Source organism: Hippichthys cyanospilos, chromosome 7 (genome assembly GCF_059441005.1).
Source record: "Hippichthys cyanospilos isolate Australia breed blue-spotted pipefish chromosome 7, RoL_Hcya_1.0, whole genome shotgun sequence".
Taxonomy (NCBI): Eukaryota; Metazoa; Chordata; class Actinopteri; order Syngnathiformes; family Syngnathidae; genus Hippichthys; species Hippichthys cyanospilos.
The window spans coordinates 20,270,119-20,414,297 of NC_142375.1; the positions used below are offsets into that span (position 1 = coordinate 20,270,119).

The 144,179-nt window shown below is 38.7% G+C and overlaps 6 protein-coding genes and 1 long non-coding RNA gene across 20 annotated transcripts in view; 4 read left to right on the forward strand and 3 right to left on the reverse strand.

Moving 5' to 3' along the window:
- Positions 1-17,938: 17,938 nt before the first annotated feature.
- Positions 17,939-38,629, forward strand: tet2 (tet methylcytosine dioxygenase 2). The gene is made up of 10 exons (XM_088419283.1): positions 17,939-18,310; positions 29,399-32,184; positions 32,256-32,346; positions 32,432-32,525; positions 32,602-32,810; positions 33,788-33,938; positions 34,034-34,123; positions 34,207-34,344; positions 34,440-34,785; positions 34,897-38,629. The coding sequence occupies exons 2-10, from the start codon at positions 29,442-29,444 to the stop codon at positions 36,252-36,254; spliced, it is 5,220 nt and encodes a 1,739-aa protein (XP_088275409.1). The 5' UTR covers positions 17,939-18,310; positions 29,399-29,441; the 3' UTR covers positions 36,255-38,629.
- A 224-nt stretch (positions 38,630-38,853) lies between these two features.
- Positions 38,854-44,892, reverse strand: ppa2 (inorganic pyrophosphatase 2). Its single transcript, XM_088419284.1, has 12 exons — positions 44,678-44,892; positions 44,022-44,086; positions 43,888-43,932; positions 43,738-43,791; positions 43,038-43,157; positions 42,701-42,787; positions 42,459-42,585; positions 40,303-40,430; positions 40,146-40,231; positions 40,003-40,072; positions 39,883-39,922; positions 38,854-39,803 (listed from the first exon to the last, which is right to left on the reverse strand). Exons 1-12 carry the CDS (start codon positions 44,868-44,870, stop codon positions 39,781-39,783), a joined length of 1,038 nt encoding a protein of 345 aa, XP_088275410.1. The 5' UTR covers positions 44,871-44,892; the 3' UTR covers positions 38,854-39,780.
- Positions 44,893-47,627: 2,735 nt separating this feature from the next.
- Positions 47,628-48,572, reverse strand: LOC148421542 (uncharacterized). Its single transcript, XR_015866186.1, has 3 exons — positions 48,247-48,572; positions 48,064-48,177; positions 47,628-48,004 (listed from the first exon to the last, which is right to left on the reverse strand). It is a non-coding gene; the product is annotated as an uncharacterized LOC148421542 (long non-coding RNA).
- arhgef38 (Rho guanine nucleotide exchange factor 38) lies at positions 47,856-66,594 on the forward strand. 2 transcript variants are annotated; one of them, XM_088419790.1, is made up of 14 exons: positions 47,856-48,184; positions 54,012-54,196; positions 55,275-55,392; positions 55,489-55,636; positions 56,460-56,477; positions 56,552-56,751; positions 56,813-56,943; positions 57,048-57,152; positions 57,237-57,341; positions 58,032-58,400; positions 58,507-58,644; positions 60,408-60,609; positions 63,702-63,985; positions 66,084-66,594. In XM_088419790.1, the coding sequence occupies exons 1-14, from the start codon at positions 47,989-47,991 to the stop codon at positions 66,264-66,266; spliced, it is 2,382 nt and encodes a 793-aa protein (XP_088275916.1). In that variant the 5' UTR covers positions 47,856-47,988; the 3' UTR covers positions 66,267-66,594. The 2 variants fall into 2 exon arrangements, with proteins under 2 accessions (XP_088275916.1, XP_088275917.1); XM_088419791.1 differs by lacking the exon at positions 47,856-48,184 and adding an exon at positions 48,220-48,354.
- On the reverse strand, positions 59,784-73,010 carry ints12 (integrator complex subunit 12). Of its 9 annotated transcripts, XR_015866184.1 has the most exons (10): positions 72,882-73,010; positions 72,226-72,389; positions 71,787-71,927; positions 70,775-70,953; positions 69,916-70,075; positions 69,646-69,792; positions 68,385-68,978; positions 64,680-65,267; positions 64,060-64,088; positions 63,168-63,952 (listed from the first exon to the last, which is right to left on the reverse strand). XR_015866184.1 is itself a non-coding variant. In XM_088419796.1 (8 exons), the coding sequence occupies exons 2-7, from the start codon at positions 72,379-72,381 to the stop codon at positions 68,409-68,411; spliced, it is 1,353 nt and encodes a 450-aa protein (XP_088275922.1). In that variant the 5' UTR covers positions 72,382-72,389; positions 72,882-73,010; the 3' UTR covers positions 59,784-60,636; positions 68,385-68,408. The 9 variants fall into 9 exon arrangements, 5 of the variants coding, with proteins under 5 accessions (XP_088275922.1, XP_088275921.1, XP_088275920.1 ...); XR_015866185.1 differs by lacking the exon at positions 64,680-65,267; XR_015866183.1 differs by having other exon boundaries at positions 63,168-64,088; positions 65,240-65,267.
- A 358-nt stretch (positions 73,011-73,368) lies between these two features.
- Positions 73,369-110,635, forward strand: gstcd (glutathione S-transferase, C-terminal domain containing). The gene is made up of 11 exons (XM_088418475.1): positions 73,369-73,913; positions 74,818-75,246; positions 78,743-79,006; positions 85,579-85,672; positions 97,855-97,970; positions 98,188-98,232; positions 98,307-98,435; positions 104,620-104,753; positions 107,258-107,288; positions 109,256-109,325; positions 110,404-110,635. Exons 1-11 carry the CDS (start codon positions 73,503-73,505, stop codon positions 110,562-110,564), a joined length of 1,884 nt encoding a protein of 627 aa, XP_088274601.1. The 5' UTR covers positions 73,369-73,502; the 3' UTR covers positions 110,565-110,635.
- Positions 110,636-112,993: 2,358 nt separating this feature from the next.
- Positions 112,994-144,179, forward strand: part of npnta (nephronectin a) — a 47,639-nt gene continuing 16,453 nt past the window's right edge. Inside the window, exons 1-6 of one of the 5 annotated variants that reach the window (XM_088420434.1) lie at positions 112,994-113,277; positions 121,289-121,389; positions 128,799-128,849; positions 132,059-132,151; positions 136,539-136,625; positions 142,660-142,779. In XM_088420434.1, the coding sequence (XP_088276560.1) occupies positions 113,204-113,277; positions 121,289-121,389; positions 128,799-128,849; positions 132,059-132,151; positions 136,539-136,625; positions 142,660-142,779 (526 nt within the window). In that variant the 5' untranslated portion in view covers positions 112,994-113,203. Of the gene's footprint in view, positions 113,278-121,288; positions 121,390-128,798; positions 128,850-132,058; positions 132,152-136,538; positions 136,626-139,952; positions 140,026-142,659; positions 142,780-144,179 lie in introns of those variants that run through there. The other 4 variants (XM_088420435.1, XM_088420436.1, XM_088420437.1 and 1 more) reach the window with 4 other exon arrangements.

Genomic DNA, 144,179 nt, shown 5'->3' on the forward strand with positions numbered 1-144,179 from the left:
AACAGTCAATCGCCTTGAACACCAAACGGTTACAGAAGCAGAGATGGTGGCAACAGTGTTTATTTTTTATGGGCACAGCGTAGAAACAAGTTTCTCCGTAAAATGAAATTCTGACTTCGAACCAATGTCATAAAATGAAACAAAATGCGTCAAAAACTGTAACAAATAGCGTGTTACGATGATGTATTACATTAACCTCTTATTCTGGTGTCTCGTTGGTGTCTCGTTTCTCATTAGTATATACAAAAAAACGACGCCTTTTGTATCCTGAATTTTCTTTCGTAACTCCAGACTATATTTTTCCTCAGAGTTGTACCGTAACCCGAATTTTTCGCAACAAAAAGCAGAGGTACCATTGTAAGAGAATGAGTTTCAAAAAAGGTTGGTCCATTAATTGCTTAGTTTTTAATGACCAAACATATATCTTGATTACCCTTTTTGTTTACAAAATAATTCCTTCAATATTTCTTCATAATTTTGGAGATTTTTGAAAATTTCGAAAAAAAAATCAGTGTTTTCGAGCTTTTTACTGGTCATTTGGGTTATTGTATCTGACTTTTTAAGATGCAAAATTTTGCATGAAAGTGTGTTTAAAATCCAACGGCACTGTGTAAAAAAACCAGCGCGGTCGCTTGGAGCTCCGTTTTTCATTGGTCAATTGCGATTGATTCGCTGTCTACGAAGCTGAAACCGGCTCAATAACACATTGACGATGAAGGATTAATCAACTAATGTCACATGAAATAAAATGGCGGGACTAATCAGTGGACTGGTGCTTTTATTGAATGATAATCTGTTAGGAATGTTCAGTTTAGCATCTTCAGAAAGCTAACCCTCTCTCCCGATAGAATCGAGAAATAATTTCAGCTGTCAGTCGCGTGAACTGAATTCCTCTTTACAATTAACCCAGTTTTTACGTGTCTAATTTAGCTTAAGGCGAGATTTGAGATGATTCAGTCTTTTAAATGATTTATTTCTATCAGCTCTCCTCCAGCGTGTATTTGCATTGAGTCGCAAGAGGGAGATTAAGAATACTTTTGTCTTGACTTTTGCCTAAACCGACGATGAATCATACATCTTGAGACGCCAGCGATCGCTTATATCGAAAACATCCTGAAAGCGCCATTTTCCCCCGTATCGGAGCCCGTACATCTTTGTGTGCGTGGAGGCTCCGCGGTCTGGAAATCATTTTTTATCTTCTGGGCGATAATAGCCCTCGAGGGAAATCTTGTCACGGTGGTCCTAACCTCTGCCTGCCGAGCTACGGCGCCGCGCGACTCTCCGGCGGTGGGAGGCACGAACCCTCGCGGTGGCCCTTTGTTCCCGTATGCGCGCTCTGGAGCCCATCCCCTTGTGCCTCCTCCTCCCGCTGTTATGCTGCGCTTTTAACTTAAGCCAGAAGAGCAATTAATAACCATGAAGCCAGATTTAAACGAAGCCCTGGCGAGAGGGGGGGGGGGGGGGGGGGGTTGCAGTCGGAAAGACATGGGTGTTTAAAGAGCGATGGTGCGATTCATTGATTCAACCTGATGTAACGCTAAGAAAACACAGCGAGGGTGCAAGGAACACATCCATCTTGAGGAACATTGCCGTGAAACAATTAAACATGTCAGATGTTAATTAGCCATGGGGAATATCAGTTTACACAGAAAAAAAAAAAATCACAATAATTAAGCTGTTTTCTAATGCAAAACTGTAGAGCGGGAGAATGGGAAAATCTGAGCAGTAGCCATGAGCTGGAGCTGAATTTTATTCAAAAGAAAAGTAGAAATTATGAAAAAAGGACCACATCTTAAGAAATAGGATGAAGTTTAAGACCTGATGCAAATCAAGCAATGTAGCTAAACCTACAGAAATGTGGAGCCAACAATGGCGAGTAGTGTATTTTCATGTGGATTACCATATTTCCCATACCACCTTTTATTTCCCATATTTCCCATAACACCTTCAAATTTCTCAAAAATCAACAGTGCGCCCGACAATTCGATGTGCCTTGTGCATGCACTGAGTCTCAAAATTTGTACAAATGTTGTTGTATGACATTGGGAAACCTTCCATCTGACTCTCGGACTATTTCCATCTGAAACAGTGATGTAAAGAAAGGAACATTCAAAGTACGCACGCTAGCAGCGATAAACCAATTAGAAAAGATCACATAAAGTACGTACACCACAGCCGTAAACCAATCAGGGAACATTTCGTTTTATGTAACCGATGTACGCTGAGAGCAATAAAAATTTCAGAGAATGTTATGTATGATCACTATTATTGTTGACGATTTGTTTGAGGGTGTACCTTTTAATGTGGTGCGCCCTATGTATGGGTTAAGTACGATGACATATTCAATATTCATTGAACTTTTAACTCTTTCAATACCAAGCATTATGGGAAAAGGAAACCTCTAGAGCAGGGGTGTCAAACTCATTTTTACTGTGGGCCACATTGTAGTTCTAGTTTCTGTCAGAGGGCCGGTATGACTGTGAAGTCAAATCTTTTTTAAATGCTTTTGTAAAACACGCACCGAGCTTTGAATTCAGAGGCCGGCAATCACTGATTGTGATTTAAAAAATGCTTGTATTTTCTCCCCAGATTTTTCAAAGTTGAAGACAACTTGCAAAGTTGAAGACAACTTGCAAATTTGCTATTTTAGCCAGAAACTTGAAGTCAAATCAGCATTTTAGGGGCCACGTAAAATGATGTGGAGGGCCGGATCTGGCCCCCGGGCCTTGAGTTTGACACCTGTGCTCTAGAGGGCCAGTATTTTTAGCATTTTCACTCACCTTTCAAGGCCAACAGAATATTGTGTGTTATGTCTGTGTAAATATGTGTGGTATCGTATGAAAGATTGACTTCCATTCCTTAATTTGAATTGCATATAGGTAATAGCTGTCTTATAAGTGTGGAAACACAGAAACAATTAGCACTACACTGCTCAATTGGCTTATAAGGCAAATATTCCCAACTAAAAAAACGGAAAAAAACGTATGCATTAAATTTTATACAATTAAATTACATTATCGATCGATTCTTTGCAACGGAACCTCCGGTATCCGGAGTGCGGAACCTATTCGGAGGACCGCTTTAGGACAAACACAAGAGGTTCCAGGTAAACGGAAACACGGAGAATGTTTGAAAGAAATCAAGATTTATTGGCAATGGCTAGCTTTATTTTAAATACTTGCTAATACGTATTTAAAATATGATCAAAGGTAACCGCTCTATTTTCAAATTTTTTACATACTCTGCCAAGAATAAAAATTAATAGTCTTTCCAAAATCACTTCATACTTACAGGTCCTCACGTTTGGCTATATTTTATGCCGTTTGCCATTTGACCGTTTATGTTTATGACTAGTTTCTTGACAAGCTATTCAGAAAAACATCACTCCAAGATTGTTGCTTTTGCTGGCTGCCGTAATGACCAGTCAAACACTGAGCAAGCATTAATAAGCCCATCACTCCAAATAAGTGAATTCATCATTCCACAAATGATTTCAAACCATTTTGTTTGATGTTCCTTGATGCGGTCATCAATGTCACCGCAATTCCGCTTACAACAATAATTTACCATTCCCTCGTTTAAAACTAAATTTGAACAGCGTTTCATAATAGAACATTAAAATTGAATTGAGACAAGTTGTCTTGACAGCAAAGGCATGTTCACCCTGACTCTAAAATAAGAAAAAAAGGGGAGCTCTGAGGTGACATGGGTCATCAATAAAAATTAAAGGAAAGTGTCTTCCATCGCAATCGATGTTTGCTCCTACCTGCCAACGGTGCTGTCCGGTTACATGAATGTAAACAACCGTGTAACGATCCCTCTTCGATCCGACACGGTATTAAACTAAACAGAGGCTTCATGGTTGGAGGCGGACTAGCCAAGGTAAAAACATGCGCTTAGTCTTACTATCAGAACAACTACAGAGATAAAACATTTACCTGACACAGGAGGCCATGTCGCCAAACCTGCTCGGAGCAAATTGTTTCATAAACAAGCGCCTCCATCAAACACCGAGCGGGGACATTCGGTGTCCGTCCGCATAACCACAACCGGGGACACTTTTTGTTTTTGTGCTAATATGTGCAAACACAGTTGCTAGGCTCATCTGTCGGCGCGGGTAAGCAAACACTTTGTGCAAACACTAAGATCTGGGAAGCACCCGTTTAAGTCTACCAGTCACATTCCGCATGCGAGTCGCTTGCTTGCTGTCAGACACCCGCGGACCATGGCTAGAAAGTCTGGATATGATTATTAAATACAGTGGGCCCTCGTGTTACGACATTAATCCGTTCCGCGGTTGGGGTCGTAAGTTGAATTCGTCGCATAACGGGCGATCCAAACCTATGTTAAATAGCTAATGCGGTTAGAACCCCAGGTAAAAACATCAAAATTGTATATACATATTAAAAATTGCTACCAAAATAGTACAGTAAGTGCTACGTATATATAATGCACATGTATGCAAAACATCATAAATAAAAACTATAGAAAGGATTTATTTACCTTTGACTGCCACGTTATGCCCATATTCCCTAATAAGGGTTATCTCCAGCATTGTTTCCATATAAATCATCTTATTACTTCTCTCTTTAACATCACTAGGAATCTTGGGACCCATGGTTAACCCTTTCAACTTTGAATTAAGCAGTAAAATGCACCATAAATACGCTTTTGTAACCACTCACAATCGAGCAAAGCGTCACCGTTCTGCAATTTTAAACAAGTGAGGCCGACCAATTGCAGACCGCCATCTCCGTGAGGAGACGCCGACCAATAGCAGACCAGCATTGTAGTCACGCGTTGCATGGAAGCAGTTACACGGCAATAGTAAATATGTGCAATTACCTAAAAACGAAAGCTGATGGAACAAAACAACACAGATACAGCCAAGGCCCTAGGATCATGACAGCTATTTTGGTCGCATAACCGGGAAAATGTCATAAAGGGGGGATGAAAAAACTCAGTATTCCACATTGCAACATGAAAATGATGTAAATCAGGGACGTTGTAACACGGGGGTCCACTGTACATAAAACAGTCATTTCTTGGATCAGATCAAGAAACTACTGTAACAGAAAAAAATACAATGGATTTATTGTCATTGCTCATCACATATACAGAGCACAGCTCCAATTGATACACACTAAATAAATATGAAAATTAGAATAAATATTAGAGATTAAAAGTCCTAGTTTCTCAGGAATGCAATCATTATTGTTTTTTCAGTGTGTTCTTGGTTTGGTGTTATTCAGAAAAGCTGCAGCGAGTCTGTTTGTCCGGCTTTTATGAAGCATGCAGTGTCGAGCAAGAGTTTGAAAGCTTGCTGAGCAGGATGGATTGTGTTTCTGACAATGTTCCTCGCTCTGTTGAGGTAGTGAGAGCTGGCAATGTCTTCTGAAAATCTGATTGGTGTTAATGTCTCGGATAGATTGTGCATTTTTTGAATGGCTTTCGTCGCCATGATGGCGGGAGTCGGAATGATCCAAATTTAGTGTTGCCAACATATTGACATTTACAACACTTCTAAGTGAATATTATTGTAATTTTTCAAAGAAGGATGTGTTCATCATGGGGACACAGATAGCAAAAGAATGGCGTGCGTATAAAGTCACTAACGGCTAATTTAATCATATAAAGTACAAATTAGATCTCATTACACTCTGTCAGTTTGCCTGACATTACGTAGTTAATGCAATGAATTATGATACAAGAGCAGTGGCATAAAATATGCCTTTACAAAAGTCATCGTTTTTGTTTAGATTAATATTTTTCATTATATATATTGTAATAAAGATGTTTGCAGTGATTTATGTTGTTAAAAGACACAAATAAATGATGTATTGAGTGATTATATTTTTGACTGTCAATCAAAATGTATCATTTGATACAGATCTTGTGAATTGCTTCAGATATTTTATGGATTATGGGGACAATCAATATATTTTTGGGTAGGCGTGAAGCTGCTTGAATTAGTATGTTTGTTGTTTGGTTTTGTTTTTAAATTCAAAAGATGTGAGTGCAATGAATCTCATGAAAATATTTTTTCCCACATTGGAATATGGGTACGGGCCATTTGGAAGGGACCACGCGAGTTTCACAAGGGGCAAAAAAAAAAGATGAAAATGATGTGATGCATTGTGGGTTCATTTTTCACACTTTTATTTTAACTTTGGAAACTTGAACGATAGAATAAAACTGACTATTATGCTGCGGCTTTTTCTCAAAATGGGGGTTCCTGGAGCTATGGCGTTAAAAAAAATGTAAAAAATACATATATATTTTTGGCATATTGCTTTTCTGTCTACAACTACCGTAGTCCCGTCCTATTGGCCCATTCCCATATATTGGGATATGTATTGAAGCATCTTTTATTGACGAGATCTAAACGGAAATGGCATCTTTACAAAACTTAACCATTCAAAAGATTGTAAATTGACAACCCAAAAATGTATTTGCATCTCAATCTGAGCCATACCAAATCTTTCAAATCAAACTGTCTTTGAATTTTTTCACTTATTGAAAAATGTGCTGAATCATCTTTTGCGGAGGCATACACACCTCTGATGACATGTAAGTGAGTATAGGACGCACCCTTAATTTTGGGGTCAAATTCAGTTATTTCCTATGTATAAGACGTACCAATACTTTGGACAACAATGAAAAAATTATGGACGAAAAATTTTCAATAATTCAACCAATTTTACGACGTTTGCACGTGTGTATCTCACGCTCAACTTCAGACAAGAGACTCAACAGCGCCTCTGCTGTTTGCCAGAGTTTTGACGGCATAACCTGCTCCACTCACAACTCCGACGACACCGCCAAGCCGGTTTCCCGTTACGACGATTACGCGCCGAACGTAAGCTTGGGAAAGAAATAGAGGGACTCTGGATCACCTGCTGAAATATTCCCTTGCATGTCTCGCATGTGAAAGGTGTATTCATGTGTGTCCCGGAGCCCTGATGGATGGAGGGGGGGTAGAAAAAAAAACAAAAAAAAAACAATCCAAGCGTTGCTACTTTGCACTCAGTGTCAGTCATTCTACGAGGCAGAGAGGCATGGAGAAAGGGCGGTATCTATAAAACAAACAGTGGAAGGGCAGACGTGGCAGGAAGGGAACTGCTGCCAGACACATTACAAGGAGCTCTAATGAGGGAGCCCACGCCAACCGACCCCCCCCTCTCTCCCGCCGACCCCCCTCCCCCTACACAGAGGAGCACGAGGCGGGAATTAATTGTGAGGGCGATGATGGCGAGCGAGCCGTGGAGCAGGTCATTACTGCACGCCTCCTCCTGGAGCGCCGCGGGCAGAGCGTGGAACGCCACGCTGCTTGCACAATTCCCATGATCCCACAAGAGGGAGGGGGAGGGGGGAGGCGGATAGCAAGCGGAGGAAACGATGGGGACGCAGAAAAATAGGGGAGGAAAAAAAAAGAGAAGCGGAGGCAGGAAGCGTCCTCTTTGTTGGTTAGAGGTGCAAAATTACGCTAATGTTTATTCCGTGAATTACAGCGTTGATGATCGTTGGATGATCGGAGAAAACAACACATTTGATCCAAGATTGTGAGAATCTACATTTTGTATCAGAACCAAAACCAAGAAAACGGTGAAATGTTAAAATAAGGTCTAAAAGTGTGATTTTTTTTCTCTCTCTGAACTGACGATGCCTTTGGTGAGGATTTTCAAATGTGCACATGGAGTGATAAATCACCCTTTCCCTCGTTTCTCTTTGTCAGGTTTGACGCCCTTGTGAAACCTATGACATCACTTTCAAAACGTTGGACACAGTGCTCTCTAGTGGCCATATGGTGTATGGTATGTACACGCGTGTCCTGTAAAATCTTGGATGAAAACTTCCTTTCCATAGTAAAAAAACTGAAGAATGCGGAATGATTTGACAAGATTGGAGCTGCTCCAGGAAAAAACTAAAAAAAAACAAACAAACAAACAGAATATGGTTATGGAGTGGCCTAGCTGTCATCGGAGTCCTGACCTAAACCCAATAGAAAACTTGTGGTGAGAACTGAAGCTTCTGGTTTCCAAGCGGCAGCAGAGAAACTTGAAGGATTTAGAAAGCTTCTCGAACGAGCATTAGGCCAAAATCCCTCCTGATCTTTGAGCAAACCTGGGGACCAACCACAAGAAAGAATTTCTCCACCTAGCATGAGCTAATATTTTGCTTTCACTTTATAAAATGACCAATTATTTGATAAGTGCCAATTGTTATTTTTTTATTATGATTTCGTCTAACATAAGAAATACAAAAAATAATAAACCTCAATTTGAAATGCTGACTGAAATGCTGAAAAAATGCCTTTATTAAGAGTTTAAAGGGACAGTGTGTAAGATTTAGAGCGTTTTTTTAATGCAAAAGTAATACATTAAATGATGGAAAATTTCAAAAACCTGCAAGCGAATGTGTTCTTAATGACAGGCAGTATATTTTAAATATAATCATAAGTCTAGTTATCATTAAATAATATTACATGGGGGGTGGCACTTCTCCGGAGGCGGCCATGTTTGTTAAAGCTATGGACAATGATAAATGCAGCACCCCCTGCTGTCCGTAGTAAAAAATGGTCTAAATCTTACACACTTCCCCTTTAAAGTCCAAGATACAGACATATTTAACCTCATAAGAATCATTCAATTTCATATTCAAATATTACTTGTAAATATATAACCTATAGTTATATATAGGTGTTTTGACACCTGTGTATTTTTCCCTGTTTTCCGTCTGTTGTTAGTGAGCTATTTTTGTGCATTAAACCTAAAACGTTTGTTCCCTCCTAGGTGACCTATTTTTGTTTGTATTATTTTTATGACACATACTGGACATATTTTTTCCCCCTTTTTTTGTTGCATAAGAACTTATGTAGGTTTGTGGAAAACCGTTTTGGTTTCGTCTTCATCTTTCTTGTGACTTGTTGTATTGGATTGCATTGCCTGTGTGTCTTGGAATAAAGCAATGTTGTTTATTCGTGTTGCTTCGTGTCGTCAAATTTGCTATACGCCTTATTATATATTACCATTACCATATTATATATTACCAAACCATAAATATGGAGGGACCACTTAAGGGGAACGATTTATGAGACAAACACTACAAATAGAAACAGTTAACTAAACAAAAACAGTAAGTGTGGTGAATCAAAATGTTAATCTAACACTTAAAAGCAAGCTAGCTAGCTAGCTAGCTAGGGGAACTATTTATGAGACAAAACACTACAAATAGAAACAGTTAACTAAACAAAAACAGTAAGTGTGGTGAATCAAAATGTTAATCTAACACTTAAAAGCTAGCTAGCTAGCTAGCTAGCTAGCTAACGAGACGAGCTGCATGCCAGAGGTTGCAATGTTTGTAGAAGTCAATTGCTTTGGAATGATTGTGTCAGTAAATAGCGGACTTTACAACAACACTTTTACTCACTTTTGAGTTGGCTTTGTTATTTGCGAGTTCATTTGTACAAGTTCTACTAATTAGACGAAGAAGGAACTAAATGAGGAACCGGGTGAATGTGGGTGGGGGTAGGGGACGAGAAAAATGAAGAAAAATTAATTAATTTGTAAAGTATAATTCGCCAGACTACTTTTCATTCGCCGATCCTCCGAGATTTGGGAAGATGCATGCAAATAAATTCTTCTCTAGTTTATTGCTAATTACGTTGATAAAAATAACCACAGTGACTAAAATCAATATAATTTGAACTTTTTGGGGATTTTGTTCCTATTTTTGTCATTTTGTTTTGTTTGTTTAAAAAATAAAAACACATAAAATTGATTTTTTTTTTCAGGTACGACTTAGCAGAAAAATTTTGAAGAAAAAAATTAAAGGTAATCCATCAAATCCCTGGGGGTGAAAAACTCATTTTTCAGAGGACCTGTATGACCGATTTTAAGTGTGTTTGTCACACACTTACCAAGTTTGGAGATTAGAGGCTGGCACAAACTGTTAAAAAGAGAGATTGTGAATTTTTTTAAAAATTGCTTGTTTTTAGCATTTGACGGGCCACATAAAACAATATATAGGCCAAATCTGGCCCCCGGGCCTTGAGTTTGACACCTGTGTCATGATGGTTTATGTATTTCTTTATGTATTCTATGAACTAGCCAAATTTTGACTGGTCTGATTTAAAAGGGACTAAAATTGCATGAAAATAGCGACGTAAACCTGGAAAAAGTTATGGTCACATATGAAAATTCGCGATGGAGTGAAGCCGGAACATAAAGTTCAGAAAAAAAAAATAAGTCAAATCAGAGGTTAACTGGTAAGAAATAATTGCATGACTGCAGACATTTTTTTTTTGGAGCACAGTGCCCCAAACCTGAACTTTTACAGTAAAGTCTTCACATTTTGAACCATTTTCACAATTTTACAGATAAACGGGTAGCGTGTCACTCAAATTGTGTAATAAATACATCATGTGTCTCCTACAAATTCCTCCAATCAAAATCCCTGAAAGTCACCCTCCTAAAAAAATAAAAATAAATAAATAAAAATCCTTGCGCCGCCTGGCAACCGGCGATTAAACAAAAATCTGCCGCCACTCCAAACAAAAAAAGATAATTCATGCATGTTTGTTTGCGTGTTTACCGTCGGGAGGGCGGAGGCGAGATGGCGCCCGCGCTTCTAAATCATGTCCGAGCGCATGGCCTGCCGCCTATCTGGGCGAGCGAGCGTGCGCACGGATGAAATTGATCGTCAAACAACTCCCGCTCGGCGGCGGCGGCGCCAGCAGAGTGAGAGCAAGGTCAAAGTCAAGGACTTGCGCCAATCACCGATGATGGGCTGCGGGAGCTTATGTGTCACGCAACAGCTGCCACAATGCTGCAAAACGTCACCTTAATTACTCTCTCAGAGCGATTTCGTACCTAATGTCTAAAAGCTGCAACCGTGCGTCTTTCGCCTTCGCGTACGGCGAGACCTCAACTTACGAGTCCCTTTATTTCCGTGACCGAAATTATAACTCTGTGTACGGATATATCGACCCATTGTGTGGTATTTTATTCAAGCCGTTAAGCTTTACATCTAAAGCATTTTTCATCAAAGGAAAGCATTGAAAGAAGACAAGGAGCTGAAATTTCACACAAATGTAACTCTATGTACTCATATGTTAACCCATTTGCAGTATTTTATTCAATCTTTTGATCTTTACATCGAAAGCATTTTACATCACAGGGAAAGCATTGAAAGAAGACGCTAAGAAGCTGAAATTTCACCCAAATGTAATAATGTACTAATATATCAACCCATGTGCGGTATTTTGTTCAATCTTTTGATCTTTACATCGAAAGCGTTTTACATCAAAGGAAAGCATTGAAAGAAGACACCAAGGAGCTGAAATTTCACCCAAATGTAACTCTATGTACTAATATATCAAACCATGTGCGGTATTTTATTCAATCTTTTGATCTTTACATCGAAAGAATTTTATATCACAAGGAAAGCATTGAAAGAAGACACTAAGAAGCTGAAATTTCACCCAAATGTAACAATGCACTAATATATCAAACCATGTGCGGTATTTTATTCAATCCTTTGATCTTTACATCGAAAACATTTTACATCACAAGGAAAGCATTGAAAGAAGACAACAAGGAGCTGAAATTTCACCCAAATGTAACTCTATGTACTCATATGTTAACCCATGTGCGGTATTTTGTTCAAACTTTTGATCTTTACATCGAAAGTGTTTTACATCAAAGGAAATTATTGAAAGAAGACACCAAAGAGCTGAAATTTCACCCAAATGTAACTCTTATGTACGAAATATCTACCCATGTACAGTATTTTGTTTAATCCGTTGATCTTTACGTCGAAAGCATTTTACATCAAAAGGAAAGCATTGAAAGAAGACACTGAGGAGCTGAAATTTCACCCAAATGTAACTCTTATGTACGAATATAAAAATAAATAAAACATTTTGAAAGATTCAGGGCTATAAAAATAACATTTGATCGATTGATTGATTGACAGCTGTTAAAACCTAGGATTCACTCCTTCTTGAATAGCAACTTTACAAAAACAACTGACGCTAAATAAGCTAACACAACTGCTATACATCTGCTCAAAACTTGACTCATCCTCTTGGCTGAAAGGAGAGCTCTCGTGCGAGACTACTTGTCCTGGATTGCTAGCTACACCACTTGTGCAAATAGCACTTGCTCACTAATTTCAACACAGTGGGCGCCGATAGTTGATAAAAGACATCGCCGCAATTGCTAACAGCACTCGGCGCACAACTGCAGCTTCCACTGCAGATCAGAGAAGAAGAGTTTTGCCTGGTGATAGACCAACATGGCTTGAGGCAGCTGCTGAGGCGTGTGCTCGTCATGTTTGCGAGCGCCAAGTCGAGCAGGTGAAGGGATAATTTCACATCTGCCCCATCTCCGAGAGAAGCTCTCAGCTGTCTGTATGTAACAACAAACAAAGAGGAGGCGGCTGTTTTTCCTGGACAGCGCCAGTGGTGTTCCCAAAATATTAGCAAGTCAACTGGGCCTGTGTCCCAAGCTACTTTATTCCTCAGAGATGAAAAAATACTCACATTTTATACTAGCGTACATATTGTGGAAAATTGTGGGCAACTTATGTTTTTTTTTTTTTCTGGTCCGTCATTCGTCAGGCGCTGATCAACATCTGTTTGCACTCATATTATTTTTTTTTCTGTTTTAGTATTTACACTTAAAGTTAACAACGTGTATGTGGTTCTCCAGATACAGAGCAATTGAAACACAACACAGTAATATAAATGTAACACAAAAACAAAGCCATCTAAAAGGTTTAAGCTTCTAGGCTATAATACACCGTCATGTTAAATGCAGATGTTTAATACAAATGGTGGATGTTGTTCTCATTTGTAACTGCCTGCCCTACAACTATAGAAGACAGTATCAGTTGTATGTTTAAAAAAAAATAAGTGAACTCATTCAACCTTTAATATGTCATTTTATGTTTTTGAAAGCCGAAACATTCAATCCCAGATACTTATTTATATTTTTCTCCACATATTTTCAAGAGTTAAGCTAAAGCATTGTCTAAAAGTTGCTGGTACTAAGAGAATTAATTACAGACAAAATAATAACTTTTTCCAGCTAAAAATCGTGGAAAAAGGATGTGTCTATTAAAAAACAAGCCCTGTAAACCATTCATTCACTCAAAATCTCAATTTCACGACGCAAAATCTTGACAAATTTATCAAAGACGACAAATTATATTTATTTATTTCCCTTTAGAATAAGCAAAGCACTATATTGACCCTATATGACAGGTTTTTCAGTGAAAATGGATAAAAGTTAGAATTTAAAAAATAACATCATTAAAAATGTTGTTGTGTATATGTATCCTTCTTTTAAAGCGACTGAGCATGCCAAAACTCGGTGCTTAACTTCCACCCTTGCGGAAAATCTCTTGAGAGGTAGAGAATGATAGACGGAATCCTAACTCACCAGCAGGGGTCCTCATCAGCTCCTAAGTCACACCAAACTCAAAACGCCTCAAAAGCTCTTTCTGTCACCCAATTTGATATTAATGAGAAGCGTATGTTTTTCCGTCAAATCATTTGTAATGTATTTTTTCAATCTTTAATCATCAATGAAAGAAAAAGAAAAAACAAGCAAACTGTGGCAGATTTTGTTTTTTCTTATTTGAAACAAAAATAATGTTTTAGAAGTTTTTTTTTTAATTCACTCAAGGGCACTGACCTTAAAAAAATGAATAAATGGACCAATAAATGAGTTGTATTTCATATATATATATATATATATATATATATATATATATATATATATATATATATATATATATATATATATATATATATATATATATATATATATATATATATATATGTTGCTGTAAGCAGGCAGTTAAAAAAGGATTATATAAAAATTAAAATATCCCACTCAAATACACCATCTTTCTGCGTAAATATCTGATGTTACGACCTCACGTTTCAACTTATCCATAACAGAAATTGTCTCTTTGTTTTGTTGTTTTCTCAATTCTTGCCGCAACAACTAAAGACGCCTGTGCAGGCTTTATCTTCTGAAATTTACTGTAATTACAGTAAATTTACTTTACAGGAAATTTACTGTAATTAAATTTACTGTAATTACAGTAAATTTGCATTGAAATGCTTCCTGTCTTTAATATACAACAACCCAACCAAAAACCGTATTGCCGTAACCGAGCTTGCCTTCTTGTGCCACCTTAGAAAAGAAGCAAGAACATTCACGTAGCATGTTATAACAGGGACCAGGTAAAAGCCTTGCCTCTGGGATAGACTTGGACAACTGGGTGAGAAGCGTCCAACCGAAAGGGTTTCCCACTCCTAATAGCGATTTGTCCCTAAGGAGGCTTGAGACGAGGGCAATGTAAGGGGTGGTAGCACCTGCAGCCTGAATGCGGGAACCGGCCCTTAAACCTCTTAGAAGCGGTAGTCTCCACGGGAACGGCGGCAAGTCGCGATTGGCCTCGTCAACCCTGCTGTGCCCGCGGAGAAACTCTGTCAATGGTTAGAGGCTACATCCAACAATTGCGGGGCAAAGTACGACACAGGTCCCGCTGGATACATCTAACGGGCCTCCCGAAATGTTTTTATTTCGATACGACGGAATGAGAAAGCTACGTACTACTCTCGCTTGCCGTTCTTATTCTATGCACTCCGCTCAGATCCCCTGCGGTGTCTTGAACAATTAGGCAATGTGAGGCAGACACTAACGACTCTCTCTTGTCTTTTAGTAAGTGCGGGAGGAGGGACAGCAATGGGATAACAACTTCTTGGGGGGGGGGGGGGCAATGCTCGCATGGTTGTGTATTATCCAAGGCAAAGGGCATGTTGTTGTTACCATAAAAAAAGCGACAACATGTGTGTGTGTGTGTGTGTTTAGATTGCCCTAGGTGGGATGTATGCTAATCCCGGAAGTGCTGCTTTTCTAAATTCTTAGTCATGTGTCAGAGATGTCACGGTACCCTAACGTCTGGAAAATTGTAAATCACTTCTTTAATCCCCGCAAAAAAAGGTACAAATGATTTACCAAACAAGAAAAGTAAACATTTACCAGACAATGGGAAAAAATGAGATGTGATCTCTAAAAAAAATCCGTGTGGAAATTGCAATTTTATAAGACACTAATCACATCAATGTTATTTACAATAAGGGTGTCAGAATTTTGCATTTCTGATTCCGAAATCTTTGTAATAAAAACATCCGATAACAATGAAACTTTCATTTCAAAACAGAATAATATGGATCGATATTTGAAACAAAATGATTGCGTATTTTTTTCGGGTGTGCAATTCTCTCAAAAGAAAACTGGATTTCATACACTTTTCAAGTTTGATTTGAAAGTAAAACGATTTCATTTACTTTCAATTACATTCAAAAATTTAATTATGCTGCCACTCCTATTTATCGTGAAGTTTAAGTTTCCAAGTGACTCCGGATAGGCGAAAAGCTATGGTACCTTTAAAAACACCAATGACGATAATTGTTCAAATGATACGATTTTTACCAATTTTTACCGATTTTTACGATACTATTTTTACCAAAAATATCTGAAAAAGAGCAAGACTGTAATAACTTACACACATACCCTGGATCCCATTTTACTGTTATGCAATACTAAGCTATATGTCCCCAAATTTTGAGCTGTGTCAAAAAATGTCCAAAAAATGACATACAAGAGTTTTTGATTTCCACGAGAAAATTCACAACAGGTATTTGATCCAAGACTAATATATTTTCCTGTTATTTAAACACCTCCTGAACGGCCAGCCTCATCAAATTTCAAGCGAATCAACGCAACCTAAAGACTAAAAAAAAATTGAGTACAGATAGAATGAAAACAGAAGGCCACATGCAAATAAAGTTTAGTAGCTGAGCACGTCATTCTTCATTTCGCATTTCCAACCTCAAATTTCCGCGATTTGGTTCCCTAAAACCACGATCACAACCTTGTCTTTCCCATAACCCGGTCCAAGACTTCCCAACAATTCACTACGGACAAACCGATCCGAAGACCTGACTACCAAACGGAATCCGTTTCAACATCCGATTCAATTCCTGTGAGATTATCCTCAAGTGTGAAGTCAGCCAAGTGACAAGTGTGCCTCCATTTTGATGACCCAGGGTCAGCATGAGGCCACCGCTCTGTGTTTACAGATGAGGTGATGGCACACGCCTCCATTCCTTTGAAATGTGACAGGGTGCGAGGAACGACAAGATAATCTCAGATTTACGAGTTACAGTAGCTCTTGGGGTGGGATTCCCCCGGGCCAATTAGTCATAACAACCGTTTTCAAAATCACACGCGACACTTGGAAGATATGACTTTATAGGCTTGCTCAGTTACGGGTCTTGCGGAAGGAAACGGTTAGAACTTCGCTATCATCTACTTTCTAGCTAGACATCACATGAGTATATGCCTGAAATATCCGATCTTTGTGTTTTTTAGCCACAGGCCAAGTGACATCGGTAAAAAATTCTTCACGTTACAGCTGCCCTTGCCAAGACTGACTTTCTTCAGTTCTTTGCAAATCCCCCTAACTCCTAACCCTGCTGAGACATTTTACACCCCCCACCTCCATTAGTTTTTATACCTTTATTAAGTCTGTTTGGTTTGTCTCACACTCGTTGTTAAGAGTCTTTAACCGGAAGTGAAAGTGTTATGCGACCTACAATGCAAATTATTATTGACACGCCTAGCTGTCAACCCGGTTGGTGCTCGAGGCATATTTTCAAAAGGCAGGCAGATGACTATCAACGTTGCTAAGGACTTCCTAAGAACTGTAGAATGAATCAAACTAAATCCACATCAGGACGGACGGTCAAGATTTATCAGAGATGAACCGCAGCAGATAAAAAATGCCTAGTGTGCATTTTAAAGAGGCGATTTTGTCCGGGCAGAATGCGTTAGAGCTAGAGTGACTCCTCCTTCCTCTTCTGGCCACTTCCCCTCCCCCATTCTGTGTAAAAACAAATCTCCTTTTCAGCTCTCAGCCTGAAACTATTGAGTCAACAAATGTCACTGCAACCAAGGCAGTGGCTGTTGGAAAAAAAAGGAGGGGTCTGCATTTTAAGCTTGAGCTGCATTTGAAGGCAGATTATTTTCAAAACCACCTGTTAGCAGGGGGAGGATTAAAAACTAATCACGATGAAACTAGAACGTTAGACTCGGTGCTTTTAAAGTGTCCTACAGATTCAGGTAATTGCTGTGCAACCTCGAAGCTCTTTAGAATTGTGACCCAGATACGAGCTGAGGCTCAAAGGTCGTCTTAGGCGTCAGTACCGTTCGATTATATCGCATTTGTAGCAAGGGTTTCCAAACTGTCTCTGGAAACATCCATGAGGGCTTTCCCTCTCTGCCGTCTATCTCTTACAAGTCCACGTGGCCAGTGTCAACAGAAGGAGGGTCTTGGCAGGCACACGGAGCAAAAAAATGCAGCCTGCACGCAGACCGGAGAGTTGTCTTACGCCACGCTCTAAAATTGAGCCAACCAGACAGTCCAGGCGTACCAAAATAAGACACGGCCGGTGGAAACGAGTCCATTTCTAAACCGGTTGCGCTCCAAAGCGGCTGAGTATCCTATTTTTTATTGTTGACCGCAAAGCTCTCAAAACATTGGCGCTGTTGGGCTGTTAAAGGGAAGCTTGCGTAATCTGACGGCTGATAGAAAATGGAAGGAAGTTACTACACAGGGCGAAAAAGGAGGGAAAAAAAAAACAAGCCGCTTGGCTTCCTCCCTCACAGAGAAGAGGGTGGAGACATCTTCTTACCCCGCCAGTTAGACAGTTAAGACCAGTGCAATATTTAACAAAATGCGGGGGGTGGAGTCCTGTCCTGAATCCACTCCATTGCTTGAGGGCAGCCATCATAGTGTTCACTATTGTGTGCGGCTGAGGGAAGAAGAAAAAGAGAGGAGGGTGCACAAGGGGGGGAAAGAAAACCTGTCCCTTTGTGTGGGAAAGACTCGGCAGGAAAGTGATTTTGTGACGATTTGAGTTTGCCGGCAAAACAAGGATCTCCCCCTCTGACCCGCACGTCAATTTTCGGGTCAACTCCACGCGCTCGGACCGCCTCAAACTAGTGACATCTTCGATTCGGACTCTCCGGCCGGCAAACAGCGACACCCTGGCTTCTCCTGATGATGAGAGCAGACGTCAGACTGGTTTGCATGAATATTGATGTGGAGGATAGTCTGTTTCATAGAAGAACAGAAGGAAGCAAGATGGCTGCCCTTTAGGATTTGTTACAGGGGAGATCCAGACGGTTCGTTGGAATTTATACAAAGTGGAGGGACGTGAAAGAAGGTGAGGATTTGCTGAGGGGGTTAATGCTCTGCTCCCGTTTTTTTTTTTTTTTCTCACTCCTCGACCCTGGATGTATTTTTGGAGCTTTTGAAAGCAAAGCTAGCTACAGTTAACGTCCCCCCCCCCGCAAAAAACAAGAGCAAGTATAATAAGGAGGGGATTTTAGATAAAGCTACTCCAACATGGCTGACATTTTTCTTTCTTCTTCTGCCAGATGAACCCATGAGACATATTTCTTTCTCCATATTTCTCCGCGTGCTCTTATTTTTTAACGCATTTTGAAACGTCATGATTCTCAGGCTACTCGCTCTAAATTTTCCATGAGAATTAAATGCTTTCGGTCGCCTCTCCCTCCCGGCATTCCATTTAATTTTTAAATGCGTGATTCACAGTGAGCTTACCATATTTGGAAGGTTTATATTTGTGTTCCCGGAGAACAAATTTCCTTCATTCATAACTTACTGCCATTATCATGTGATATGAAATTTAATTCAGTTTCGCTAGTCGTAGTTGCATTTTGCACATCTGTGCATTTGTTAGCACTGCTCTGTGTGCAGACTGCGTAGGAGAGCAAAAGTCCACGTTGGACATGTCTTGCCTTCTGCACAGCAATGCCTTGTGTATCTGCGTGAATCAGGTTTCATTGCTTTTGCTGGTGAATGCCAAGCAAGCACAAAGGCAATGCCTTGGAGAGGCAAAGGAAAGAAGAATTTTGGAGGCAACGGTGCAGTGGAAGCCGGGAAGGTCAGAAAGCTTCGGCTTGAAGGAACTCAAAACTGATATAGTACATTTTAGACCATCGGAAATCGGCTGCATGATCTATAGCTTGTTTTTCACAAATTTGAGATAAGGTAGAAGACACAGCCGTAACTAAAAAAAAATAGTTGGATTAGGAAAAAAATGAGATAAAAAGGAACACTGATTTATACTTTTAACTTTTTTGATGTAGGTTAATAGCAAGAGAGGGTTGAACGAAAAGAAAAGTGCATTCTTAATAGTGCTAACAGCATGCGGAACTAGTTTGTATTGATAGCATTATTCAAAGTGATAACAGCGTGACAATGGTTTACATAACAAGCACAATTAGTCCTGAAAAGTCACAAGAAGATGTCAATTCAGATGTGTTGGACCTTAACAACAAATAGCTAATTAGGTGTTATGTTTTTCCTGCATTTACAAAGTGTTACCTAATGATTAACAACTAACCCATTAGAATGTGAAAAGAACTCCCTCACGTTTGTGTATTCGACTTGTGTATTCCACTCACCACAGTTGCCAAAAAGTGCCTCAGGTAAAAAGCTAAATGCATACTTGCTTCAAAGAGGAGAATTTTGATTGGACCTTTACCTTGCAATTTAAGCAACTGGTATTGGTTGGCTCAAGTTAATGCAGGAAACAACAAAGCAAAAGTCAATTTGAGGGGTATGAGAAAAGATTAAAACATTCGGTTAGGTGTAAGGTTAGGTTCTGGTTAAGGCTAGTACTATAGTACTCATGACATTTATACAACATACTGTGTCAAAAAGTGTGCTTCCTGTTTCTAAAAACAAGAGGTTTTTTTTGTATGATTCTACTACAGCATTAAAAGACCAAATCGTAAATCCTTTGAGTAATTTTTAGCTGTATTCTTACTATTAATATCGAATCTTCAAGAGTTTCTGCATTGCTGCTGTTACCTCAGCACCAGAGTAGGCACCAGGAGATTTCATAGGCCCATCGGGACCGAGTGGGGGGAAGGGCCGAGCAGATCAATCACATTCGCGTTGCCTCTCATCCATCCACACATACAGATAAAACCGCACGATCGCCGAGGCTTTAAGTCCCCTTTATGTCACTTCCAGGGTAAAAGACCATTTCACCTTAAGGAAAGAATGTCCAGTTACCATAGTGCACCACAACAATGCCGGCCACTTACAATACCCAAGCCTTCACCTCTGACCCCGCTCTGTCCAGCCCACGCATCATATTTCCACCCAGAGGTAGTTGCACAAATAACACGGGAAAACAAGGCTAGCGGTAGGCTAAGTGTTTCAGACTGCATTGTTTGCTAGCCGGCCCCGGCTCCACTGCTTTCCTGAAACCAAATGGCGCTATAGAGAGTAGTCTATTGATTTTTTCCGTATTGATTTTCCTCGTGCGCTATCGGAGGGTTGTTTTGCGATATGGGGACGCATAGCAACACAAGAACCGAAAGCAATCGACTGAAGATTCAGGCAAAACATATTTTTAAGTATAACATCAATAATGCAGAAAAAGTGAGCTTGGTGAATAAACAACAAAATTTGTGATTATAAGTCCTTAGAATTATAAAAGTATGTTATAATATAGCATAAACAGAACGAGGCCCAATTAAGATTATATGAGCGCTATAAATTTGAGTGACCGGTATCCAGACAGTGAGTAAGTATCGTCCATATTTACCCTAAGGGTTGAGACATTGAGGGCAGCGACGGAAAAACTTCCTCCACATGAGCGCACGCACGTGGCCGCTGTGTTTACAAACACCATCGTAGCGTTCGCTAACGCGGCAAGCGCGCGCTTACGTAAGCATCCCAAATTAAACACCGTCTATACCCGCCTATATTCAGACGTCCGACAATTTGACAACGCAATTTTCCGGAATGTTTATCACAAATTCTACAATCGCTCTTGGAACTGAGAGAACATTTAAAAAAAACATGATTCTTTTCTCAACATTAAGCGGAAATGTTCCGATTTCCAAAAATAGATCCGTCTGTGAAATTCCTATGAAGGTCATTTTCAAATAGTGCCTACGGTGATCTAAACACAACTGCATGCGTCCCCCGTCCAAAAAATATAGAAAATGAATGTTGCTGAAAAGGTTGTTGTCCACATATGGAGTGAAAAAACAGACAACTGCCTCTAAATGACGTTCAGAAACTTTACCGAATAAAAGCTTTTTGAATGACGCCATCAGCTACTTCTGAAGGAGTTTGAACCTAGTATACGGTTTCCAAAGTGGAACCCATCCAACAAGTGGTGTCCTTTGAACTGGACCGCACATAACAAGAAACTGTCGGCGTATCTTTACTGAAGTGGTTACTACGGAAATTGCGCCGGCATATAAACACGGACGATTGATGTATCTCCATTTTGTGATTTAATGAACAAAACAAGACTTCATTTTGTGTTCCATGTTGAGATGGCTTGAATTTAATTGGAAGCATCACTTCCCCTTTTTCTCAAGATGAAATTGCATAGTTTTGCAAGCCTGTATGAACTCAGACTCCTGAAAAAGAATGTAACAGACTAAGCATTGGGTCTACTCAGAAATAGGTTTGTTACGCTGTTTAGATTTTCCCTTTTTTAAAGTCTTTCATTTGTTTACTATTCAACTATTTCCTGTTTATACTGAAGCTGACTTACAAACGATCATGCAAACAGAAGGAAAATGTTTTACAAAACGCCCAAGTGTATATTACAGGTCTTCACTTGAAGGCAGCGTGACTGAATGGAAAAACTAGCATTCAAAGATGCAATTGTTTCTTACTTGACATTTCAGTTCAGGATTGTTTTAATTAAAAAGTACCTAGTGTTATTCCTAATCACTTTTCTTTCTATAGCGATAAAAATGCAAATTTTGCAATGTTAATCATCATGAATGTAATTTCAGGGACATAGTAGCAGCTCCGACGATCTTGTATAAATTACCCGCAAGTACCGACAGTAAACGGCGTATCCCGTAGTCAGTAGCATCGGGGTAATGTTCAGACCAGATGGTCTTTGGAGCGCTCATAAGACGGTAACCATGACTACCGCGCAGCCTGAAATAAATTAACTTTTCTCCGCGCACAGTTCATCAAGTTAGTCAGATATATTGACTGCTGCGGAGACAAAGGGGTTGGAGGGCAAGAAGACAAGCAGTTCGGAAGGAGACATGCAGCTTTGTGAGGGCTTCGGGGGCAGGTTAGAGGGGTTGTTCGCAGTCTGAAACCTTCTCCATGTGATTGCGCTTTAAAACAAAGCGAAAGGATTTAGATTCATATTCGAACGCTACGAGTTTTAGAATCGTAAGGAAGGGATGGTCCAGTTTCATCTGATTAAAGCAGAAAGATCAATGATTAATTGGTTGATAGTTAGATCTAGGCAAAGGTTCAACTGCTGTTTACTGTTAGGAGTGACCTACTCTGGGAAAAAGGAATGTGAAGAAAAAAAAAAGGTTTAGCTGAGCCAATGACAGGCTAAAGTATTTTCAGACATTGTAGTCTCTTGTCAAGTTATTTAACACTACTATATGTATTGATATCCCTTGTTGCTACTTCGGTGTTTTAACAGTTCAACTTTTGGTAGTGTTTTAATTTTCTTTTCTTCAATGCGGAAAAAAAATTGCAATTTCTATTTTTCAGGCTGTTAGCAGTTCAGCCAGTTCAGCCGGTTCAAGCAGTTTAGCCTCACCCTCAAAGAGTAAAACCACGCAAGTCTTCTCTCAAAAGTTTGAACAAATCAACCACTTTTATAACCATAACAGTGGGAATTTACAGGAAAATGTCGACGGCAATGCCCTTTTCATTGACAAAATCATCTGGAAACAGTCCGAAAAGACCAACAAGTCTGGGATCATTATGTTGGTGTAATGAACTGGTGTATGAATGATATTCTTAGATGTGGTTTGTGGATGGCTCTTTAGTCTGCAAGGAATTATTTTTCCATACTAAAGCATTCCCTCTTATTACTGCACTCTTTGGTAGATTCATGATTTATAACTTCACGTATAATGAAGACAAATGTATGGAAAAACGTCCTTGGCGTAGGTTAATGAGAGTATAATGTAATGTACACATTTGGGCAATAATTTGTGAATTGAAACCTCTTGGTGATTAAATAATAATATAACACGGTCTATGTTCTATAAATAGAAGAGATGACCGGTGAATAAGAAGTAAGGAAACTAGTAAAGGTTGAAAAAATGCGAATAAATTTACACACAAAGCTGCGGGACGACACAGACAGAAAAAAGGGGAATCTCAACGCCAAGTCGACGACATCTGTTCTGCGTTAAACATAAAGAACAGAGATGTCGGTATGGAGGAGGAGGAAGTTCTTGAGGGAACAAAATTACAAAGAGAAGAGTATCGCGAATGCATCGCCGATGGCCTAATTTATTCACTTTATTTGGAAGTCATAAAAAGAAAAAGAGGAAAGAGCACGTGCATGTTTTTTTTTTTTTTTTGGGGGGGGGGGGGGGGGGGGGGGGACTGCAGTGCACTATGCACTACATATTTATAATCCACCGCAAAATATTAAGAGTATTTTTTAAAGCCTTTTCAAAAATGTCTTGATGGGATAATTTACCCTTTTTTTTAATAATCCACAGCATAAAAGGAAAAGATCAAGAACATCAGTCATAGTTTCTTCATGCTATCAGATGGTACCCATCTCTTAATCACACTTAAGTAGGTCACAAGAACAAGAAACTGTCCTAATGTAGCACAATGGAAAAGTAGACCTGTTGTAGTTTCACAGCAGAATCACCCAGAAAATTCAAATAACAGAAAACATTTCAACCACGTGAAAAACGTCCACAGCCCCAATAAAATGAATACAATTTACTTGATGGGAAACACCCATTTTTTTTTCACCGACTTATCTGATTTATTTGTAAAAAGGAAAAGTAAGCTCTAAAACTGCACCGATGCAAAATCGCCCCCGTCGAAGAGGCCTGGCTTATATCTTTTAAAGCAAAGAAAAAAGTGATCAAGCTAAAAATTCTCAACATTCCAACACAAAACCTCTTCCTGTTTCACAAGTAAGAATGACATCAGTGTTGAAAATACGCATATCGTAACTACATCTACTTTAATCTTCAGGACTAAGAAGCTTCTTTAATTTCACTCGAACGTACTCGACATTGAAACGATTTCCTCTCATTTTGAAGGTTGACGTAGGACACAGGAGCCTTTTGTTTCTTTGCATCTGCGGAGGGGTATCATATGTTCATACCAATAGTTATGAGTGAGCATGTGAGGTACATTTGGAAGCGTTGCAGCGCCGTAACATGTGACATGAGTCACAAGTGTGAGAGGGGCTAGACCAACTAAGTTGGTGGGATGGAGAGTATGAATGAACATCTGTCTTCGCATGCGATACTAGCAGTTGTAGGGGCATATCAGGGCAACTGGCACTTGTGCTTTGTGATAAGGATTTTTTTTTAACACCAGTCAAAAACAACTGACTTTTGCAGGCAAAGTGGGGGTGATTGTCCAAGTGGGCTGCTAGCACCGCACGGCACGGTTTCATGTTGTTTTTTAGAGCGTGTAAATTCAGTCTTGATGGATTATTTGGTTTTAAAGGTGAAGTTTGGTATGGTCTTAAAAAACTCGCGCAATTTTTTTTTTACTTCTAATTTTAAGGACAGTGCTAATTTTCTAACTCTCCACAGTTAGTGACTCATTAAATTACTTCAAGGCTTGTAATATTTTGATAATATTCAGGTAAAATCATCCTTATTTTTCCTTTTTTATAACACTGAAATTCCTTGACAAATGCTGTTTTTATTCTTGTGATATTACAATTTTATTATTTAAGAATTTAGAGGTTTTCGGTGTGAGAAAATTTTACTTAAGTGCTGTGAAGATTGTAAATTTTTGTTTGTCTTGTGACGTTAGTCTCGTAAAATACAAATTTGTGTTTAAATACAAGCCCTAATTGTGGTTTCATTTTGAGCTCTTGGTATAACGTTTTTTATTTCTTGTTTAAATAAACAATTGTGATTTCATTTTGATATTTCGTAAGTATTCCATATTTCGGCTTTATTCTTGCAAAAACAGGGTTGTTGTTTTCTCCGATAATATTACAATTTAAGTCTCCTTTAATTGTTGTTTTTTTTTTCATAAATTATTTCCATATATAATAACTCCTTCAATGTATAAATGAAAGTTTTTGCTGTAAATGTTCTTGGCACAAAAGCACATTAAAGGGAAAGTAGAAAAGTTTAACGCCACCTACTGGTAAACTAAATATACATTTGAAAAAAAAAACAAAAAAAAAGTTCTATCACAACAACGTAAATTTTTATTTAATTTTTATTGAATGCGACTAATAGGAGGCTGGCATTTTTCCTGCTATCTTTCTACGACGGCCATATTAAAGAAGGATTTCACAAACATAATGGTGGCAGAAGTTTTGCAAAGGATGGTCTCTGAGAAACCAGTGCACACTACAATATAATTGCATTCTCTCAGTTAATCACTAGATGGCACTAAAATTTGCACACTGTACCTTGGTTATGATTATGGTACTGGAAGAGTTAAATGTTTTGCATCTGGTACTTGTCGTGTAGGAAATCATTGGTCTATTTAACATACCGTATTTTGCGCACTATAAGGCGCACCCTTAATTAATGACAAATTTTAAAACTTTTTCCACACATAAGGCACACTGGATTATAAGGCGCACCCTCAATTAATGACATCTTTCAAAATTTTTTCAATCACAATATAGTAATACTCAAAGTAATAACAATAATAACTCAAATAACTCTGAACTCTCAATAGCATATTAAGTCAATGTCAATATGAGCAACCTTGTTCAACTGTAAACACACAAAAGAAACAGGTAAAACTTATTTTATCAGTCCAATCTCTATATTGATCCATATATAAGGCGCACCTGATTATAAGGCGCATCATCAGCTTTTAAAAAAAAAAAATCAAGGCTTTTAGGTGCGCCTTATAGCGCGGAAAATACGGTAGTCTCTACAGTTATTATTGATAAGACACATCATACATTTAAAACCATCACATGGGTTATTCATTAAAAACAATCAAAATACATACAGGGATTATTTGCTTCAACAGAACGTCTGGTGTGAGTGGCTGGAGGGATTAGGGGAGACGTGAAGGCAAAAGAAGGGCGTAAGTAAAGAAAAAAGTTTGCATAGTCAGCCGGAATGCCAAGTAGTGCAAATGTTGTCATAGGTTGTGTAGTTTGTCGTCCAACTCTATATTTAGGCGGTGGATTTAAAACACTCCAGGATGCCAATAATCTGACCTAATTACACTTGGGGTAACCGAGGATGAGATTTCACTGGCACAGATTTCACCTGGAGGAGAAATACGATTGTTTCTAATCAGTAGGCACAATGAAAATCAGCTTAAAGGAAGTATTGCGGTTTCTCTTGCAGGTTCTTATGGACTATGCTTAAAAAACAGCAAGGAAACTTGGCAAGCATTTATTTTAGATTGCCAAGTATTTTCTTCACAGGAGTGCGTTTTGGGCATTCCTGCCAAGGTCTTAACCTGAATGATAGGAACTGGAGTCTTCTAGCAGCTGTTGTGAGGGGTGAAGGTCACATACAGCCACCAAGTCATGGTAAATAGATGGCATCAACTACCAACACTCATATTTCACTGTTCATGTAGGTTATCAGGACTTTAAAAAAAAAAAAAAGTGTAATAGTTGATATAAGTGACTTTATTAGTTTTTTTTCTCATGGTCTTATCATTTGTTTCACATTATTTCATTCAAGTGTAGTAAATTTTAATTTTCTGCCTTAAATTTATATAACCTAAATTGGAAATTCTTTTTTTTTCATACCTACTTTTGCTGACGATTTTTTTTTTGTTTGATTAGCCTCACTTGAGCAAATCCCTTCTAATATAGTATTTGATACTAAAAATAAATAGACCCATGTATCATTGCAGATGATATTTTAATGGGTTGATTTTGATATTGGACAGTCCACTTGGCTGAAACATTGGTATCGTATTTGATATTTAAAAAATTGCATCGGGACATTCCGAGAATGAAGCAGAACTTTTTAAGAGCCAGAACTACTATACCAATGGTATTTCTTCCATTAACACATACATTATTAATTGTTGCATACAGTTTTACTGAATATTTTTGAAGGAAACTTCACAAATTCTCACTGTCCAAAAGTCCAACCTTAACCCAAATGTTTGAAGGCAAAAAAAAAGACCCTCCACAAGACTCACTAGCTTAAAAGACTCTGACCAAGGAGGTCACAGTCTAGGTTGCAACACAGCACTTAAAGGACATGTTCAAACTGCACGGGCTAGAAGCTGGGCTTAAACCAAATAGTAGTGCAGAACAACCTGACGTGCAATTACACGACTGGAGACAAACAGCTCCATAAAAGTGTTTGAGTCATCTGAAACATCAAATTGTGTATACATATGACTTGTGAGAAAACAGATGTTGCTAGACAGAAAGACAAAATAGTATATACAGTATAGAAAACATAAAGGAAAAAACGAGTTATACATTCCACCTGGCACCCTCACTGAACCCACTGTAATCTTCATTAATTCTTACTTCTAAATAATAATCTTCAAGTCTCATTAATATACAAAATAAGAGGAGGTATCCAAAACTCAGTCTAATACAACGTCTTAAAATAACCAGTTAATTTGGGACATTCTGTCTGCCTTGCCGTTGCATGAGTTTTGTATGCATGTGTGCAAACAGGCCTACATTCAGCTGGGATGTCTGGCTTTGTCCTAGGTTCACAAAGATTATTTTTTTTGTTGTTGTTGGAGTGGGTGTACCCAACTGTGACAAGCTGCTTGACTCCGCTTGGATCTTTGTAAAGCCCGGAGAGTCCTAAAGGAATGGAGCTGGACTCATAGCAACACAGTGTTAACCTCTTGACTTAGTTGCTGATTTACCGAGTACCAGACAAAACAAAAGGGGCGGTCACACGGGGTTAGAAAAGAGGAGTCATTCAGTCACTTTACTACAACATTTAACAAATGTCTTTATTAAAAGAATGTCTGTTGTTAGAATTCATTAATAGTAATCAGGTTAAGATAGATGACTGTGTTAATAATAATTTCTACTTAGCGGAGCCCAGTTTTTGTGGGTTATTGCCCCGGAATACTCTCCAGCTCCATTATTTGTTTCTGTCAGCAAGAGAGGATTGAAGAAACTTGCTTGATTCGTTAGTGAGAGATGAAGAATCTTAATTATGGGACACTGTGGGACTGCAGTATCACAAGTGACCTAGACAAAGAAGCAATTGTACCGGCTCACCAGGCGGAGCATAATAGTTTCCCATGTTGAAATTCTTTGGTCAGATCACTTGTGCCAAAATTATGACACAAACAAGCTTGACCATCTTAAACATTCCAAACATTCTCAGTGGGGTAAAGTTGCCCCGTAGATATAAATAACCTTGAGTGACTCTATAAAAAGGTGGGAGAACATCCTTGTCAAAGTGACAGGTCAGAGACCCTGTGCACTTTTCTGTATACAGTCGGCACCCGTGTTACGAGTTTAATCCGTTCCGCGGTTGGGCTCCTAAGGCGAATTCACCATATGGTGGGTAACCAAAACCTATGTTAAATAGCTAATGCATTTAGAATCCCAGGTAAAAACATCAAAATTGTACATACATGTTAAAAATTGGTACCAAAATAGTATAGTAAGTGCTACGTATATATAATATACATGTATACAATCAGAAAACATCATAAATAAAAAATACAGAAAGGATTTATTTATCTTTGGTAGCCTAGGCTAGGCTAACTTCATATTTCTTGATTATCTCCAGCTTCGTTTCCATATAAGTCATCTTCTGACTTCTCTCTTTAACATCACTCGCAATCTTGGGACCCATGGCTAACCCATTTAACTTTGAATTAAGCAGTAAAATGCACTATAATTACGGTTTTGTAACCACTCCATTTTGAAACGAGTGAGGCTGACCAATAGCAGACCAGCATTGTCGTGACGCGTTGCATGGAGGCATTGATGCCAACTGAAAATAAGTGCAATTACCTAAAAACGCCTGCAGATGGAGAAAAACAAGACAAATACAGCCAACCCCCGAGGGTCATGACAGTTGTTTTTGCCACAAAACCGGGGAAATACAGTAAAGAGGGGACGAAAATCTCAGTATTCCACATCGCAACATGAAAAAAAACGTAAGCTGGGAATGCTGTAACACGGGGGTCCACTGTAATTGAAATAGACAACTTTCATAATGTGAGCTCTCATCTACAGTACAAATAGTATTAAGCTCATGTCTGCATTTTGAATAACTGAAGCGTGTAGATAAAAATATGTCCATGTTGCTAATTGTTCATTTTCCACTTTGTTTTGTAGGACGCAGAGAGGGCAGCCTGTGAATGGACTCTGAGCAGGCCAGATGGAAACAGACCAGACCAGACATGAGTCGGAAGAAAGTTTGACATTAAAGAAAATCGCCACATCCCGCAACATCTCCAACAAAATCCAGAATGGAGGGACCTTTTCAGATGGAGAGCCTCTTCAAATTACTGGTGATAGAAATTGGAACAATTATAAAGCTAGGACAGAGGCCAGCTCCATGAAGAGGCAAAACGAAACCTGCAATGACCCCGCATCAGTACAGGAGCTGTTGGATCAGGGATCCTTTATGATGAATGGAGAGTTGATGAACGGAGATTTCAAGCACGTGCTCGCCGAACAGTCATTCCTGGCTAGCCAGCCGAAGAAATTTAAAGTAGATTCAGATATTTCTGAATTGACAAAAAACACAGAATTTGATTGCAATGCTCAGGCAGGGATAAAATTAGGTAACCGTAATAGTACAATTCCTAATGGAGATCATTTTGCCCTGCCAAGAAATAAACAAGTTGGTGCTGTACTTAACACCTCAACAATTGAAAGTACACGAGGTGATCTTTTAGAGAAAACTTTGTCTCAATATTATCCTGAGCAAGTATCAATTGCACCACAGAGGCCTGGGACACAAGATGCTATGAATGGTTCTCAATCTAACAAACTGCCCTGTCAAGATCTTATGCCTTCCACTTTGACTTCAGATTTCTCCAATTCTGATCAGATGCTAAAATTACAGCACCGACAGCCTGGGACCTCTGGAGTTGCTGAGGGAGTCAACAATCTTAACTCTGTAAACTATCCTGTGAATGGATACTTGAACAATCAAGAAAATGATTACCATCAGAAAAAACAGCAACAGCTGCCACCATCAGGCTCTGGTCATGACAGATCTCTAGATCAGCTCCCTGGCATGGTCCAATCATCAAGTACTGGGAACTCCTTGCAACAACATAAAAATGTCCCAAGGTGCTATCCAAATGACACAAATTCTCAACAAACGTATGAGAACGGCAACCAGAATTTTGATCAAAGCCATTTTAAGGAGCTCAATACTGTACAGACAACTGAAGCTGTGTTGCCGAAATACGGGTCACCACCCAACTGCGGAATACAGAATGTGGTGCAATATGAGAAACCGGGGTCTGGTCATTCTCAGCCATTAGAGCATCAAACCAGGAACTTCCAACAGAATGTTAGATATCTACATGAAGCTGACAGCATGGCTCCTAAGGGCCCTGGTCTACAACAGCGAATTCAGGCAGCTGGATTAGAAAATAATTTTGAAAACACGACACAAACGACAGGGAACTTGTGTTCACCTCTCCGCCAGGGAAGTTGGATAAACCAGAACCCATCAAAACAACAGAGAGGTGGCATGTCATCGCAGGCAGAAGAGGAAAAAGAGGGGTACTCTGCCAAGGCTCTGTCAGACCAACAGAGATGTGGCCTCCAGGTTCATAGTCAGATTTTGGAGGCAAGCCCTGTACAGAGATTTGAGTCACCTGGAATGTTTAAAGAAAACATTCAGGGGTCTCACAGCATCCAGGAACAACACAGTCGCTTATCCCAACCACACTGCGCCTCTGCACCTAACAACAATAATTCAGAGTGGCAGCAATCAAATTCAGACACAAATGTAATGCAGCAGGCTCTACCCCAGACAAAGCACGATCAACAGGCCGGGGGACATTATCACACCCCCATGCAGTCAGAGCACTTACGTGACAACCCTGAACCACAGGACGCATTGTCGACAGAATTTTTCACAAAACAGCAACAGCAGCACTGTAATCTCCCACGTCCACTTTCCCACCCGCCACAATTTGAAGAACAACAACTTAAATCTCCCATTTACAGACCTCACAGTCAGCCTCAGCCAAGTCAAGCCCAACTTAACCACCAACATAGAAACAACTCGGCACAGCCCGGCAGTCAATTCTGCTACAAAAACACAACAGGTATTCATATACAACGTCAACGATCATTTTCTCCAAATTCAGGCAGCGGTGATTCCAGGCACTTTCAACCGCAGCGACCCAACAACTGCCGCACACCTAACAATAAGGACCTCTTGCAGAATTTGACGCAGTCAAAACCTCACTTGCCGCAAGGTGCAATAAACCCCACGATATCACCGCAAATGTATCCTAAGACTGAACACCAGCTGAAGGCATGTTCTCAGTTCCAAAGGGGATCTCACCTGGGATCGCCACTTCCCCACGGAGACTTCCAGAAGCATGAAGCTCTGCGTATGCATTTGTTACAAAGGCAGGAGAGACATGGCCCTTCCCATTCTGCACAAAACACTAGGGAAAACAAACAAGGGCTCACAAATGTAAAAATTGAAAACGAAGCCAGATTTAATTTGCTCAGCTCACAGCGGCAACAGGGCGGATTGCAAATCAAGCAGGAGACTCAACAATCTGATTGCGAGAATACGAGGCAGAATAATATCTTGGCCTCTATGGAACAAAGTCTGAAACAGTACCAACTGTCCCCGGTGTTTGAGAAGAAATCCTTCGTGATGAATTCCAATAAGGTCAAAGTGGAATCTTCTGGGCCTGTCACAATCCTGTCAACCAACACTGACATGTGTAAAGTGGAAACATCTGGAGCTGCTATGTCCATGATGGCTTTCAAAAGAACACCTGACTCTACACCCAAGAAAGAACAACTCTTACAGAGGTTCATGGACTCTCCGATGAAGCTCTTGGATACACCCATCAAAAGTCTACTTGATACACCTATAAAAACACAATACGACATTCCATCCTGCCACTGTGTTGGTGAGTTTACCTCTTTTTGATTAGATTGATGATAAAGTGGTGTCTAACTACTGAAATGTCTTTTTATGTAGAACAAATCAGCGAGAAGGATGAGGGCCCATACTATACTCATTTGGGATCTGCGCCTACAGTTGCTAGTATACGGGAGAAGATGGAACAGAGGTAAACTACCATTTTACGGTGGACTCCGCTGTAGAATCACAAGGCACTTTTGACAGTAAGCCTTTTAATATCTATTTTTTCCAAGGTCTGGTTTAAATGGTCAAGCCATTAGGATAGAGAAAGTGGTGTACACCGGAAAAGAAGGAAAAAGCACACAGGGGTGCCCTATTGCAAAATGGGTATGCGATTCTTCTGAAGAAAATGGAACACCATCAAATATGTACATCCGATGCTTATATATTCATCGTGTTTCAGGTCATCCGCCGAGCCAGTGCGGAAGAAAAGTTACTGGTATTGGTTCGAGAACGCACTGGACACAAATGTGAGACGGCCTGCATAATCGTGGCAATCCTGGTCTGGGAGGGCATCCAACCCAGTCTAGCTGACAAACTCTACCTCGAGCTAAGTGAAACTCTAACAAAGCATGGAGCCCTCACCCAAAGACGATGTGCTCTCAATGAAGAGTGAGTGACAACAAAACAGGAACATACATACGGGGTCCCCAAAAGTCACTGTGCACTTCAAATTGACAATACATTTCAAGTATTAGGACGGATGTCCGGCTATCAACATTTGTTGGAAAAAAAATGTCCATTTTTTGTCAGCAAATCATTCTTTTGCCTTTCGCTTTCGGATTCATACTGGATTATCAGGGTAAAATTGTTGCCGTCATTTTTTCTTTCCCCGACTGCAATTTATGCTATCAATGGCAAGTTTTTCATAGGAGCAAGTCTTTCCAAATCACATAACTCTGCCTAACTCAGTTAAGACAACTTGGTGCTTCTTAAAGTGATATAGCTTTATACGTACTAACTTTAGATTGATGAGCATAACCTTCCACTTGAAGCCTTAGAACAACCTGAAGTTGGTATGGATAAAGCCTTACTGTTTTACTCTCCAAGGGAACTGCTACTCAAGTTCGAAGGTCAATGTGTTCCATCGGAACTCTTTGGATACCCTTGGACCTTGGAATTGTGTAAAAGCCATCTTGATCTTAGTTTTAATCCACGGGGGTAGTATCCTTTCAACTGCATGGTTTGTCAAGAACAAATTCTTGGACAAAAACATTTTCATGGACAGTGTACAATGTACTACACTTAGGTGCAGTGAAATGGCCATGAAGCCTCTTATACTGGTACTGAACTGCAGTGGGGGACAGAATAACATCTTGCCAGGGAGCAATTTTGCTCAAATGTCGATTGATGAGCCACGGGCAAGGGAATTATCGTATATTCTCCCCACATTTCAAAGCGTAAGCTGTCAAATTCTACTCACGTCTGTCAGAATGCAAAGCTGAAACAAAACAGAAAAACATGGTGTATATTGACTTTAGGGATACCCTGCATTAACACTATGAAACAAGGAAGTGGTATCGGAACTGTTTCCGATTTTGCATTGAATTAACAGGTATGAGACTCTCAAATTAATTATTTCTTTTCAGGAGGACTTGTGCATGTCAGGGATTTAATCCAGATGCATGTGGAGCATCATTCTCATTCGGGTGCTCATGGAGCATGTATTACAATGGCTGCAAATTTGCTAGAAGTAAAATCCCAAGAAAATTTAAACTACAAGGAGATGATGTCAGAGAGGTATTCGCCGCTGCCACTGAAGATAAAAGATTATATGTTGAATATATTTTTTCTTCAACAATGTATTTTTCGTAATCGCAATATCTGTCTTTTAGGAAGAGAAACTGGAGCAAAACTTTCAACACCTGGCCACCTTACTTGGCCCTTTATATAAAAACATGGCACCGGAAGCTTATGGAAACCAGGTAAGGACACTGGATTGTTTATAGCATTTTTAAACAAATGAACAAAGACCATTTTGAGCGAACTCTGGTTTTTCTGAAAACAGGTGGAACATGAACACAGAGCACCTGATTGCCGTTTGGGGTTTAAAGAGGGGCGCCCCTTCTCTGGGGTTACTGCTTGCCTGGATTTCTGTGCTCACGCTCACAGAGACGTCCACAACATGCAAGGAGGCAGCACTGTGGTAAATTTAACATGTCGAGGAAAAAAATACATCAAAATATCTTTCAGCCCTTCCACGAATCTGCAAAAACTGTTTTTGATCTGATACCTTGGCAGGTATGCACACTAACAAGGGAGGACAATAGAGAGATTGGAAAGATACCAGAGGATGAGCAGCTCCATGTCCTTCCACTGTATAAAGTTGCTAACACAGACGAATATGGCAGCGAGGAGGGTCAGCATGAAAAAATCGAATCGGGTGCCATTCAAGCCCTCAGTGCCTTCCGCCGCCAGGTGCGTATGCTTGCTGAGCCCGCCAAGTCATGTCGCCAAAAGAAGTTGGAATCTAAGAAAGCAGCTGCTATCAAGAACAACATGTTAGACAACTCTCAAGAGAAAAGTACCCCTACTAAGACAAAAACGGGGACTTGTGAAAACATCACTCTAAGCACACCCGTGCAAGGTAAAACTCTTTGCACTTGGGTTATTTTTGGCTAACTTTGCAACAAAATATTGACCTGTCTCCATTTGTGGCATTGTGGTTTTAAATGCTCATTCGTGGGATTTCTTCCAGGTGCTTTGGGAGCCTCTCAACATCCAGATCAAGCAACAGAGCCCCTCGGTGCACATTCTGTGCAACTGCAGCATCAGCAGCATGAAAACATTTTTACCTCTTATCCCGGTGCAACAAATGCTGCCAAATATCCCAGGTTTCCCGGCCACCCAGGGCCTTTTCCAAGCACTTCAAAACCAGGGAGCATGTTTCATCCTCAACCGTCAACACCAGCAAGCCCTTACCCACCTCCCGCCCCTGCACCCAACACGTACATCGACGGCTCGAAACATCCGTACCCTGTTTATCAATGTAACGGAGGAATGCCGCTCGATAACTACCACCCATACTATGCTTCAAACCAAAAGCAGCTGGACATGTATCAACAGCAACGGCAGGCGCTGTACTCCGAGCAGCAGTACGCAGCGCATCAGCGTTATGAGCTCAATTATCCGCCAAATTATGCCGATCACGGTTTACAAGTCAACGGCTATAATACATGCGGCATGAGGCCGGTTCACCCCATGAGAGCTTTCAGTCCCTGTAGTCCTAATGGAGTCGCAGACCCGCATTTTATTGACCCCTTTTCAAGAACGCCTTCTGTCCAGAGAATTCGAGACTACGCAGCTGCTGGGACTAACGGCAATCAGTTCGGTAGATCCCAAAATCCGTACTTTGGGAGTCCTCAAATGTTCCCCCCGGGCCAACAACCATTCCATATGCAAATCAAGCAAGAAATGGGTATCGCTAACCCAAACGTGGTTGGTGCTCAGCTCAGTGCAGGGGGTTTAAACCCAGAAACGCAGACGGGATTTGGTCTGCTCAACGGTAGCCCCGCGGTGACAGGTATTAAACAAGAACCTGGAACTCCACAGACACCCACAACCCCACAAAAGCCAGAAATCTGGTCAAACAACGAGCACAACTTCTTGGACCCTGAGATCGGCGGAGTGGCAGTGGCACCGAGCCACGGCTCAGTCCTCATCGAATGCGCTAAACGGGAGCTCCATGCCACGACCCCTCTTAAAAACCCGGACCGTCACCATCCCACTCGCATATCTTTGGTCTTCTACCAGCACAAAAATCTGAATGAAGCTAAGCACGGTCTGGCCATGTGGGAAGCGAAGATGGCAGAAAAGGCTCGGGAGAAGGAGGAGGATGCGGAGAGGAACGGCAACGAGGGGACGCCGAGCAAGGGGAACAAGAAGGGGACAAAACGTGAGCACCCAGAGGCGTCGGAATCTCTTGGGGAACCTCCTTATAAGCGTTTCATAAAGGCACTCATCGAGGGGTCGACATCATGCACAACTAACACCTACGTCAGTACAACTCCGTATGCCTTCACTAAGGTCACGGGACCTTACAGTCACTTTGCTTAAAATACTCTCAAGATAAGGAAAAAAAAAAAAATGAAGGTGCTTTATTTATGCTATGACCAACTGCAGCACTGGCCTCATACAAACACTCCTACCCTGTTCAGGTGTTTTACATTTTTAACAACTGAGCTTTACTTGTTGACCCTGCTATAGATGTATTTATTTTTGTTTTGCAACTTTTGCAAGAATACACACTGTTAAAACATCGGGTGCTCTCAAATGTACACACACGACATACTTTTCCTTTTGTTTGTTTTTACTGGAAACAAAGCTTCGTTTCGGGTGGCTTTATTTGATATTTTGAATACTTCGACATGTGAAAATGACAACTTCACGGTGCTGTTTTTTTAAACTGATATCATAACTGATACTACAGATGAAATAATTGAACAGCTAAAAATGGGGAATATTTGAAACCGTTGGTATCAAAAGGAGTTGATGCATGTTGGTGTGTCTTGAGCACTTCTTGATTATAAAGCGCTAAATTTGAGATGGAACAATGACTCAATTGAAATTCCCAAGCATCCTCACGGTGAAACAAGACAATATTTTTTAGAATTCATGCAAAAAAAAATCTTTGGAACACAATTGTGTCGGTGCTTCTTTCGCTACTTATAACCAATAGATTGAGCCATTCGAATGGTGCATTTTGAACTTTTCAAGAAAGATTTTTTTTTTTTTTTTTGCTATCCAAGGTTTTCCAGTTTAACTGTCAGCAAAAATGTTCCTTTCCGCGGGCTCGTTGAATTAGCCTGAATTGTGAAAATTAATTGTAGATTTATGTCTGTGGTGCTTAGTTGATGTGCTTTTTATACACTGAGGAGCATGAGACAGGTTTAAGCTTGGTGTCACTTAAAGAGGGCAGCTGGCTTGCTGTGGGTTCGTGATTTGATTCTTGTAATCTAACTGTAAGATAAACAGGTGAGATGTGTACATTAACTTCAATTCCCTTTTTGGAATTACTGTTATAAATTGTGTTTGTTGCAAAGAATGCGCAAATCCTAACTCATTGTTTATCTTTTGTGTTCCAATGGATCTCGTTTCATAGGGTGCTAATGAACCTGTTAAAACGTACAATGTGAGACTTTTTAGGCAGTGAGAAAAAGGCTGTTAAATATTGTACAGTACCAACCAGTCATATACCTCAAAAGCAGTTTGGCAATAGGAAAAAAAAAAAAAAAAAAAAAAATCATGTTTATTTTGTTGAAATATTTTGGTTACAGTTTAACTGCATGCCACCTAAAAGGCGGAAAAAGTTCATTTCTTATTTTCTTACCTACCTTCTGGAAAGTTTGAATTTTTTTTATTTTAATGTTACTGTAAAATCAGGGACATTTAAAAAGAAAATGTACAATATTGCCTGCGTTTGTTTTGGGTATTTTCTTCGTTCAGGGACGTGCCATTGCATTTCGTGTCCCCGTTTAGGCTTTTCGAAATTACGTCACACAGATTTTTAAAAAGAAAGTTCACGCATTTTTACTTTTTCTTTAGATAGTAGGGCAGTGTTTTTTTTTTTTTTTTCTCAAATGAATACAACGTATATGCACTGATGTGACTAAAGGGAAAGTATGATATTGAATAAATTAAGGGCAATTTATTTGCTACGAGGCAAGATCAAGGGCAGCGTGTATCGTCTTTGTGCCTGTGTATAGTTCAATTATTTATAACCACTAAGCAATTGTATGATTTTTTTTCCTCTTTATTTTTAATTAATGTGATATATATAAAGGAAAAACTGTAACGTTAGAGTAACAATTCACCCACTCTTATAACAAATTCGTTTTCTGAAAGCACTTCAAAAAAAATTTTCAGGAAGTAAAAATGTATATGTAATAAAGTACAAAATGTTGTATTTAAAACAGGGTGTAAATGAGTTTGTCACATTGTACAGTGGATATCAATCGGAAAATTGTTTCAGAACTCGATAGATTCGTAGATTCAAATCATGGAAAACTGACCCAGAAACCATCAGATCTAAAAAAATAAATCAATTTTTCCAGGTAGGCTTTGTAAATAGAACTCAATGTCATCATAATGTTTACTGTTAGCTCGACAAACATTTGAATTTATATTTTTTGCTTTTGTAAAATCCGATGATGATGTGTTCATTGTACAGAGCCCAGCAACAGTAGCAGGTTGTGGTGAGGAGATTTAAGAGATTTAGCAGGTTAAAAAAATAAAATAAAATAAAATAAAAAGAGCCATACTTACTTGAATGACTTTCCGGTTATAACAAGAGTACTGCATGTACTTGGCTCAAAAAATTCATAGTTCATACTTTTTCTTTTTTTTTGCAGGCAAACACTAAAGGTTACTTAGTTCCTGTTTTATTTCTGAAGGTTTTGCTTCTGCTGAAGCTTGGTATGCCCCCCCCCCCCCCCCCCAAAAAAAAAAAAAAAATGGAATAAAGATTGGTATTAAACTGTAAGTATTGTAATGTACTGAATGCGGTTTATTTCAAAAATGTTATCATATCATTGCTGATATTGCCAAGGTGTGGGTGTTTTTTTTCTTCCAATAAATTTATATTTATTTAAAGATATTTGACTTGTATAAAAACATCTTTTTTTTTACCGATATAAATACACCCCTATTTCAAATGTTTGTGTGTATGCTCCTTTAATGGTCTTAAAGTCAAACATGTCACAATCAAAATCAATGGATTTCATCACAGATTATCTATTTGGTGCAGACATTTTGTAAGACTTTGATGTGGAAAGAAACCATAAACACAAAAGTAGCGCATAAAACGAAAAACCTGAAGGAAAAAGGTCGTTAACTCTGAGTATTTTAACACATTATTACCGTATTTTCCGCACTATAAGGCGCACCTAAAAGCCTATTTTTTTGATGGTGCGCCTTATAATCAGGTGCGCCTTAAATATGGATCGATATTGAGATTGGGATTCGTAGATGGGGAATGAACTGGTAATATTGACATTGAGTTAATATGCTATTGAGAGTTTAGAGTTATTATTTGAGTTATTATTGTTATTACTTTGAGTATTACTACATTGTCATCGAAAAAGTTTTAAAATATGTCATTAATTGAGGGCGCGCCTTATAATCAGGTGCGCCTTATATATGGAAAAAGTTTGAAAATATGTCATTAATTGAGGGTGTTCCTTATAATCCGGTGCGCCTTATATATGGAAAAAGTTTTAAAATATGTCATTAAGTGAAGGTGCGCCTTATAATCCGGTGCGCCTTATAGTGCGGAAAATATGGTACGATAAAAAAAATAATTACTCGACAGTCGAGACATGATATTTTATTTCTGATTGGACATTGAACATAAAATTCACGTCAAATGATAATTTGCAAGTTTGTTAGTTAAAATGTAAAAAAAAAAAAAAAAAATGTACAGTACATAACATTTGGCTTTACTGGTCAGCAAATCTGGCAATTGAAAGAAATGACAATAGATCCTTACCAGGCATCACTGAGCCTACAAATAATCAGTAAAGCACCATCGATACCACTGATGGATCGTTTGTGTCCGTGAGATTTTCCGGGTTTTCCCACTCACTCAGACGAAGTGCCACTTGTCCACTGTATAGGTACAAATATTAAAATGCATTACACGTACGTGCAAGAGTAGAACAGCTCCAATAAATCACAATCTACTGACCCTCTGATGAAACGCTGTGTGCGCAACCAAGTGCAGGGGCCTGCGTGAATAAAAGTTGCAACCATAAATCTCGCCGATATATCCTGTTAGCTATTATTCCGAGCTTATACAATGTCTTACCGACTGAATCACATCTCTCGCCTCTTTTGCGTTGCATTTGAAAGGACTGTCAGAGCATGACACATTTTTACTGCGGGACAAAAAGACAAGAATTTAGTTAAAAAAAAACAACTATTCTATAAGGTCAGCTTTTGATACCGTACCATTCGATCCCGCCACCGTTTGTCTGTTTCTGCACTAGTGCCCTCCAGTGCTCATGTGTGGATTCGATTATCTCCAAAGCAAAGTTCTTAAGACAAAAACACAAATCCTTAGAAGAACTGCTTCTTACAAGCGTTTGTATTACGTCCATTACGATACCTTATCTTGAAACTGAGCGTTGAATCCAAACTGGTTTTGCGGCTTCCCATCCGGGACCTTATATTTCCTGAACCAGTCCACTGTGGCCTCCAAATGACCGGGCCGACTCTTGCGGACGTCATCAATGTCTGTGTCAAAAAAATAGAATGCGTACAGAAAATGGATTTGTCTTTATCTTGTCTTTTATTACCACAATATACTGTCGCATGTACGTCGTTCTAAAGCAGGGGTCCCCAACCACCGGTCCGCGGCCCGGTTTGTGGATCAATTGGTACTGGGTCGCACCCAAATTAATTAATTATTTCTGTATTATGTATTATCTGAGTCTGAAAATTATTTTAATATGAAAAACTTTTTATTTTGAAAACTGACCATAATTCTCTTCGATTCGTTCAGATTTTCATGTACATTTTATAGCACAGGGGTCGGCGACCTTCAACATTCAAAGAGCCATTTTGACCTGCTTTCTACAGATAGGACTACATTGGGAGCCGCAAAAACTTTATTATCTGAGGTGGAATCATTTGTGTGTTGGCAGCTTTGGTTAACCGAAGTCTTACCACATTATTTTCATTAAAAGAAGCAAGCAGACCGAACCTACGTCAGAATCCATCCGTGTTCACAAACAGGGGCATTAAAATGAGATTTATTTAGTGTTAAGAATTCATCAAGCGCTCCAATTTGTATTGTTTACTTCCCTGTGTTATCTTATTTTGAAATATCGTCTTTTAATCGGGAAGGTCGCACTGTATTTCCTGTTTACGTTCGCTGTTCGTCATTTAGATTTTAGCGGTAGTGAAGTACGACTTCTTTTGGAAAGGGGTAACAGATATTCCAACTTCAAAGGAAAAAGAACGTTTTTAACAGGCTATACAAGGAATACTTCTTAAAATAATCATTTATCCCGTTGAGGAGTTTGAGGCAACTTTTCTCACCCAACCAAGTGAACTTAGCACGGCTGTGCAAGAAGATGATCAACTGCTGGAGATTGCGAATGACGGCGGCCTTAAAAGTATGTTTGAGATTTCTGACACCCTATCAGTATGAAGCGTTTTTTTTTTTTGCAATGGCCGCAACCAAAAACCAAACAAGATTCAACTGGATATAAGCAACACCCCCCGGGTGTTAGTGGCCATCATCACTCCTATATGGGCCCAGCTTGTTGCAGAAAATCAAGCTCAGGATTCCCATTAAATTGATATGAATGGTTAGTTCAAATTCTATGTGCACTTTATATTATATTTACATATATGATGTTTACCCATCAACCAACCCCCACTCGGTTCGTGATAAAATTGTCAAGCGTGGTGATTACAAAGGTTGGGGACCACTGTTCTAAAGAGTACAAATCAATAACATATTGAAACCATCGAATCAAACGTGAACATGATTCCTGCAGTTTGAGGCGACTTTTCTGCAGAAATTCCACTGTAGATGTTTGATTGAGAAAAAAAAAAGATTCTGGGTTCAGTTGCTATCGCATCCCTGAGAGAAACTTGCACAGTAACTATTTGAGGAGAATCACAATCAACTGTTGACTGTACGCATCCGCTGTGTTTAAAATGAAAACGTGTCTAAAACAGTTTGATGATACTGTCAGCGCCATTAACTGGGCGAGGTTTGACTTTTGACAATAGCTGAGGTCAGCAATATCAACTAGCCAAATACCACAATATGTTCCATTTTATCTTGTCATCTTTTAATGATATATATATATATATATATATATATATATATATATATATATATATATATATATATATATATATATATATATATATATATACTTATTACAATTATAATAATATATTATTATATATTATATTTAAATAAATATATACATATTTTTTAATATGTATTTATATATATTATAATTATAATAATATATTATATATTATTATATTTATATTTTATATATATTTTATATTTTATATATATTTTATATATATTATATATATTTTATATATATATATATATATATATATATATATACACACACACACATATACATATATACATATATATATACATATATATATATATATATATATATATATATATATATATATATATATATATATATATATATATATATATATATATATATATATATATAAAAAAGACTCAAGTCATTTGATCTGAAGAAAATAACCCACCATTTAGATTTTGCGCATCGGGGTCCTCGGCATTGATAGCAATGACCTTCCAGTCCATTTCTCCTTCGTCAATCATAGCCAAGATTCCAAGCACCTTCACTTGAATCACTTGACCAGGAGAGCACACCTCAAGGACGAATCAACAGATGGCAAGTAAGCAAAGAAATTCACAAGTAAAAGTGATATTAAATGCAAAGAAAAAACGTTCCTAAAAAAAGTTTACACATACTGTGCGTTCTTACCTGCATGCCAATGTCACAAATGTCAAGTGGATCATTATCGCCACAGCATTTTGTTTCTGCATCCATATGGTTAGGGTCTTCCCACGTCTTTCCCGACAATGTAAATAAAAATTGAGCAATTTAGCGTCCACAAACTAGTGTAACTGAAAAGCAAACATTAACTCGAAAAGGAACTAAATTATGAGCAAAATTCTAATAATAGTGTAATATAAATGCCAAAAATTCTATCAAAAATTGTTAGTAAGTTAGATTCTATAAATTAGTTTTATATTTGTATTTATGAGTTTAGTAGCATTTTCTGATGAGAACTAAAGGTACTGAAAAATGGCCGCCTTACCTGTGGGATGGCACCGTAGTTCCAAATATAACCTTTATGTGGAAATATATTGGCGACGTACCGGAGCTTGCCTTTCTTTACATCTTGCTTAATGGGGTTCAGTGGTTCCTTTGTAGCAATCTGGAAATTGTTGAGTGGGTGAAAGAGCGTGCATTTGTGTGTGTGTGTGTGTATGTGTGTGTGTGTGTGAGTACACAGGCATTACCCATGATGAGTAAGTAGGTATGTCAATGATGTCAGATTACCTCGTTTGTACTGCTAAAAAAAAACATCATTTTTGTTGTATTTACATTTTTAGGATGCAGTGTATTTATTCATTTAAATGGTGTGGCTGAGTTAACAGTATAGCAGTAATATAAACATATTTTTGGGGTCTAATATGTCACTAACCTGCTTAGGGGTTTGAGGTAAAGATTTATAAAAAAAAAAAAAAAACATCACTTTATTAAGGGGAAATATGAACATTTCAAAATTGAATAAACAATACATTTTGTAATCACCGTAAAAGCAAGGTAAAAGGATTAATAGTTTCACAACACCAAAAAAACAGGTAATTAAAACTGATAATAAAGAAACATTTATGAATAGTGGAAAATCAGTTTAATTTTTAAGAAAGCATATTTGCTTTTGTCACAATGCTTAATGTTGCTCTAAAATTGCAGTCCTGCGATGAAACCATTTAAGCGCCACGTTCACTTACCTCCATCTTAGCATTTGTCCAGCGGGGCACCTCCACAACCATGTTAAAGAGCATCTGAAAATACAGACCACGTTTACAGTACGTGCTGCAGTATGCTCAGCTGAATTTCTTAAGGTTCCACTCCTGATAAAAACTCAAATTACAACACACCTCGCTCTCGTTCCTCTTGGCCTTCTTAGCTTGCAAGCCATTGGACTGGAACAAGAAAACATCACACATAATGTAAACGTCACGCGAGTACATCGAGATCATGGATTTCATCCCAGAAAACAATGAGGGGTTACCTGTTCTGCCTCGGCTATGAGTGGAATATCATGAAAAGGGGAAATGTAGTTGCCTTCTGAATTTTCTGGGATAGAAAAAAACAACGGCACAATCAAATAATACATCAAAAATACATCACACAAATTTGCTTCCTATATCATTTTGAGGGGCTACATGACACAAATATATCACGTAATAATTTTAGGGGATTGTCTCAAACATGAGACATTATTGGAAAGGTCAGGATGTCCTCTACGGAGGACAATAGGACCTAGTAGGGTAGATAGAACAAATGTCCAGTACAGTGGACACAAATAAATAGATGGGTCTCAGGAGAATCTAGCCCAACGTGAAACGCAGCAAATGTATAACTCCTGGTGTAATTTTGTTTAACACAAAACAAATTTCAGGTGGAATATTGATATATTATTCTGCCTTATGTATCCACTTCAGCATGTTTACTCAGTGTATAGCATACCACTGATTCAAAAATCCCTTCACCTTTTTTTCACGTCGCTCAGTATGCGAACGTTGTTGCTTTCAGAATGACGTTAGTGACAAGGTCAAACATTAACTTTGTCAGCGACGCCCCGTAACCCACCGCTGCCATTAAATGAATTTGTGTGGGGATTGCGTTTGTTTATGTTTGTTACGCCAATGGCGGCTTCGCACTTACTAAAATATATCCGGTAATCTGGGGTGTTTGGGCTCCCTCTCTCCTCGATTTGATAGTGCATCGTTTTTCTCAAAGTGTAGAAATGTGGCAAAGAGGTTGCACGAGAGAGGAGTTTGTGTCCAAACACGGGAATCGAGCCCACAAGTGCCCGAAAAATGTGACCGGAGGACTTGAAGAGAAGCGGCACGCTCATGGCTCACGCTTTCGCCACAACTTCCTGCTTCCTGTTACATTGGGAACAACATTTCCGGTAGAATCCCTAAAAAATAAAATAAACTTTACGTGACATTAAAAGTCCATTTTATTTCGATATAGTTTGTGTTCATAAAGTCTTTTAGACCACCGGGCACCTCAATCAATACGAAAGAAAGAAAGAAATAACCGAGTCACACTAATTTAAAATATGTTTTTTGAGTTATATAAACCGGAAAATGATGTAGTACTTCTTGCCGGCATTCAATATTCGACGGAGTTAGACACGCCCAAGAAAAAACATCTTAATAACAAAAACAATAATAATAAGAATGTTAATAATAAAATAATAATCATGATAATATTAATAAGCGGATATAAGCCAAGGTCTTCTTACTTACTCTCCTCATCTTGTCGTTTATCATGTCTCTACACAATGAATGAACCAAATGTACTAAAAAAGCATTTTAAAAAATTACTAAATTTTGAAGTAAATGTAATAAAAATCGACGAATAATGACACTACCAGGAAATAACTACATATATTATTATTATTATTATTATTATTATTATTATTATTATTATTATTATTAGCAATAATAAGCTGAAATAAGGCATGGTCTTCTTTTTCTCCTGATCTTGTCATTTATTGTATATTGTTTATTGTGCACGATATATAAAATACACTTAAGTAGCATTTAAAAAATTATAAATTTTGAAATAAATGTAAAAAAAATCCAGAATATGGTTATACTGATAAAAAAAGGCAAAATCAATCAAATATAATTTTCCAACAGTAAACAAATGATTTATATATAATAAAAGTAAAGTAAATAAAACACAAATATTGACACCGAAAGAAAATAAAAATAAAAATAATATAAATATGGTTGTGAGTGGTTGTTTGTCTCTCTGTGCCCTGCGATTGGCTGGCAACCAATTCAGTTGCTGAATTTTTGAATGCTGAATTTTCGGCTAGAAAATTAATAAATAAAAAAGCAATGATGGTAAGTCCATAGTCTGAGACAATTGCTTTTCAATAATGATTTTCATTCCCAAATATACATTCCCAATAAGAAGCTCACAATAAAAAAAAAAAATCAAAACATTTAGATACTCTTAAATACAGAATTACTCCATGCCAAATAGTGAGTTTCAAAGAGTGTGCAAAACAAGTTTATCCTTCTTAAGAGTCTTATGACTTGAATGTTGACATTGCGTGATGAGTTCAAAGTCCACACGCGCTGTGCCATGAACAAACAATTGGTCCTTGGCCTTCTTGATCTTTTATCTTCATATGACGATAGCGCTCAAACAAACGATGTCATCTGCAGATTCAGGTCATCAAAAGGTGCATGCCACCTATAAATTTACTACGCCAGCCATATTAATTCCGTGCTTATGACAATTGAATGTCCGGTGACAGAATGTGTACTACCGAGGTATTCATGGAAAACATTGGATTTGGATCTTCTAGGAAAGCTGCACTTTGGCAAACATGATGTAACACAAAACCCCTGAGGGCTCAAACATTTGACACTGCGCGTTTGCATGAATCTGAATAGGATTGGGAAGGACGTTTATTCACGGAAGCGCAGAGACTTTAATGGTGCAGTCACATGACCGTCATTATTTGCTCTCATGCATTTCGGATACACAAGCACGCCCGGTGAGTGCATTGGGTGTCACGGGAGTGAAACTGGTGAGTTCACATTACACTCGCTTTCAATAGAGTGAATGGATCCATTCATAGGGCTACTATAGAACCTGCTGGACCTGCCTAACATCTGATGCATAATTTGTAACAATACAACATTTTTTTGGTCAATGAAAAATCTTTTTTTTTAATATTCAGCTGCTTACAACATGATTTATTTCATTGTATTTACAGTTTTAATATTGTATATATTTTTTAACATTCATTTATTAATTGTATATATTTTTTATTATTTTATTATTAATCTTATATTGTTATATATTCATATTTTAATATATTTTAATAATTATTTTTATTATTTTTTTTTATAAATTATTTTTATTATTTTATATTATTTTTAACATTTTATATATTAATTCATAATTGTATAATTGTGAAAAAATGTATATTGTATTAATTGTACTCTAGGATTATTTTATTAATAATATTATATTGTAATATATTAATGCTTGAATATATTTAAAAAAACAAAATGAAAAAATGAAAGTAACAAAATTAAATATATTATATATATTTTCACATTTATATAAAAATTTTATATATTTTGTATTATTTTATTATTAATTTTATATTGTACTATATTAATATTTCAATGTATTTTCATGAATAAAATAAATGATTATTTAAAAGAAGCAATAAAAGGAAATATAGTGTTTGTATTGTATGTATAAATGCATTGAATACACTTTTGAATTCATTAATGTTACTATTTTTTGTATTACGGTAATTAATGTTCTATTTCATATTGAATAACATCTCACGATTTTTTTCAAGTCAATAGCAAGAGTAATAACGATGTCCATCACAATCAATAAGTATAAATATAATCATATTTATAGGTTGAATATGCATAACAATAATTTGTCATGACAAATAAACACAAACTTGCATTGATATGCTCATGATTTTTACAGATTGTTTTAACCATATAAAAACTTACAATCAATGCAATGAAAATTAATATGACTGCTTCAATGAAATATTTTCATATTCACATTTTTTTGCTCAGTCATTACATTGTTAATATGTTGAGCATCTATAAGTAATTAAAAACATTTCATCTGTTGAAAAAGAATACAATGACATTCAAACAGTTTGAATTGCAAAACAATCAAATTCTTTATTTGACGTATTATTAGGTTATGAATACGCTTCAAATTTTTTTTCTTCACAAGAGGGTCACGAGGGAGCAGTGACAATTTCTCTCGGCTTTCTCGCTCGCGAAAGTTTTCAAAGGAAAGTTCCATCCCGCGGCAGAGGGGAGGCGTGTCCTCACAACTCTCATGTCAGGTGGAAGAGGGGAGGGGAGGAGCCTCGTTACCTGCGCGGAGCAGGTAACCAGCACACTGGGGAAACAGCGCACCTGTTCCCGCTCCCGGACGAGCTACTGGGGAAGCTCATCATGGAGGCCGGCGGGGCTGAGAAGAACAAGGAGAAGGCGGTGAAGCGCCGGAACCGACCTGTGTTCCTGCGTTACCTGGAGAGGAGGAAGACGGACAGCATCGTGGCGGATGACACCTGCAAAGGTGACATCAACCTGGGGACCTTGGTGAGGCGCAGTCAGTCCGATAAGACGGAGTACAGCGCTAAACTTAAAGGTAAGGTGCCTCAGAACACACGTGCGAAACACGGAAAACTTTTACACGGCGACTAGTGAGACCTTGAAGATAGCCATGGATACTGTGCACCTGTTATGTTCCTCAGATAGTCTCGCGGGGACCGAGCCACGTATGCAAACCGTGCAGATAAGTGTGGCGCGCACCAACTGGTAAACAAGCCGTGCACGCTCGTGCTTTTCACTAATGATTTTCAGAAGTGGGTCGCATAACCCCGGCCTGGGGCCGAATCCTTGTAGCTCCAAAATTATTTTTCAGAAGACCCCAAAAACGAATATTGCATTACGAAAGAGCGCAAGCCATTTTCATCTTATTAGATGGCTATATATTTTGTAAAAAATGATAACAACAATAATACTAGCAGCAACAACAATAACAACAATACTACTACTACTACTACTGCTACTACTACTACTACTACTACTACTTCTACTACTACTACTACTACTGCTACTACTACTACTACTACTACTACTACTACTACTGCTACTACTACTACTACTACTACGTTTATAGTGGTATCCCTATGTACATATAATTCAACCATTGCAGGAGATAGATTGCGTAACGTCATCTGTTTTATTTACGCCAAATAACTGCATCACTAAGGACAATACGAAGCATATCAAATGTAACAAAATAAAGGCATACGGTATTTTGCGACATTACTATATTACAACACATTAATAATAATAAAAAAATAAGTTGCTCCATTCATGTTCCAGTTAATTTGCTCTTCATTTGAAAAGAAAACACACAGCTCCTGACATGGCATTATAAGCATTAAAGTAGATTTGCTGACAGAAGTGACTTGCCGATTGAGAATCACTGGACTACATTAGAGCAGTGATTTTTGGAAAAATATGAATTCATTAACTTGTGATTTGCATGACGCCATTCATGTGTAAGTCATAAATAAGTCAAGTTTTAACCTTCAAGCTTCAAATAATACGACATATTCACACATTAGCCACTTATGTATCTTTTTCATAGTTTTGAAATCGTCCCAAACAATTTCCTGTATTTTCTGTTAGCTTATTTACTTGTCAATTAATCTCATGATCAACATTAAGTTTAGTTAATATTTGATCAGCTACTGGTGAATTTAACAGTGATGTTAGCATAGCTTATCTGTCATGTTTTCCAATGAATGATGCATTTAGATGTCATTGTAACTTTGAGGTTCAAAAGACATTCTTTGGTTCCTCTTGTTAGCAAAACATAATGAAAAAAAACATCTCTAATGACCTCGATGTTATTTGCTCCATAGACCTCTGCAATCATCAGAGGATACGGGCTGAGTTGCCAGGTTGCGCAGCATACACACACGAACGCACACGTATACTCTTTCCGAACAAAAATAAACATCTCACCGACTTGAAAATCGATATTTTGAACGCAAACAAACGCCGAATGATTTTAGCAAGTCCCAAATCGATGTCTGAAATTTCGGGGTCCTCAAACTCATTTTATTCCTGCCAAAGACGGCGTTCAAGATGCTGACGCGGCGTTTTCACGCATATTCCCAGACAACCTGCGTACGGGCGTCGATTCTTGGGAATGCTGCGCTTCAGGCCAAATGAGTGACATCATCCTGAGAGTAATCAAAACTATGCGGGCTTTCCTGCAACTCTTGTCCCGCGACTTGACCATTTTTCGTCAAACTAGCTTACTTCCCTTTTTCTAGCCGGCCGATAAAGCAGCTTTCACACGCGCGGCTTATCAACAGCTGTTTACAGTTCACTTGACTCCTCTCCAATTCCGTTTGGCAATTTCAGTTCCAGCCCGGACAAACCTGCGAAGCGGCAACCCTCGTTGTTTTCAGTAAACCTGCCGCTCGTCCCCGTTTTGGCTTCGGCCCGCACACGCGCGCCGACGTAGCATATTACATATTTACAGGGATATTACCATTGCAAATATTGACAGTGCGATGACTTCATCAGAAAGAGGAAACACGTGAGCGGACCTGCTCGCAAGTAAAAAAAGATGTCACCTGCCTGCCGGACAGGTTGGTCAACCTGCGCAACGTGACCTCAGAATGTCTCGCTATGCATTCAAAGCAATCCTACAAACACTCCTGAAACCTAATAGACGCAAAGCCTTGATGATGACTGCCATTTACCGTATTTTCCGCACTATAAGGCGCACCGGATTTTAAGGCGCACCCTCGATTAATGACATATTTGAAAACTTTTTCCATATAAAAGACGCACCAGATTATAAGGCGCACCCTCAATTAATGACATATTTGAAAACTTTTTTCATATATAAGGCGCACCGGATTATAAGGCGCACTCTCAATTAATGACATATTTTGAAACTTTTTCAATCACAATATAGTAATACTCAAAGTAATAACAATAATATCTCAAATAATAACTCTAAACTCTCAATAGCATAATAACTCAATGTCAGTATGGGCAACCTTGTTCAACTGTAAACACACAAAAGAAACAGGTAAAGCTTACGTCATCAGTTCATTCCCCATCTACCAAGCTCAATATTGATCCATATATAAGGCGCACCTGATTATAAGGTGCACCATCAGCTTTTTGAAAAAAAATTAAGGCTTTTAGGTGCGCCTTATAGTGAAGAAAGTACCGTATTTCTAAAAATGATCTTAGATAGCGTATTGGGTGCTAATTCCGTTACAATATATGACAATCCCAAAACACTAAGAATATTCAGATGATGATGATGAATGGAAAATACACTATAACCTCTATAGATAAACTTAATCAATGTGCCTTTAAGACTTTTGTTTTTCACATTAAATCGAGTTTTCCATTGAACTCCATATTTGTTGTATTAACTTGCGGAGTATTTTGCCGGTTTTCAGTCATTTCTTGCACTTAGTGCGATACTAAGTGGTTGTGCTATGTTGAACTTTGACCTGTTGTCACCAACTACCTGTTTTTTGCTGCTTATTTCATATTCTATAAAAGCAGTAATAATCACAATGCTGTGTTTACACAACAGGGACTTAATGGAAAACATTATTATGAGGTATTTTGGAGAGTTAAATTTACCTTTAACATTTTGATATATACACTATTTGCAACCTTAAACTGAACTTGAATCAAAGTTCTGCTGCATACTAGTAATATTCCAAATTACTAAACAAAACAGCTCCAGCTCAATCTTGTGTGAATATAATATTTTAAGAATTGCAGCAAAAAATTAAAAAACAATAAAAGCAACTTGCATAAATCCAATTAAGACCCAATTAAGCCTATTTAGAAAGCGAAAAGCAAGTCTGGTATGTCATTTTTCTCAACGGCGATACAGGATACACCGCATCTTATATTCCTGCCTCTCGGATCCTTTTCAATGGGTCCCGGGCAGTGAAAAGCCCTGGATCCACTTTCATGGGAACTCCTGCTCTAAGAGGCACAAAAAGAAAAAGAACTGGACAAAGAAGTCCGGATGTGATCTGCTGCAGTTTTAATAGACCATATTAAATGGTCTGCACCATTGTAAAGCATCATGGGCAGAACGAGGCCTTTTCCGATTACAAGTTTTAAAAAAGTTGGTATAAGACAGTTCAGGGAGCAGATATGTACATGTTGTAGACAAAAGGGCTTTTTGTTCACACAAATTAGCCTTAAACTCTGATTTTTTGAGCTACAGAACATGCTAAAAAGTAGTGATGGCAAAATGAAGCTTCATGAAGCCCCTGTGATGTATATTTACTTCTCTGGAGATACCACAATGGTAAATGCAGCACCTGCAGCACCTCATGCTGTCCATAATGAAAAAAACGTCAAAATGTTACATATTACAAATATCCATAATCTAAATAAAAAAACGTGAAAATACGTCCCTGGCATTGAAAGAGTTAATGGTAAAATTCTGACAAAACAAGTCAGACAATTCTGATTTAGAATACAGAGAATAAATGAGACCTTAACTCATTCACTCCCAAAGACGTCTTTTTATGTTTTTTTTTTTCTTTTTTTTGTGTTACTGCTTGAGCAGGGTCTAAAATTGACTGGTTCTAGATCAGGGGTGTCAAACTCATTTTTGTCGCGGGCCATTTTGTAGCGAGAACTTCCTTCATTGGGCCGATATGTTGAGGAAACCAAGTCGATTTTAAATGATCTCATAGTATTATTACTGTACACAACAAATTGATGGCTTAGTTGTTTTGAAATCAGAAGTAAAGAATTCTAGTTTGTTCATTTATTGTTTCTATTACTGTAACAGAACAAACCAAAAAATCTCAACCTTATTTTTCATTATACACGACAAGCTAGAGTTTAGCAAGGGTCATGGAAACTTACATGATATGCTTTCGTGGGCCACATAAAATGACGTGGCGGGCCGGATTTGGCCCCCGGGCCTTGAGTTTGACACATGTGTTCTAGATGAGTTAAATGTGAGTCCACAATAGGTCAGGTTTACGTTTTATGGTGTGCCCTGTCGGCCTGTGGTCAACATAGCCGGTTTGTGCGCTTGCATATTTGTGTGTGAGATGCACTCGGCCTACGTGTACGTCCGCGCAAAGGTGTGTGCTTATTAATGGCGGCGGAGCAGATGGAATGCCTGAGCACACCGGCGCATTACATCAGCGGCGCCATTCGTTCCGTAACCTGACACCAGACCCCTGCAGCCATCCCTTCTCCCTCAATCGCGCCTCGAGCGAGAAGCGGCGTGTGTGTGGCATCGATTAGGCGGCGAGGCGGCTTCTCTCTTGCCTCAAGTCAAGCGCACAGCCGCCGCAGACTGATTAGGCTGTGTGCGCCGTAAAAAAAAAAAAAAACAGCGGTGAGCCTGACTGGCATGTTAAATGAGGCCTCGTGGCGCTCCAGTCACAATAATTAGTTCACCGTGAAATATTGCAGGCAGCTCAGAAAGTTTTATTATTTTTTTTTTACACCCCAAAGAAATGCCCTTTCCTGATGGATCAGCACGTTAGCGGCTCCCCGCGTGAGCTAAAACCTTTAAACGCTCGCTTTAAACGCTTTAAACACAAACGGTGTGCTTACAGTCAATTCCAGACATGTATTGGGAGTTTTGAATTTATTGCAAAACAATGTCACAATTACCACATCCAGCATCTTATGCCCTCAGCTGTGCTTTGACCTTGATATCGCAATGCTAAGTGGCTAAATGCTAGCAGCACTAATGCTACGTACCAAAAAGAGGCGGCAAAGGTTACAGGACTAACACCAATTCTTTTCTTTAATATGACTTTTACTGCATTTACTTTTTTATGTTTAAGCTGACAGACAAATATTAGTCATTTTGTTTTTTAATTTTTCACAAATATCATGTCTGTTTTAGGCTTTACATTCCAGGGAGATTGAATTGCGGTTTATTTTACGCACTCTTTTGACTTGTTTTAACGGTTGAGTTCACGACTCCGCCCCTTTGATTGCAATGGGCTGTGACTTTCATTACCACGAAAACTGACCTGAATAGACCTGAACTGGCTGATTGTGTCAAGGCGAGGGTTCAAGGGCGAGTTTTATTGTCATATGCGTAGTAATACCACACAATAAAATTCTTCTTCTGCTCGCTTCCCAGAGCAGACTACATTCCATAATCGAGCAAATAATAAAGTAGGCAATAAAACAAAAGCAGTGATAATGAACCACTAATAAATGAATGGACTTACATTCAGAGCATATTATATATTATATTATGTAAATATTATGTATTTAGCAGCTTTCCTGCACTGTGCAGAGTTTGTAAGGTGCATGCGGTAAAGTGACTGGTGATGAGGCACAATTGTGATGACTTAAACACGACAACATGCTAACAAGAATTCCACCAAACTACTCAATATTATGTGTTTTTTCTGCAGAAAAAATGACACCCCACGACTTGTCCACCCCTGCCTCTCCCGCCATGGACGCAGAGGAGGTCCGTTCCAGAAAGATGACCCGCAGATCAAAAGTCATCCAGGAGCTGATGCAGACTGAAAAAGACTACCTCACTGACCTACAGTTGTGCATCCGAGAAGTGGTGAAGCCTCTGAGAAACGCACAGGTGTGTTCTTGTGGATTGCAACAACTCGACAATCAATTTCTTAGCAATTCCTGAAGATACTGCATGCAGTGCTTCTCAAATAGTGTGTGTGTGTGTGTGTGTGTGCGTGTGTGTGTGTGTGTGTGGCAGGGGGGGCTTTGTTTTTGTCACGTGAAGTGTAATGCTTTTTTTTTCAGTTTTAGACTAAGCTGTAACCCATATAAACGCTGTTAAAAGTATATAACAGTTGTTGAGAGTTGAAATTGCTTTTTTCTTTTGTTAATGTAGAAACGGTTACAGGCTTAGGTATACTTATACAATTCTTATTGATAATATTCTTATTTATAAAGACTGCGTCGAGTATGTGTGTGTGTGTGTGTGTGTGTGTGGGGGGGGTTAAAAGTTTTCTCTTTCCTAAGGGGGGACTTGGCCCCTGTATAAAATTTCACATAATAAAGGCCAAATTTTGTAAGAGAATTCAGGATAACTCATGTTCCATTTAATTCACTTTCAATTTGAAATGAAACCCATACTGTTCCTGTCACGATATCAAAACGCATTAAACTAGATTCCTGCTTACTTTCGGAAAATCCCATGTACAGTACGACACCTTCAAAAGTACTCCCGGTGGCACTTGTACCTCCATGTGAGAACTGCTGGTCTGCATGACTTCAGTATTAATTAATAATGTAGGGAATAATGATAAAAACATTGAAATTGAAGATGTTTGAAAATGTTGGGCTGGTATTGTATACTTGTGAAAACTCCAACTATTCAAACAACAAATCATGTCCCCAATAACACCTATGTAAGGATAATTCGAGCATGTTTTTAGAATGTAGTAGGAAGCCAAAGTGGCCGGAAAGAACCCATGTGGGCATGGGGAGAACATGCAAACCCCACACAGGAAGGCGCAGTCGAGCTGGAATTGAACTCGGGACTCTTAACCGCGAGTCGGACGTGCTAACCACAATATTAATACCGGATGATCAAAATCACCCTGTAAATATCATGAAGGCATACCGTACATTAAAAGCACATTCAATATTTGCTAGCAAGTTGAAGAAGAATTAATGTCCTCTTCACCGTGTTATCTCAGGTCGTCGACGTGGATCGTCTCTTCACCAACATGGAGACGGTGAGCGAGGTATCGGCTGCGCTCCTAAACAGACTTCGGGAAGCCACGTCCGACCCGGATCCCGAGGCCGTTATTATCGGTAATCGTCACCGTCGTCCGCTACGCTTCAACGCCCGAATGCTGAGCGTCCCGCGCTGATATCATTTGTGGAAATGTTTTTGTTTTTAACGTGAAGGAGAAGTATTCATCCAGGCAAAGGCAGCTTTAGAGGATGTGTATAAGATTTACTGTTACCATCACGACGACGCCAATATGGTGCTGGAATCCTACGAAAAAGAGGAAGGAATAAAGCAACATTTCACCTCGTGTGTATTAGCTCTGAAGTAAGTACTTCCTCATGATAATCAATTCAAGCTGCAACTCAGGCGGTTCCCTTTTTTTGTAAGTGCTGAAAATAAAAACATGTATTCATCCCTCTCCTTATCCGCTAACAATTAAAGAGAAATAACGGTTAACTAATTAATTCCCAGACGAGGCAAAATGGTTTTTTGACTGAATATGGACCTTGACGTGTATAGTCGCCAATGGCAGTAAAATAATTCATGGGAAAGTCAACACAATTTTTTTTTTAATAACAATATATTCTAAATGCATGCGCTAATCTAAAAATTGTATTATGATGAATTTCGTGTTTATATTATATGAATTAATCAGCAAAATTCACTAATTTTATTCGTCTCAAGGTGTAGCCATTTTGTCAATGGCTGTTACCTGAAAATGACATCGGGGTTGCTCAGGGGTCATGTGACATTTAAAAGCTGAGCCATGATTGGTCAATAACTGATGCCCTGAACAATGTCATTTTTGGGTCATTTGTTGTGCCTTGTTGCACTTTGACATCTGGATGAAATTTCAGCTCCCCTGACTTGTTTCAATGCATTCCCTTTTATGTGAAATGTCTTTGATGTAAAGATCACAGGATTGGACAAACTCCCGCACAAGGGTTAATATCGCCGAGGATCTGCGTAATTAATCGTGGCGGCCAATGCGGCGATCGCGATTAAAATTCGATTAATTGTGCAGCCCTGCAGCATTGTAAAGAAAATTTGGGGAATTGGGAAATTTTTCTTACTGTTAAGTCTGTTATGAAATTAATATCACAAATGCCAGCTAATATTTGTATCTTGGATCTCCTTTCAATTTCAGGAAACTCTACGACCAAGCGTGAGTATCCCAAAAATGTCAAATCCGAACGTATTTTTCGAGGTCGATTTTCATTGATTGTTTTTGCGACGCAGAGGGAAACCGCACCTGCTGGACATGGGCTCGCTCCTCATCAAGCCAGTCCAGAGGATCATGAAGTACCCGCTACTGCTAGGCGAGCTGTGGCAGGCCACGCCCGAGGACCACCCCGATTTCCGACCGTTGCAGGAGGCCTTCACCACCGTGAAGATCATAAATATTAACATCAACGAGTTCAAGAGACGCAAGGACATAGGTGAGATGATTACACCTGCTGGATGAAAAGTCATCTTACAAACTGTCCATCCGCGTTTCAGTGATGAAGTACAAGAAATCAGAGGATGAAGGAACTCTGCGTAAACTTCACAAGTTCAACATTCACTCCATTAGGAAGAAAGGTGACAGGTTTGCGGGTTATCTCAAGATCCTCACAGGAGTTGAGCCACAAGTAAGGAAAAACTAACGTTGGAATTCACCGTGTCGTTCCTTCGAAATTGTTAGCTATTATTCTGGGTTCTTCTCAAGGTTTGAAATTTTGATTTTCGCCTGCAGGTGAGGGATGAAATTTTCGACAGGGAGGAGAAGCTGTTCAGGAGCCTGGAGAAAGCTGTAAGGCTTTTGGTTAAGAACGTCCAAACTTATCTGCAGTACACTCAGGTTGGTTAAAACACTTTTCACAGTACAAAATGTCGTTTTTTTGTTTTTTGTTTTCTCATGCTTTGATGGTTCTGCTTAATTCAGGAGATGGTGTCTGTTGCTGTTAACAATATTCACGAAATGGAGAGCATCATCAGGGAGTCAAATGGCTCATCGCACACTAAAAGTGATGACCCGTATGAGCATTATGTGAGTCAAAAAGTATGATTGAAATCTCATATGAAATATATGTGATGTTTACAAAATAACCCTAGGGTCATGACAGTTGTTTTTGTCACAAAGCGGGGAAAATACTGTAAAGAGGGGACGAAAAAACCTTGTATTCCACTTCGCAACATGAAAAAAACGTAAGACAGGGACGCTGTAACCTGGGGGTCCATTTTATGACATATTCAAACCAAATTGGTGACTTACTATTTTACAAATCAGAAGTCAAGAGTGATTGCCTTTTGAATTATTATTCAAAGCTACAGTAAAGGAAAAAAAATGTTTGCAAAAATATTGAAAAAAATCCATTATTTATTACAAATGACATTTTAAAACAGATTTTAGCAGCATCATCATGATTTGCTTTCTCAGGCCACATAAAATGATTTAGCGATCTTGATCTGGTCCATGGGCCTTGAGTTTGACTATAGTGTCTAATATTTGATTAAAGAATTACGTTTTGTAGGCCGAAATCCTACAATTTCAATAAATAATCACCCTATGATACTCTTAACCTTGATGATTTTTTTCTTACGTCTAAAAAGCTAACATGAGTTTAGCATGTTAGCTTTTTAGACAAGTAGTAGCAGCTCCGCAGTGTTGACATTTCCTTTTTGAGACCCATTTCCCGCATAAAATCCACAAACAACTTCCAATGTTGTCTTCCCACAGAAAGACAACACGGAGCGCCTGGTTCTCGGCCCGCTTTTATCTCTTCAGGGCATGTTCACGGCGCCTCAAAAGCTCATCCAGAAACGTTACGACAAACTGCTGGATTACTGCAGCCGCTTGGAGCGCTCGTCTTTTTCTCCCTCGTCGTCATCTACCTCTTCCTCCACCCCGTGCCTGGTATCCGTGGATCCGCCCGGTCCCGCCAGGAGGGACTACGAGGCACTCAACGCCTTGCTCGTGGAGGAGTTGCAGCGGTTCAACATGGCTGCCTACGCCATCCTCAATAACTGTGCGGTGTATATCGTAACCTTGCTCAGAGACCTAATGGGGGAAATATTGTTGGGTGCTCCCGCCATACAGCAGCTACCAGTGAGCCCCCCCCCCCCCCCCCCCCCCCACACACACACACAGAAGAGCAATACCTTATCTAGCATAATTATTACATTAAAATGCTAATTTGCAGCATCTTTCCCAGGCTCCATTGTCTAACATCGCCGAGGTGCAGAACAGCATCATGGACGAACTGAACAATCTGGCGTTTGTCAAGGAGAACGCACAGAAACTAATGGAGCGGAAAGTCAGCTTCGAGAGACAACGGGACAAGAAAATAGCGGTGAGATAAGCGGTCTCGGGAAAATCATTTGCATGTACAGTAGATTATTCCCGTCTTGAGGTCGGATTGCAATACTTTCGCCCGTTTCTATGTCGTTTATCTTGTGCGAGGTGGAGCTTCATCAGGGTTGTCAGTGAACCAACCTCACATATATTTTCTCGAAAAAACTGAAGCCGTTTTAGAGTCTTAAAGTAACCTTAAAGGGACAGTGTGTAAGATTTTCATTAAAAAGGAATGAATTGAATGTAAATTTCAAAAACTTGTGTGTACTGAAAGCCCAACTGTATGTTTAAAAAATACTCAGGTCTCGTTATGAAATTATATTACATGAGGGGTGGCACCTCCAGAGGCGGCCATGTTTGTTATCACCATGGACAATGGTAAATGCGGCACCCCCTGCTGTCCGTAATGAAAAACGGCGTATATCTTACACACTATCCCTTTAACGTCCCATGTTTGGTAAATAATGAAGTCAATCTTGAGTCTTACATGCATACAACCTGATTTTGAAGAGATTGAAAATAATTTCTTGTCTTTAACATACATACGAAAGCACGGAGCACGGCAAACTCATTCAAACGTACTTACAAATAAGTTTGAACATATTTGCAAGTACGTTGCAACGTATTGGCATATGCATTCAAACATACTCGCAAATACGTTTGAGCATATACGTTGGGCATACTTGCGGATTTTAACGTATTTGCATGTACGTCCGAACATATTTAAATCCATAAAGGCAAGTATGTGAAAACATATTTAGAAACACGTTTGAATGTGAATGCAAATACACTCAAACATACTTGCAGGCTAACGTTTTAGCGAAGAAAAAAAATGTTTTTTTTTAATTAGCATTTTTTCTTATATCATACAAATACATTCAAAATTCCATCAGTAAAAATTATTTATTAGAGATTTCTGGAGTTTATTATGACGTATATTTGGCATTTTTCCCATAATGCCATGCACATCGGATATAATGCTAAGTTTTTAGCATTTAGCATACAAGTACGTTCAAACATATTTACAAGGACGTTCGAAAGTATTTGTTAAAACACAAAAGTGTTTCAACCCATTTGCAAGTACGTTTGAACATATTTGAATATGTTCGAACATACCTAAAAATGTCTTTGAATGTTCTTGAAAAAGTATTTTTTGATACTCGCAGATTAATTCCAATACGTTTTCCAGTCAAAAATATGAACTCCACAATCTTCACATTAAAAATCTGACATGCGCTCTCATTATGGATAAATGCAATTTAATGTGTTAGCATTTTTAGCGTCCGTCACATTAAAAATCTGACATGCGCTCTCATTATCGATGAATCCAATTTAATGCGTTAGCATTAATAGCGTACGTGGTTTGGGACCGCGTGAGATCAAAACAAAAACGGCACGCGGAGAAAGCCAGGAGCTGACCTAGATTCAAACCCGCAACAGTTGCTAACCGCTCCACGTTTGAGAGGCTTCATCAGTTCAGTGTCAAGATCGTCTGTCTGGAAGTCAAGTTCAAAGTCCCTCGTTTCCCTCAAAGAGTTTCACAGTTTGGTGGAAAATTCCGAGTGATAAAGATGAACACAAAGGACACCTCCAGGTGGTGATTAACTGGGGCAATTCCATGCTCCATCAGGTCGCAGGCATTTACACTTAAAAAGCTTTCCCTGTTATGTTTCCCTGGAAGAACTCCATCCACCTGAAGCTCCACACAGCGTGCCGCCTCGCATACGACATACGTAACCGACGACACTTTTTGCCTTCCAGACGCCGGAGGTGGAGCATCAGACGGAAGAACAACGTGCCCGACTGCTGGCCGAATATCCCCCGAGTCGTCTGTACCAGCTGAAGAGGAAGTGCAACGGCTGCCAGAACGAGGACCTCAGCTTGCTGGAGGGGGAGCTGGTGGCCTTGCTGGAGGACACGGACCCGCTGGGCAGCAGCAGCCGCTGGCTGGTGCACACCGGAGGCAAGTTGCGGATGCGCATGAAGTCATCTGATCGAGGGAGGCGAGGAAAAAATAGGTCTGGCCCGGGCCTGAGCAAAATTCGGAGCCTGATGAGGCCCGTTAAGATGACGCTCTAAAACACAGGTGTGGAACTCCAGTCCTCGAGGGCCGGTATCCTACATGTTTTCAAACCTTTTCCCTCAAAAACACCTGATTCAAATGATTGGGATCATTTTGAAGCTCCTGCGGAGCTTGCTAATGAGCTAATTATTTGAATCAGGTGTGTTGGGGAAAGACAACCGGAAAACATGCAGGATGCCGGCCCTCGAGGACTGGAGTTCCACACCTATGCTCTAAAACATGGCCATTAACCGGTCTCTACGCCACCTACCGTCTTGAGGTGAAACAAGTCAACAAAGAATTTTCCGTTTGCTGATATAGTTTGACCGCTACTCGACGGAATGTTGCAAAAATCGCAGGAAAATCGATGTTATTAACCCTATTAAATTGCATCTCAAAAATTGCAATTATAATGGTTTTATATGGTCAAAAATTTGGACAATGATCATTTTTCTACACAAAATTTGGCACGACCAGCCGCAATCATACAGAAATGTCAGAATCGTTTTCAAATGTTACATGTTTTGATCATCCGCTGGAAATTTCAGCTCCCTAGTGGTTTTGTCGATTCTTTTATGACATCACAAAAAAAATCCAAAAATCAATTTGTAACATAATGCCACCTGCCTGGCCCAACTATGGGATCGTGGCACTATCACTGCTTTAAAATAGTAACCTAGTAAAATAGTAAATATAATAAAATATATCAAAAAATATATAAAATATAATAAAAATAGTAAAAAAAAAGAATTTTCAGTTGTTGTTAGTCATTTCGATAAATCATTAAATTCATGGGACTGGAATAACGATGTTGTAAGGCTTATGTTAATTTTCCATTGAAATATATGGTTATTTTTTTATTATGAGGTGGATTATCAAAACACTCCATCCATCTGCTCCTAGTCCAGCACCTTTGTCAAATCTCAAAACCTTTCGTGGCCCTCAAGCCAAAACTAGAACCTAATCCATTCATACGAGTCTGAATTTGACACCTTCTTCTGACCATCAAGCCTCTGCAGATTGTCCTTAATTTCCACAAAGAAAACTTTCTTACAAAGAAGAGCGATTCCCAGGTGCTCTTATGAAAGTTGCCGAGTCTAAATCCTTTCCTCTGGGGACCTGTTCCCTCGTAACACTCGACAACAAACCAGCGTGAGTTGTCAGCAGCGTTACTTAGAAATGAAAAGCCTTACAAGCGGCTGACAATTCCAAAACAAGAAGAAAATATATTCTGCTCTTATACTTCCTTGTTCTTGCTTTTTTTTGTTTTTTGTGAGTGCTACATACAAATAGAAGTACAACAGACTTGTCTATCCCCTTGAGATTACAGGAATCTCAACAAGTTGGGGTTGGATTTGCTTGTTTTGATGGATTTTATTCCTGATGTCTTTCTCTGTACCTGGCAAGAGTTTTAGTATAGCTTGTAGCTACAAACAGAAACCAATAATGGGAATATTCAAAGATATGAAGTGAATTTTGCTTTACTGTCGGATGGCCGTTTTCTCAATAGAATAGCTAGTTGATTGCTTGGGATAAAACACTGGAGAAACATATTTTTAAAGCACCGTTTTTTTAGTGATGTACCCCCTGTGAAATCTTTTTTAGTGCGAAGCATTTTGGGGTTAAAAAAAGGCTTAAAAGTTGTCATTAGTGTCTGATTTTTTCAACTTTAGACCCTTTCAAACTTCATTTGTATTGGTCCACAAAAACATAAACAACCTAAAGTGTCTTCTTTTGGATCATAGAAGAGATTTGTTGACAAAAAGAAATCACATAATTATTACATATTTTTCCACAAAAAATAATCAATATAAAGTGTCAGATCTGTTCTCAAAAAATAAATTACGAATAAATATTTGTCCACTGAAAAATACTAAACATAAAATGACCTGATTTGGGGTTGCAGTAGAAATCTGTTCACAAAAATAAATAATTAACTTAATATTTAATAACAAAAAAAAAAATCAACATAAAGTGTCAGACCTGCTCTCAAAAACAAATAATCATAAATAAATATTGGTCCACATATTCAACATAAAGCGCCCTGTTTTGGGATTACAGTAGAGATCGCTTCACAAAAATCAATCATTAACTTATTTATTAATAAATATTTGATTCCCCAAAAATAATCAACAAAGTGTGTGACTTGTTCTAAAAAATAATAAATGTTTGTCCACAGAAAAATATTAAAGTGTCCTCTTTTGGGATCAAAGTAGAGGTGTGTTCACAAAAAGAAATCATTAACTTGACAGGTAACGAGAGGTGGCACCTAACAAGTTGGGTCGAACCATTCTAGTATGGGGGGAAAATATGTTTTTTTTATAATAATCAAATTTAGTAACTTATTGACATAAAATTTGTTTTATGAATTTATATTTTCCTGAAACAATTAATTCAATAATTAGCTTTGAAGTATTTGTGCATGTGTTTGTTTGTTTTATTGAAAATCCCAAGTACCCACTGTAGTTCCTTCTGATTTATTGGGAGCTGCATACACCTCTCAACTGTGAATATGCAAACAAGTTATCACAAAGCTGTAGATGAGTCCAATCATAAATAACTTTTTTTTTTTTTTACTGTAGTCTTACGTCAATAAATCGTTCATTCAGAGGAGTGTTTTTCATGTGAGTGAAAGTACCCTTGGGGGGGCACGTGACGGCGCTTTTTGGGTGGGGTGGTGTAAAATTTGAATGGGGTTTATCAGGGTTTCAACAACTCCAATGTTATTTTTGATGCCAGGCTAGAAACAATACATTTTCTTTTCGGATTAAGAGCAAATTAATTGGAACATGAACCAACGCATTGCTAAATTGTATTCTAGTGACCCTTTTATTATGTGTGTTTTTACAGACATACATTGTCATTAAAGGGACAATTTTTCAGCAGATGAGCCCAACATTAAACAAATGATGTACACAATCTATCTTTTGGAGTTACCTAACGGAATAAAACGAAAGCACTGTTTGAATCCTTTTTCTGACTTCATCAATTAGGCGCAGAGGGATACGTGTACTCCACGTTCTTAAAGCAGTACAACCCTCTGAGAGACTCGCAGAGAGGAGGCCAGACAACCAAACAGCAACAAAAACAGCAGCCGCCCGTCCTGGTTGACGAGGACTTTGACAACCTGAGCCTTTTCGTCTCGGGCAGTGGCAGCAGCAGCCTGAGGAGCTTCAGTCTGAACGCCACCGACAGCAGCTCCAACCTGTCAGGCCTTCAGGGTGATTTGGACACACCAGAGGACCTAGAGACCATGAGTGACGCGGACGCTCAGCAGGTACGGATTGAAACGTCCAACAGTCACACTAGCAACGATGCTGATGGCAAAATCGAGCAAACAGTGCCACCTACTGGTTTGATTGCCGCAGTCAAGCTTCCTCCTGCATGCAGTCAGAAAAAAACAAACCGAAAATAAATAAAATATTGCCCAGTGTATTTTACTAGGAGTGTATTAGAATTATTTTGCAAAAAAAACGCACCTAGAAGAAAAAAAAAACTAAATTGTGAACCCTAAAAGCCAAGTAAAAAAATTGTTTACAATGTTATTTGCACCTAAGTTGTATTAAAAAAAAGTGGTTCTCAAATAGGGGTACGTGAAGGCGCTTCAGTGTGTAAGTGAGATTCTCCGCAAGTATCGGCAAATCTAAATTTATGCCGCAGTTTGCTTTTCAAATTGAGAGCAAATTAATTGAAACATGAAAATTTATAGCTCCTTAAAATATAACATGAAAATTTATAGCTAAATAAAATATTGCCCAGTGTATTTTACTAGGAGTGTATTAGAATTATTTTGTAAGGAAACGTACTTCGGGGGAAAAAAACTCAATTGTGAACCCTAAAGAGGTTCTCAAATAGGTTTATGTGAAGGCGCCTCAGTGTGTGAGATTCTCCACAAGTATCGGTAAACCTAAATTTATGTTGCAGTTTGCTTTTCAAATTAAGAGCAAATTAATTGGAACATGAAAACTTACAGCTCCTTTGTCTCACAGCTTCTTCCTCCTGCATGCAGTCAGAAAAAAATAAACCGAAAATAAATAAAATATTGCCCAGAATGTATTATACTAGGAGTATTAGAATATTTTTGTAAGGAAACACACCTCGGGGGAAAAAAACTCAATTGTGAACCCTAAAGAGGTTCTCAAATAGGTTTACGTGAAGGCGCCTCAGTGTGTAAGTGAGATTCTCCACGAGTATCGGTAAACCTAAATTTATGTTGCAGTTTGCTTTTCAAATTAAGAACAAATTAATTGAAACATGAAAATTTATAGCTCCTTAAAATATAACATGAAAATTTATAGCTAAATAAAATATTGCCCAGTGTATTTTACTAGGAGTGTATTAGAATTATTTTGTAAGGAAACGTACTTCGGGGGAAAAAAAACTCAATTGTGAACCCTAAAGAGGTTCTCAAATAGGTTAATGTGAAGGCGCCTCAGTGTGTGAGATTCTCCACAAGTATCGGTAAACCTAAATTTATGTTGCAGTTTGCTTTTCAAATTAAGAGCAAATTAATTGGAACATGAAAACTTACAGCTCCTTTGTCTCACAGCTTCTTCCTCCTGCATGCAGTCAGAAAAAAATAAACCGAAAATAAATAAAATATTGCCCAGAATGTATTATACTAGGAGTATTAGAATATTTTTGTAAGGAAACACACCTCGGAGGAAAAAAACTCAATTGTGAACCCTAAAGAGGTTCTCAAATAGGTTTACGTGAAGGCGCCTCAGTGTGTAAGTGAGATTCTCCACGAGTATCGGTAAACCTAAATTTATGTTGCAGTTTGCTTTTCAAATTAAGAACAAATTAATTGAAACATGAAAATTTATAGCTCCTTAAAATATAACATGAAAATTTATAGCTAAATAAAATATTGCCCAGTGTATTTTACTAGGAGTGTATTAGAATTATTTTGTAAGGAAACGCACTTCGGGGGGAAAAAAAAGTCAATTGTGAACCCTAAAGAGGTTCTCAAATAGGTTTACGTGAAGGCGCTTCAGTCTATGAAATTCTCCACAAGTATCGGTAAACCTAAATTTATGTTGCAGTTTGCTTTTCAAATTGAGAGCAAATTAATTGAAACATGAAAATGTATAGCTCCTTTCCACAGCTTAGGCAAAACGCTGCATGCCTTTATTTTGTTAAGGGTTACATGGATATGCATCGGAATTAATGGGAAATTTTGAGCCAGAAAAAAAACAAATGACTAAAATAAGTCTAGAACTATCACTACAAATGTATTTCCAAAGTTAAATATAACTGAAACAGATGGGCTAGAAGTCAACTATCGGGTTAGGAGGTACTTTACGGGCAAAGAACTTCACAGGGCGTAAATCATGGAGAAATGGTGACAATTTTTTTTTTTTTTCCTCACACAGTTTTACGCCGTGTACGCGTTTCAAGCCCGTTGTGAGCAGGAGCTGACCTTGCAGGAGTACCAGCACGTACGCATCTTGCAGTTCAACGACCTCGGCGGGAATAAGGAATGGTGGCTAGCGGAAGCTGATGGCCAACGGGGATATGTTCCTGCTAACTACCTTGGAAGAATGTCCTATGCATAAAAAAAAAAAAAATGCCCAAAATTTCCTACTTTAAAGAAATTTTCGGTGTTTCAAACTATACTGAAGTTTCACTGAGCGTTTCAGCTGAATGTCACTTTGTGAAACCAAATGTGTCATATTGACGTGACCTCATGAAGAACATTTTATCATACAAGCTGCTGTGCTAAGCACCTTAACTGTTGTTGAAGAAGTCATATTTGTGAAGCAAAATTTTATATCAATGCATATTTAGATGTACTAAAGAGTAATTTATCAAAGAAATTTAATGTGAAAAGTATGACTGTTTTTATTTTGTTACAAGATTATTAAACAACCTCTATGAAAATGACTTATTTTTTTTAATTCACAATTATTCATTTTATCACATGACCACATGATGTTCATATTCAGAAATTTAATTTCTTTAAAAAAAATTTTTATCTAACACTTTTTATATTTTTATCTAACACATTTTATAAACACTTTATCTCAGGCTCCATTAGTTGGGATAGAATGAGGCACAGATAGCCAGCAGCATTTTTCATACATAATTTTCAAGTATGAGAAGGTTTGATCTCATCATAGATTCAAGATCACTGATGAACTAATGTGTTCCCAGTCAAAAGTTTGGAAACGCCCTCTAATGCATGACTCATCATTTCTCACCCCGCCAAACAATCCAACGGCCTTCTGAATTTGGTAAACAAGACCGTTTCGATTCTTCAAAGTATAAGCACGGATATACAGCGTTGCGCATCTGTGGGTCAGTTTTATGGAAAGTGTGACGCTTTATGACCTGGAATGACTTTCGGGTCACAGCTGTACATTTTCAAGAGTTAATAACTTGAATTGATGATGTTAGAGCATATGAAATTGGCGTTTCCAAAGTCTTTTGACTTTTGTGAATTTTTATATTGGTGTGGCGTGACAAAAAAGAAAAACGTGGCACAGGTGTGGAACTCCAGTCCTCGAGGGCCGGTATCCTACATGTTTTCAAACCTTTTCCCTCAAAAACACCTGATTCAAATGAATGGGGTCATTTTGGAGCTCCTGCAGAGCTTGCTAATGAGCTAATCATTTGAATCAGGTGTGTTGGGGCAAGAAAACTGCAAAGCATGCAGGATGCCGGCCCTCGAGGACTGGAATTCCACACCTATGATGATGTCAGAGCATATGAAATTGACGTTTCCAAACTCTTTTGACTTTTGTGAATTTGTATATTGGTGTGGCTTGACAAAAAAGAAAAACGTGGCACAGGTGTGGAACTCCAGTCCTCGAGGGCCGGTATCCTACATGTTTTCAAACCTTTTCCCTCAAAAACACCTGATTCAAATGAATGGGGTCATTTTGGAGCTCCTGCAGAGCTTGCTAATGAGCTAATCATTTGAATCAGGTGTGTTGGGGCAAGAAAACTGCAAAGCATGCAGGATGCCGGCCCTCGAGGACTGGAATTCCACACCTATGATGATGTCAGAGCATATGAAATTGGAGTTTCCAAACTTTTGACTGTTGTGAATTTTTATATTCGAGTGGCGTGACAAAAAAGAAAGACGTGGCACAGGTGTGGAACTCCAGTCCTTGAGGGCCGGTATCCTACATGTTTTCAAACGTTTTCCCTCAAAAACACCTGATTCAAATGAATGGGGTCATTTTGGAGCTCCTGCAGAGCTTGCTAATGAGCTAATCATTTGAATCAGGTGTGTTGGGGCAAGAAAACTGCAAAGCATGCAGGATGCCGGCCCTCAAGGACTGGAATTCCACACCTATGATGATGTCAGAGCATATGAAATTGGCGTTTCCAAACTCTTTTGACTTTTGTGAATTTGTATATTGGTGTGGCGTGACAAAAAAGAAAAACGTGGCACAGGTGTGGAACCAGTCCTCGAGGGCCGGTATCCTACATGTTTTCAAACCTTTTTCATCTGATTCAAATGAATGGGATCATTTTGGAGCTCCTGCAGAGCTTGCTAATGAGCTAATCATTTGAATCAGGTGTATTGAGGAAAGGAAACCGCAAAACATGCAGGATGCCGGCCCTCGAGGACTGGAATTCCACAAAACGTGTCTGATTCTTTGACCATTTAACGAACAGTGGGTCAAGCTGGAAAAATGGCGGAAAAGAGAAAGATTCAGTAGTACCGTGCCAAAAGTCAGCTGAACGGCTTATTTCTTGATCTTCTTCTGAGCCGCTTTTTTCTTCACCAGCTGCAAGCGTTTCATGGCGTTGAACTGCGACTCTTGGGACGTTGGCGCTTTTTCCCCCGCCGGAACCTTGGAGCCGTTCCCGTTGTTTCCGTTACCTCCTCCGTTATTATTTCCGCCCGTCCCGCTACCTCCCGGGCTGGCCTGGGAGCTACCTGGGGAACCCGCCCCGGAAGCCAAGGCGGAACCCTTCCCCTGGCTCTCGCTGCTCGACGAACGGCTGAGTGGCTGCTTGCCCAAGGTCAAGGGGGGCGGTTTCAGGGAGACCTGGCCCGAACCGTTTCCATTGCCGCTCCCGGGGATCTTCGCAGGCCCCAGTCCGGACTTGGCCCCGGCCAGACCGGAAAGACCAACTGGTTTCTGACCGGGCGCGGTAGATATTGTCTTGTTGCTCCCGCTCGGTCCAGAGGAACCCAATTTGGAGCTGACGGGAAGGGATGGACTGGTCTTAGCGCCAAACGCGGCCCAGCCCGTTAGACCGCTGCCTGACGAGGAATTGTTGCTGGTGGGGTTGGCTGATGTTGTGGAAGTCTGCAAAAGAAGGTTCAATAGTTTTGTTCAACTGCATTTAATTGTCAGAAACAATAGGGGGTGCTATTTACACCTGTCAGACAGCCTGGCAAACGACAACTATTTGAGCCGCTACGCAACCAATAGCGACCATTTTTGACAAAATCCACAAACATTTAAACCAAAAATAGGCAACCCAAAAGCTAGAGAGAGCCACAATCTGCCATCAGTACTACAAAGATACACAAAAAAATAAAAAATGACCATTCAAGAACGGCACACATCTGATAAACTAACAAAAAAATCAACATTAAACACATATGGATAACGTTTTTACCATATAAATTAACTTACTAAAAGTTTCAATATTATTATTGTGATATTTTTGTCCTGCACATTTCAAATCCTTAAAAAAATATTCCGCATAATCAGTTGAAGTGGAGGGAAGGAAAAGCCAGTGTTATTTGCTATGATGTGCCTGCCACCTAGTGGTGCACAATGATATTACAATCAACGCCTGCATATTCACATATCAATTGATTCTTTTTATATTGTTTTAAGAATTTTTCCTGTTTTTTCTTAGTTTCCCTCATATTTCATGAAAAATCTAAATTTGCCTTTTTTTTTTTTTTAAATCAGTTGCTTATCGCTGATTTAAACACCTGTCAAACAGTTTTTTAACACATACCTTCACTTCTGTCCGTTTAAATGCCTGGAAGGTGCTAGCCGTGTCCGGCTTGGTTTTAAGCTCGGCCTTTTTCACCAGAGTATCTTTTATAACAACGGGCGCTGATGAAGAAGAGGCTGGGGAAGGCTTTTGCGGAGGCTTTTGGGCCTGGCGAAAACAAATAAGTTCGTTATAATTATGGCAAAAACAAATCAAACAGGGATTTTTTTTTTTTTTTTTTTTTAGCGAAGATGAAACAATTTGCAGAAGGTTAGAAAAGATGTTTCTCACCATACGCTTCATTTGTCTGGTGCAGCGGGCGCAATACCACACCAGCCTGGGGTCATTAACTTCTTTGTCTGTCACTTGGGGCTTGTGGCAGTCCTGATGATACAAGTTATGACACTCCTGGCACTCTACCAGCTGGTTGCCCATGGACACTGTCATTTGTCTTTGGTGAAACACAAACAAAATCATGCAATTAAATACTGTACAAGTACACGTTTTCCCTGCCTATCAACTATGACAGAAAATTATTATTGGATGACGATTTCAGTACACGTAAACTAAGGATGGGGGCAAAAAATAGTGATATGACAAAATACTGCATAGATAGAACATTACCGTAATTTCCGCACTATAAGGCGCCCCTAAAAGCCTTTTTTTAAGCTGATGGTGCGCCTTATAATCAGGTGCGCCTTATATATGGATCAATATTGAGATCGGGATTTGAAGATGGGGAATAAACTGATAAAGTAAGCTTTACCTGTTTTTTTTGTGTGTTTACAGCTGAACAAGGTTGCTCATATTGACATTGAGTTATTATGCTATTGAGAGTTATTATTTGAGTTATTATTGTTATTACTTTGAGTATTACTATACTGTGATAGAAAAAGTTTTAAGATATATTATTAATTGAGGGTGCGTCTTATAATCCGGCGCGCCTTTTATATGGAAAAAGTTTTAGAATATGTCATTGATTGGGGGTGCGCCTTATAATCCGCTGCGCCTTATAGTGCGGAAAATACGGTACTTGGAGTGTTTGGTTGAACAGTCAACTTAGGTATACAAGACACACACATAAAAAATTAGTCATTGTATAGGTAATAATCACAATTTGAATATAAGAACAAAAACCATAAGCACATACCTACAAACCACGCATGCCAGGCCCATCTCCATGGCAAAGTCGTCTGCGTTGGTTTCGTCATAGTCGTTGATGTTAGGTAGGAGGTCTTTGCTCGTCTGCACGGTAACTGGCGACGAACGGTCCTGTTTGTCTAAACGGGGCTTTTTCGGTAGATCCACATCACCGAAGTCAACTCGAACCTGTAGCGAGCGGTGCGTGGGGATTCCAGGGACAAGATAGTCATTTTGGTGGGGATTTTTTTAAATTGTTCACAAATTTCAAACAAAAATAAATATAAATTTGACTGCTGTCTGCCTGTCTTCATTTACCTTGCAGGTAAGATGGAGCCTATCCCAGCTGATTTGGGGTAAGAGGTGGGGTACACCCTAAACTGGTTGCCAATTCCCAAATTTTGCCAAGCTCTTCTAACAAATATTTTCAAGATTTTCCATCAACTGCCACTCATGCTAAATTGCATAAGTAACTACACAGAATATAAAACCCAAATTTGTCTCGTAAAATTGAATCCTAACGCCTTTTTGGTTTTGCTGGTTATATTAAACTGAGTTGACACGAGTTGGGGAAACATGCTTTGTGAGACAACATTCCTGCAGCCATTCTTGCCTGCACGGAGCGGAGATGTTACACAATGCAGTTAACAGCTGTCTGTGACGGCTTTTCAAGAACTTTTCTATGGAGGCTTAATGAGGTCAGCTAGCGAGGGAAAAAATAGGGAAAAAAAAACAATGGCAAATGGTTGGAATGGGTGTTAACGACTGGACGCCAAATCTGATCATGGCATACTGCATTAATATTAACCAGGAGAATTGTTATGGTACATAGACTAGTCAAAAAAGGTAACAGGAGATATATGTCAATAGTGGGACACAGCATAATACCTTGAACTAAAGTTTATAATTCAATCTGTAAATATGGGGCAAGTTTTTAGGAAGATGATTCAAAGGATTGTGTTGTGCCATCCTATCTAAAAAGCTGAAAATACGATAGTAAAATTAAGTGACATTATTTGTACCTTGTCAGAAGATCTTCTATCGGTGTCCTTCTTACTCTTTTCCGAGCTGGATTTGCTACCTATGCTGGAGGAGGAGGAGGCCTTGGAGTCTTGTTTGCTAAAGCTAAGTTTTGAGACGGACCCCTTTGACACCTCTAGATCCTGAAAATGGACAAAACCATACATGTTATACTTCAATATATCTCACAAGGCCTCAATTTATGGAACGTCAAATGAACTGCATTGGAATGTTGCATTAAGAGGAGTGAAAACTGTCAACATCTGCTAATATTAGCTACTTAAATTACTCCCTGATCAAATGGCACATATTCAAGGGGCAAAACCATGTAGTTTGGATATGAAATGTATTTTTCTGGCAGTTCTCAGACACACCTCCTGCGATAACAACACAACCAATTTCTTCTATGAGGATAAGCATTTATTGGTAATACAAACATACTTTTTGCACCAGGCGATAGGACGTGTCGCTCCCTCTGGATAGGGATTCGTCGAGAAGGGCTTTGAGCTTCTCAGCGGAATCTTTGCTCTTGGAATGTAGGTAACTCAGACCCTTCAGGAAGATGGGATCCAGCTCCAGACTGACTGGTCCAGCCATGGCTTATACTGAGGAGAAAGCATTTAACAACAATTATCTGGAATGTAGTATTACAATACTATACATTAGTGATGTTACACTCGATGAAGACTCAAGTGTCAAGCATTCAAGGCAAACTTCATTTTGATGCCCCGTTGTATCTGGTGGAAAATCACAAGACCACCGAAACGAGGTTTGTGTCAAATGCTTCAAAAACACGAAACCATTTTTACAGAACAGCTTCAAATTGGTTTAGTGTTTCAGAAAGCAGCGAGTTGGCACCACACTTATTCGTTTCAAATGCTTCGTAACACTGACCGATTTAAACACAATTTTTTCAGAGTGGTTCAGAAAGCTTTGGGTCTTCCATCACAAGAATTCATCAAAGTCTTGAGAGTGCGATGATTGGTTTGAGATGTAGTACAGCACTAACACTCCCTTTGTAGTGACCCTACAGATGCGAAAACTCGTAGCAAAGGTGATTGGGGTAAAATGTCCTACTGTCTATTCAAGGTTCTTACCTGTTATCCACCCCCAAGTAGAAACGCGTCGGCTCCGCTAACGTGGCAAAAATAATGACGTTAAAATAGTTTGTAGTTCACAGGCGGAAATTGCTTTCTCCCGAAATTCAACCGGTGCTATGATCAAACATGTCCGACCTGCTCACAAGGGCGGAACCCTTGATGAGCCTTTAAAAAAAAAAGAATATATATATATATATATATATATATATATATATATATATATATATATATATATATATATATATATATATATATATATATATATATATATATATATATATATATATATATATATATATATATATATTTTTTTTTTTTTTTTTGCGGGGAAGAACAGCGTCACTCTTCAAGACATATCAGGAATTGACGAGTAAATATATTATTTGGAATATTCTCAAAAGCAAAGACGAGGAAGAATTATAGTATTTTTTAACTAATGGCGATAGATGGCGCTGTGGAACCACTAGAGCTCGGGCGAATTAAAAGAAGAAGAATACCCGGAACTTTTTATTTACGTCGTGGGTTGTTTGGGCTTCGCTCGTCGTAACAAGACCACGTGAATGGAGATGTGACTTGAACATTGTCAAAAGTTGCTATTTTAACGGTCACTGTTTCCCAATGAAAAACCTTAAGCAGCGACATGCCTCCCTTTTCCTTGAGGATACTTTCCAAGATGAAGCTCCGCGTCTTCCCTTACACTCCTCCATCGTCTTTTTCCTCCTGTCCTACTGCGAGTGCAAGTCTTTCAAAGTCCACCTCGTCTCCAGCAAGCTCGACAGCTCTCAGACCCTTCAGGGTCAGCTGCCAGGGTTCTTGGACGTGCAGGACGTCCAACCGGAGGATTTGCCCATCCTGGTGCGAGGCTGCCGTCTACCTGCCGTACTGGACGAAACCGGAAGACTTTGCAGAGCTGGACTGGCCGTGGTCTTGAGACACATCATCAACAAGAGCGTCGAGGCTGACCCCTCCAGGAATGATGTGCAGGAACTTCTTGGCTTCAAGAAGACTTGTCTCAAAGCCTGTGCTGAGGTTCGTGGTATCTAGGACAGCAATTTGCAAAATAACAATTGTAAACAAACATTTTACTAACGTATGCAGTTAGTTGGGTATTTGAGGTGCTTTTATCTGACAGTTTTCTCAAAATTTGTTTGTGAGCATGGGTTCTGAAATTTGACCTCACGGTGGACTATGTAACTCTGCTGTAACGCTCCCAAATCTCAAACCATGAATTTGGCTGTGAGGTGGGTAAGCAGAGCTGCAATGTTATTAGTAGTAGGTGTTAGCCTCTGACTACTGACACACATTCAAATATAAAAAGTTGTCAATGTACGTGCTTGGGAGGAATGTGTGCTTGGCGATCTGACGGCTTATTGTACCACATATAAGAACTGTCACGTTAACTTAAGTGGGTATCGGTGATTTGGAGATGAAGCGCCACCTCCATGAATGAAAATACAAACCATGCTTTAACTACAACCAGTAGAAATTGTAAGTCTGGGAAAAAAAAACCTTCTAATTCTTTTTTTTAATTCGTTATTTTAAAAAAATCAAAATGCAGATTAATACTTAAAGAGACAGTTTGGAAAATTAATGTTTGCACTTCAATTAATTTGATGGATAATTATTTTTCATGTACAATTAATACCTTTAAAAACAAAACAAAAAAAATTCTCATTCAGCATTATGATGTGGATGAGGTTTTATAATGGCGGAATGTCAGTTCACAGCTGTGCAATTTCAAAATTTCAAAGTTTAATTTTTTTAACCTTTTTATGTGTGTGAGACTATTTGAATTTGAAAGAGTTTGCACATTTTTTTCTGATAGTGTATGCGTTTGATTACAAAACAAACTTGTACTTCAAGGCACAATTTTGCCATCGACTGAGTGCTTCCCGTCTGTACCAAATCTATTTTCCGCCCTCCATTCCCTTAGGTGAGCAAGTGGACCAGACTGTGTGAAATCGACATCCCGTCCGCCGTCGAAGAGCACCTCCGAAATCCCGCCCTTGAGCCTCAGCCGCCGCCTCCCGCCATCCTCACCCTGGAGCGACGGCTAGCCGAGCCCGTCAAAGTCCACAACGATGACAAAATCCGCAGAAAGAAGCTCAAGCAGCTGAGACAAAACAACAAAAAAGGCTCCACAGAGGGAAACGCGGATTTCGTCCCTGGGGATGGACTTGAGCTCAAGGCGGCACTAGCTAAGCTCTCTGTTGAAGCAGTGCCAACTCCCACCACCAGGGAGAGCTCTGAGATCAGAAAAGTAAAGACCAACGACCTGCCTGTGCTGGAGCACGTCTTTGCAGAGGGGTTGTATTTCACTCTGACTGATGTGGTCTTGTTGCCATGCATCCATCACTACCTGGTGAGCTGCCTGCTAATCATTAAAGCCTGTCTGTGCCCATGCATAACATACAGCCGCTTTGAAATTAATGCTGCTGAACCAAGATTGCGTCACTAAAAGGTCTGCTTGCCTGAGATAGTTAACCAGGAAGCACTTAAAGCCCTTCTTAATGAGACCTATTATGTATTTTCCCCTCCATAATTATAAAAATGTGACCAGGTGGGGTAATGAAAGGGCTCGTCATTGATATAATTATCAAAATGTACTTAAAGGGAAAGGACACCTTTTTAGCCATTTTCCGCTGTAAAAAGTTACGTCTTTAACTGGAAAACAAGTGAGCCATGATTGAAGTGGACCATCTCTTGAAAAGAGAAATAATTATTGCACCGTAGTCAAACGGGTTTTTTTGTATGTTATTTTTTAGTTCGGAGGGGCGTGTTCTGTCTCACTGAGTGGCTTTCATCACCATGACGACCAGAATGTAGCCAGACATGTGACGAAGCAAGCGCCTACTCTGTGTGTGCGCTTCTGATAGAGCTTTTAAAATCCCAACTGTTGGCTATTAATTTTTTTTTAACATTTAAAGGGCAAGACAAGTCCAAAATGTTCTTTACAATAATGTTCTATGCACCTCCGCAAATCTAAAGATGGCATTATGATTAATATTACATTCGTGGAATATGAGGTCAGGAGCAAAATCCAGCTGTTTTTATATATCTCGGGGAGGCCATTTTGCCAATTGCTGTTTACTGAAAATGACATCACAGTGCCTCAAAAACAGCAGCCAATCACGGCTCCCGTTTTCTGAGTTTGATCATTTGACATTCGCTCGCCGAGTCCTGAGGAACTGTGAGGTCATTTTCAGTCGGCAGCCAATGTCAAAATGTCCGTCCCCATAATACGGATGAACTCTTTCATTGCCAAACGTTATTGGAAAAGAAAAGTGGAAAAGGCAGTATTTTCATTCACCTTTTAAGGCCAACGCAATACTGTAGGCTATGCTTATGTTGGGTGCTGCTATATGAAAAATTGACTTCCATTCCTTTCTTTGAATTGCATGTGGATAATAGCTGTGTTCTAAGTGTGGAAACACTGCCATCCAATGGTCACATTTATCACTACAGTGCTCAATTGGCTTATATTAGGTAAACTTTAGTCAGGGGTGATGGCTCATCATAAACAAAAAAAACGTATTTGACCAGAATTGTATTATTTATTATTGCTATTACGATTTTAAAAGACGAGAATTCTAGTCCATGGCAATGAATGGTTAAAAAAAGGTGGATTTTGTCACTTAATTTATTTTTAACTAACATAATAATTATCAAAACATCTTATTTAGACTGGTGGTAGAAAATGTTATTAAAAAGAAAAATGACTTCTCCTTCAAAGTTAACCTTATCCAATGACTTTTTAATGGTACATTTACCCGTTTTAGAATAGATTTTAGGCTCTACCTCTATTTGAAACTATTAATATTGGCAATTATAAAGACTTTTAGAAGTTCTGTCAATTACTTGCACTTTTATGTTTTTCGCAGCAGGACTCTGTCTCTACCCCCCGCCAGTAGTGTTTTGCTTCTTGTTTTTTGTTTTTTTTTAAAGCAAATGAGCAGCAAACACAGCAACATATTGTGGTGTTTTGGGGGGCTTCTGAGACTTTCTCTATATTGTATTTAACGATCTGCAAAAATGGCAGAGCAAGAAATTTAACATAACAAAACTTGGTTTGGGAGCTGTTCTATGAACAATTAAAAATCCAAAAAGTGTTCATGCATTGCAAGGCCACAGAGCCATACAGCACTTGTGGAATTTTATCAATGCTTTATGCATTTCACATTTTTGTGCACAGTGCAGGCGCTGGCTCGCGGGTTATTGTGCTATTATTTTTAATTATCGTGTTGTGATGGTAAGAAGATGAGGAGACACCCACTGTGCTCTCAAGTGTGGTCAAGAGTCTCATGACAAAGACTTAATTAGGGATTTTTTTTTTTTTCTTCCAGCAGCAGCCGTTGTGAGTCTTAATTAATCATGTCTGGGTTAGTATGATGTTATAATCCATAGCAGGATGTTCTTGTTTTTATTTCGAAATAATTTTGTAGTCACAGCAGTCGTGAGCACGTCTGTCTTTCGGTTTGGAGCTCCTGGATTCGTCCTTGACTTTTTTCTCACATTCAGATAATATGAACGTTAGGAAACAAGTGTTGGTACCTGGCCGATATCTGGACTTATTTCACGGTATCACCACGCGTATCATCACACGCGGTATCATCGCGTTGGAAGGCGATACTAGTTTCACCTGTGCTTCTGGAGCAGATTTATGATCACAAACTAGAAATTATGAATTAGAGGAATAGGTAATTGCCATTCATTTCATGGAAATGGGTAAGTCTTTCTTTAAAATGATCTGTTTTGTTTTTTGAGGGGAGGTGTGGATTTGGCTGCTGTTTAGTGCAGGGATGGATGACATGCACCCAAAATTTTGAAAAAAATTGCCTTCTCACCTTTAAGAAACTCTTATGTAGCCGTGAAAACATACATTTATAATATGCATATCATGGGTGTCAAACATACGGCCCGTGGGCTGCATACGGCCCACAAGGAGGGTTAACCTGGCCCGCGAGATGTTTTACAAATCAAGTTACTTTATCTATCTTTGTTTAGTTTTTTTTTTTTTGCTTATTTTTTTTACTTTTGCTTTTCCGCGTTGAATTACGAACAGTATGGCGTGCATGATAAAAATCTACATAAAATTGCCACTAATTGTTTTTAAGTTATATAGTTTACCTGTCCGGAGATAGATTTTCTCCATGCGATCCCTGAGCTAAAATGTTTTTGACACCCATGATATAATTGGTTGCCTGATTAATTTATTTGTCAACAAATTAAATTTGAAAATTCTAGTGGCCTTTGCATCCTTCTGTTTTTTTTTTTTTTTTCATGTGTAGCCCTCAAATTAAAAAGTTTGGCCACCCCTGCTCTAGATGACTACGCGTCCCGGAAAACCAACAACGACCCAAAAAAAAAAAATGCTGTAAAAAAGTAACTCCCTCTTGAACCGAGGAGAATATTTAACTGAAAATGTTATTGTTGCGCACGCCGCCAGACCGCCACAACACCTATTTCACCCTCCAGCCGTCACCAGTTCTTCTCCCGCATTGGGAAAGAACCCAAGTTCCCACGATGAGCCTCTCATAAGTCAGCTGCGCATCAGTGGTTTCCAGTTTCACACTCGGCCTAGTGTGTCTCCTCTCGACGGTCACCGACGCAAAGTAGACGCAGCGGATTCTTTTCACGCCGCCCCCTTGTTGTACCGCCGAGCCTCGCTTTCTCGCCTTGTAATCGCGGCGACGCGGCTTCTGTCTTGCGTTTTGAGTCTTCGCACTTCTATCGCTACTCGCTCTCGGGGCCCGTTGTGATGTGTCCCCCGTTGAGGCTGTAATAGGTGTGATGTGAGTTGTAATCAGACATCTGATGAGTCACTTATTAAATCTCCCTCCCGCTACTCTTTTTGACAGTCTTGGGTCCAAACACATGCTGCCGGTACCCTACGCCGCCTCCCCCACCTGCTGCGCTGGTACAGCCATGTTCAGGAGGTTCCTGGGGTCCTTCGGGCCGCCGAAGCCTGCAGGATCAATCTCCAAGTCCCTGAAAACCCGCCGCAGCTCCCAGCTGGGCCACCGGTCGAAGGCAACCCGCAGAGTCAGCTGGAGCAGGAAAAGGAGACCACCACGCAGCTGCATTTTGTCGGCGGACCCCGGCCCACCATGACCAAACTGAAAGTAAACGATTTTCCAGCAATCCTTTAATAGTGTTTCCTAAACTGTATTGAGCTGAGCCACGTTGTTTAAATTACTGACATACATATCGATTCAGGTTGAGTCGGCGGAGTTCGGATTTGATTCGGTGTGTAATGGCTCTGTTGGAAAGTTGTACGATCCATGACTTTTTTGTTGTTGTCGTTTTATATACATTTGAATGAGCTCGCATAGTTTAAATCAGTGGTGTCAAACAAATTTTTTGGGCCGCATTGTAGTGATTGTTTCTGTCAGAGGGCCGGAATGACTGTGAATTCAAATACATTTTTAGTGTGTTGATCACAAATTTACCAAGATTTGATATCAGAAGCCGGAAAAACTGTTCAAAAGAGATTTGGAGAATAACAAAATGTTTGTTTTTTTTCCCCCATAATTTTTAAAAGTTAAAGACAACTTGCAATTTTGGTATTTTAGTCAGAAATCTGAAGTCACATCAGCGTTTCAAGGGCCACAAAAAGTGAGGTGGCGGGCCGGATCTGGCCCCCGGGCCTTGACTTTGACACCTGTGGTTTAAATGTACACTTTGGATATATCTCTTCAAAAAAGATGATTTCGATACGTGTCAATATGTTTAAATAGAACAGTTCAAAATATTTTATATAACATCTGGCATAAATATGTAATTATAACCCTAAAAATATTTTAGTAGGTTGGAATAAACAAAAATACTTCCATTAATATAACATTACAGAAGAAAATTAAATTTTTATGTTATAATGTATCTCCAATAAAAGATTATTTAATGTGTATTTTAATATTTTTTTAAATGTAATTTTTAGATACCGTTCCATTGGATTCACTTGCATCTTTTCAATCAAGCCCATTTTTCCAATTGAAATTGTTTTTTCATTAATTCCATTTTCCTCTGTTTAAGTGAGCGCAGTGATAAAATGCTCATCCAAGATAGCCCAAAGCTTTTCACCTACTTCTAAAGCTTCATGAGGTGACTTTCCCGGCAAAGATAAATTCCTATAGTGTTTGCTCATTTACGGATCTCGCATTTATCATCTTTCATTTTCACCGACGCATACATTTTGCAGTTCCATTTCTGCTGTTTTGTGCCTTCAAGGATGAATCTCTAATCTCGTATTTTGGCTCCTGGCAGGCCTTCTTTTAATTGTACAATGTTTCCTCCCTCTGGCAGCCCTCCGCATGAGCTTTCAGTCATCAAATTAACATTTCAAAAGGGCGTTTTTTACGGGCTGTTTTTACGACGCTAAGATTATTATTATCTTTTTACTGGGCTTGCTAATAAAAATTACCTTTCATTATGGAATAATACAATCCACACACGCGCTTGTAATGCAGAGCACTGCAAATTGCCGGCCATCTTTTCACATGCTGTGAAAGCGGACCATTCCAGAAAAACACATAAACATTAGACGTAAAATTGTGCCGGTACAAATAGAATGGAACATACACTGTGCCTGCTTTGAATAGATGGTGCCTTGAGATATGGGGGATTTTTATGAGTTTTTTGAGATACGAGCTATCGATCGGGCATACTATTTTCCTTTTTGACTCAACGTACTTCACAACAAATGGCACTTTGGCCAATAATAGAGCCTACAAGCTGTGTATTGCAATTTTCAGCTGAAGGTCACTCGTCAACGGGTACGTAGTAGGACAATCATTTCACACAAAAATTCGAAATGAATGATAATTGTCGGTCAGGTGGGGATCTATGTTGGCCGGAATGCTGCGATTATTATTTTGTCAACGGTGGGGGAGGGGTTTGATCAGCCTGGAACAGTATGTGCCGTTTGTGAAATTTCCAAATTTCCTGATGGCCACCACGCCTTTGCCCACATCCCATTGCAGGTTTTATTCATTGTATTTGATCAGCGTGTACTTAATGATGTCGCCTGTGAGTGCATATTCACACCAGTTTAAGAGTGCTAGCTAGTCCTACAATGTCAGAAAAATAGTTTTGTGTTTTTTGTAGTGAAAGACTTGATAGTCAATTTTCACTTCAGTAAATTGGAAAACGTTTTGTTGACTTGTTCAATTTAAACATTTTATGGAGTGGTGTCGCAAATTGTTGCTTTAGTGAAGTGGTGTCAAACTAATTTTTATTTTGGGCCGCGTTGTAGTGAGAGTTTCCGTCAGAGGGCCGGAATGACTGTGAATTCAAATACATTTTAAGTGTGTTGATCACAATTTACCAAGATTTGATATCAGAAGCTGGCAAAAACTGTTCAAAAGAGATTTGGAGAATAAGAAAATGTTTGTTTTTCATCCCCCAAATTTTGAAAAGTTAAAGACAACTTACAATTTTGGTATTTTAGTCAAAAACCTGAAGTCACATCAGCATTTCAAGGGCCACAAAAAGTGAGGTGGCGGGCCAGATCTGGCCCCCGGGCCTTGACTTTGACACCTGTGCTTTAGTGTCACGTGTGATAAATAAATATGGAAATAACTACCAAAGTTGTAAAGAGACCAGAATTTTTGACAAACGGACGGGTTGGGGTATGTGGTGGGGGATGGGCCGTCAGCCGTTTGGGAAAATCCATATCTTCTCCCAAATTTCCCGATGGCCACCACTCCCATGCTAGTCAATGTAAACATACTGCAAAACAAAGAGAATTACACATATATTTCAAGCAAACACATAGCTTTAGCTACCTGAATACTTACACGCAGTTTAATCGGAAACTCCATGGGCTACTTCCCGCAGGCAACGAATGTGTAATTTGATCATAAGTGGCGTGACAAGGGGGACAGAGTCGGGTGCTTGAGGTTGTGTGTCATTTTACATGACGCCGGATTCATTTTAATTGGATATTTGACACGAAAGATTGAAATCACACATTCACGCTGCGAGGTATGCACACTTCCACTCACGCACAATGGCCACCATTCTAAACCCTGGACGAGAGGGATTACGAGGATGGCTCCGTGCCGCAACTGTTATGTCTGCAGCTGTTGTTGCTGTCATAGTTGCATGTATGCGTGCGCGTGCGGGAATGTTTCTGCGAGAGGGATGGAACCGATCTGTCTTTCAGAAACGCTTCTTTCGCCGAAAATTGTCCAAATCTTTGGAATTCTACCCTCTCAAAAGTAAATAATCTCCCATGAAAACAGACTGATGACATTTTCCCTGTTTTACAAGATGTTACAGACTGAACAAGAAACGGAATCAGTTTGTGGAAAAATAGTCACTTTAATTTATTCCAAAATACATGCTAGCCTGCAATTGTGATGTAGCTAAACTTGAAATAGCCTTACAGTTGCGCTCATAATTTTATATACCCCCAGGGTATGTTATACCCCAAGAGTATGTAAACTTACAAGTCCTTCTATATTATGAATTAGTTAGGCATTTTTTTTGTTACTTGGTTCTCAAAGCAAAGCATTGCAACACGTTTTGATTACATAAGTCAAGCATTATTGCGCAAAAGTCAAGCTAACGCTAACCAACACGTGACATACAGTATAACAATATTTTTCTTCTTCCACATTAGAGCACTTTTAAGTTGTGCTCATGAGTTTATATAACCCTAACACCTTTAAGATATGTAAACATATGAGCACAACTGTATTTAAAAGCCAGTATTCTTTTGCATTTTATACTCACGAAATAATGCACACTTTCAAAACTGATAAGTACAAAATCTCTTCCTCTCGTATGATATTGATATAACTTGATCAATAATAGCTCTTTTGAAACACTCTTTTACTCTAATATTTGAAATTAAAGTACATGGGATTAAAGATTGTTAGGATTGAATTACCGTATTTTCCGCACTATAAAGCGCACCGGATTATAAGGCGCACCCTCCATTAATGACATATTTTAAAACGTTTCCATATATAAGGCGCACCGAATTATAAGGCGCACCCTTATTTAATGATATATTTTAAAACTTTTTCAATCATAATATAGTAATACTCAAAGTAATAACAATAATAACTTTAAACTCTCAATAGCATAATAACTCAATGTCAATATGACCACCCTTGTTCAACTGTAAACCCACAAAAGAAACAGGTAAAGTTTACTTTATCAGTTCATTCTCCAGCTACGAATCCCAAACTCAATATTCATCCATATATAAGGCGCACCTTATTATAAGGCGCACCATCAGCTTTTTAAAGAAAAATGAAGGCTTTTAGGTGCGCCTTATTATGTGGAAAATACGGTAGTTAATTATTTGGTTTTGCTCAGTCATACATTACCAAATAAAAACAATAGTAGTAAATAGGAATCAGGAAAAAAACATTTTTAAGCAAAATATATTATTCTCAGATTATTTGATCTCTTGTAATTAATGGAATAATCGACAATAGCCTTAAAATATTCAACAATGAATACTACGAGTATATGAGGTAGCGTGTGAGTGTGTCCATCCGAGAGCATACATCCTGATGCGTGACTGTGTTTGTGTGTCCTGCGGCACGTACACAATGACGCTCCGACAACACAATCCTTCCTGACACTAACCAGGATGCTCTGGTTTCACTATCCGCAGACATAAATGCCTAATAACCTCTTTCTCACCTCACTTAACACACACTGATGATGCGTGGCAAATGTAGCCAACAGGCAGCCATCCAAACGAAAACAAAAGTGCAAGCCAACTCTCTAAATGAAGGCCCTCGGGAGGAAAACTCTGGATTGTATTACCGCTTCGATGATTGAAGTTATTTTTAATTCACTGACTTCATCTTTTCCAAATAAATCAAATGATGTCAAGATGTTATTCCCTAATGAATATGGTCAAAATATAGTCCTCCCTTGCGGAATATTGCTTCGTTTTTTCGTGGATTTACTCCATCATGTTTTTTTTTTTTTTTTTTTTAAGTCAAGTACATATTCCCTGATCAGTTTAAAGCATTTTTGGATGAAAAATACTTTAAACAGAGTGTTGTGCCTTCAAAATCTGAATTATTAAACTTTGTAGGGTTATCTAAAGGTGTATTTTATTCAGCAATACCCAAAGATTGATCATTTCAAATCCTCAGTAATATTCCTTTAATTATTCATTAAAATTATGTCAACAGCAATGTGCATCCGTATAAAACCTAGCAAAATAACGGCCTACAATGTTTGCAAATGACTCACGGAAACACATTTTGGTGATAAATTGCCTCACCTTCCAATTCATTTGCTCTTAATCTGAAAAGAAAAAAATAGTACGTTTCACATCACTTTGATTTGCTGATACCTGCAGAAACCCTGTTAAAATTTCACATCCCACCTAAAGAGTCGTCACATTTCCCCAAGGAAATTGGTGATAAATTGCCTCAACTTCCAATTCATTTGCTCTTAATCTGAAAAGAAAAAAATAGTACGTTTCACATCACTTTGATTTGCTGATACCTGCAGAAACCCTGTTAAAATTTCACATCCCACCTAAAGAGTCGTCACATTTCCCCAAGGAAATTGGTGATAAGGTGCCTCAACTTCCAATTCATTTGCTCTTAATCTGAAAAAAACAAAATAGTACGTTTCACATCACTTTGATCTGCTGATACCTGCAGAAACCCTGTTAAAATTTCACATCCCACCTAAAGAGTCGTCACATTTCCCCAAGGAAAATGGTGATAACTTGCCTCAACTTCCAATTCATTTGCTCTTAATCTGAAAAGAAAAAAATAGTACGTTTCACATCACTTTGATTTGCTGATACCTGCAGAAACCCTGTTAAAATTTCACACAGAGTCGTCCCATTTCCCCAAGGGTACTCGTACCCACATTTGAAAACCACTGCTGTTGTGGTATTTAAAGCTATGCAAGCTGAGCCCTGATTGGTTGTTTCCTGACCACAACCGCCCGTGAACTTTCTTCACAGAGAAAGTGTTTGAGCTTGTGGATCGGAATGATACATCTGCCCTTTTTTTTTGAGCCAGTAAAGAAAAGCCCTGTAATCATCCATCCATGTTCTACCTTTTTGTGGCTGAGCTGGAATCTACCGTCTTCCAAGCCGACGTTTTTGGCAAGCGCTGGGGTATTAAATTTAAGAGTCTTCAATGAAACTAACATGTTTTTTCGGAGTGCGCGAAGAAAAGTTAAGTACCGTACCCGATACAAATCTGTGCAAGCACAAATAGAACATTTAATTATAAGACGACAACACGTCTTTATCAGAAGCAGGATCATTTTATTGGCTAACAAAACACACAAGGAATTTGTCTTTGGTAGTTTGAGCCACGCAAGTATTACATTCAAAATCGGAGTACCAAGCAGAAACAGCTGAGCTAATGATGTGGAAAGCAAAAATAGTGACCTGTAGTTCAATAGTTATCATGCAGTGACAGTTGTGCAGGTTATACAAAAAAAATCATCATACAAAAAGAAACTAATAGTGTACTATGATCCGATGACAAATGTAACAATAATAAGCGTCCTTGAAAATGTCAAAATGATTTGCTATAGTGACCAATAACATTTATATATGTTATATGGTAGATAGCTGAAGCTTCAATGATGAATGTGAAATACGCAAGAAGGATTCTGCCCCTTGGATTTAGCGAAAACCTTGAAGTTGTCAACTGGTTTCCATGGTAACAGCTGTTTATCCATGTCCCCATAGGAAAATGGCATTGAGGCTACCTTTGCTCAGCATCCTTGCCCGGAGTGGACACTTGCATGGGACTGCTTACCGGATGCAATCAACCCAACAGAAGGTACCCATGAGTCTACCTGCTCAAATCCAGCAGATTTTATTTTCAACACGCACCCCACTTAGTTTTAATCAAACTGAGCCATTTAAGAGAAAATGTAATGTACAAACAAATTGCAAATTAATTTCATACTACATTTATTTGAATACACTATAATGACATATATTTATTGTTCAAACTGCTAAACTACTTTTTTTTTTTCCAAATATTCACTCCCTTTGAATTTTATTAGAGGGGACGCGCTCGCTTACCACTGCGTTACATCACCTCCCCCTTTTAAGGACAACATTCAGTTAGCATTTGGGAGCTGTGGACAGTAATTCTTGAAGTTATGCAGGTAGAATTCTTTTCCATTCTTGCTTGACAGTTCGGAGTAAACATATAGATGAATCAATTATGGCTGATGTCAGCCAGGATGAGGAGTTTGCAGTAAAAAGTCAAAAGCATATAAAATATTTATAAAATATCGGCAATGGTGCTTGTTTTTTTGCACAACAAACAGGGGCGTAGCCAGAAAATGTGGTGCTTATAATCAAGCAAGATGAAGTCTAAATAGTATTTTGGGTCCTTTTTGGCTGAGAAGTAACCCCAGACCTCCTTACCGCAAGAAATTATTTCAAGTAGGACTCCTAGTATTGCCCGTTAAAAGTTTTCTTTTTTTTCCAAAGTTGTAGGCTCATCACCTGTCTCTTGACAGTTTTTTTTTTTTTTTTTACCTTCCCAGAGATGTCTGTGTCTTACTCATTTTCCATCTTTATAAGTGAAATTTTGGCTCGCAAGTGACCAAAACGATCCCAAGAGAATCCTCCCAGTTTTCAAAATCAAAGATTTTTCAAAATAAAACATCTTTCAAGGCCCGGAAAATACATAAACAGGAAATAGTTTGCAGAGCTCTTTGCCAAACTAAACTTGAGTTTAGTCCGTGTTTGAGCAAGTCTGCAACCGACAGGAGTTACAAAGGTTGAATTTAGTGTTCTTTTCAAATTGGTGACAAACAAAATTAAACACCATTCCTCCTGATGGTTGAAATTTAGGTACAGCCATCTAGTCTCAAATAGAGTTGAAGGTAAATACACCTGCATTACACCTGCATCTAAAGGATTTAAATAGTTGCCTTTAGTAGTTAGTGTTTTTTTTGCACAATAACACAACATATTTAAATAAAAAAAAAACGCTGGTGAAATTAAAAAGATGAATCAGATGAATGAATTACCAATCTTAATCATTAGCTCCATTTTTAATACCTTGACAGCATTAGCATTTTCTGTCGCGCTTGTTCATTTTAAATATTGCACTGAAACAATTCGAACAAACTCACGAATTGAATCGATAGTGATTTATGTCTGAGAAATTGCAATTCACCTTTTAAAAACACAACTCATCGAGCGCTACTATTACGAGGTGACCCGGTTATACCATCTGTCAAACTGTAGTCTGTTTCCTATCATTTTATTTAAAAGTACAGGACGTGGCTTAAAATAAGCTTTTGCTCGCTTTTCCATGCTTTTTTTTTTCCCCCCAGCCACTTGTTACCGATTAATCTCTTTCAATAATAGCAACCCTGTTAACGTTTCCCTGTGCACCATTACAGTGTTTAGCACCATGTAATTAAACTGGAGACAAAAGCCAGCCAATATGCCCTGAACCCCGTGCGTGGGTTTTTCTGATCCAGATGCTCCGATGCTGTACCTCAACGGCCACACACAACGCCTCCACAAACAGCGTTGTTGCCTATAATACACCTGAATAAATGTTCCAAAACAAAAAGGTTTTTAGACCAGTTTTATTCAATTCGGATTGCAAATGTCCTAGGTAAAAAAAAAAAAAAAATTCTCAATCAGCAACATTCATTATAGGCTGATTTGCGGAAAGTATTTCAGTAAGTATCTCAGATAGAAACGTGTGTGAACAGAAGTGCAATAAATGGATTCTTAAATGAGCGAAATGGAAGACTTATGTGAGCTTCATCCTCCTGTGTCGAAGCCTGTTTTGCGAAACACACCGGCGGGGGTCTTGATGCGGTGTTAATGGAGGCGCCAGAGCGTGCGGCGCAGATACAGCTAAAGCGGGCGAGGACGATGGCACGACTGAGGAAGTTGAGAGGAGGCTCAGATAGTCTGACAAGAGACAACCATTATCAAGATAAACAAGGCCAGCGGTGAGGGCAGGGCAAAACAACGAGGCTGATGGGTAGACCACATAGTTGTCATCGTTGAGGCATGCTACGGTCGTATCCTCCGGGCTTGTTTTTGGAGAGGACATTGAATTCCCGTGTCTTTTCCTTTTGGCTTCTATGAGCATGACTTAAATTGAACAGGCAGAGCTGTCGCTCTTAGTCTGGGCCCCTCAATTTTCAGATTTTAATCAGAGAAATGCAATAATGTAATAGTATTGTGTTGTAGTCTTGGTTCAAAGGCGTTTCAGCATGCAGTAAATCAGTGGTTCTTATTTGGGGGTACTGGCAACCTTGGGGGTACTTGGAGGAACTCCAGGAGTGACTCGAGATTTGAAATGAAACAAACATGCCAAAATCCTTGAAAAATATTTTTTGATTTAGTAAATCGGGGAAATATAAATTCATAAAACAAATTTTATGTTCAGTAGCTTATTCAATTCTACCTCTCGTTACCTGTCAAGTTAGTGATTTTTTTAATTTTTGGGGGGTAAACAGATTTCTACTATGATTCCAAAGAGGACACTTTAAGTTGAATATTTTTATGTGGACAAATATTTATATATAATTATTTCTTTTTGCGAATAGGTCTGACACATGTTTTGTGGTTAAATATTTATTATTAATTAAGTTACTGATTTATCTTTGTGAACAGATCTCTACTGTAATCCCAAACAAGGATACTTTACTGTATGTTTAATATCAATGTTTCTATAAAATCAAAACTATTTATGAATATTTTTTTTCCCTCAACCACATTTTTTTAGTGGCATCAATTCTAACCATACACATGTGTGTTCAATTTAAAACCCACAATTTTTTTTAAACGGTATGGTCTGTCTTTGTAGCCTGTGAAGTTATGAGGACACTATAACTGGTCTCTGCCGTCATCTACTATCTTGAAGTGAAACCCAAGTCAAAAAATAATTTTTTGGTTGCTTACACAGTTTGACCGCCGCTCAAAGGAATGTTGCAAACATTGCAGGAAAATCAATGTCATAAATCCTGTTAAAATGTATCTCAAAAATTGTAATTTTAATGGTTTTATATGGTCCGAAATGTGGACAATGATTATTTTTGTACACAAAATCTTGCACGTCCAGCTGCAATCACATAGAAATGTCTGAATTGTTGCATTTTGAAATTTGACATGTTTTAATCATCTACTGGAAATTTCAGCTCCCTAGTGTTTATTTTCCATTGATTTTTTTTTTTATGATATAAGAAAATCAAAAGAATTTCCATAATTTGTAACATAATGTCACAGGGGTTAGAATAACAAGCTGCGCAAAAGTCTCTTTTAAAAATGTCTTTGTTGGATGACTTTGTGAGGCAGACTAAACCTACGGTCAGTTGATCGGGAGTCATTAACACCCACGCAGGTTTTATTACTTCATCTCGTGGCAAAGACGAACTATAAAAAGTGTTCAAACCTCAACATCCAATCTCATTTTGTTTCCAGAAACCCTGATATGATGTGTTTGAGGTTGTCTTGGGAATTTTGAAGATGGATTGTTAGGCCGCTCATCAGTTATTCAATAGCTCTGGATGAAAGTAACAGGCATGATTTCCCCCCTGGCATATCACCACCTAAACTGGCTCTGAGATAATTACTGCATTTCATTCAAGTTGAGTTTTATGAATTTCCCTCAGATTATCATTGACTTGATGTCGTAATTCCCGCGGGGCATGGTACAAATTACTGTCATCGGAGCTTCAAACCAGTACTTTGTCACTAGGTATTGAAATAACTTTGCACTTGGTGAGACTTGTTTCTCGCTGAGGGATCATGAGATACGATTCTTCTTTTCATTGCCGTTTCTTTATTCGAGCCAAACGTGTTTGTCGACAGTTCTTGTTCATTTTTTTTTTTCCAGGAAAGGCTGTTAATTAGCACCGGCGTCCTTGTAGGACACTGACTTTATTGAGGTTCCTGATTTGAATTGCTGAATTGGGTCAGTGAAGTGGTTTGTGCATACACTGTAGCTCTATTGCTATTGGATATCACAACTCATTCATGGTCCATTCTATACAAATCAGACAGTCACGGGATTACTAGTCTAGAGACAAAATGTTGGATAGCTGATCGAAACGTATCTTATAAACCTGTGTTTTCCCTTTTTGATTACACTGGCCTCTTCTTATCGACCGGTAATAGTGTGCCGTACTCATCATCAATTTTCACAGGTCATATTTCAAGCATTTTTCTCCCCATAGTATTTATTTGGAAACAGGCATACTGTCTCAGCCTCAGAGCCGGAGAGTAAAAAGGTTAGGAACATCATAAATTTGGATCTAATTGCTCGTCTAATCGTCCGTATGACACACATAATGATTGTAGCTAATTAGTAAGGCCTTGATTAATGCCTCATTTTCAAAGCTAGTGCACATCATCCATGCTGTGCCAAGGCAATTATATCAGAGCCATATTGAGTGTGTCATTGCGTGTTGTAAGCCACACTGGAGTGATGGGTGTAGATCTATTCAATTTGTATTTTTTTTTTCATTTTTTTTGGAAACGAGGGATTCTTTGGGTTGTGATGTTGCAGCAACAAAACTCGTTGTGTTGCCTTCATGGTGTAAACGTTGGTGCCAAATCCGCGTTCTTGTAACCATCGTTTTACTCGCAATTTGTATTCTGCCAAAGACATTTGTTGGCTACAACAGCTCCTGTTGTCCTTATCTACTGCCAGAAAGCAGTACTTGAGATCAGAACAACTGCAACAATAATGGACTCAGTGTTTATAACGTTTATAAAATAAGCCCAAAAGATATATAAGTACATACATAAATGTAAAGGCTATTTTAGTTTCAGCTCACGTTATTTGAACTTGATTTATGGCATTGTTTGGTATAGGAGCAGTGTGGCAAATTGCTACAGGTTTGTTGTAGAGCACAGGTGTCAAACTCAAGGCCCGGGGGGCCAGAACCGGCCTGCCGCATCATTTAATGTGGCCCGCCAAATGCTAATTCGATTTATGGTTTCTAGCTTAACTTGCAGATTGTCTTCAAAAACAACCATTTTCTGTTTCCGATCTATCTTTTGAACAGTTTTTATCAGCCTCTTTTTTCAAAACTAGGTAAAGATGTAAACCAGCAAAAACGGCGTTTATTAGACACATGTTTTTCTATTTTTAAGTCCTAAATTTTCAGAATTTTAGAGCAATTAAAGGGGTACGTTAAAATTGAAGGTTTTTTTTAGACTACTTTTAGATTTATTCCGGCCCTCTAACAGACACTAAAAGTACAATGTGGCCCACAATAAAAATCAGTTTGACGCCCTTGTTGTAGAGTGAATATGTGTGTTTGACGTCAAAAGACGAATATGAGAAATCAACATTGGTCAATTTCGCATAAAGCACAGGTGTTGAATTGGTATCCTGCATGTTTTCGAACCTTCTCTCTCAAACACACCTGATACAAATGATTAGGTTCATTTTAAGCTAATGCGGAGCTTGCTAATAAGCTAATTATTTGAAAAAGGTGTCTTGGAAACAGATTTTCTGCAACGCGTATCTTCCGGAATGTCTTTACAAACGGACAACATGGCGGACAAAGTATTGCTTATGGAAGTTCGCCGGTACAAAAACCTTTATGATTCGTCTGAAAAGTAATACTGCGATCTAACTACCGTAAACAGCAAATGGCGAGCATCACGCTGGAGAGAAATAAGGAGTCTGTTTAGATTGTTTGAATCTACTAAGATTCTCTACCTCTGTTAAAGAGTTGTGTTGTTTGTATGCTGTAGAGTCAGTTTACTGCCACCTATAGTATGGGAGAATATCGACCGACTGGCGGGGAAAGCCACTCGACTGCTGCATGCCGGCGCGTCAAGTATAAACCAAGCTTGACTTTTGCTGCAGGCTTGTTTTCGCCATTGTGAATTTCAGTGCAAAGCAAACGCAGAAAAAAACATTTCGTATTATGCAACGGGGATTTTTCGTTGTATGAGGAAGTAAGAAAGAGGGAAAGGGGATTACTTTGCACATGCAGCAGTCGTTGTAGAGGAGTTTTACTGCATTAATGTTAAGCACGTCCGCTGTGTGCAACGACACAGTTTCCCCAATGCACCTTCTGGACAGTTGTAGGCTATTTACATTTCACACAGAGGTCACATATAGGTTGCATTTATTTAGATATAAGAATGACCCCACAAAAAATCGGATTTCATAAAAAATCGAACTTCAAAAGCATTAAACTCTGCTGAACGTAGCATTAGAATAATCTGTGCAATCAACAAAACAAAACACAACAAAACACACTATTCACAAGCCTATACTTGCATTTTTTTTAATTTCAGATGTGATTACCTGGAAGTAAAAGCCGAAATGTTGGTATCACATCCATCTTTAGATGTTAAATCCAAATGTTTACAGTCAAAAATACATTGTTCTACAGTCATGTATTTCTATTGGTTGAATGTATATGTGACTTTGCGCGGTGCCAATTTATCACCCTCTTTCACCACAAAATGCTGAACGAGCAGGATTTTGAAAATATTTGAATTATTCATCATCACTCTGCAGCTCGCTTCGGGAACCCAATTGCTTGAGACTTTCTCAGGCTCCACTGAAAAACCCATGGAGACTTTCGGACGCTATACTAGCAGCACGTTAACGGTTAACAGTGCTGTCTCGCTCTGGTCCACAGACAAAACCGTTTTCCCCTTGGACCTGGTATGTTGCAACACATTCCTGGCGATTTATTTCTTTTTTTTAAGTCAGAGAAGTAAAGTAAGCACAATCCAGTGACACATTCGGCTTGACGGGATGGGTCGATCAAAAGAGTGTTGATGTTTTCAAAACGGTACTTCAGGGACATGCTGCCAGACAGACTACACTTGGTGTACACAGTCAATGTCAGACAAAAGGATAATAACGTCATACAGTGACTGATTTCATAACATATTGAATATGGAACAACGGCGCGTTGGCCGAAGTGATATTTTTGGTTCTACCAAACCAAATGACATTTTTTTTCCGGTTTAAGGCTTTTCCGCTATTGGACAGGCATTCCCCGTGTTTGCTTGTCTGCTAATTTGACAAGAAAAATAACCTCAGGGGAAATAAACGAGGGGCTTAAGCTCTTGACAAATCATTTTTAGACATCCTGGTATGCGGCGATACTCGTTAGCTCTGGGCCATAACGTTTTGAAAGTGTCATGGTCATAATTGTCCCAAATCCCACCGGAATAGATTAGAGATGAAACTGAGCCCTGTGACAAAAATGATCAGGGTTATAGCTATTAATAAATTATAGCGACTTCTTTTGCAAAACGTTGCATGTCGTGATTTTGTGATGAATTTATACAGCTGCGCATTGTCATTAGTGACCCAATTTTACGGCGGGCGAGCCAAAAATAAAACAGATGATTATGTTATGATGATTTTACACAAGCTACCTTCTGGGTTTGCTGAATAAAGTGCAGCTACAGTTACCACTACAGATCTATTAATTGTTCTGTTGCTTAGACCGAGTTTAAGCTTTTTTTAAGATTTGACTTCATTTGTTGTTTTGATTAAGTGTGGCAGGTTTATTTTAATCTTAATATAAATCTACATATTTTTTTATTTCAAGAATTCTATGGTTGTCGATTGTTCTTGTTGCACTGACAGATCATTTCTTTTGTTTTAAATAGATTAACTGTGTAAGCAAATGAATGTATCTATTATTAACTCATAAAATCCAAGAACACATTTTTGACATATCTCAATCCCAGGTAGTTTATTATTAGTTTATTTATTTATGCAGAAGTAACTATTTTGAGACCCTCCTTTATGTTTAATTTATGGAGAAAAAAATATTGGAGGAAAAAAAAACGTTATATTAGTACCTGGGATTGAATGTGTGGCCTCTGTAAGGACGTATTAATACGTCTTTAGTATTGAATGAGTTAAGGTGTGTCCGTGCACTGGATTTATTGATCGATGTTAGTTATAATTATGATCATTATTCGAATGAAAAACAAATATGCTCTAAATACCAACCGACCTAATGAAAAACACTCAGCGCCATTCATAACCTTGAAAGCATGTCCTGTACTGTATGTTGGGACAAACACAATTTGTCAAACGGTGTGTGGATCTGTAAATACCACACACACACACACACACACACACACACACACACACACACACATACCGCACGCCAAACATCGACAGCTTAGCTGGAAAAAAAATTATTGCGTACAAGTGATACAATTACAGTATCCCAAAATTGGATTTCATCAGCAATTTTGTTGCTGATACTGGAAGATTTTTTTTTTCAATTATTATTTTGAAATAGATTAATGTTAGTTATTTGCACTTGACACAGTTTTATTCATTTTGGAGTCCAAGCGGCTCGGACAGGCGAGGCACACGCTGAAACCTGCACGAGCCAACCTCTCGCCCGCAGCTCCGTCTGGTCATGTTTTGACAGACATTCCTCAGCAGCTAAAGGATGCACGTTGAGAAGTTTTTTTTCCCCTCCTCTGTTTGACTTCATTAAGGTCCCATTTTTTCGCTGTCATCGCGGCATTTCGCACGTACACAAAAAAACGTCAGCGACAGCTTTAGTGAAAGCAGAAATAACCTCCTCTGCTTTTACACAATTTTTTTTCCTAGGTGCTCCATGTTACAAGGTTGGGTATTTCTCAAGCTTTTATGGACTTCACAATTTTTTTTTTTTATGGTCGATATTCACTTTCTTTCCGCAGGAAAATTATTTGGAGCTTTACTGTTATTAAATCCGTACAAAACACGCTTGCCTGGTAGGGTTACCGCTTTTAAACAGCCTCGCCGTCTTTTTATGTGACAAACATATTTCTTAGTACTGGACAGGTGACACTTTTGTGGAGATGCTTGTAAGGATCATTTTTCCTCTGTGGCAGCTGAATATGAACCAGAAATGGGGCTCCCTTGGAGGCTGTGTTACAGTTCAACTGTGTGTTGTTTGTGTGGCTTATACTGGTCTGTGAGCCAGTTTGTTCCAGGGCTGCACAAATATTTTGCGAATTTCCGATTTTTGAATTTATTTTTCTTCGTAGCCGTGTGCTTACCCTCCCGATACCCCTCTCCCCCTTGAATTTTCCATGTTTGCTTTTTATTTAAATTACCGTATTTTTCGTACTTTAAGGCGCACCTAAAAGACTTATTTTTTTTAAAAGCTGATGGTGCGCCTTATAATCAGGTGCGCCTTATACATGGATCAATATTGAGATTGTACTGATGAAGTAAGCTTTACCTGTTTCTTTTGTGTATTTACACTTGAACAAGGTTGCTCATATTGACATTGAGTTATTATGCTATAGAGAGATTAGAGTTATTTGAGTTATTATTTTTATTACTGTGAGTATCACTATATTGTAATTGAAAATGTATTAAAATATGTCATTAATTGAGGGTGTGCCTTATATATGGAAAAAGTTTTAAAATATGTCATTAATTGAGGGTGCACCTTACAGTGCGGAAAATACAGTTGTTCTATTTTGATGATACGATGAACCAAAAGGTTTGTTTTATAGCTTTTTGGGTCACAATTCATTCATTTGTCTCCTGCAGTGACATTATGCTCTTGAGAGATTACAGTTATTATTTGACTTATTATTGTTATTACTGTGTGTATTACTATATTGTAATTGAAAAAGTATTAAAATATGTCATTAATTGAGGGTGCGCCTTATAATCCGGTGCGCCTTATATATGGAAAATGTTTTAAAATATGTCATTGATTGAGGGTGCGCCTTATAATCCGGTGCGCTTTACAGTGCGGAAAATACAGTAGTTCTATTTTGCCGATACAATGAACCAAAAGTTTTGGTTTGTAGCTTTCTGGGTCACAGTTCATTCATTTGTCTCCTGCAGTGGACATTTATTTTTGGTTTATATCTTTTGACCGGTTGAAGCTACCTTACTAAGTCGTAGTGCGCTCAGTAGAAGACATTCATGTCTCATGTGTCAAGTGGGATGCAATTCACTTTGCTTCTTGTGGAGACAAAATGGACACAGCAGTGGTCAATTTAGTAGGATCTAAATTCTTTTGATAATATAGTCTTTGATGGTCTTTTTTTGTATTTTGACTTTTATAGACATCAATGGCAGTGAATGAGTAAGTAAAATATGAAAAAAAAAAAGTATACTGCTAAAAATGGCTAGCTCAACTATGAAGCGCTTCTTTTTGCAGAAACTACGAATTTAAACAGTCAATTACCTTTACACAATACGGGATTACCGCATAATATTTGAGTTTCTCCAAGAATGATCCTTAAACTAAACCGATGGCATCCAAAATGCTGCAAATACAACTTGAGCGTGGCCTAATCTTCAATCTTCACGCAGCCTTTCTTGCGCTAACACCAGCATTTCCCGTGGGAGGGCGACGGGAGCTGTCGTATCCTGCAGGGCTCGCGCCGGAGAGGCTCTCCGTCCCCGTGCTGTTTACATTCTAATCTGGCGATGGAGCTGGCCGATAAATCCCCAGCCAGTCCCGCAGAATCAAAGGCTAATGGAGGCACTCAGGGTTTAGTGCCAGCAGCTGTAGCCTGGGCTAATGGACTCACGTCCTCCCCTCCCTCCTCCAAACTCAACCGCGTGCAATCCCCGCAATGGGCGAGATGCGTCAGGGAAGCTTCTCGGAAATTTAACCTTCTATTCTTTTCGGTTAAACGGAGCCTGTGGAAATTCAGAGTAGAAACTCTCATTGAGGCCGCGGAGTGATGAGGTGAACATTTCAAAAATTTCCAGCTGCCATCATGGTAATGAGTGCCTTTACGTCAAACCGCATAAAATGATGGTAATGCTAAAACCCAACATGTTTTTTTGTTTGTTTTCCTTTTTTTTCCGTTACTTGTGACTGAACTTAATGGGCAATTTTTCCCCTCTCGTTTGCATAGCCAGCAAAAGCGGTTCACAAGGGTTAAGAAAACCTCCCCCGCGTGTTTTGGTTTGTGACATTTCTTCTGTTGTATCTGTTGTTGTTATACTAACGAGTGCAAGACTTTTTTGCTATCCGACAAAAAGAAAGTACCTGTACGTTTATGCAACTTTTCCCTTATTATCCGAAATAAACACGGGAAAATGATTTCTGTTTTATTATGAGTTGGTTGTTGTTGTTTTTAAATAAATGCTTTTCATGAGCTTAAAGAAAAAAAAAACAATAATAGAAAAATAAAGAGGAATTAATCAAATTGGATTCCATTTGGAGACACTTTTTACATGTCTGTGTTCTGCTGTTTTGGTTAGCAACAGAATTTCAATCCCTGATTTATATTAGCACTCCAATGTCAGACAGATTTTTCTCAATCTACATCCAAAATCTCAAATATTAGTAGTCATATACAAACAGTAAATTCTTACCATATACTAAACGTTTAAAAAAAATAATGTCCTGAAGTTAACATGAATTGTTAATTTGAACATTAAACCGTAGAAAGTGTTTTCCATCCATCCATTTTCTGTAGCCGCTTATCCTCATTAGGGTCGCAGGCCTGCTGGTGCCTATCCCCACATCTCTATGGGTAGTAGGCAGGGGACAACCTGAGCTGGTTTCCATCCAATTGGGTGCACACAAACAACCCTATCACACTTAAGGACAATTTAGAGTGGCCATTTCACTTTTGGAATGTGGGAGGAAGCTGTAGTGCCCCGAAAGAACCCATGCGGGCTTGGGGAGAACATGCAAACATGTAAATTTTAGACAAACTGTTGTATTTTGAATAGTATCACTTCAACAAGTCCCTTTTGACATACTAAAAATTAACTCCTTGTATCATTCATGCTAAAATTGTGTTAGATTGATATCAGTAGTATATATTTATATATAGTATCAGATGCTAGGCTGCAATATCGGCATCGTAAGAAAAAAAGTTGTATCGGAACACCCCTAATTTAAATAGTTTCATTTCTGGCCTGTAGCTTCTATGAAATTATTGATACAGACTTCTTTTCCCCTTCATTTTTTATTTTATTTTTTTACCTTTTTTTATATACACTATGTACCATCAATTTCTTGGCCTTTTGTTGCTTTCTTGCAGGAGAAATGTCAAACATTCGCACAGTCCGAAAAAGGCAACAGCTGAATAACTTGGTTGCCATGGTGACGCAGCTCGCCAGACCAGGATACACCGTGGTGGATTTCTGCAGTGGAACGGTGACTTTTATTTGTTTATATTTTCAATGTTGTCAATCCGGCCATATCTGTGTCAATAGCGAGCGCCAACTTTGATTATCTTTTATAGCTGGCTCTTGGTCTGCTGGGGGAGAATATTTGCGCAGAGCGAGTTATGCTGTCACTTGAAGGCAAAAAAGGCAATTTAAAGGCTTCTCTGTCGAAAACTTCTTTCTTTTTTCGTTCTTTGTGATGCTAGGGCCACGTGGGCATCGTTCTGGCTCACGCCCTCCCATTGTGTCAGGTAACATGACGTGCTTTTTGGATGAATGACAGACGGTGGCCAACAAATATTAACTGACTTTTTTTTTGTTCCAGGTCATACTTATAGAAAACAAGGAAGAATCTCTGATCAGGGCACACAGTCGCAGCGTAGAGCTCGGTCTAGAAAACATTGGCTTCATTCAGGCCAATTTGGACTATTTCACTGGACCCTTTCAAATTGGGGTAAGTCTACCTTTTGCGGCATTTTTATTGACTACCATCGTGATTGTTTTTGGTTTTTTTTGGACAAAAAATGTTGTCTTTTGAAAATATGCAGTTTACTCAATTATTTTGAGCTAAATTTCTTAACATTAATAGGTTACATAAGTTAACACATTGTAAGGTCCCCCAAAGATATTTTTTTGAATTAGTTAGAAAAGACGATATCTTGTTCTTGTATGTGCAACCGGATGGCTAGCAAACAATATTCTACACAAACTACCCACTACTTGTTAGCAAAAATGACTTGAGTTTGTTAGATTGTGGCTCCGATATTTTGTCAGTTGGTTAGAAGAATCTTCATTGTGTGACAGTTAGTTGTCATCTTGGTAGCAAAATGCAGTTAGTTAGTTAGTTAGTTAGTTAGTTAGTTAGTTAGTTAGTTAGACAATAGAATGTAATCGAAAAACGATTAAACAGTTAGGTTGTCTGCATATTTAAGGTAGTAGAAAACGATTGAGAATACTGGGTCATTTCACACAGTTAGTTAGTTAGTTAGTAGGTTAGTTAGTTAGTTAGTTAGTTAGTTAGTTAGTTAGTTAGTTAGTTAGTTAGTTAGTTAGTTAGTGTTGCTGCTATGTACCTGGGTTGATAACAAAACAGTATTCCACTTCTTGTTATCAAAATGCCTTTAGTTGGTTTGATGGTTAGTTCATTCAGTTAGTTTGTAGGAAGAAGATATTTTTGGTTAGTTAGGTTGTCATTGTGTATTTAGGTTAGAAGAAGAAGAACATAGTTAGTTAGTTAGTTAGTTAGTTAGTTAGTTAGTTAGTTAGTTAGTTAGTTAGTTAGTTAGCTGGGTTGATACCCAACAGTACTCCACTACTTCTTATCAAAATGCCTTTAGTTGGTTCGATAGTTTCTCATTCAGTGAGTGAGAAGAGGACATTGTTGGTTAAATAGTTGTCATTGTGTATTTCGTTTAGAACAAGAACAGTTAGTTAGTTAGTTAGTTAGTTAGTTGGTTAGTTAGTTAGTTGCTTTCATATTTTTACAAGATGTGTTAGTTTACTTGGTTGGTTGGTGTGTTGGTTGGTTGCTTGGTTGGCTGCTAGCCAGATGGTTTGGCTAGCAGACCTGCGGGAATTCGCAAAATCTTAACAACTAAGCAACGCTATTATTTCCATTAAAGATCGTTGAGGCATAATGGTAAGGGCCAAAAAATAGCCCTTTGTCAACATTATAAAATAGGTCCTTTTTTAAGTTCTCATTGAATAATACATGAACCCCGATGAGACAATGCAGACTATGCAGGAGGTGGGTATCAGTGAAGCAGTACAACTTGGTGCTGATCCAAATAAGGATTGTTCGTCCTTGGCGGAGGTCCCTGCTTGACTGAGTGTCATTATAATTATGCAAAGCATCTAAGTGTCAATGCATGAGACGAATTGCCGCGCATCGCATTGCTGAAGATGTGTTTTTCCACTGTTATGTGTGAAAATGCCATCCAGTGATCATTCCTGTCTGAACGCACTTAGAGAGAGCTTTTCATTTCCTGAAGTGGCGCTTTAATCGCGAGCCTTTTAGAGCTCCCCTCTTCTGTCAAGCACAGCGTGCCACTGTTATTAAAGAGACGAGAGGCGGCTTGGCCCCAGAAATGAAGGCTGAAGGAGCGTCAGGTGTAAAGTATCGCAGAATCTTTGCTTATTTGGAAAATGTGTCTTTTTGGATATACAAATAACACATTCCCTTCCAAAGGTAAACGGTTGCCATTACGTGACCTTTATCACTGCGTTAACCTTAACCCGTAAAAAGAATCCCTCGAAAAATAGCTTGAAAATACATCGAACAGACCTCGCTTTTGTCCGTCCAAAAAAAACGTCTGAATCCGGTTGAAGAGTGAAGGATGAAAAGACATCGTTTTCAAGTCGAGTAAAATACATCTTTAGAAAGACATCATTCTATAGGCTGAATTTGGTCAAAAAGAAAAGTCAAAAGCTTTCTTTTTCAAGTGGTTAAAAAAAATGTCTTTCGCGTGGTGGTCCTTGAGGGGTTTTGGTTCATGAATTTAATGGACGTTGACATTTCCCCTTACCGGGCGTTGAAGCCGAATCCCCAGCTAAAGAGCAATATGCTAACAAGTGTTGATGTCAAAATGACCAAATTTGGTATTTTCTACATTTCATTACTGCAATTATGTCTGGTAAAAATGAGAACACTTGAGTCTTCTCTAAATCGGATACTGTAAATCTTCAACAAATTTTGAAGTTAATTTAGACCTTATTGTGCGAGCTAAACAACTCAATTTTTAACTATTTTTAGACAAAATTGGGGCCAAATTAGACTGGCTAGATTTCAACCACTGTTTTTAAGGCAAATTTGAACCAAATTTATTAGACCACATTGAATCGTCTAAACATCACACAATTATGAACGACTATTTCTGGACTCAATTTGGACCATATTGGACAGGTAAATGCAACCCAAGACAGACAGACAGACCGGTTTTACGCATCCAGAAAATGGCCGGTGCCGGGAGACATACATTCAAACTTTAACCCATTAATTCCCAAAGATGATTTTTTTTAAAACTTTTTTTTTTTCAATACTTGTATGTTCCCATTTTTTTGTGTGTCGGGCTTGAAGAGGGTCTAAAATACACTGGTACCGAATGAGTTAATGTTACCCATGTTTGTTTACGTTATTAATTGTCATTCATGTGCGCAAAAATGTAATCATTGCAATACTAATTCTTAATTTTTTTAGAGTAAAAAAAAGTTTACGATAAGTAATGTTAAGACAACAAACAATCACATAAAACCCTGTCTCTCTTATGTTTGTTTATTTGGCTCTAGATCACCCCACAACAAACGTTACAGAAAATGGATAGACTCTTGTAGTGTCAGTAAAGAATCTTGTTTTCTCAGTACGGTCAGAGTAAATATGCTTGCCAGGCATATCAGCTTTTATGCAGGCAAGGTGGCCTCCATTTGTCCAGCATCTGCATTTATCACATACAAATTTTCCCAAGCGACATCGCTGCCAAGACAGCAGCTCTGCAAGTGTGCGATTGTTGGGCGGAAAGATCTGCGGCCAAGTGCATAAATTGAAAATCTGGGGCCTTTGGTTTGATGCCTGAAGATTTCTTCGAACGTTCGCATGCTCTTCGCATATGTGAAGTGTGTGTGAGATGTCTTCAGTCTGGTGGAGATCGAACATAAGGCCGAGGTTCAGTGGGAAACAGAAACGCAGTGTCAAAAACACGGATTAGCGACAGCTAACAAAGTTATCAGAGGTAGCTTCTGATTACTCTCGCATATTCTCGAGTTCAACGGATATTCGCAAGGTTTTTTTTGCCCCGCAAAAGCAATAAAAGTATTACTTTGGGGTATCTTGGGAGCAAGGAACTATGTTGAAGTAAGTTGAGAGCTCCAATTTAACAGAAACACACCTTTGCTGTAGAGCTGGGCTAATGGCCGCCTCAAATCCCATATTGTACGACTTCCGGAGCAAACAACTTTTTTTGCGGCGTTTGAAAATCTATTTAACTTTCTTAAGTCCCTCATTGGCACAGATGGATATTTTATATTCTCACACAGTCCTCGTTATGTGCCGTGTTGCTGGACCATCTGCTGTTTGTGGTCATTGGTCTGGACGGGGCCCTTCAAGTGTCATAGCTCAGCCTGGAGTGTTCACCATGTCCCTACTTTAATTTGAAATAGTGTGGCTTTTATTCTACACTTGTTCTACTTAGTGGGCAGTAAAGTGCACAGATTTTTCCTCTCCAAGCACGTGGGTGTTTTTCTGTGCCCAGTAAGAAATATTTGTGGCTCCACATATTTTCGTTCGGTCTCGCCACTCCTGGGTTGCCTGATTTTCTTCCTACCTAAAGGAACTAATATCACACTACAATGCTTTTGTTTATTTAACATAAAACTTGTACAGTATGTTTTAATTGTATTTGTTACTTATGTCCATTTTTTTAACTAATGTCTCTTTCAAAGTCATTGAGTTGAATATAGGAGTCCCATTTAGTGTTTATTTGACTATGCATGACTAATATACATCATTAATTTGCTGCGTATCTTTCTTTTTTTTTTTTTTTTTGGTTGTTGTTTTTTCTGCAGGAGACATATAATGAGTATGATCAACATCAACCTCAAGGTTGTTCCTATTGATGTTGATAAATGGAAATACTGTCCGGTGCCGTTAATTATTTACTTTTATGTACACTCTTAAACCCATTATTTCTCGAGACTTTAGTAGGTATTCGATTAAAAAAAAAGAAAGAAAAAAAAAGTGCCCATCAATTCTCAATTAAACATAATGGTTCGATGTAGAATATTTTAGTACCCACACACTAAAAGCAGGCAGGAAAGACATTTTTTACATGTCATTCTGTTCTATTAATTCCTTTTTGTCCCGATCACTGAGGCTTTTTTTTTCAGATTATTTATTATTTATGTACACACATCTTTTCAGTCAGTCCCTTGGTCAACCGTAATGGACTATATAAGTGATAGGGGTCAAATCATGAGAAAAAAGTCTTTGGCTTGTAGTCCGAAATTTACGGTAACTAGAAATTACACATACAATATATTAAAAATAGGTAATTCATAATTCAGTGTGAGTCTTTCATTTGGTCTTCTAAATTTGCCTAAATTTCATCTGTCACATACACTGCAAGTAAAACAAAGTATTACTGTGGTTGAATTCACTAAAAAATGTCTATTAATGGGAATTAAAAAAAACTTCTATCTTGCATTTCCTGGCCAAAAGCCAATCAGAGAAAATATGCAAAATTGGCCTACATTCATTGGTTACTTCAAACGCGTCCCCCAGAATGCTCTTATAAGCAAGAAATGAAACCAGCGATTGGCTGACGGACATATATCGGACAGTGTACTATTTAATATCAAACTTTATTGCTCTGTTTTTATTTTGTATTTTAAAGACTGTAATTTCAGAAAAAGGTAACAAGTAACAATGGAAAGTGAAAATCCTGAACAGAAAATTTGGTTGGTTGAGGCAGTTGTTTAGAATGGTATCACCTTCCACTGAGTCCGGGCTAGAACAAAAAACAACTTGGGGCCATTTTTCTGGAATCTTTGCATGAAAGTGGCTTGGCCCAAGATTGACTTTGTGGTTTTTGGGCATGCTCATTATGATTGCATCGTTGTTCTCTAACCGGCTCTAAAGTTGCGCTCCTTGGCATTGCTGTCAAGGCAATTTCCAGTCGTTTTCAGACTTCCGGACGCCGAGTGACACATTCTTGGAAGCTTCTTTTTGAGGCTGTGTGAGTGGGATGGGGCTAATTCCAGTGCGGGAAGCCATTGATAATCACAGGTTTTCTTCTCGCGAATGCACAAAAGAACCACCTGGAGTACAAATACAAATAGGAGTTTGACAAACAATGACTGATGCAATGGCAAGCGTCAGTTACTTGTGGTTTACAGAAATATTCATACCAATCCATACCATCCATACACAAATATTAGGGGGGTACAAAAAAAACATGCACAATCAGACATACAAGTTTTGGATTGGACTGCATGGACTATTCAATAGCAAAAGCATTTTATGCATTTTCTTTTCAACAAAATGTTCCATGCAGTCACACTCATCTAAACACGGAATTCTGATTCATATGATGTATGAATATGAATGAAGCTGAAAAATCTTCTTTTTTTTTCTTTTTTTTTATCCATATGAGGGGGTGAGCTTTTTGCTTCTTTTTTTTTCAGACTGAAAATGACAAGACAGATGCCCATGTAACAACCCAGCACTAATCACCACTATTTTTGTAATGAAAGTTTTTAATGAACATTTAAAAAAAAAGTAAAACTACGACTTGTATAACTTCATAATCGAGCACGCATTTCACTTGCCGAACACAAGACCGAAGGGAGAATTGACAAGCAGCAAAAACTAAGAGGAAAATTCTAATCTATTTGGAATAAATGAGGAAATTGGGACATTATTTCATTATGAGCTTTTTTTGTGTAAGATTTTAGCTTGGTTGTAAACTTCACATCATTTGTGCAGCTTATCAGAAAGTAACAACTTCCAATACACTTTCTTCGGTTTCATATTATGATTCACCGCCATGCTCAGGTTCCCGGCACACTGAGGCCCTACACGCAGTCGTACTTCATAGCCCGCATTCAAGGACAACACTTTAATTGCATTGTTTTTGTGTTTGCGGCAGGTCGCGCTCCACGCGTGCGGCGTGGCGACAGACATGGTGATGGAGCACTGCATCCAGGCGGGCGCCGCCTTCGTTATCAGCCCCTGTTGCTATGGCTTCATCCAGAACGCCGTAAAGTTCACCTTCCCGAGAAGGTTTGTCTCAAGCCACAGTTGCCATGCTATATAAGCCGTTTTGCTGACGGAGCGACGAATGACAGGAACGTTAAAAAAATAACGGCATATTAAAAATGACGGAATTAAATTTCCATCTGTCGTAATCGTCGGGATAGACGCTACGTCAGATGTCGGTTATATGTCCGTCAGCCAATTGCTCCCTGTATTAGTCCTGGTTTCATTTTTTTGCTTATAAGAGCATTCTGGGGGATGCGTTTGAAGTAACCAATGAATGTAGGCCAAATTTGCATCTTTTCTCTGATTGGCTCTTGGCCAGGACATGCAAGATAGAAGTTTTTTAAATTCCCTTTAATAGACATTTTTTAGTGAATTCAACCTCAGTAATACTTTGTTTCACTTGTAGTGTATGTGACAGATGAAATTTACACTTATGAATGACCTATTTTTAATATATTTTATATATATATATATATATATATATATATATATATATATATATATATATATATTTTTTTATTCAATAAAACAAAATCAGTAAATTCAACTGTTCACGCCATACGATAAATGTTGGCAACAGGTGGCATACCATACATACATATATACATACATATATACATGTATGTATGTATACATATATATATACATGTATATATATACAGTGGGCCCCCGGGTTACGAACTTAATCCGTTCAGCGGCTACGCTCGTATCTCGGATTGCTCGTATAGCGGGCAATCCAAACCCATGTTAATTCGTGAATGCGTGCAACGCGCGCCGAAGCCTTAGGTAAAAACGACACACTGTATACATATATTAAAATCGAGTGACATAATCTGCTGTACACTTACATTACATAATAATTACAATGGATAAATAGCTTTTACCTTTAAAACGACGAGACTTGAGCTGGGTGTAAGCAGAGGGGGACAGAGCCCTACCTCAAAGTCAACACGGCGATAGAAATGCTATTGCTCTTACAGTGTTACAGTAACTCTTTCAGTCAGGGTGCAAATCACGCAGATACTAAAACATCATCCTCTTATTTCTTTCTTTACCGCTGCTAGTAATTTTAGAAGCTATGTCTAACAGATAAAGTTTGCAAAGTCTTCACAACATTCCGTTTTTCACTAATTTTCTCTCCTTACTTCCATCCTGTCCCATCAAGCTAGATAAAGGCGTTCGGCCAATAGCATATCGGCATTTCTGTGATTGACGTGTGACGCCGGCCAATAGCATCTCCGTGAGTGAGACCGGGTGACCTTAATCGACCAATAGCATATTCGCATCTCCGTGACTGACTGATAATTATTCGCACTTTTTTTTTTAAACGGTTGGAATGTATTGACAATTAATTTAAAAAAAAACACACATTTAAACCAATGACAATTCTTTGTCCTGCAATCGGCACATTTAATTTCATGTCAGCTGTTTTTCCCTTTAGCTGTACAAACACTACACTTAAATGGTAATATATTTAGACACCGTGAGTGAGACAGTGTGACGTTGTAAGAGCAATAGCGTTCACGTTACTGCCCCAAGCATCTACTGATGATTAATGCTGTCGCTACTGTTGATTTTACTGACGCAATTAAACGAGAACATATCTATATACTCAATGGCCGGCATGTCGAATTGCTCGTAAGGCGAGAGGTTTGTTCGTAAGCGGAGGACAAAATTCTCCCTGATCCACACTCATAAGGTGAATTGTTCGTAAATCAGGGTGCTCGTAAGCCGGGGGCCGACTGTATATATATATATATATATATATATATATATATATATATATATATATATATATATATATATATATATATATATATATATATATATATATATAAAAAACATAACTGCACTTGCCTAACTCAAACCTGCTTTTTATTTAAACTTCTTTTTCAGTACTGTTTTCTTACCCCCGGGTCACCTTGCGGCATCTCATCTCTGTATTCTGCAGGTGTAGACATTCCGGACACTTCAAACACACACTTTTTTTATGATCTGTGAAAGGCCCAAAAGGTACACAGCACTCTCTGCTTAACATGAGCTGTGTTTGTTTTTAATTGGCCACAACCACGGGGGAAACCGTCACCGACTAACTTTTTTTCCATGAGGAGTGGTGATCAGGCGGTACTAAATGGGGTGGGAGACTTGGAGGGGGTCAAAAGTTTTTCTCCTGTGCCTTGATACTAATCTAAGTTTGAGTATTTCCACATTTGGAATTGGACTGATTTCGATCATATTTTTTTTATGTATGTATTTACGATTACGCCATACATTTCCCAATAGGGCCCTTCGAAAGCAAAAAAAAAAAAAATATATTGCCTCGCTGTGTAATTCCGGCCTAAGTGCGTATTTTTTCAAGCTATCACCGAAGAGCGCCGGTGATGCCAAAGAGGGGAAACTAAAAGCAACCGTGAAATTATTTTCCCAAAACTCTCAGTCACCGAATTTGGGGTTCTTCATCAATCCAACCTTATCTCCCACTTTCACCGCTCTAATCCATTCAACTTCCTCTTGTGTTTTTACAGCAAGAAGTTCCAGGAAACGCTGATTTACAAGGTTGGTATTAAGATAGAGTGATGTTTCCCGCCCCCGCCGTTACATTTGTCACTCGCTTTGGACCGTGCAGAATATTAACTACACCTTGCCTAGCTACCTTTCCGGCTCTATAATGTTCCACTCCCGCCTAAATAAATGACGCTCCAGCACCGGTGAGGCTCGCTCTCTCCGTGCTGAGCGAGGCCTGTTTCACATGATGATGAATAGCCCCTGTCAGCGCCTCCGGGCGCTAATCTGTGGAAAAGACGTCGCTGCAGGTGCTTGCCACCGCAACCTTCTGTCGCAACACGGGATGGCCTCTGACTAGCAAGCACTACACAGAGATTTTTTTTTTTTTTTTTTTTTGCGCTGCTGGAACCTGCTGAGGTAAAACGTTAATTAGCAGCAGAGGCCTGTGGTAATGAGAAATGATGTCCTTTGGATGGTGCATATGAAGGGCAAAAGTTGGTTTCAATCTTTTTTAAGACACTCACCCCAAATCCCCCAATTTTTTGCGATCACTCTTAAATAATAAGTACCGTGTTTTCCGCACTATAAGGCGCATCCAAAAGCCCTTTTTTTTTTTTTTTTTAAAGCTGATGGTGCGCTTTATATATGGGTCAATATCTAGATTGGGATTGGTAGATGGGCAATGAACCGATAACAATTTAACCATTACTCTATTGACTTTTGATGTTCTGCTGTCTTCTACTCAACATTTATACTACCGTATTTTCCGCACTATATGGCGCACCTAAAAGCCTTAATTTTCTTTTTTGAAAAAGCTGATGGTGCGCCTTATAATCAGGTGCGCCTTATATATGGATCAATATTGGGATTGGTAGATGGGGAATGAAGTGATAAAGTAAGCTTTACCTGTTTCTTTTGTGTCTTTACAGTTGAACAAGGTTGTCATATTAACATTTATTATGCTATTGAGAGTTTAGAGTTATTATTAGAGTTATTATTGTTATTACTTTGAGTATTACTATATTGGGATTGAAAATATTTTAAAAGATGTCATTAATTGGGGATGTGCCTTATAATTCAGTGCGCCTTATATATGGAAAATGTTTTAAAATGTCATTAATTGAGGGTGCGCCTTATAATCTGGTGCGCCTTATAGTGCGGAAAATAAGGTACAATAAAAATGGCAGCTCTTATGCAAGTACAGTGGAACTACTTTGAGATGCCTGTTGCAGTGTTTTTTTTGTTTGTTTGTATGTTTTAACCTCTCATTATGTGGTGTTTTTTTTCTACCTGTCAAGTTAATGATTTATTGTTGTGAACAGATCTCTGCTATCATCCCAAAAGGACACTTTAAATTGAATGAAAAGATCATGGTATATATATGTATATCATTTTAAAACAACTTCAGATTTTTTTTTTATACTGTCCAAAATAGTACAAACACAACATAACTATTAATCACAATACATTAACATTACTGTTTTTCATAAAACAGTTTTTCCATTTGTTTGACAAAAATCGGAGCATTTTTACACTTTACATTACAAAATCATCTCGCGGGCCAGTACTGGCCCACGGGCCATACGTTTAACACCACTGTCTTATATGATCCAAAAGACGACACTTTAGGTTGATTATCTATTTGTGGACCAACACAAATGAAGTTTGAAAGGTTCTAAAGATAAATAAATCAGATTCTGATGCCATTTTTTCTTCTTTTTGCTTTGCACTGGTTAAACATATTTCCCAGGGGGTAAATCACTAATAAAATGTTGAGAAACTCTGGTTTAGGGGGTATATTTGAAAATATGAAAAATTTCATACAGACACTCTTCCAAAATCCTGTCAAAAGTCCTCCCACAAGTGCGGACCTTGTTAATTTGCAAAATGGGACCGGCGCAGTTTTCTTCCAACATTGACTTCCTGCAGGTGTACTAACCCTTGATTTCGGACCGTATCGTCCATTTTGTTTTGATATCAAACACAGTGACGATAAATGGGTCGTTCTTTTTCTGCAGGAACACATGACGCTGTGCCGCTTTGCCGACCAAACCGCCCCCCAGCTCCCTCCTGAGAGACGACTCATAGGTGACACGTTGACACCGTCCAACTCTTTATCTGACGCTCACACAGTTCCGCTCCATCAGGGCTACACAAAAGGACGCATTCAGCGGCCTCGCTTTACGGGTCGATACCGATGCCGCAAAGCAGCTGCGGCCAACAGCTGCCACTTGAGCGCTGTCGGATTTGTCCCCGTGTCACTGTACGCCGTTTGTTCATGTAGAGGAGAACGGGATTGTTTTACACATCCTGACGTCTCCTGTTGCCGCCATGATTGACTGAAGCTAATCGCGAAAGTCCGCGGCCATTATTCTCAAGTCCCCAACGCACAAGTCTTATTTTTGGAGATATCCTGCACTTGGTGACTTTAACTCATTCAACGCCAAAGAGATATTTAAGAGACATTCAATATCAGGAAGGTAGTCATGGTTAATAAAACGTTTTTGTTCAATTGTCAAACACCTTAAAAATACTTTGATTTTAGACTCTCCTTCAGCTAAGAGAGTAATCCTGAATTTAGTGTTCTAGTAGTAGTGTAATTGATTACTTTGAGTGCTAAATAACTAAAACATCAAAGTAATTGATTACTCCAGTACTTAATTACTGCAAGTAATCAATTATTTTGTCTTTAAGTAGCTAAAGTAACTTTCTTTAGTCCTGGATTACCGATAGTAATCAATTACTTTGGCACTTAGAATCGTTTGAATATCGGTTAGGTTGGAAGGTACTAAAGTAAAAACGAAAGTAATTGGTCACTTATGTGAAATTACTTAAAGGTATTGATCACTTTAGGACTCAAATACAAATTAGGCTGGAAGGTACTAAAGTAATAATGAAAGTAATTGGTCACTTACTTAAAGGTATTGATCACTTTAGAACTCAATTACAAATATTTAACTTGTATTTTTATTGTCAGTCAGCTTTAAACAAAAAAATTTAAAAAATGTTTTGTTTTGTTTTGTTTTGTTGTATTTTTTTTACCAACCGCACCCGACTTGGTCAACTTTTTGCCTCACCCCATTCATCAATATTACTCAAATGCATTTATAGAAATACAAACCTAAAATCTAACAATTTTCACTCATTTGTTTGTGTGATACGGCAGGGAAGCAGTGCATGGGCCTAGTGGACTTGGACCGCTCGTTGGCCGCTGAAGCACATGGTTATCAGGTGCAGGTGATGACCATGGAACCAGAGACATGCTCACCAAAGAACAACATGCTGGTAGGAAGGCCCAGTATGGAAGATGGTCCTCACCAAGCGTGAGAGCAATAAATGGCAACTTTTTTTTTTTAATGTTAAAAGCGTCTTAAATAAAGATGGAGGATTGTTTTTAATGCTGCTATGTTTTATTTGTGTTTTGTCCGAACATTCCATCATTTGAACAATGGACAAAACTCAGAAAATGAAAAGAAAAAAAATACAATCAAAATGGAACTGTTTATCAGAAATCTTTTTTTTTTTTTTTTTCAGAAAGCAGTCGGCTGGTTTTTGTGTAATCTGCTAATTACTGTTAACCCACAAAAATCGTTTTTTGACGCGTATACCCGTCAATGGCAGGGAATGAGTCAAATGGCGCATTTAAAGCACAATCCACAGTTGGAAAGTGGTTATGTCATGTTCAAACCTTTTGACCCCCCCACCACCACTTTCCACTTTTTTTTTTTTTTTTAACATTCCACAACGCCACAAAGTTTCTTGCAAAGTCCTTATGTCCGTTTTTTAATGGTGAAAACTTGCACACACACTATAAGCAGTAATGAGAAAATTGGTTAAAAAAAATTAAGTCCAATGAATAAATGAATTACATAGTGTATTTGTAGCCTGGGCTAAATAAATTAGGTTAATTGGGATGCATTCCTGTGTTTATCTCCTATTGTCTGCCGAAGCTAAAAATGTAAACACACCCCAAAACAATTCTCCTCCCCCTGGAGGCTTCATTATAAAAGGAAGCATTCACCCAAATACCAACAATATTTCCTCCCTTTTCCCAGTGAGAGTTGAAATCAAGTGTTGATCCAAAATAACCAGTACGTGACGCCTGGGAACGCATGGCGCTGATTTGGAGTTACAAATATTCACCGTAATGAGCTTTGCACCAGAAATGTCATTCAGACCATTTCCGAGCGGCGACTTGATGAATTGCGTTGGTTGCTTGAATAAATCACAATGCGCGTTGAGTCTGGCCTGGTGATGAGATGTCTCATTATACGCAAATGGCATTTCTGGATTTATAGTCACATGTGTCATATGTTTCAAATGAATGCAGCTGTGTCAAGTCACAAGAACCTTTCAGCTATGTTACGGACGCTCACTGTTAGCAGTTTCTCTCTATCTTTAAGAGTGGAGATGCACGGATCTCCTTATGTTGTCATTTTTTCTTAGTACTGTACTTTCTGGAGTGTAATCCGCACCAGCAAAAATTGAGCAAAAAAAATAAATAAATGAATAAAAAAAAAATATATATATATATATATAAAAGCCAAGCCAAGGACTTTTTTCTCATGATTTGAGCCCTATCACTTATAGTCCATTACGGTTTACCAGGGGACTGAAAAGTATGTATATATATATATATATATATATATATATATATATATATATATATATATATATATATCACATCTTTTCAATCCCCTGGTAAACCGTAATGGACTATAAGTGAATAAGTAATAGGGCTCAAATCATGAGAAAAAAAAAGTCCTTGGCTTAGCTTATATATATATATATATATATATATATATATATATATATATATATATATATATATATATATATATATATATATATATATATATATAAATAACACATATATATACACATATATATATACATATATATATACACATATATATATACATATATATATACACATATATATATATATATATATATATATATATATATATATATAATATTCATAAATTACACATGACAAACTTTTATCCAAGATTGTATTCGTTTTCTAAAATAGTTTTTTAATTTTTTTTAATACGATACTTTTAAAACTCTTTTTGAATACAGCCATTGATTCACATCTTTTCATTTCTATTACAAGATGTTCGGCAAATTGACACCTTGAATAGATACACGTATTTGCTTTAGTAGTGGACTGACTCCTGGTGGCTAGCAAAAAAATAAAATAAAATATATGTCAGCTAAGCCGCACCGGACTATAAGCAACAGGGCTCAAATCACGAGAAAAAAAGTTGTGAGAAAAACGTCGTCCGAAAAATATGGTATTCGAAAAAGGTAATTTAAACAAACACAAACATTTATAATAACATGCATTTGATATTCGTTATATATTTAAGACTATTATTAAGCTTTTTTTTTAAATAAAAAAACATGTGTTGTCAGAACCAGTAAAACAAATTCCATATTTTAGTATTTTGTCTGAGGATCATTTAAAATTTGATAGGTGAGGCCCAAAATGTCCAATTCTTGAACAACCCCCAAACTAATTTAAACACCTCTGTATCTTGTCTTTTTGTTGACAATAAACATTCAGCAACTAATCTCTCGAGTCTATAAACTTTCACCATCCACTTCCGGCTCTAATTCTTTGTTTTGATATTTGTAGCATCAAGCTAGTTGAGTGTGCCGCGCGCGAGCTCCATTGGTCGCTTTGCCAGTGACGTCACTCTTAAAGCGACACGACGGCCGCTTTATAAGGTGTGACTGCCTCAACTTGTGAGGAAGAGGAGGGCGAGAGAGAGAAAGAGAGAGAGGGGGGCACACTGAGTGCCGGCGAGAGAAACTGGGAGCAGCTCGCGTTCCTCAAGCTCCGCACACTTGGACAGAACGCGCATGAACGCACAAGGCGTGCGGTTGTTATCACAGCACCGAAGCAGACGCGTCTGTTTGGTCTTGAGGACGGACTAGCACAAGTGGGACGAGGCGCCATGGACTCGTGGATAAAGTTCATCTTCATGGTCGCCACCTTCTGCTGTGGAACGCGAGCGGAGTTTGACGGCAGGTAGGTCAAGGCGCTTTCAATTTCGCACTTGTGGCTTCTCGTGTGCGCGAAGGTTCACAAACGCTGTCGTTTTGACGAATTGCTGTGAGGTGAGGAGCTCCCTCCGAACTACTTGCGCTATTGACCTAATGCCCCTGAATGCATCTTTTTTGAACGCTGAGTCGCGTTAATTAATTTCATTATTTGGATAAATAGTAAATGTTATTTATACAAAACAATAACTGATCTTTTTTATGATATTTTGCTTAAAAAAGCCTTTTGTGAATGTATTTTGAACTTGTACCTATCAGAAAGCACCTGCACCTTTGTGTCCATTAAGTTACATGCATTCTGGTTAATCGGTTTTTATGTAGGGTTTTCATCTTAATGAATTAGTGGCTTTACTGTATAATGCTAAAAGACTTTTTTTTTAAACTTGATTCTTTTTTTTTTCCTCTGTAGTACCTGATATACAATCCACTATACTAAAAATATAACAATGCAGTCACTCACCTGACATTTCGTTTCCTTTTATTTTCCCCTAATAACAGTAATTTTTCGCCTTTTTATTCATAGGAAAAGAAATGCATCAACTATATATATATTACATTGTTTTTACCCTGATAAGACAAGTTTTTATCTTATATTATCCGTAAAGAGATGCTGTATGTACCCAAATTCTGTATGCCTATTAATAATCACAGTAATATTGCCACTCAGTGCATAATTTTGTCCACTCAATGCATGAAATTGGATCTATGAGCAAATCGAAAATGCATTACTGCAAACAACAACCAAATATACTGAACTTTAATACCGCAGTGGTTTTATATGCTCCTGAGACCCAGTGTATTCATTTGTGTCCGCTCTTGTGTCCGTTTTGTGTCAGCAAAACTGATACTTTGTCCAATCCTTTGATCTTTACATCAAACGCATTTCACATCATAGGGAAAGCTTAGAAAGAAGACACTAGGGAGCTGAAATTTCACCTAGATGGCAACAACATGTCAAAGTTCAAGTAAATGACACAAAAATGGAAAAAATACTGCACAAGAGTTAATTGCATCCTACTCAACATGCGTAAGACACAATTGGAAAGACCAGAATGAACTCCTGAACTCGCTAGGAATTTTTAGGGTCCTTAAAATGAGTCAACAGAATAGACCAAATCAAACGTACACTACAGTGGACACAAATGTATCAGGAGAATATAGAATATACAATGTTTTTTTTTTTTTTACTTTTCTTGTGTATCCAATGTTGTGAGGAATTTTTAACATAAACATTAAAAGGCTCTATAGCAGTGTTTCTCAACTATATTTTGCCAGCCCCCCCTAGAAAAGAGAACTTTTTGCGCCCCCCCCCCAGTCAATGCACTGACTATAAATAAGATTATTATTGATGAAAATTGTTAAGTATACCTACACATGTATCCTTTTTAACATTAACAACAGAAAAACGCAATATAAATCAACTTTCAACAACTTAATTATTTTTATCGCGTTTATACGGGGTACAGGTTAGTCTAAAATAAAAAAAAAAAGAAGCACATGTACCAAAGTGCTTGAAACTAAAAGAAAATGATGAAAATTATGACTTTATTGCAATTACATTCCACATGACAAAAACAAAGCCTTTTTCCTGGGATCATCCACGCCCCCCCGGCATCACCTCACGCCCCCCAGGGGGGCCCGCCCCACTATTTGAAAAGCACTGTAATATGTTTTTTTTTTTTTTCGATTAGAAATGCATTTGATTGTGTTCAACCGTCTCATTTTTTTCTGTTGATCAAAAAAACTCACATCATCGCTGTTTTGTGTCCGTCTCTCATACTGTTTGGGACAAATGAAAGAACCTGCATGAGCAGACGGACAAAATGACTCTCAAAGCTGTCACTCAAACATCTTTAGTCTCCCAAAGCCTGCTGGGATTGACTGCATTCCTCTGTGACCCTGAACAGCACCGGCACTATATGAAATACCTGGATTAAACGCTATAAAGCATTTCTTTAGCCTGGGTTGACCCTTCCCCCACTGATTTAATGATGGACTGTTGGACACACCGCCATCATACATCCATTTTGTCCTAATAAGAGCATGCTGGAGCCATTCCCATCTATCTTAGGGCAGCAGGCGGGGTACACTCTAAACTGGTTGCCAGCCATTTTGCAGGGCACACCAAAAACAACTATTCACACTCTCAAATACGCCCAAAGGCGAATGGAATATAAAATATATTTATCCTGCATGTTTTTTGCAAGCACGGGGAGAACATGCAACCTCCACATCAAAAGTTTGAAGTCGGAATCAAACCCAGAACCTCCACATGCGAGGCGGATGTGCTGACCACTTTTCCACAGTAATAACACCTTTTAAAACTAATTTATTTCTGCTCGGGAGGGTCTTAACATAACGTTTTATTTTTTATCAGTACTATTAGGGAAGGCCACAGAGCTGCGCACTTTCTAACCAATCAATATAATTAGATTTTAATTAAGGATAAAATATGTGCATGTGTGTTTATATTATGGCTGAAAGGAGTCCTTGAGTAATTAAAGTATCTCTTGAAAAAATGCTCAAGGCATTTTTTTCTTCCCGCCGATACCTAAATATTAGTAAAAATCTGTCAAGCCATTGGTTGCAAAGATTTTTACTGATTTTTTTTCTCGTGTACTATCTACTTTCAAAAACAGATTTTGCCACTTGCCTTCCACTGCAAATGATGTCACATGATAAAATAATTTAGTCATCAAATCCATCAGACATAATAGGAAATTTTTTACCGCTGAAAAGGGCTAAATAAGCGGACGAACTCTATTATATTTTCATGCTCTAATGAAAAGCTTTGAAGTAAATAAAATATACAACATATAGGTATGACTAATCGGGGGGACCACTTGATGAAAATGCTAATTTTACGGTGAAAAAGATGCAAAACCGAGAAGCGATGTTGAAAACAAAGTGGTGGTTCATTTCCAGGCTATTTTCTACGAAATTTACTGTTTTTAAGCGTGAAAAACAGAATAACACTCTGCTGCAAAAGTTTGTTTCGTGCTTTCCCAAATGGAGGTTCACGGAACTATGGGAATTTCTTCTTTGTGTGCACACTTGCATGTATTATACTGCCCCCTGGTGCACACACCAAAAACAGCTGTATGGTGTACTAAAAATGACGCGCTAATGATGACAAATGATATATTTTTTACAAATTAATGACATATTTGCTTCATGGATCAAGTAGATGCACTTTTTCGAGACTGTTTTAAGCACTTTTTTCAGTTTTATTTTATTTCATTTTATTCATAGCACACACGCACTTAAAAGCAGGATTTTTTTTTTTGCCCCCATAAAATAAAGATGTCTGAAAATGCAAGGTGGCACAGTGGGGAAGCAACAACATTTAATGCAGACACGTTCATGTTCCGACACGAAGCGTGTTCGTGCAGGCGCGGAAGAAGCTGCGCCGCATCCGAAAGAATGCATGCGACCAAGATCTCCATCTCCATCTGCTTCTGTAAAGCTCCAATGATGGATGATGTTTGTTGTTTATTTTTTTTATTTTTATTTTTTTCATGCATCATGAAACAAGTTACCTCCATGTTTCCTCATAAGCATTAGCGTGGGATGTATGGGGGGGGGGGGGGGGGGGTGATGTAAATAAAATCGATCACAGAGATAATGGCAATGCACAAGTGTGCACACCTTGTATAACTGGGGTTTGACTTGAAAAATCATGTTCAACACACTTCATGTCAACGGTTAATTCAATAGAAATAGAATAGAACGCCTTTTTTGTCATTGTCATTGTTAAACTATACAGTGGACCCCGGTGTTACAACGCCCCTGATTTACATTATTTTCATCTTGCGACGTGCAATACTGAGTTTTTTCATCCCCTCTTTAGGATATTCTCTGTTATATGACCAAAACAACTGTCATGACCCTAGGGGCTTGGCTGTATTTGTGTTGTTTTGCCTCAATCTGCTGGCGTTTTTAGGTAATTGCACTTATTTACTATTTCCTTCTAACTGCTTCCATGCAACACGTGACTACATTGCTCGTCTGCTATTGGTTGTCGTCTACTCACGGAGATGGTGGTCTGCTATTGGTGGGGCTCACTCGTTTCAAAATGGCGGAACAGTAAAGCTTTGTTCTATCGTGAGTGGTCACAAAACCATATTTACAGTGGATGTTACTGCTTTATTCAAAGTTGAAAGGGTTAGCCATATATATATATATATATATATATATATATATATATATATATATATATATATTACTACTGCATCTTCAGCTTCTTATGCCTCAAACTTATTAAAAATGTAAATAAACGTGGAAGCCAGTTCATATATTAGAACACGTAATTAATTTCGTTCTGTCATATTATTTACGACACATCATCTATAATCGCTATGGCGACCAGCAGCATAATAACGTTGACAGATTTTCTGCACGGGCCACGGCGCCTGAGTGTAATGATCGTTTACGCACGCCGCCATATTGTGTGTTATCAACGGCGTGGCTGACGGATCGGCTTTTCGCGTCGCGTATAATTTGTACTTCTTTATGGCTCGGGTTTGATATGAATTCATTGAGAGTGTATACCCACCTTCGGAGTGTGTGTGAGGGGGCGGGGAGGGTGCATTTATTACCTGCTTCTCTTCGCTTATTGCTTTTTGGAAAGCTCTCCTAACAGGCTTATCCTCATGGCCCTGAAGGGTCCTTCACGGCCCACATCATTTTGCTCAGGCACTCGCGCGTACGAGGAAAAAAAAAAAAAAAAAGCCTCGACTTTTCATTCCACCCCGGGCAGCGGTGACAGCTGATTTCCTGTCTTGTAAAGTAGCCTGGCAACAACTCGTCAGCCGCAAGACGCCAAAGTCGACTCCCGCCGGGTGTTGCTGTTGTCGGTGTACGACACGTTTGGGCTACCCTGGGTGGAGAATGATTATGCAAAAAGGAACCATTAGTAGCTGTATGAATGGCTTGGGTGGCAAAACGGGGCCCCAAAGTCTCGGCTTCGATGCTTTATAAAACATAATAAGGATAATACAGTATGGGTGTGTGTGTGTGTGTGTGTGTGTGTATATATATATGTATATATATATGTATATGTATATATATATATATATATATATATATATATATATATATATATATATATATATATATATATATATATATATATACACACACACCAAACAAAGGGAAAACATTGAAACAAGACACTGGGGAGCTGAAATTTTACCCAGATGTTGAAGACATCAAATTTCAATGGCATTCCCTGGCTAAAATACTGCAAGATTGACGTTGAAGAAAGTGACCCAATAATATTGTCAATCTTTTTTTTCCTTTTTTCCCCTCCCATAAGTAATCGTGATGACAGTGATGAACGAGCTGTAGCCTAACCAAGCTGACATTAGGGTGCAAAGTGGGGTGCGCTCAAGACAAGATCATTGCTATTCATAATCGAACAAGTATTCACGAGCTTTACTGCTTTCATGTTAATAATTTATTATTTTAACCGTCTTTGTCATTAGAGATACATTTCATTTTATGCAGCGCTTTTTATGCAGGAAATGGTTGTTTGAAAGCGCTTTATTAATTAAAGCGTGCATAAACATGCATAATTGTATTGATTTCAGCATTTAATATATATTCTTTGCTTTCTGAAGTCTGTCAAGCGTACAGAGAGATTTTGGAATGTGTTTATTTATTGATTTATTTTTGCTTTTGTAGTCTTTAAAAATAACAATGTATGCATTTTTTTAAATAAGACAAAGAAATAAAATCACTTCGATCTTCTTCCCCCGATTCCGATTAGCTCAAAATGAATTGATCGGGCCTGATTTCCAATCACATGATTGGGATCTGGATAACGTAAAGAGTATTTACTGGAAAAAACTCGTTTTGGACTCTGATTATTCAAATAATTGATGTGAGAACGTTTTCAAAAAAAATCCAGCACTTATATGACAAATAATGACCATTAAAAAATCATTTAAAATTCCCTTTAGACAAAATATGAACTTTTTGCTGCATAAAATGGCAAAAATAATGAAAGTCTCTCTTTGAAGTGAAATTCTCTTGACTCCAACAAGGTTTTGTCCCCCCCAAGTGACTTGATTGGCAGCTGAGGATACTGAGGGGGCTCTCATTAGCATTTCATCACGTCGGCATGAAGACACTCGCAGGGCTCCTCAATGCTGAGTGACAGTCGCGCTTGGCTGCGAGGCACAAACAACGCGGCTTTTGTCTTGCGGAGCTATATAAAGACGACCTGGTGGTGGATTAGCGTTTGCCCAACAATTGCTATGAGGCAAGCTGCACGCTTCCGCATCATAAACTGGGACGTCAAAAATCAAATATGCGCGTCTTTAAGGCAGACGCCACATGTGCTGGGTGGGAAAGTATTGTGCTTTTTTTTTTGTTTTTTTGTTTACTGATGCAATACGATTACAGTGGTAGCTCTACTTACGAACACTTGTTACGAAAAATTCAGCTTTCGAAACGCTTCGGCGGAGAAATATTGTTTATCATTACGAAAGAAAATTCAAGGCGCCATTGTTTACATATGAGACGCGAGACATCGGCGCTCCTAACATGACTGTCATGTAATACGTTATCACAACTTGTGATCTTTACCGCATTTGTTACATTTATTGATGTTTTTATAATTCATCAATTTGCCGGCTTGCCCACAAACGAGACAACAATTTTTTTTTATGTTTATTGTGGTCTTCCACTTTTCATCTTGAGTCGTTTCATCCGCGATTCCCACCAAAAAGGTGCACCGTGAAACTAACAAACATATAATTGACATTAGCTACGGCTAACATTGTATATATTCACATCAAAACACGTATTTAACATACCACTTTGGGTGGTCGCGTTCACGTTGTTAGCACGTCGTTAGCACTTTAGCAATGACGTCACACAGGAAGCCCGTCGCATGAACCCAAACTAAACTTATGTAAACTTGTAAATGATTCCCGGATCACTGGAAATATAAAATGAAACGTAGAAATTAAACGTCCTGAGGTGTCTTTTTCTGCACTCATCACCAAAACACCAGCACCATCTCAAGGCAAACAAGTGTACTGCAGTCATATGGTCAATTGCTACAGTTATTATGATTAATTTAAAGAGTTTAGGGGTGTTTTTTATTACTCTTTACATTATATATTTTTAATATTATGCGCTAATTAACTCTAATATGTATTTGTTTCTGTTTTGGATGCCTTATTTATAATTTAATGATATTCATTTGAAGAGCTTCGGAACATTTTGGGGGGCTTGGAACGGATTAAACTAATTACATGTAAAAAGCGGCTCTACTTAAGAAAGATTTACATTGCGAAATTACTTCCGTAACAAATTCATTTTGTGAGTAGAAGAACCACTGTATTTTAATAATGAATTGCAATTACTTTGTATAATAATCGATAAAACAGATTTTTTATGGTCATATTATTATTGTTACGATATTATTTATTTATTGTATTTATTTTCATTCAATAACAGGACTTGTCATTCGCAAATTGACAGTGCAGAAATGCCGTAACAGCTCTAATTTTGTTTGATGTCTTGAAAAAGAATCTGGCTGTTCATGTGTCTGTTAAATACAACTTAACTGAAGTGACAGATAATCATAATATACATTAGGGAATATCTGTGCAATCCCAAAGCCATTGGCATTATTTTAAATTCAGGTCAATGGTAGTCACTCATGCTCAACCTCTCACAAACACGCTGTCGCCTTCTGTTTACAAATATTATGAAAAGGTCTGCATAGCGGCCCCAATGTTTTTTTTTCCTCTTGTCATGTCTGAATCTCTGTAGTTTCTCATTGTAGAATTGCAAAATACTCCCAATAGCACACAACAGTAATGTTTTCTTCCAAACAATTTTTTCCTCCTAATTCTTTAATGCACCAGCGTCCGCCTAATAAAGTAAAAGCACGGACAAGCCCCGCCCGCCCTATTCGGACGTCGTCATCGGCGCCGAGCTCATCACGCGGCCTGGTTTTACAGGTGGCCGCGGCAGATGGCGTCGTCCAATGGACTGTGCCGCTACGGCGCCAGGGTGGACTGCTGCTGGGGATGGACGCGCCGATCTTGGGGTCACTGCCAACGTGAGTGCCTCCCAATGCCCGCCGCCGCCATTGTTGGGGGAGGAGGAGGAGGGAGTGGGCTGGCGAGGTGTCAAGCTGGCTGGTAAAAATAACAAAATAGGAGCTATGGATGAAACATGAGGTGGCTTTAGCGTTGATACTTTCGATAAAGGGGCTTGGAGACGCATGCACGTGCTCAACCGTGTTTTGAGATGGAAAAATTACGCTTAATTTGACCTCTCTATTTGATATCTTTTCAGAGGGCGGAAAATGAAATGCATTTATTTTGATCAAGCCCGCATCGGAAAATACGTACATCTGACTTCAATTAAAGTGGAAAGGTCAGATAAATAAATCAGCGGGTAAATATATAGAAAATATTTAGAAGTCATTCAATCCCAAAGACAGATTTTTATAGGGTTTTTTTTTCGTTGACATGCAAAGATTTTTTTTTCCAAGTGTTTAGCCGAAGGAGTGTCGAAAATTGCTAGCACTAAATAAGGTATGTACTAAAGTAATTGGTTACTTTAGGTACGAAAGTAAGTGATTACGCCAATATTTAAGTATTTAGCACCGGCCAATTTAACTCTTATCGTTTTCGGAAAAGGCAACCTCTAGAATGACTAGTCTATTTTACATTTTCACTCATCTTTCAAGGCCAGCAAAATATTGTGTGATACATCATTTGTATCATATGAAAGATGGATTTCCATTCTTTACTTAGAATTACTTAGAAGTATGTAATATGTGTTGCATGTATGAAAACACTGCCACCCAATGGCCACAGTTATCACTGCAGTGCTCAACTGGCTTAATATTAGATAAGCACTAGTCAGGGGTGACAGCTACCCACCTTAAAAAAACGTATTTGACGAGAATTCCATGATTATTTTTATTACTGTTTTAAAAGCTCGTCATATTTTGACCCTCTTTGGTTTTTTTTTCCACACTTGGGAAAAAATCAATAAATAAATACCAGGATTCAATTTCTGGTTGCGGAAAGAAAATGTAAAAAAAATATATGTCTTTGGGATTGAATGAGTTAAGTAAAACTACCACAACAGCAGTGGGCGTTGCGTAACACTGAAAGCCGAACTGCTTACACGACCAAAATAAACACGCGCTGTAAGGTAGGAAACCCCGTTGCTGTAGTATTCTAATGCACAGTCTTTGCTTTGCTTCAGCGCCTGTCGTCTTCCCGTAAATAAGATTGATCCCCTTTTTGTCTGATATTGATGTGGAAAAAGCACCATCACCGAGTGAATTGGAACCGATTGGAACGTAACAAATAGCACTCCTGGCATCATTTGTGATCCGTTCTAAAGATTTAGCATTTTAAAAAAAATCTAGATCGCTAGCAGTCGTACACTTCGGCGATTGTTTGTTGATCGAGGCCAGTAAAAAAAACAAAAAACAAATATTAAACTATGGTTTGAATATGGTAAGGAACTCATGTTTTTCACAGTCGTGACTGTTTCATATGAAATGTAAAATCTATACAAGAAGGCCACTAGCATAATGCTAGTAACATGCTAGTTTGCTAATGTTGTTTTTATTACAGGAATTACCCAACACCAGCTAGCTTAGAACAAACACACACATGGCATTATTCACAAGTGCTCTTTGAATGATATAGATAGCGTGTTTATTAGTAGTTTGTGTCTTGCGCTAATATGCTAACATGCTAATGAACGCTCTGTCCTGTACTGCTGCTTTGCTTGTAGTGCTCGTTCTCCACCTATAAGCCTTTTCTACTGCAGTAAATGTTTTTTTTTTAATTGTTTAGCCAAGTAGTTCATTAGCATAGCTGAAGTAAACCATCTAAAGCTTGAGGAAAACTCATTTTCTGTGGTGGTAAAAGGCTTAAAGAGTTCCTAGCTCTGCATGTTTGTTGTTGTTTTAATCCAGTCCATTATTTGCATTTTTTTTTTTATATATATAATTTTATAGGGAATGATGTCACACACTTCTGTTTGTAGTCAAAATCTGCACTTGTTGATAAATTTCTACATCCGCTGGCTCCGAGAATAAAGTGAACTCACCCTGGCCCCAGTTTTACATTCTTTGGTCCTTTTTTTTCCCCCCGTCCGGATTAATTTAAGGTCCTTCCAAGACAAATCTGCCATTTTAATCCTCACCCCGCACCCAAAACAAAGCATGATATTGTTTCCCCTTTTTTCACATTGAAATAGAACGGCCCTTTCTCGTGAGAATATCGTAGGAAATGGCTCCAAAATAAACAAAGATTTATTGGTTTGTGAATTGTTGTTATTGTTTACTCGTTTCTCATGAGAACTTGTTGCAGAAATGTTCGTTATTAATCCTTGTTTCTAGGCTTTGGAATAGATCTACTTGATGTCATTATAAAAGAATTAGCAAAGCATGACAAGCCAAACAGCAGTGTGTGACCGTCTACGGTGTTCCGGAGTCGCATGTGTTAGTTTTTAGCTCATCAGAGTCCAAGAAATTGACTTAAATGAGTTCACTTCCACACTACTCCTCTTGCCACCATCTACAATCAAATATATTTGGTGTAAGAGCTAAAATAACTATTAATTAAATCTTAAAACAAAACCAACATTATACTAGAAGATGATCACATTCCAGATTTTTCTAATATTAGCGGTGCACCAAAATGAAAATGTGTGGTCGAATGTGAAACTTTTGCCAGGAAACCGAAACACAGAAAAATAAAAAACTTTTTTCGTCTCACAGTCGCCAATTAACTCCGGTGACGGACTTTAACATCACAAGCAGCGTCCTCCACACGTCTGTAGATGATTGATGAAAACTAAAAAAGCAAAAAGCTGCATACTATTGCTCTGAATTTAATCTTGTTCTGTGTTTTAACCTTTTTAAATGGGGCGTTTGATGTTGTAAATCCAAAAACAGTTTTATTCCTTATAGGTGCTATTGTAATCTGGAGAGACTAGATGGAGCGTTTACTGTAATTAAGTAAAATTCCCAAAGAATGTTATCACATCATTATTCGTGATAGGAAGCCCACATTTACACATTTGTAGTTATTAGTTAATAATTGTAGATGAGATTTATTCAGTTCTGCTTTAGTTTTTATATTGTTGCCAGTGTTTGTGTATTTTATCCACAGTAACATAGAAAATTTGACCCCAACATCAAGGTTACATCTTAAACACAGGTGTGTCCTATAGTTTGGGATTTATAGTATTTGATGTTTTTATTTTGTCCACGATATTTCTAAGCGAATTTCAAATTAAATTTGGATTTTTTAAAAAAAATCAAAACCAAGGCCGTCGTGGCTATTGGGATGTTTGGAAATACTCCTGTACGGCAAGTCTATTCCGGGAAATGAAGACTTCTCAAATTTTGTTTTTTTTTTCCCCGGTTTTCTATTTTATTCTACAAAGCCTCCGCTAGGAGGGGGAAAAACCTTTCGCGCCCTCCCTCCACTCTCCACACACCTAGAAATATTATTAATATCAATCAAAATTGTATAAATATAGCTAAAATTGTATCCATTTTAACATTAACAAAAGGAAAAAGCAATACAAATCAACTTTCAACAGCTTACCTACGTTTTTACAGCATTTATAAAGGATACAGGTTAGTCTAAAACTGAAAAAAATAACCAAGTGCATCACAGCACCTGAAATTAAAAAGTATATTTATGTCAATCCTTATTTTATAGCAAAAACAAACCCTTTTCCCCGGGCTCATCCGTGATTTATGAAACTTCCAGTCAAGTTTAATTCAGCGAATCAACAGGCTGAAACTCAAATGCGATACTCTGTTAGCGTAAACACGGCCTGGCATCCATTTCCTACAGAAATGCATTGGTTCTCCTTTGAGAAAGAAGAGAGAAAAGGCGAGTAATCACCGCGCCGTGAACATGACAGGCTGCTTTCAGGTGTTGCCGACCTCCACCTCTGATGGGAGAGAGATTAGACGAGCTATTCGATTCAAGCAACTCCTCTGCCAGGATCAAATGAATCACCCGTTTCTTTTTTGTTTGCGCAAACTAAAAAGAAGGCGGGAGAGAAGAAACGAAAGCACGAAAGAAAGTCGAGCGTACGCGACCCGAGGTGTAAGATTTAGAGATTTAGCGCGCGAGAGACAGAGGAAGACGAGCTGCCGACATTCTTTGGCAGGCTTGAGCTCCGTGTTTAATGTTCAGACGCTCCGGAAGCTGCGCTTGGAGCTTCTTATTCCAACCAGCTGCTGACGGGATCATTTGACCGCACCGGAACGTTTTGATAGAAAGTTCGAGGAAATCGCCCAAGTAGACGCTCTGAGGCAATGCTCCCAAACCTTTTAATCACCATGGACCGATAAATGCTTGAAAATTTTATCGCGGCCCGAGGGAGGGCGGGATTGGCGGGTCGACATTACTTCAAAATAACATAAAGATACATTGCAAAATGAAAATAAAGTGCACATAGAATTTGATCAATAAGGACAATTTAATGGGAGGCTCAGCAGTGTGTTGCTTATATCCATTCAACTCCGATGTTTTTGTTTGTACGTCAGAAATCGAAAACATATTTTTAAGGTCGCGTCATTCGCAATCTCCAACTGTTGATTATCTTCTTACACGGCCGTGCTAGATTCGCCAAGTAACGCTTAAACGCCTCATTCCGATAAATCGTTATTTCAAGTAGCGCTACTGGTATTGCCCGTTAAAAGATTTCTTCAAGATTGTAGGCTTTTCCTGTGTCATCGTTGGGCCTTTTCCCCCTCCCAAAGAAATTTTCGTAGACATATTACCCTATTTTCCGCACTATAAGGCGCACCTAAAAGCCTTAATGTTTTTAAAAAGCTGATGGTGCGCCTTATAATCAGGTGCGCCTTATATATGGATCAATATTGAGATTGGGATCTGTAGATGGGGAATGAAGTGATAAAGTAAGCTTTACCTGTTTCTTTTGTGTGTTTACAGTTGAACAAGGTTGTTCATATTGACATTGACTTATTATGCTATTGAGAGTTATTATTGTTATTACTCTGAGTATTACTATATTGTGAAAAGTTTTAAAATATGTAATTATTTGAGGGTGCGCCTTATAATCCGGTGCGCCTTATATATGGAAAAAGTTTGAAAATATGTCATTGATTGAGGGTGCGCCTTATAATCCGCTGCGCCTTATAGTGCGGAAAATGCGTTACTCATTTAACTCTACTCTGTGGTTAAAATTTTGGCTCTCAAGTGAACGAAACTCATCAAAAATAATCAGGTCAGTTTTCCAAATAAAATGTCTTTCAAACTCTGATAATACATAACACACAAATAATTATTTTGGGTGCGACCTGTGCGGGCCGGTACCAGTTGATACCGGTACTAGTCCGCAGACAGGCGGTTGAGGACCCCTGCTCTAAGGCACAACTTAATCAGCGACTTCTTCTTTGATAGTCACATAAATCTGTAATCATCTATTTATTCCTCATTGTGGAAGATTCTAGATATCGTTGATCAGCTCAATTCATGTTTTTAACATTTAACCCGCCTATTATGTTTGTTTGTAACATCAATATGGTCACTTTCAGCCACGGCGTATTAAATCACTCAAACAAGTCCGAAATGTGTATAATATGTCCAATATTTTGTTTTAAGCTGTGACTTATGTTCATTTCTCGAGAATATCAATAATGTCTCCTGGGTCAATATGACCCGGAGGTGTGTGTGTTGATCCAAAAGTCGCAAAAAAACCTTTTATTTTTAATTAAAAACCCGCTCACAAAATAACAAAAGTAATACTTAATATTTGTGAATAGTAATATCATCCTGGGTCAAAATGACATTATAATTTTGCTCACTCGCCAATCTTTTGTTTTCGTTTTCTCCCTTAGAAACCGTAATAACATTCTTGGGTCATTTTGGGTTGCATATGAATCAAAAACGTTTTAAAAATGTAAAAACATTTCAAAGAGCAGTCTCACAAAATTGCATACAAACGCCATTTTAACGATTGTGTTGATTATACATAAACCAGGCATAAGTCTTGTCCTGAAAGCAAATCTTGCTATTGTTCTCAAATCCCTGCTCAAGCGATCCCTTTGTCGTAGCAAAATAATATATCCGAGGTCATTTTAACCATGTACTATCAATTAAAGTCAACGCGCTGTTTTGATTACCGGAAAAGAACATTTGCGGGTCCAATATCAATCCAGCGATGAATAATATTGACCCGTCTAGTTGCGGTGTAACCGCATACTCAGGCGGTTTCGAATGAGGTTAATTTTCGTCCCAGACAGGCCACGTATTGGTTTCCGGGTGGGCTCCAAAGCCACTGAGACCGAGATTTTCTTTGACTGACTTTGTTTGGACAAACACGAAGATTATGTTTCCACTCGGTCACTTGAGCTTTGAAAGCAGCGATTTAAAAAGAAAGAACGGAGGGAAAAAAAACGTGTAAAGCGATCCCATTTTCGTTTAACTTTGTCGTGATGATCCGTGGGCGGCCTTCTTATCGGGTCGGTTTTTCTCGGGTGCCCCCTTTAAAGTGCCTGCTGCTTGAGCTGATACGTTGAACAAACGGGCATAAGAAGATTAGCGTTCAAATAAAGCCTAGGTGGAGAAATCATCACAAAAGATCTCTAGCAATAAACATTTCAAAACATTAGACAATCTCATCAAGGACAAAAATGATTATCAGTTATGAAAAAACATTTTTCCGGATGCGGTGATAAGTCTAAAGAGGAGGGGGTTGTGAAAAAAAGGGGAAAACTACGTATTACTGGTAATAACTTTGGTGGGCATGTTAGCTAACCCGCTAGTCCGTCATCACCAGTTCGTATTTTTAACTGCACGTCCGTCATCACCATTTTTTTTAGTACTGTTCGTAATAAAAAGAAATCATTAAAGCACATGAGTCATAATCATCATAATCCAATCAATTTCAAGTGTGAAATTTTCCCGCACCATTTGTATTCCTGCTGGCTAGCTAGCTAACTAACTAACTAACTAATACATGTGATTCCAGGACTTTAAGAAGTTTTATTTTATTTTTCTTTGTGGAAGGAGTGGGCATGTTTCCACTGTGTCCATAGTTCAGTTCACAAAGGTACATTTCGGAATGATAAACAAGATTGGAGTTAATGTTATTTATGCTAAAGCAAGTTTGTTCTCTTGGATCACATCTATTCACGCTAGATACCAGATACGAGGTATGGGCATCATGCTCAAGTAATGAATTTGAGAAATTTGCCTTCTCCAAAGCAACATAACGTTAGCTATGTCCTAAAAGTCCACACTATGCCAATATTTTGTTCCGATAATTGAAAAAGGAAATTTCAAATGCCCATGCCTGTCTGGCACCGCGAAGAAATTTCATGTTATTGATAATTCATCGGGATACCAAAGTGAACTGAACCGACAAATGGAAGCCACTAAACCAGTCACATCACGTTCAATGCCTGCAATTGTGTTGTTGTCTGTCTGGCTGTTTGTCTTGCAGCTCCCTTCGCCTTAACTCGCAGGCTAGTCGGGATAAAGTGCCAGCCCCAAGGTTAGCTCCACATGTTGCTTGGTCCTATGATCGCTGAGGGGGGGGTCGGAGCCGGCACATCCTCGGAATCTTTATTTATAGATCCAAAGTCACTCCGATCACCTCGCCGCTTTAAACCCTTTAACCTAACTGTAGCGGAAGTCCGAAGTGTCCTGGATGACTTGACTTTGAAAGGGGATGGTCCAACTGGATGAAATATTTTGTCTGAAACGAGTTCAGAGTTTCGTATTAGGTTTTATCAGCAAAGGAAAGGAACTTTGTCGTAAACCATCGCATGAAAATAGGTTGCATCATTTGTTGCGTTGTTGGGAATTGCGGTCGGGAATTGTGAAATTTTTTTGTAGATTTCCATCACTGGTGTCAAATTCAAAGCCTGGGACCCAGATCTGGCCTGCCACATGTTTTGACGTGATCCGCAAAACAAATTATTTGTGATTCGTTTAAAATGGTATGTTAAGATATTGATTATTATTTGATAAAACATTTTTATACTGGCCTCTTCTTTCAAAACTAGTTATTCATCATATTGTTTTGTATAATCTCATGATTCACAGTTTGCTAAAATTCGTACAAAAGTTCCAACGATTGATCCATCCACAGAGTAAACCATCTAGGAGGATCTACAAGGATTCTACAAGAATTTCTACCTTTGCTTATGGTGTAAAATGGGATTGTAATTAAGATAAACCGTTTTGAACCAAAAAGGAAAACCTTTTGTAGTTAGGAGTGAAGATTTCAAATGCAACTGGAACTTTTTCGCTACAGTCAACACAATTAGAAAATGGAGATTTTGGGTACGAGTTTGAGGCTGAATTTCCTCGGATCGGTTTTTAAAATCAAATTTCCACCAAAAGCTCGACCTATAGTTCAGTACAACTTAAATATTTTTCTTCTTCGTGATGTTTTGGTACGGCTTATTTTCTAGGCTAAAAAAATTTCGGTTCATGGTTATCAAGGCCCTACCTAGGAAACCTGAACCCCAATACCGCCCGGACAAAAATAAGTTTGACACCCTGCATTTACGTTATCGTTTATCGGTACAGTAGACCGTAATGCAGGGGCGGGAGTTTGAACACCAAACTTCAGGACTGCAAACCACGACAGTTATTTACTGTCATCTCGAAATAGAAATGAAAAAAGGATCTTCTTCAAAACCCAAAATAGCCCTTCTTCATCCGGAATCGATCGTACATTCACTTAACCCAATCAGGATGTTACCATAGTTGTACAAATAACATTCCATCAGTGCAGTGAAAGTGTGTCACCACTTGGATGTTAGTGTTAACGGAAGTTCAGTCCTCTCAGCTATGTTTGGCTTTCCAGCTGCTGAAGGCTTTTTATTTTCGTCCCCGCCGCGCTTGATCGACGCTGACGGCCTTCCTGATCCCTCCGCCAGCTCCCAAACTTATAAATACTCCAGGAGGCCCCGCTGATGGCTGCCTCTGATCTGGCTTAGCATTCCTCTACGTTGAGCTAACTTGGCTGGAGACGTTCCTTTCATTTGACTTGCTAACGGAGCGCTCGGTTGTCGGCGACTTTCCAACAGGACTCTGATCTTCCATTTTAAGCGTCTTAACGATTCAACATTCTTTGTGTTGGAATAAAATCACTGTCTAGATAAAGCCAACATTATCTTTCAAATTTCAAGCCCACGTTTGCCACTAACAGAGTTAGCTACCTTGGCTAGCTAAGCTAACAAGACTCGCTAGAATCAAGCTCCTTGTCGCAACGTTTAAATATTCGCTATGGATTTTAGATGATTTATGATGAGTATGATGAGTGAAAAAACTGAAGCAGGCCCATGTTTGCCACTAAAAAAGTGAGCTACCTTGGCTAGCTAAGCTAACCAGACTCGCTAGAATCAAGCTACTTGTCGCAACATTTAAGTATTCGCTATGGATTTTAGATGATTTATGATGAGTCTGATGAGTTAAAAAAAAATGAAGCAGGCGCATGTTTTTCACGAACATAGCATCAACTAGCTTGGCCAGCTAACCTTACAAGGCTACCTAGCATCAAGCTAATTGCTGCAACATTGGGATAGTAGCTATGTGTTTTAGATTTTAGATGATATATGATTAGCATGATGAGTAAAAAACTGAAACAGGCGCATGTTTTTCACAAACATAGCAATAACTAGCTTGGCCGGCTAAGCTAACAAGGCTAGCTCGCATCAAGCTCCTTGCTGCAACTTTTGGATCGTAGCTATGCATTTTGGATTTGAAATGATTTATGTTGAATAAAAAGTGGAATCAAGCACACGTTTGTCACTAACAGACTGTTGGCAAGCCAAGCTAACGAGGCTAGCTAGCATCAAGCTCCTTGATGTAAAATTTGAATAGTAGCTGTGAATTTTGGTTTTTAAATGATTTGATGAATTATAGGCCGAAAACTACAGCGCCAGGATCAATTTCCTTTTCGGTTTGGATCACAGTCTTTTGTTAAAAAAAAAAAAAAAAAATCTACAAAAGAAGGAGATTCGATGGACCGATTCGATTCTCACGACCTGTATTTAAGTATATAATTAATGTAACATTCTAGTAAAGTAAAATAAGTTAAAGCTAACTAAAATATGTATGATCCAAACATTGTTTTATTGCAACATATAAAAAAAGTAACTGAGGAAATAACATATTCGCCAAACATATTCACTCTCCCACCACAGTTCCAACAACTATACAGTGCAAACATCAGGAATAAAAGACTTAGCTCGCAGAAATAATCACAAACGATAATAACTTGAATCGGCATGATAATCAAATAATTGATCTTTTAGAAACAGATGTTCAAAACATTCCAATATTCTCCAACTAAAATATAGAAATATTTTGTTTTAAAAAGCAATTAACCACAAATGAACCCCGTGAATTCTTTATATTCAATAGTGAAACACCGACACACAAAACTGAAAGAGTCCACATTAAAGCTCCTCACTTAAGCTGGGCGGTCTGTTTTTTTTTTTTTTTTTATGACAAATGGTAGAATAAATTGAAGTGAAATGTTTCTAAGCTGTAAAGACGTCAATAGAATTAAGCATTGTAGCCCTTAAGGTCCATCAAACCACCATAACTTAGCTTATAGGATTAAGTCTTGTCCTCCATAATTGCGCCATACTGCTGTTTTACTGCTATCAAGTGTCACGTTTTTAAAAGCCTGGGTGATGAAACGGCCGAATGAAAGTCTTCTCCCTCTCTTGAATTCCCACTCAGCACTTTGCCAGCCGGGCTGCAAGCACGGAGACTGCGTTGGGCCCAACAAGTGCAAATGTCACCCGGGATTCACAGGGAAGACGTGCAATCAAGGTGAGTTAGCTGACATTTCGCTTTGTATTTCCATCTGGACTTGACGCGACATAAATAAAGCTTGCCGTATTTTCCGCACTATAAGGCGCACCTAAAGGCCTTCATTTTATAAAAAAAAGCTGATGGTGCGCCTTATAAGCAGGTGCGCCTTATATATGGATCAATACTGAGATTGGGATTCGTAGATGGGGAATGAAGTGACAAAAGTAAGCTTTACCTGTTTCTTTTTTGTGTTTATAGTTGAACAAGGTTGCTCATATTGACATTGAGTTATGATGCAATTGAGTTATTATTTGATTTATTGTTGTTATTACTTTGAGTATTACTATATTGTGATTGAAAACATCTTAAAATATGTCATTAACTGAGAGTGCGCCTTATAATCCGGTGCGCCTTATATATGAAAAAAAAAGTTGTAAAATTCGTCATTGATTGGGGGTGCGCCTTATAATCCGGTGCGCCTTATAGTGCGGAAAATGCGGTACTTAAGAATTGTTTTTGTTACAAGTTCTTTGAGTGCAATAACTTGGGGTACTAGAAGGAACAGTTCATTTTCAAACTAAGAGCAAATTAGTTGGAACATGAAGCAACTAATGGCTACATTATGTTTGTGACACCATTGCAAGACATTATTTTGCAAATTTTTATACACATTCTCGTCGACATTTTTTTGGCAAACTAGCCAGAAGGAAAACCAAAGGAAAAGCCAAGCCAAAAATAAAAGTAACTTTTGATCATTGCTTTCCAAATTAAAGGCAGATGTTTGTCGCCCGGTTTTGCCCCTTGAACTCAGGAAGAGCCCAAATTGTCAATCCCTAACTCCAGACTGCCAGGCGATTTAACCACTCATCGAAATCACTCATTTAACCCGTGCGCCATTTTGAAGCTTACGACCCAATTTTTTTTTTTTTTTAAGCATATTTGGAGACAACCTCGGGTGTTTTGAGCCCGAGCACGCTATGGAAGCTGAGTGAATTATTCAAGAGCCATAGATTAAACCGGCTCATTTAAATGCATGCCTTCATTAAACATTGATTTGAGGTTTACGATTGATGTGCATGGCAGCCCGCTCGCCCCCGTATCAAGCCGGGCGCCATAAGTCGCCCGGCAGCTGGCGCGTGCCGGCAAAGGTCAAAGTGTCACCCCCGCCGCCCTCGTTCAAAGCGTCTAAATCACACCATGATGTTGGAAATTAAAGCCTAGCGAAAGAGGCTTGATCAGTAAATGCAAATGAGACATTTCTGCAGTGCACCTGCATGAGTAAATGGACACGCATTCCTACCGTTTAAGTGGGAGGCGAAGACAGACATGTGACCCTGCGGGCGCTCGGACCAACGGCGCCGTTAAACGCACAACAGATGCAACACGGGAAAGCTTGAGCGCTTTATGCTATACGCACGTCCAACAGACGGATGGGATTCTTCGGGGTAATAATTGCTAAGTTAGCAATCGTTTATTTTGGGTGTTATTGGATGCTCAATTTTTTTTTTTTGTATATGCACAAAAAATATTGTTGATGGTGTAGAATGTACAGTATATATTTTATGTTCTAGGAAAATAATTTTATTTTGATTTTTATTTAATTTTTTAACTGATTTTATATATCATTTTAAACATTTCCCTGTTATATTGTTATGGATATATTTTTTTTTTAATCCATTCACTGCCGTTGACTGTAATAGATGCCAAAAATTCATTTTAATTAAGCTGGGAGGAACTATTTTATCTCCCAAACTGCTAATTGTTGTTTTACAACATATCCAATATGAAGAAAAACAATTCTTTCATGGCATCGCATTTTTTTTTTAATTGAGAAAAATATTATTTTTATTCTTATACATTTATTTTTATTTTTGAGGTGTCATTTTTTGCTGAACGTTTGAACTTTTGAGAGAAACGTGAAACAAAGACATGAGAAAAATGTTTTGTCTACCTGGAAAAAAAAAATGTGTGTGGGTGGTAAGGGATTTTATCACCTTAAAATAAATAATAAAATTAAAAAAAAGCAATCACCCCCCCAAATAATATATGTAAAATAAAAAAAAAACATTATTAAAAAAAGAAAAAAAATCAAATCACCCACTTTAAAAAGCTAAAGATTAAAAATGCAAAATTGTATTTTACTGAAGGAACATTAGAATAATTACTTCAATAAAAAAATGTCTTGGGTTCAAACATTTTCCCACGTATTCCCTACAAAGCGCTACGATCCCATCCAGCCCTGCTTAGGGGCTCTCATTATGCATGGCCAAATGCCTTTTTTCCATCTTTATATTTATACAACTTCCTTTGCTATTTCTGTGCACACCATCTAGATGGGATTGCATATAAATGAATCGTTAAACAAACGCCTGTCAAGATCCTCCTCCAGATGCCTGCAACCGTTTGGGGAGTTTAATCACGCTGCGCAAATAAACTCATCACCCAGATAATCTGTCCCGACAATTTGGCACCACCGACTGGTGGCGGAAGTCAACCTTCTAATTAGACGATTATTGCGTGTAGGTGACTTTAATGAGGTTACCTTGACCCGCTATTTAAAGACTTAAGCGTAGGCGCCACATCTCCAACATCATAGCACCTGCGCCGTCATCGTGGCTTTCCAAATCCCCGCGTCTTGTTTACGGTAAAACACATGGTTTCATGTCTCGGGTGGGACGCACGGAGACACACTTTTTAAGGGATGTAAGGGAAACAAGAATTGAAGGATTGGAAGAACAATAAGGAAGGAAGGAAACACAGATGGAAAGAAAAATATGAAGAGGGAAAATCACCACTTTTTGGGTCTTCACCACGTAAAACCGCACCCGGTTTTAACCCACGTGCATTATTTTGTTCAATCCTTTCACCTTTACATCAAAAGTGTCTCACATCAAATGTAAAACATTCAAGTAAGCCACTGGGGAGCTGAAGTTTCACTTAGATGGTGACAATATGGCACGAGCACTTACCGAAAATTCCGGAATATAAACCGCACCCGCATATAAGCCGCAGCAGCACAAATTGATCGTTACACAAACAGAATACTGCAGTTAAATAGCAGTTCAAACTCACAAGCAACACATCGATAGCATCTTCATCCGTCTCCGTTTGTTTAATTGACTGATTATTTTAGTGAACACTTAAATATATATTCCTGTACATAATCATACAAATGATTCTATTTATACATAATTTTAGTATTTTTTAGACTGTATTTTATAGTTTTTCCATAACCTGACACCTTGAACACATACACAGTTTTGCTTTACCAGTGGATAGTCTCCTGGTGGCTAGCAAAAAAAAAAATTCAAAACCTGCAGATAAGTCACACTAGACTAAAAGACGCGGGGCTCAAATTATGAGAAAAAAGTTGCGGCGGCTTATAGGTAAAAAATAACAGAAGTCATCAAACTACCAGCAGTATGCCATCCCTTGGCTAATATATTATGAGAATAACGTGGAAAAAAATGGTCCAAAAATGGTAAAAACCCTTACTTGAAATCTTCAAACCCTTGTTTAATACCCTATAGCTGGCTTGAGACCCTTAACTAAGTTAGAAATTGTCATTTATAACCTGCCCTTTGTCTGAAATCACCTAATTTGGAGCAAACCCTGTCTTAAACCCTAAAAATTTCCTTTCAACCTAATTCAATAAGTATCTTACCCAACACTATCACTAGATTTGTATGTACTGTAGCTATAGGAGTAAAATATATTTTTAGCAAATTGTTCCTCTTAGTCATTCTTTACGTATATACTTCTGAATCTTTATATATATATACACTGAATCTTTCACAGCCGTCAATGAATGAATTCAAAAGGCGTAAGTATGGCAGCTGTTTCTGTCCGTTTATTTCTAACGATCCAGAATGATACAAGTCATTTTCAGCCGCTTCTTTTGAAAGCGGCGGTGTCCAAAGCGGTCAAGCGTATCGCCGCCGTCTCTCCCGTCGCATACAAACAGGTGTCGGGTGCCGGAGGAGAACATAGTTGGACGGGGAGAAAGCAGAATGCCTAAAATTCCTCAGGCTTAAGCATTGTCGTCAGGGCGATGATTCGCTTCTTTAAATGGAAGCGGCGCTCTTTGAGCCTCCTGATGCGCTTTACCGAAGGATGGTGCAAATCCGTAAGATACTGTAATTCCCTTATATCCTACTACAAAAAAAAAAAAGAAGCGGATGAACGGCTGGCAGGAGAAAGAGACCACTTTCTCCCAAATGGCCTTCTTCCATGTGCATTTCCACAAGTGTAATCCTCTTTACTGCGTAATGTTCCTCTTTACTTTCCAGGAATGTAGCGGTCAGAGGTGTTCTAATCCACTGCCTTCTCATTCTCTTGTCCCTCCACCACTTTTTCTCTTTCAAATTACCTCCTTCTTTCCACTTAAACTATTCTCTTTCGCAAGAAGAACAGCAGGACTATTTGACTCCACCGATGTGGTCCGGTCACCTACCCATTTTTCTACCGGTGGACCATCATCCGGTGACGGAGGGTGAGATTTATCTTCCCGGCGTGGTGCATGGTGAAGGAGTAACTTCACGCCTTCACCTCGTTCGCTCAAGGTTACTTCTCAGAGTGTGGAGAGGATGACCACGAACGCCGGTCTAAAAGCGAACTTGAGGAACGCCCGCATGAAATGCCGAGCATGCCTTGATCCTAAGCCTTCGACTTTGTCATCTTGCGCTCTTTAAAGGCCGTCCTCAATCTTTTGGATGCCGTTTACGATCACCCTTTTGTTAGACCAGTGCCTGGAGAGATCGTTCCTGAAAAACAAAGCCCACGGCTGAGCTAGATGTCTGTAGAGAATGAAGCACGGCATACCTCTGTGAGACTTGGATTGCCAAATACACGACTCCGCTTCCACATGGCGAATATTTTAAGATGGGCATACACTGTGAGAATTAACCAGAATCAAGCCCAACTCTCTTTTATTTGGGTTGTTCGTCGAGTTTTAAGGAGAGTCATCCCCACATGCCTTGATACATGCACCCCCGTAGAATGATTTTTAATCTATATACCTGACTTAGTTACTTTTGTATGTATTTTGTATCAATAATTCGCATTTTGAATTGAACTACTGACAAAGTTTCCCCTGTATTTCAATTTATTGAAGGCAAGAACTGGACATGGGTAATGTGTTAGCTAGATAGTGCTAGACCCTGTGAATAAAGGACATGAAAAGAAGCAAATGATCCAAAACTGATCAGGACAGGATCTTGGTACTGAGCTATGTTGTGCTATACAAGCTAAAGAAGGGATATGACAAGTAGCTAATAGAAACGGACGTCACAAGACATGGGTATTATGCTAGCTAGACAGTGCTAGGGATGGAACGTGCAGCAAATGGGACAGGGTAGGGAGCTAGGCAGAGTTGACACTGTGAGAAAAATATGAGGACAGGACATATTTAGTGTGATATGTAGAAGGTTCTACACCCTGTGAAGAAATTATATAACAACTAGAACAGAATTGGACAGGGTAAAACCCGGGTAAGCTAGCCAGAATGACACCCTATAAGGTAAAGATGTAGCATATCGGATAGGACATGAGTCGTAAGCTAGCTAGATAATGCTAGACTCTGTGAGGAAGAGACATGACGAAAGGGCAAATGGGACAAGAACGGACAGGACAGGACCAGAGTAGTGGGCTAGGCTACATGTTGTGAGGAAGCGATACCAGCCACAAGTATAAAAAAAAAAAAAACAGGATGGGACATGATTAGCGAGCTAGCTAGGGACGTAACAAATAGCAAAAAGAACAGGACAGAACATCGGTTGTGTGCTAGATTGTTTTCCTTCCTGTGAGGAACCGAGGTGGTGGGTAGCACGTAGGACGTAATGAGACAGGAAAGGGTGAACTGGGATTGGAACTGCGCTTGAAATTGAAAAGGATCCAGTGTATGTCCCACCAACCGCTTTCGAGTTTCACCATCACCCTTCAGCTTTGAGCTATCACACTTTCGACACTTTTCTCTCTTGCGTCTCAACTTCTATGCACTTTGTCTTTTACCTCCTCACAGGCTGTTTGGCATGTGCGCTCCATCCTTATTTGGGCCAAAGCACCAGGTGTTGTAGAGGCCCTCTTAGAATCACTGATTATTTATCAGGACATTTTCCATTTTTAGGGGGTCTGTTTGTTTGCGAGGAACATGCATGTATCCAAGAGTATCAAAAAGGATTTTTTTGATAAACACACCCAGGTAACGAAGGCAAAGGGCTCCGAAGTTAAACCCGTGTGTTATGTTTGTTTGACCCTCCTACAGATTTGACCCGGGGTCGTGCGTAATTTTCTAGAATCCTCCGAAACTCTTTTTGCGTGTAATCTTCCTAACTTGGTCACTGGTTATTGAGTAAAAATTACATAATTGCTCAGGTAACAACCAATCAAGACTGGAGTGTTTTCTGAGTTAGATCTTGTGATCTGACCCGTGATTGGTTGTTATCTGAGTTATGACCAACTACTGGATGTTTCAATTGAAAGCCGCAAAATGGACACTCCCTGAGATGGATTTAAAAAAAAAAAAAAAACCTTTTCATATTCCACAAAAGCAGTATTAATCATAATTCTTTAAAAAAAAAAAAAAAAAAACTAGTGGGGTTGCATGGAATGTATTATTGGCAATAATATTTTTGGGTTAACTTCCTAGTTAATGATTCTGAAAATGCAGAATTTTTTGCATGGTCAAGTGTGCAAAAATATTAGACCTGGTCTATAAGTAACCAGGGCTATTTTAAACCAAAATAATTCCCTCCTCTTCGAGTTAAAAAAAAATCTGTTTATATATTATTAAATTAATACTGTTCCACAAATACGCAGTTTTATTCATTTACAAGCATTAGGTGATAATAGTTTTGCCAAATTCTGTCCTATCAGAAAGAAGATCAAATTTCACGTCACCAGGGTCAGCGTTTTTGGCGGGAAATAAAGAGATGATATAAAACTCCGGTTTATGATTGCTACACGCAAACGTGGATTCTGAGAATTTGACCAATCTCCACTTTGGCTGGAGTGACGTTCTTTTTTTTTGGGGGGGGGGGCAGATAGGTGGAGACATTTACCACCCGTATCCAAGAACCCCGGTTACGTATACAGTATAGACTATGTCTTACATTCCATGAATGATTGGTTGTATTTTCTGCAAAATTCCTATGACTGTTCAACATTGCTTTTAACTTTTCATTTTTGTCAAGCTCGGTTTTCATCGCCGCAGGCAAGCACCGCCCCCACCAAACGGCGTCAATTTTTGTTCTGTGTAGTCGCAGTAATGAGAACACCCGCTGTCTCCTTTGGAAGAAACTCGTTTGTTCGGCGAGAAGTCACCGTTAATTATAAAAAAAAAAAAAAAAGTGACGTGATTTTTCTCTTTTATTTCTTTTTGTCTGCATGAGTGCGCACAGGTGTAGAGCGTTAAAGACGAAGCGGTTAAATGCGTCCCTCCGACATCGGCAGGTCAGAATTGTGATTTTATAGGGAAAATATGACCTGTTATTTTGCATTATTAAAGCAATAAAGTTTTGTTCATTTCGGAATGTGGACAGGGCATACGAATTCAATTCTAATACCAACTGTAGTCACCTATTATGTAGCCAGGCTTCATGAAACCACAAGCTTCTATTATTAGAAGAATTCCATCATATGTACAAACGAACCCGTGGTGTACAGTACGGTAAATTTAGAAGCTATGCAGAAGTCCCACCGACAAGGCGCCGCACACGTGTCCACGGTGCTAATCAAAGCGGCCACGAATGTCTTTTGATCTGCGGCGAATCTACGCGAGCCGGCGGTATTGTATCCAAAATAAAGCCGAGTTTATTTCCGAACGCCATGGAGACAAATGTTGATGTTGTGTTTGGTCCCAGTTGATCTCGGGACTTTGTACTCTTTGTTAGCATGTGAGTTATCCCATTTGTACTCTCATCCTTAAGCTCTTCTTACACGCTCCATAGAACCGATTGAAGAAAGCTAATTGGCTCGCCTTTTACCAAAGCTGCCGAAATAATAGCATTACATTATAAGCCCTTTAATTAATGGAAAAAAATATCGTTTTGTGCTTCCTTGTTGGATTTATGTCAGTGGAAGTTATGTTCGAATGAGAATCCTCACGATGCGATTTTGGATGTGGGAGCAGAGAAGCTGTGACAAGTCTGGCCGTTACTTTTTTTAACCACTTTTAATTGTAAAAAATATCGTATTTTGTCTTGAAATTATTTTACGACTACGATTTTTTGAATGTTTTTTTATTGTTAGTACTTTGAAAAATACATTTTGCCACTTGCTGTCGGCTAAAAATGACACTAAGTGCTCAAAACTCACCTGTTTTCTTTATTTGGTCATGTGACATTCACAGCTGAGCTGTGATTGGTTCTTATCTGATTACATCTCATTTACTGTTACGATTTTTTAAGCTATTAATCCAGCTAACAAATTGATTACATCCAAAATATTAACTTTTATATATATTTATATATATAAATATATTTTTTTTTACTGCAGGATTCCTTCAGTGTCCAAACTATGGCCCGAGGGCCATTTGTGCCCAATTTTAAGCAGCCTGCGGCATATATATGAAAAATAATGTCGATCAGAATTGTTCTAGTATATACCATTAATATTTTATAGCTGAAAACGGCTATATAAGTATCGTTTTAAATAAATAAACTCCCCCAGGATGCAATTTGTGCCCGCACTGTTAACGCACATTTAAGTGCGGTGTAGAATTATAGGGCGTGATTTTGCTTCCACTTCACTAAAGAGGGTCAAGATTTAATACGCCCGTGGAATAAATTGCTTTATTCCAAATTCAAAGGCCTAAATGAAAAGGCCATTGATTTGCTGCACTTTCTTTCTGCGTTTGTAACGCAGCGGCGTGCGCTGTGCCTAAGGAGAAAACGTCAGGGCCATTAGTCACACCTGCACTTTTTCACACTGCCAAACGTTAAAATAGTCCGCCGCCGGGAAGTCACCTCAGGGGGCCGGTAGGCATAAATAAGGGATAAAGCTGTCACTGGTTAAAGCATTTAGAAATCAGGCGTATGAAGCAAAATGAAGTCGTATCAGGATCGTTTCTCAGCTCGCTGACAGGCAGGAAGCGGATATCGCGGTGACGCGACGAGGGATGGGAGATTTATACAGTTATTAGCTCCACCTGTGCTCAGGTTATCAAAAATACCTTTTGTGGTGGTAGGGAGCTAATTTTTTTCTTTTTAATGGATTTTTTTTTTTTTTTTTACACGCCCTTTGGGTGTCCTGTCAACATGAAAGAAGCCAAGAATGATGTACTGCTTGGATAAGAGACAGCTGGATGACGTCCCGGTGAACTTGCTGTGAGTCAGCGGGATTTAATCATGTCAATCCATCACGTGCAGCTAGCCAGGTTTGCAAAATTCAGTGAATTGAAAGGGAATCAAATAAAACTAGAGCAGAAATTTAACAAGGGTAATTTAACCCTTGTGCGGTATTTTGATCATTTCTTCCACATCATTCTCGCGGGATTTTAGACAAGGGACGACACACTCATAACTAAGCGGTTGTGCTAATTTGAACGTGGACATGTTGTCACCATGTGGGTGAAATTTCAGCTCCCTGGTGCAATGATTTAACTTTGATGGGAAATGCCTTTGATGTAAAGATCAAAGGGTTGGACAAAATACTACACAAGAGTTAAATTCAATTTATTTGAGCTTACTCTTGATTAAAGTATTTACAATGATGAAATTTTTATCAAACAGTTATTGAATGTGTGTTTTTTAGATATTTTTTTAAAGCTTTTTGTTCAATATTTTAAATGTTTTTTTTTTTCGTTTTGTTATTTTAAAGACTAATAGAAAAATAAACATCAAAACCCACCGAATTTTACCCATCTCAGAGGATCACCATTTTCACAATTACCTGAAAATTTCATCACATTTGCTCAGTAAACAACCAAGCATGACTCAGCTGTTTTTTGAGATAGGTCATGTGACATTCGCAAGTTGAGCCATGATTGGCTGCTACCTGAGCACTGAGCAACTGAAATGTCATTTTAGGTCAACAGGAAGAGGCAAAATGGCCGCCCACTGGATGAAAACAAATGGACTTTGCCGTTTAATTCATATTCCTCAAATACAGCGTTATCGTCCATGTTAATGTGTTGACAGTGGAATAATTGATTATTCAATAAAATATTTAAAACTTGAAAAAGTTGTTCTTACAAAAAAAAATGAAATGCTATACAGTACTTTCAATTTGTTTTATTACCCACGGATATGACAAAAACGAATCAAATTTGAACCCCAACGCGATACCTTTCATTCCACGCTTCCGATTTACCGTAAAGTTGCCACCCCTAAGTTCAATTCACATTTTCAGTAACTTCTCCGCTTCCCGCCGAAGGAGGTGAGCTTTGCGGACGCGTCCAAACACGTCGGCCTTCTCCACAAACACAGACAGCTCCACCTGAGTGGATCCAACCTCTTCACCTCTGCCCTCCCTGACTAATTTCTGCCCCTCCCACGTTCTACCGACGCCGTTTCTCGTCTTGTCTGCAGATCTGAACGAGTGCGGGCTGAAGCCGCGGCCCTGCAAACACAGGTGCATGAACACCTACGGCAGCTACAAGTGCTACTGCCTCAATGGCTACATGCTAATGCCCGACGGCACCTGCGGAAGTAAGTATTTTTTGTTGTTACAAAATGAATAAAATGAGCCTCATTTGAGAGAAATATTTCAATCAATGGAAATTACCTCAATAAGTGGATGCAAACCAATTGAATTGGACCACTTTGTGAATTTTTGTGAAGAAAAGTTTTCGGGCCCCCTCCAAAGCACTTGACACACTGACTATGAATAAAATTATTATCTATAAAAATTGTATAAGCATACCTAAGCCTGTGTTCTTTTCAACATTAAAAAGCAAAATAAATCAACTTTTAACATCTGTTGATTATATTTGACAGCTTTTATACAGGTTACAGCTTAGTCTAAAACTGAAAAAAAACAAAAACAAAAGTGCATCAATGTGACTGTAAAGAATAAAAGATGAACATTCTTATTTTATTGCGATTACATTTCACATGACAAAAACTTGGGGTCATCAGCTCCTCGCACCCCCCAGTTTTAATTTAGAAAAATGCAAGAAAAACCTTTGCTACAATACGTAACCTTCAATTTTATTCTATATTTCACATTTACAAACTGATTTTCATAAAAAATAGCAACAGCCTTTGCGACGTAACATTCAATTTTATTCTATGTTTCACATTTACAAACTGTGAATTTCATCAAAAATAGTATGAAAAAAACCCCAACACTGCTTCACTCTCTTTGACATCTTTGGTCCATACCAATGAATTCATTGACCTCTTGATGTGTTTAAGACCAGCTGAATTTTAGATTTTTGGGGAGGTACTAAGTGAATTTGAGATCTATACTGTAATATGCATGCCTAATATAGTACACAATATGTGACCAATGAAAGCAATGAGTCACCAACAGAAAAAAGCAACAGAAAAATCAAGGCTGCAGTTTTGGAGGAAGCAACACAAATACAGCCAAGCGCCTCGGGTCATGACAGTTGTTTTGTTCACATAACTGGGAAAATGGATGAAAAACTCAGCGTTCCATGTCGCAACATGAAAATAACATAAGTCAGGAACGTTGTAACACGGGGGTCCGCTGTACTTAATTCTGAAAATTATGCAAATGTTAATATCAACAAAAGCAGCACAAAGAATCAGCAGCACATGTATTTTTATTATCCCGCTAATCACGTTTATGATGTTGACTTTGTCAAACATTGCCACGAAGTGACGTAATGCTGCTGTGACGTAATTCTATCGATAGATCAGTAGTGCCGCTATAATGATTGACACGTAACATGCCTATACGTTACCGAGGCATTACGTTCCATCCAGTAGCAGTGTAGAAAGTAAAAACCTTTAGGAACAGTGTCATTTTACTGGCTCCTTTGTAGTGTTTCCCAGCAAAGGGAGTAGATGCCTGTGCATGTCTCCCAATAAATTCCGTCACCTTGCCTAATAAACATTCCCCCCTCGTGTTTTTTCCACCT

Coding starts and splice junctions, on each gene's coding strand:
- ints12 (XM_088419796.1), bottom strand. CDS start 72,381: ATGGCTGGACCAGTCAGTCTGGAGCTGGATCCCATCTTCCTGAAGGGT. Junction 70,076..70,774: donor CTGGCATGCGTGGTTTGTAG/GTATGTGCTTAT, acceptor GTTTCACCAAAG/ACAAATGACAGTGTCCATGG. Junction 69,793..69,915: donor CCAGACAAATGAAGCGTATG/GTGAGAAACATC, acceptor TGTTTTCGCCAG/GCCCAAAAGCCTCCGCAAAA.
- tet2 (XM_088419283.1), top strand. CDS start 29,442: ATGGAAACAGACCAGACCAGACATGAGTCGGAAGAAAGTTTGACATTA. Junction 32,811..33,787: donor CGATGTGCTCTCAATGAAGA/GTGAGTGACAAC, acceptor ATTTCTTTTCAG/GAGGACTTGTGCATGTCAGG. Junction 34,786..34,896: donor TCTAAGCACACCCGTGCAAG/GTAAAACTCTTT, acceptor GATTTCTTCCAG/GTGCTTTGGGAGCCTCTCAA.
- arhgef38 (XM_088419790.1), top strand. CDS start 47,989: ATGGAGGCCGGCGGGGCTGAGAAGAACAAGGAGAAGGCGGTGAAGCGC. Junction 54,197..55,274: donor AGCCTCTGAGAAACGCACAG/GTGTGTTCTTGT, acceptor GTGTTATCTCAG/GTCGTCGACGTGGATCGTCT. Junction 56,752..56,812: donor CAAGAGACGCAAGGACATAG/GTGAGATGATTA, acceptor TCCGCGTTTCAG/TGATGAAGTACAAGAAATCA.
- ppa2 (XM_088419284.1), bottom strand. CDS start 44,870: ATGAGCGTGCCGCTTCTCTTCAAGTCCTCCGGTCACATTTTTCGGGCA. Junction 43,792..43,887: donor CCAAGAGGAACGAGAGCGAG/GTGTGTTGTAAT, acceptor CTGTATTTTCAG/ATGCTCTTTAACATGGTTGT. Junction 39,923..40,002: donor CGAGAGATGTGATTCAGTCG/GTAAGACATTGT, acceptor TTATTCACGCAG/GCCCCTGCACTTGGTTGCGC.
- gstcd (XM_088418475.1), top strand. CDS start 73,503: ATGAAAAACCTTAAGCAGCGACATGCCTCCCTTTTCCTTGAGGATACT. Junction 75,247..78,742: donor CATGCATCCATCACTACCTG/GTGAGCTGCCTG, acceptor TCTTTTTGACAG/TCTTGGGTCCAAACACATGC. Junction 109,326..110,403: donor TCCTGAGAGACGACTCATAG/GTGACACGTTGA, acceptor GTGATACGGCAG/GGAAGCAGTGCATGGGCCTA.